The following is a 144179-nucleotide window of genomic DNA, read 5'->3' as shown; positions in this document are numbered from 1 at the left end:
CGGCAATTCAGTTGTGGCATTGTAACCATTCGAGGCGGCTGCTGTTGATTGAGCATCTTCACTAGCGGTGGCTGGTAGGGTGACCGCTGCCGGGGCACTGTAAACGCTGGCCGATCGTATGCCAGTGCTTAACGGAGCAGTGATAGCAGTTCTCCAGTCACTGCTGGTGTTTGCTGGGTCATTTCTCAACTTGGTGTTTGTAGGACTCTGGCTGCTGTAGCCCAGACTGGTGGAGGCTGTGGCATTGCTTACCGTATTACCGGTAGCTGTTGTTGTGTCCATGCGTGTTATGGTTTCGATGGAAGTGGAACTGCCATAGATGTAGCTGGTCTTGTCCTTGTTAGAAGCCGTCGAACTCTGATAGGTGGTACTGGAATTAGTAGCAATCGATGCATTTTGAGGAGGTGGTGGCGGTGGTCTTGATGGTGGTGGCGGCGACTTGAAAGTGCTGTCCGTACGAGCATTTATGCGCGAGGAAATAGACGACGAAGAAATCGAAGATGAAGATGTTGTGGAGACACCTCCAATGGTTGTGGTGGTCGTGCTGGTTTTCATGGCACCCTTATCGAAGGGATTGACACGCTCTTGTGGCTCAAAATTGGTGACTGGTTTGTATTTAGATTCCTGTTCGTATGTGTCTAAAACGCTGGAAGAGGGCTTGCTGCTGGAACTCACACTGCCGGCTGTGAGTGTGGAAGTGGACGAGGTGTCCGAACGAGCATCGACCGGTTTCTCGGCGGGTTTCGGTGAGGGTTGTGTGGAGATCACAGAATCACCCAGACCCGACGAAGCCGAAGTGCTCGATTTTCCAGATGTAAACGAGAATTGCTTGCCCAAGAACGAGCTACCGGCACTGGTGAGACCACTGACGCTTATGCCACCTACGCCTGTGGTAGGTGCACTGCCACTACCGCTGCCGCTCTCACCAGTCATGCTATGACCCGATTCGCTCGCTGTTCTTCCGCGTTTTTTGTTGGCTAATTCCTACATGTCACCAAATATGCCCGCAAAGGTCTTTCTAAGGTTCTTCATGGTGTCCTCCGCATCCTCAACTACTGAGGTCTGAGTTTGCGGAGGACGTTGGCCGACCCTGGAAGCAGACGATATATTCGAAGCCTGTGATGTCTGGGAATCACGTCTTGTCAAACCACCAGCCGGAGCACTGGCAGTAGAAGCTCCATTCTCTTCGGGAACTTCCGAAATACTGCTGCGGCTGCTGAGACGTCCAATTGAGCCGACAGCAGGTGAAGTGCGCTCTGGTATTGGTGGTGGTCCACCCATGGGAGCTGGTCTGGGTCCTGTGGGTGCCACAGGAGGTGGGCCCATTTCATCGGTAGGACTTTGGCCACGCGATGACACCGAAGAGCGTGATGGTAATTTACCATAGTTACCACCAGTCGTTTGCTGGTTCATGCCGGGCCGACAGACATTCTGGAAGGAATTTCAAATTATTTAAATATAATTTTTATTTGTTTTGTTTGTATTTAGTTACCTGCATACGAGAAGTAACCAGATCACAAATTTGTCTACGATCATCTTCTTGCGAGTCTCCCATTAAAGCGAATGTACTGTCTGAGGCTTTGATTATATACTCGCGACCATCTTTGCCCACGACTACGGAGACTCCGCATACCTCCATGCCACCAAAAAGTTCAGAGATCTGAGTGAGAATATTAATAAGAAATACTAAATGAGAATCTTTAACGAAGACATTTTCATAGATTGAATATATTTTAATAGAATTAGAACAAAAATTTATTATTTTAGCTCTTTAAGGTAATGTCTAGAGCAACGATCTTTTATAACTTATTTGTTTCCATGGCAATTTCATCTTTGCTCCGGAATGATCACTCTCCCAAATATTGTCAACTGAATAATATCTGTTTACTAATAAATTTGTTTGGGCTGCATTTGCTTTCATCTAAATATAAATAAGAATTTACTTAATTGTTTTACTTACCTCATCCACCCAGGATTTATATTTTTCAGTTAGGGTAATTTGTTCCAGCATAGCTGAACCCTGATTAGTTTTCCAGTTGCCAGTGATGGATTTGCGCCTGGACAATAAGAAAATATTTGTTAAAGAAGTGTGAAAAATATGAAATGAAAATTTTAAATAAAAAAGTATGGAAATGAGAAAACAACATTTTTCGACCAGGCATCGGACCTCACCCGTTCCAAATTTGTTAAAGCTTTGTTAAAACAGGTTCCTTATGGTCATACAAATTATGAAGTGTGATTAATCAAAGGACCAGAGCTCATTATGTTGGAACTATGAAAATAGGTTATGGGAGGCAGGATGAAAGTGAAAAAAAAAGAAATCAGCAGGAAGGTTATTCCACATACGGACTGTACGGCTACGAACGAATTATCCCTGTAATGTGTTCTGAGATCCGGTCGACCACGAATTGATGAACCCTTACGGAAGAACGTGTATTGCGTAAAATACTGCGGGTTTCGGGAACAAGTTCCCTAATTTCTGCAGATCACATTCCATTGTAGTATCGGTAGAACAGTGAAACACAACCCACATTGCACGATGTTCCAGTGAGTCAATAGAGCTGTCACCGATAAGAACCTTCGCACTTCGAATCACCGACCCATATATGAGAGTTGTATTAAATTTTGGTTGGATATAAGTGGTGTAAATATTAAGGAGATCAGATGGAGTGAAGTATTTCCAACACCGTTTTAAAGAACCAAGTCACTTGAAAGCTTCCTTCGACATCGCACTAAATACACATGCCAAGAACATTCAGCGTTCTGGTTCTTTAATATTTACACCTCCCATAAAAACAGATGAGGCAACATGATCCGGCATGCGAGTACGTGCGTGTATTAAAATCGACTCTATTCGCTCAACTCCATTCAGAGAATGTCACAAGATCTTGGTAAAACGTAACATTCATGTTTTGCTTCATTGCCCCAAAACACCCGCAGGCTTGTTCAATACGAATGGCAAGTGTCGCTGTCATTTGTAATAGAATATAATATAGGATTGGAAGTTTGACATAGAATGTCGTTTAGAAAGATATGAAATTGGTCTTGAACTCGTTTAATTAGATTCCATCTACAACAACTCGTATAGTGTGATCTGGGAGAAAGATCGATAGAAGTTATTACCGACATTAATTTTGATAGCTTAAAGCAAAAAATAATTGCTTATTGATAAATTTATTCGATTAATCGCACATCTCTAGAACTGCCATAGATGTAGCTGGTCTTGTCCTTGTTAGAAGCTGTCGTACTCTGATAGGGATACTGGAATTAGTAGCAATCGATGCATTTTGAGGATGTGGTGCCAGTGGCCTTGTACGAGCATTGATGCGCGACGAAATAGACGATAAAGAAATCGAAGATGAAGATGTCGTGGATACACCTCCGATGGTTGTGGTGGTCGTGCTGGTGTTCATGGCACCCTTATCGAAGGGATTCACACGCTCTTGTGGTTCAAAATTGGTGACCGGTTTTTATGTCTAAAACGCTGGATGAGGGCTTGCTGCTGGAACTCACACTGCCGGCTGTGAGTGTGGAAGTGGACGAGGTGTCCTAACGAGCATCGACCGGTTTCTCGGCGGGTTTCGGTGAGGAAAGTGTGGAGATCAGAGAATTACCCAGACCCGTGTGTGATCTCGGAGAAAGCTCGATATAAGTTATTACCGACATTAATTTTGATTGCTTAATGCAAGAAATAATTGCTTCATAAGAAATTTATTCGATTAATCGCACATCTCTAGTCCTGACAGAAAATATTTCTTTGGTTAGGCCTTGGTTTGAAGTGTTTCCTTCATTCCCAGCCGATGTTGGAAAAATATCCAGTTCTTTTTTATTTGAAAAAGAGTCGAAATTAATTTAAGGTAATTTTTCGTTTCCGTTGTGTGGGAAAGTCAGAGCATGCAACACTCTGACTATTCATTTAATGGTTAAATTATTTAGTTATGTTTTTAGGAAATTTGCCAGTTGTAAATTAACTATATTAAATGTCATTGTCCATTTGACAGCTGTTCATTAGATTAAGTATGTTTTATCTTAGCCAAATGTCAAAAACGTAAAATACAAAACAAATAATAACAAATTGTTCTATTCATCTTAAAAATGAATGAGATAATATTTTGAATGTGTTTGAGAGATGTTTTTATCAGGTTATTCATACTTACATGAATGCCTTGTAATTGTTGCCAATCTTTTGGATGTGCACATCGAACTTTGCATCAATGTATGGTTCAATAGTGCAATAGCAATGGCCTTCAAAACCGGTGCCAGTTACAAGGCCGGCTGCATCTTGCAGACCCATTTGATTTTCAAAACGTGCCGTAGCCATACCGCCATGACAATGGCCTGCCTTCAAAACACACGGGAATTTTGTCCAATTAAGCTGGAAAATAGATAAAAGAAACGAATATTGTAAAATAAATAAATAAGTAAATACAAAACAACAAAACAATAATAAAAAGACGTTGTTGCTGATAAAAGGGAGCAATTAGTTCAATTTTTGTTTAAAAACACACTCAAGTACATGAGTAGATAGATACTTAGTTCTTGCTATTTGTTGTTATTATTGATATGTATATTATTTTATGGTTATTAATATTTTGGCTAAAAGCCAAAATATAAAAAAATCCCAGCAAGTGCCACAAAATATAAACAAGAAAACCCAACAGCAACAGTAATCGAGTCATAATATGTAAGTAAGTACCTACATCATCATGGAATGAGCTGCTGGTTTGGTTGCAAGATATTGTATTGTTAATTATTCAACACTGAATGGCATACGATGGATGGATATTGGCATCCATGGCTACGGGCACGGGCATGGAACGAAGTGTTTGCCAATAAAATAATTATTTCCATTATTTTCTATTAGCAACAAAGTCAACAAAACTACACCACCAGGGAGCGATTATTTTGCACAAGTGTTTCTTTTTTCTTAAGGGGTTTAAATACAAGTTTAAACATTGTTTAAGGCAACTAAGTACATTTTTAAACTACTATTTCAAGCTTGTAATGTTAACAGAAGTGGATTTGAGTTTTAAAATATTGTTTGCAGATATATGAAATTTAAAGAAAGGGGTCACTCCAATATCTCAATGTTCGAGGTATTCAATTTAAATTTTTGGAGTTTTAATTTTTACTAATATTAAACGATTTTAAATTTTTTAATTACTTAAAAATTCTTAAGTTTCGATTATCAAGTTTAATAAAGCGTTATTGTCAGATAGTCCCGGTCCACACTGTGAAACTTTTGCTGCAAAACATTTTTGAATTCTCTTTTGAAACTGCATTCGTGTCCACACAGTGAAGTTTTTGCTTTTCAGTTTCTGACATTTCTGTACAGTACGATTACAAACGAATAAATGTGGATGACATACTCAACAAAAACTTCATGTACATGAAACAAAGTTCCCTTTTTCATTCCTCTTTCCCCTTTCATCAACAAACTCAAATGTTTTGCAGCAAATGTTTCACAGTGTGGACCGGGACATAAAGGCATAAGTGAAGAAAGGTAAACAAAGTGTTTGAGCGAAAAAAATCAATTCTGAAATTCAGAATGACTGTCATTCGAACTTGTTTTTTTTTAGCTTGACAACGTTGTCAGATAATTGTCTTACAATCAGGGCTGCCAGATGAATTTGCGATAAAATCTTCAATATACCGATAAAAAATCGTCATTTCCAATTTTAAAAATCGTCCAAAAAATCGGAAAATTAAAAAAGTCAAGATTTTTAAAGGAAATTTTAAATTTAAATACAAATTTGAATGACAACATAACAATTCAAATTTATATAGTGTTTTCTAAAACATAATATTCTCAAATTTTTTGTCAAAATAGAAAAAGTTGCTGTAGATTTTTCCGTTTTATTTCAGTTATTTTTTTCCTAAAATTTATATAAAATCAAAAAATTTTTATTTACGAAATTCAAAATTTAAATATTCCTTTTCATTTCTACCAATAAAATTTATAAAAAACATCTTTAAATAGGATTTTCAAATCTGGCAGCTATGCTTACAATGAATTGCCACATTTTCTGACATATGTATGTTTTGTAATCGTGTGAACTGACAATCTACATTGCCCTGGAAATTTTTCATTGTCTGGACATTGCCAAATGTCTGAACCATAGAATAATATATCCATAGAAGCGTTACTGAGAGGGAAAAAACCTAAGTCTGTTGTCAAAAACCTAAGTCGTTAGAATGTATTAGTACAAAGTTTTGAGATTGGTGCCTTTTTAATTTTCACCAGACACACTTGCCCAATTCACAATTGGTGTCGTAGCGCTGTATCGTTGTATGTTGTAATATTTTTTATTAATATTTTGTTTTTGTTTCGAAAAATTTGTTTGAAAAATATTTATGACATACAATGCTACAACACTACGACATCAATTGTGAATTGGGCAACTGAGTTGTATAAAAATGTTAAAATTTAAATTTATGTAAATTTTCTTCTATTTTCAATACCAAAAATTTAAACTCTGTTCAATAAATTAAATTCCACCACAAATAAAATTAAGTGTCAAAAATTAATACAAAATATTTTTTTTCGTTTGAGCAAAATTAACGTGTTTCGGAAATAAAATGTGCTGTAAATTGTTAAAAGAAATCATAAAATAGTGTATAGAAAGAGTGTAATAAAGTGGTTCGGTCTGTATTTAGTCGGAAAATCAAAGGTAAAATTTCAAGTATTTTAATGTGTTAATTTCTCTCACAAGTATGTTGAATCCACATATCACAAGTACGTGTGAAGAGAGGAATTATTGTTACTCTCAGCTTACTCTCAGTTGCGCCTCTAGTTGTACCCTATGGTCTGAACAAAGCTTAATTCAAAAAATATTAAAACCTCTATATTTTTGTGCTATTTTCACAATTGAAGGACTTTTTGCAAAAACGTGATAAGTCACAAGGATTTAAAAATTTTATTTATATGTTAATTTTATTGCTATTCATTCATAATCACAGCTTTGAATTCATTTATTAAATTTGAAATTAATTCATTAAAATAATAATTCAGAATTAAGAAATGTAAGCAATTCACTCCAAAAAACTATTGCTTTTATTTGATTAGAATTTATCCATTGTAAAATGATTTTATGTGAATTTATGTGAAATGATATAGACAAGGAAGATGTCGTGGATAACAGCACCTAATAAAAATTGTTTTACAAAGAACAATAAAGCTTTTTTTCACTTTCTATTGACTTAAAAATTGGGGATTTACAATAGATGATTTATCTTGTCATTTTTAAAGGTAATTTATTCTACAACTAAGTTCTTTTTTCTTCGAAAATGTCGAATGCCAATGAGGGAAGTTTTGCTTTACTTTCTTAATTTGAAAAAAGTGCCGTTGAAGCACACCGATTGCTCTCCAAAACTTATGATGAATGTGTTCCATCGGTTTTAAAGTGCGAGAGATGGTTTTTTGTGCAGTTCATAAGTGGTGATTTTGACACGGAAGGCAAACATTTGATTTGAAGATTTGAAGACCAAGAATTGGAGGCATTGTAAAACTCAACAAGAGCTTGCAAAATCATTGGGAGCTACTCAAGCAGAAATTTCAAAAGCAGCAGGATTCACACAAAACCAGGGACATTGGGTACCATGCGAATTGAAGCCAAGAGACCTTGAAACACGATTTTGTATGTCCGAAATTATGCTTGCGATGATAACTGTAATGGAGATCTTACGTGAAGCCCAGCCGAATCGACACCAAAGATAAATATACATGGCGCTAAGGTAATGCTCTATATTTGTTGGGACCAAAAGAAACCCTATCTATCACAGGAAACCTTTACCGAATGCAACTGATACTTTTGAAGCATTTTGGACAAAAAATGCCCAGAATATGCGGCCAGATATGAAACCGTAATATTCTATCATGTCAACGCTCTGTCACATGTTGCAATACCTGTTAAATAGTATTTAGAATGCAGTGGATGGAAAGTTTTGCTACTATTTCACTGTGTATAATTTTTTGAGTTATGACAATATAACCATATACGGACACCTCTACGTGATAATGTTTTTTGCGATTTTAATCTTGAAGATGAAGTTTTTTTGATTTTATATGTTCACAATTTTTGTTCTTTATGACAAGGGCTACAACTTTGCCTCAGAGAGTAAATAAAAATTCCGAACTGTTTGCAAGATATGAGCATGAGAATATTATCACTTTTTTGCAAAAATTATACCGAGACCAAACTGTCTTTTTTCACGTAGTGTTGTCCGTATATGGTTATATTTCCATGACTCAAAAAATTACACACAGTGTTATGGCCACCAAAATTCAGAGGCAATGCGACAGGAATTAAAATTGTCTGATTTGGTTAATATTTTAAGCTTTATATATTTATACCAAGTGTTACAATATTCTAACCAGGTTTTTCTTTGAATTCGAATAAGTACATTTTCGGTTTTGTATTAGGCTAAAAATTGGAATAATACTTGCATTCTGTTAAAATTTGGCCGAATAACGAAACTAATACAATGGCAAAGAAAGATTATGGAATTTTAAAGGAGAAGCAAATTATGAATGCGATTAATAGAATACAAAAACTTATATTTGACTGTAAAATGGCTAGAAATCCAGTAAAAACTTTAATTTAGGTCCACAATGTTGTTTGGAAATGTTGCCTGAAATTCATACTTTTTCCGCCCAAAATTCTAATGCACAATTTAGTTTAAATGACTCAGTGAAAAAAAAAACACATTGTCATCATTCAGTGCACACCCATAGTGCATTTAAAAACGTGTGAAACAACTATAAATTTTATTTTTAATTAGATGGCGTTCCAAGAATGTGTCGGTGTATACGCCGCCACCGCCGCCGACACTTAATAATTTTAAAATTGTGTTCAATTAATTGCTCGAAACATTTTATTGATTTAGTTAAGTGCTGAAAATATATTTTAACATATTTTCATTTTCTTAAGTATGTATTTATTTAAATGTTTTTTTTCTATTAATTTTTTTCTTCTCAATATTTCAATAGAATTTCCTCGAAGAGAAATTGATTCATATTTTTAAAAAATAACGTCAGTGTGTAAAATTAAAACAGTTTATTTACGTTTGCACAGATGAGAAATTCATTCAATGAACAAACAGAACATTTCAAAAAAGGAAATTTTCTGTATTTAATTTTCTTTTAACTCATCATATCGTTTCAAAGTCTGTAGTGTATAAATGTGTGTAGGTATTCCTACGATCTTGGCAATGAAATTCCATTTAGATTAAGAATGAATGTTATACATAATACATTTGTATAAATATAAAATGTTTAATTAACCCTTAAATGGTTCGTAAGGAAGATGGGAGGATATTTAAGATTTAGTACTTGTACAAAAAAATTGTTACTAAATTGATTTAAAAATTTTAAGACCAAATTTTGATTCTTTGATTTATGTATGTATTTTTATTAGTAGTAAAACCAAAGTTGTGTAGTTCTCCTTTTACCAGTTTGTGGTTTAAATTTCAAACACACACATTCCTTTAAATCATACGACAAACGCATTTGTCATTTTTGTTTTCTATGCCCACATTCATAATCTAAATTCCCATTTACGAGAGATGGACGGACTGCCTGACTGGCTGACTCGTATGTGTTACGTTTCTGTTTTATTTTCATATTTGATGATGTCATTAAATCGCTAATAAACTTGCCTGTATTTTGATAGCAATAAGTAAACTATGACGCTAAGACAGTGGGACTCAAGGGAAAAAAAGTTAATTTGAATTAATTGGTATTTTTCAGACTTTATTAATAAAATTTTGTTTTTATTTAAGGAACATGTCCTTTGACTACATTTACTCCTATCGTTACCTAAATAATAAAAAAAATTCTTAACGTATCTTATAATTATAATTATAAAAGAAATATTTCTTGATCTTATGGCGATTTCTTTTCTGGCATAAATGAAGTCTTTATTTAGCCTTTACACATCTTTGTGTTCATTTCTTTGCAGGTTGGTAAGCGTATAACGTGTTCTTTTCAAATAATGTTGCCCTAAAACCCCGAAAATATGCTACATTTTTCATCAAATTGGGAGATCAAAGGGTTAGAAAGGCACAACTTTTTAAGCAGCTTTTCTTGTTATTGTTTTTGAAGTTCGTTTGTGTCAATGAAATAGTTTTTGTATTTTTTTGATTAAAATTATTAAAATGGAAGCAAAAAGTATAGTTTTAGAATATGTAGAAGCTACAGCCAAATTCAAAGGGCATCAAATTTGTTTGTGTCTTGTAACTTATTACTTTAATTTAGTTATATTTCATTCTGTATGCATAGCTTTCTTCCTACTGTGTAGATCTTCTAAGTTGAATTTTCAAAACAACACCACATAAGGACACTGTTCCAACCCCCCTCCACCTCAGTACAGCCGGTATAGGTTGTAAGTGACAAACTAAAAAACAAAAAATAAAAGTGACGATGACAGCAAAACGTTATGCTCACAAATTATTGGCCATAAAAATAAAGCAAAACAGAAAAAAAAGCTCAGAAAATCCGCTTAATGTGACAACACATGCACAAAATTGGCAAAATTTATCTAAATACGACAACAAACATACGAGCAAATGCATAATGATCATGATCATTTATAAAAAAAAACAAAACAAAATAATAAAAACATCCAGAAACTCAGAATTGGAGTCACAGTCAAGATAGACTGACAGCCACCGTCAGTCACTTTGTCCATTAGTCAGTCAGTCTCAGTCACTCAGCTCAGGCAATGTTTACAAACAATTTTATTTTACTCACGAAATGAGAGTGAATGTTGTTGTTGTTTAGGTTGCTGTTTTTGTTGTTAATTCGTGTATGCATTTTGTTGTTTGATTAATACGAGCATGTACGATGCCTTATAAATATGCACGCAGAGAAAAGTCATGATTATGACATGGTTGCGGCAACTATGTTATGTTCTGCTCCATCATAAATGCTTGTCGCTAACAACTTTATGGTTACGATGTTATATTTGTCAAAATTCCAACTACAACTAAATTATGATAACTTTAAACAAATTTTGTTATCATCATCATAATATTAATAGGCAAGTCGATTTCTTTAGACCCCTTTTACGCTCACATTATACATTCAATTTGGTAAATAAATATACCATTTTAAAGGGATTTATTCACAGAAGTGCAGAATATATATTTTATTGAAATCGGTTCAGTTTTTTAGGAGTTAAAAGCATTTAAATATGTTACTAACACATATACAAAAACGTGTACATGTGAACCTTAAGCTAAAAAGTGAACAAAGCAATGCGTGTTTGCCCAATTTGTTGTTGTAAATAAATAAGAGAAACAATTAAACAGTATTGATTTCGCTCTGTTTTAAGTGAGAGTTGTTATAGAAAACAAAGAAGAAGACTTTAGTAATTTAAAGTCACAAAAATAAATTTTGAAGGTGTTTTTTTTTATTTTCTAACTCCCATAGCATAAACAATTTTTAAATTGTCAAAGGATTATAAAACAAATTTTGAATGGAAATTTTGTTTTATAAATATGTTTATGCATATGGGGTAAATTGTACATAAGTAAATAGTTATTTTATAATATGTGCGAACTATAATTGTGACGGTTTTCTAACTTCATACGAATCAATTACTTATCACTGCATGAAGTTTAATCAAAAATGGGACGGGCCGAAAAAAATGGTGAGTCGCCTCCCATACAAAGTAAATAGTTATTTCTAAATATTTTGTGAACTATAATTGCAAGATTCTTCAAACTTAGTCTAAATGGCTCTTTTATAATTTTGCATAGTTTCACTGAAATTGTTCGGGATTGAAATAGTGGGCGTGGTAGTTCTGTAAAAGTTCAGTAGTTCTGCAGAACTATAATTGTAAAAGTGTTTGAACTTTTAGCAAATGCATTTCTTATTACTGTGCGGAGTATAGCTGAATATAGACGGAATTAGATTAGAGGGCATAGCACCCAAAATGGGAAGGGTCGGATAAGGAGGTGAATCACCTCCCATACAAAGTAATAATTGCAAGGTTCTTCAAACTTTGTCCGCATAGATCTCTTACCATTTTACACAGATTGGCTGAAAATTTTGTATGTGTTATTTTCGTATTTCCATTCATATTTTTTTAACTTTACTAGGGTAGGGGTAGCGAAGTGCACCGGGTTATGCTAGTATTTATAATTAGGACATGATCACAAATGCTCCATAATATATAAAAAGAAATAAGAGTGCTATATTCTTAAGATTAAAGTTGACAATAATTTTTTTTAAAAAAAATTATTTTTTGTTCTTTTGGCGAAAAAAAAAATTTACATAAAAAAAAAAATTCGGATGAAAAAAAATTTTTTTGGTGTAACAAAATTCGGGTTTAAATTTTTTTCCGATTTTCACCCACGGTCGTTCCAAATTAATATGATGTTATGAGTATATACGTTGGAAAGGTGAAATGACTCTCATTTGATGTATTATTGGGGTATTCACACGGTGTGCTATCAAGTCATATAGTCATAAAGTACTAAAGTTTTACAATAGGTTTAAAAAATTGTTGTTGTGCTTCAAAGAAAAAAGTCCTAAAATAATAAGGGGTAAGCTCTTCATCGAGCCCTTGCAACGACGTATATAACGCCATAGTAAGTCGGACCTATCATTGGGCAAAATCGGGAATATTATTTTTTAACCCGAATTTTTTTTACTAAAAATTATTTTTTTTTTTTTTAAATTTTGAATTTTTGTTTTATTTAAAAAAAAAAATTGGCATTTTTTTGACAAAAACATATGTAAAAAAAAACTTTTTTAAAAATTTTGAAATGAAAATTAAAAAAAAATAATTTTGTTTACCAAAAATATTTAAAAGTATAATTTGGTGATGGGTCAGTAGTTGGCCGATTTTCCCGATTTTAAATAGCGAACCTGGGCTGATATATTGATGTACCAATCCTGATTGTAGGTTATTTGATTTCAACATAAAATAGCTATATCGACTCCGCTATTTAAAAGGTCTTCCAATAGGGACTTCCGAACTTTACTCTCCGGACAAAGTTTCACGAGCTTCGTCCATTTTACGGTGCGGCTTTTTTCTGGATAAATGGTTACGTCAACAAACAAAATTGTCGAATTTGTGACGTTAGCAATTCACATGAGATCCAAGAGCATCCAATGCATCCCAAAAATTTCACTATTTAGTGAAATTTGCCCAAGTCACACCGACAACGGTGATTAACAACTTCTTTTGGCCTAAACCACACAGCTCATGTCACATTGGACATTCTGCACGAACGATTTGAGGGCATGGTCATCACACATTTTTGGGTGTGACAAGGTGAAAAAACGGGAGTTCCAGAACATAAACAAAAATTATTTAGAATGATTTCTCTAAGCGTATTTGATTATGACAACAAAAAAAGCAGCAACTGCATCTAAGTATAAGCATTTATGCATATTTGTTATTTGTTTTTTATGTGTTTTTTTATATATATGATCAAAGTAGCAAATCAACTATTAGTTTCACTCACTTAAATCGGCATATTTTGTTTGTATTTATGCCGATTTCTATTTAATAACAAATCGTTTTAATGACGATCATGATGAACATAATCTTCGGTGAGTTTGTCGCCGCCGATCAATACACAAATCAAAACAAAAAAAAAAAACGATCGAACAAACGACAAGCATTTGAAAATTTTATAATTTTCTTATGTTGTGCTCTGCTCTGCTCTACTCAGCTCAATCATTCGTACTCGTTGAAGTGATTTTTGTATGGCAAGTGAGAAAATCATTTAATTGCGTACGACGCGAGATGGCAGATGGAAGTTTGATTTTGGGTCTCCCCTTTTACGGGGAGTATATAAAGGAGGGCAATTTGAAAAGTCGTTTCAAAATCAAGGAGTTTTTTTCTATATTTTAATGAAATTTTTATTCTCAATTTAAATACAATTTTCTTAAAGAATACATATTAAGTGAATTGATCCTTATGAGAATTTAAAAAGCCGCTTATTTGATATTCAAAATAAAAATGCAAAATTAAAAATAATTCAAAAGTCTCAGACTTGAAATTTTTATATCTTACTTATTGCCGCATGATTATAAAATAAACAAAAATTCACCACATTTATTTTTTACATTTTAAATATGTAATAAAATCTATGAAATCAGATTCGTGGTCAGCGACACGTCCCAAGCGTGGCACTTTCATTATATTATACTAATTTATTACTATTATTATTTTAATAATCCACTATTAATAATCCATGATATGGGTGCCGACTTATCGCATACAAAAGGTTTCTTGGAATATTGGCAAATAAAAACTAAATACAGTTATACTAATTTTACAGCCCCATAAATTAATGTAATAATTGATCATAAGTCATTAGTAAAAGAAATTAAAAAAACTGACTTTTTAAAAAATTCAAGTTTTATTTAGATAGTTTTGAAAAATTCGGAATTTTCAGAAGAACCTGATATTATCCTATTAAATTAGGTTAAATTTAATTAATTTTTCATCTTCATTTTATCCATATCTTCTTTCAACTATTCACTGAATTAATTATTTTTAAACAATTAGCAAACATTTCAGAGCAAGGAAAAATTCAGACAAATACACGGAACATTTTTGGTATGATCTACACAATTGTTAAACAATTTCGATTGAATGATAGAAGTTTGGTGAAGTTGCAAAGGGTTTGAAAAATGGGTAAAAGGTTAAACAACTTTAAATGAAAATACGGGGTCTTTCAAAAATCATATACCATTACAATACAGGAAAAACAAAGAAATACATAGTGGTACGTGGTAATTGTTTGGAGTTCGCCAGATGCCGACTAGTCTACAATCAAATTTTGTGAACTGACGGGTCTTAACTAGAATTCAAACTTTGAATGATTAAATTTTTGTTAAATCAAATCATTTACAAAATTAATTGAAAAAATTGTCTTAAGCGTTTTTGTACTAGATTTGAATTGAAGAAAAATTTAATTATTTAATAAATTTTTGAAGCTATTTTGTTATGGTTTAGAAGAAGAAATTTAAAGAAATTAGAATGATTCAATAATAAATAAATTCTATAAATAACGAATTCACTTTTTAAATTTTCATACGAAAAAACCCAAATAAATAATAATATGTGGTCTATTATTGCCGAAATATAAGCAAAAAACTGTAAAAAACTTTTCACTGTTTTTTGGTGAAAAAATAGAGTTCTAACTTGTTTTCTATGTATTTTTGCCAGTTTTTAATTCCCGGGAATCGGGTAGTGAAAAATTGGCAAAATTCCCGGGAAATTTGTACCGGGAATTCCCGGGATAAAAACCCTAGTATTAACTTGTTTCAGTTGGATGTTGAGGATGCAGGCAATATACTGCTTTTCTGATAGAAGTGGTCGGTGCTCTTCGAAAGAGTTGTTCGACTTCTTTTGTCGTACCCAATATCTGTTAGACATTTTTTTGCTTCCTGATCCAGGTTTTCTTTCTTTAATGGCTTTTGGAACAGTGTGGCGAAGAACCTTCAGATCTTTTGTTACTTTTTTGAAAGTCCATTGGATTTTTTTCTGAAAAGTTTTAATTATTTATTCACGTACTTTTTTCGCTGTCTATTTTGAACGAAATAACAATTGAAAATTAATGATTTAGAAAAGATAATATCTGAGATATTTTTAAAGGCTAACGGGATTAAAAAAAACTAATAAGAGAGCTATACTCGGCTGTTTTTTAATTTATTTTAAACATTTTTTTTCCTAATTTTTTTTTTTTATTTTAAATTTTTTTTATTTAATTTTAATGAAAACAAAATTATGACAAAAAAATTTTTTTGGTGAAAAAAAATTCGGGTTAATAAATATTTTTCCCGATTTTGACCCATTGTAGGTCCAACCGGTTTTTTTCATTATACTATCTCAGCCATTTGTGGATTGATTTTGTCGACTTCAAATAGCAACCGAGCCGGAAATATTCCCGATATACATATTGATGTATGAATCATGTATGTAAGTTATTTGGGGGCTACGGAAATTTTTTTCATCATTTTATATTTTTGTTAAGTTTCATCAAAATCGGCCCAAAAATATATAACATTTCGCTATCTTTCCATGAGAAGTTCTAAATATTGAAAAATTTGACCTTTGACCTTCTCGTTTTAAGGGTTGGCGTTTTCAGATTTTAGTAAAACTTTCAGACTATATTTAAAATTCGGCACATTCGCCAAAATATGGCCAAAAAATTAGTTTTTCTCGAAAATCGCAAAATTTAAATCACAGGTACGGAAAAAGTGCTTTGGTGGAATGATGTTGTATGTTATATAGCTTTACTTCAATCTCCAGTACATAGTTATATAGGACTTGGAATCGTTAATTAATTCTTGAAGATATAAAATCCTCTGCTCTCCTACATTTGAAGGATTTACGGTTGGTATATTCATCTTTGACTTCACAATATTTTTGATTTTGGACCAAATTATTTCAATGGTAAAAGTGTTGCTGGAGAGTTGTCGAAAATTTCACATAAACGATTGTGGCAAGGGGCATTGTCACATACCAAAACGAGTTCAGATAACTGATTACCCACCTCTTGCTATCAACACTTTTGACCCATTCGTTATATTTTGACCCATTTGAATAATACCTGCGGTACCAATGCATAATAATTTATATAATATTTCTCAATTTTATTTAGAATTTTCCCAATTTCATTTGGAATTTTCTCAATTTCAATTGGAATTTTTCCAAATTCATTTGTAATTTTCTAAATTTCAATTTGAATTTCTCAATTTCATTTGGAATTTTCTCAATTTAAAACTGAATATCTGAATTTCATTTGGAATTTTCTCAATTTCAAATGGAAATTCTCAATTTAAATCTGAATATCTCAATTTCATTTGGAATTTTCTCAATTTCAAATGGAAATTCTCAATTTCATTTGGAATTTTCTCAATCTGAAATGGAAATTCTCAATTTCATTTGGAATTTTCTCAATTTAAAATGGAAATTCTCAATTTCATTTGGAATTTTCTCAATTTCAATTTGAAATTCTCAATTTCATTTTTAATTTTCTCAATTTCAATGAAAAATGGTGTAGTTGCCTGCGACACACGAGATATAAGAAAAAAACGACTACCTTGATTTTTTCACATTTTCACCGAAAGTTTTTTCTCATCGAAATTTTTTACTCATGCCCATTTTTATCTTTGCATAATTTCTATGCCTTAAACTTATTAATTCACTATTGTAAATTTATATTTCTGGTATTGTGGCAGTATTGTGATGATTACTTGGTTTTCCCATTTAAATATTGTGACTACTTCTAATTTTTGGAAAATATGTAGTAGTATGGTGGTATAATAGTGTTGACGTTCTGCTTTATTTGTTTTAGAAAAACTTTTCAGTTCGCCGTCATATATCTGAGTAAATATAAAATTGTCTTTGAATTGTATTTGTAGTTGCTGTTTATTGGTTTGGTGGCTTGTAAGAATTTTCGTATTTCAATTTGTTCATTATTTATTTTTATTTTACACTACCACTTTGAGTATAAACAATGAAACAGTTCATAATTTCATTCAGTCGTGAATTTCTTATAAAACGGTCAAGTCTTCGCGAACACAACAACATTCGACGTTGTCGCCGCCGCATACGGTTTTCTTAAAATATTTCGCTTTTATTTTGTATTTTTTGACACACAGTTTTCCTTTGCAGTGCTGCTGCTTGCTGTGTTGCGTGTGAGTGTATTTTGAAAATCTAGAAAATTTATTAGATTTTCTTCTAAATATTGAAATTGTCTATAGATTGCTCATAGAATCGTGTATATTTCTATAAATGTGCAGTGTCTTGTGTGTCTTGTCATTTTAGTGTTTTTTTTTTTTAGGGGGAGAGATTGTCTGCCAATAAATAAATAAATGAATTTTGTTGTATGGATTTAAATTGAATTAAGAGTGATTTAAAAATAAACTAAAGAACAAAAAAAATTAAAAAATAAAAAAAGAGAATATCAATATTTAAAACAACAATCGAAAACTATTAATTTTGTTTGATTGGGGTAAGTTTAAGTTGTTGCACAGAAAAGCACCATACGTTTTGCGTGTAGTGCGTGCGTATGTTTTATTATTATCGTTTTTGGTATGAAGTTGAAACTGAAAGTGTTATTTGTTGTTCTGTCGAGTGTTTGTTAAGATGATTTAAAAGAATGTTTTCATAATAAAAATTAAAAATGTGAGGAGTTTTTAATTTAAAATTTTCTTACTGTACTAAGTATTAAGAACTTGTTCTAAAATACTCGTATCTAGTTATGTAACAATTATAATTAAAACCACTTCCGATTGTTTAATGAAAACTTTGGAACTAGTGATATCTCAACCACATCTATAAACTGTTCTATGTGATAATATTGTGATTCTAAAGTATTTCTTAAGATTATTCTAGACTAGAACCAAGAAAAGTGTATCTGCTACTTAATGCTTCCCTTTCGACCAAAAATCATTGGTCTCAAAGTTAAACTGGAATGAGTACGGGTTAATATGAAGGTTTTCTAGAACTAGTTTTTCTTGGGATGTTTTTGGAAATAATTATTTTTATTTTTCTGAAATTATTTCATTCCCAAATTGTTTGTATGTAGTAGAAAAATGTTGAATGTCTTAGTCTATATAGAATTATTTTTTTAAAATAATATAAAAGTCAAAAATCGGTTGGAGTTATTGAAAATTCTTCCGATTTGTAAGAAACAAGTTTTAATCTTTTTTGGAATTTTTTAATATAATCACCTATCTAATACTCATGAATTCTGTAATATGAATTTTTGTCTAATTAGGATAACAGCCATCAATTTTTTAAAGCATTTTCAAAAATTCCAATTTAATATTTTTTTTTTTAATTTTGTTACAAATTCTTTGAATTTTTCTTTTCGATTTCATTGAAAATATATAAGAGAATATAAGCCAAACATAATTATATACCTTTCATTATTTTTCCATACTTGGGATTGTATACTATTCGAATAATGTAATAAAATATATTTAAAATCAGAAAATTTTTAATAATTAGTTTGTTGAATGAAAACTATTCGAAAGAATTTTAAAAACTAACACCCATATGCATAAACAGTTTATAATTTTATCAAAAGTTTATAAAACAAAATTTCCATACAAAATCTGTTTCATAAACCTTTGATAAATTTATAAAATGTTTATGCATATGGGGGTATGTGTTTTTCATACAAATTTGTTCGACTCATTTTTCTTTCGACATCGTCGCAATGAATAAAAAATGCGAGATTTTTTAAAATTTTTAGCTTTTATTTTGAAACATTTGTATAATATAAATTTATTCAAACTACCCCGGTGTGCGTCGCTTCGTTCTGAGTCGGTTTCGAAGTTGCGTCTTTATAAAATTTCTGTGATTTCGAAGTTGCGTTGATTTTATTCTAGTTTGCGTTGCACAGTGTGGTAGATCGCAAATCTAACTGGACAAAATTAATAAATCACGTTGGGTTCACTTCTCACTTATGAATCATATAAAAAATGAGTTCAAATATATAAACGATTATAAAAAACCAACTTTTTTTTCGCAATGTATTTTGGGAGTTTTTACCCATTCTTCAAAAATTTTCTTTCGTGAAAAAGTAGAAGTCTACTGGAAAAGTGAAAAAATTTATGGCGGTCGCAAGAATGCGCAAGATGTTTTTGATTTACCTTGAAGTGAACATTTGAAAGATTAACTCAAATATAGTTTTACACCGGAACTATCCGGAATAAACAGCTTTAACTCTACTTGAAAAAAGGAACTATTTTATTTTTTCTTTGTGTAGGTCATACTGGAAAAGTGAAAAAAATGTATAGTGGTCGCAAAAATGCGCAAGATGTTTTTGATTTACCTTAAAGTGAACACTTGACAGATTAACCCAAATATAGTTCTACAGCGGAACTATGCGGAATAAACAGCTTTAATTCTACTTGAAAAAAGGAAATATTTTATTTTTTCCAATTTCTGATCTTCTCACAAAAAATAGTTTTTTTTAATAGTTACAATGGAAATAATTAAATGAAAATTGTTGCATATTTCCTTGAAATAGAGCTTAATAATAATATAAAAAAATTATGACAATAAAATCACCATAGCCTTTTTAATCATAAACCAAAGTCACACAAAAAATACACTTCTCTATGAAATCTTAATGTACCTGTTGACAACAACTGACTTTAAAGCTTAGTTTTTCCTAATCGGAGCTAAAAACCAAAAAACAAAACATGAATTACAGTTCCCTATTGTATTGAGAAGCTCATTAAATGATCAGATGGAATGTTGCCAGACATTTATTTTTTAATTTTGTCCAGCTAGATTTGTGATTTACCACAGTGTGCGTTGTATGGCTTCGAAGTTGAATTGTTAGTGCTTCGATTTGCATCGTTTTTGTTCCAGTTTGCGTCGCATGTCTTCGATGTTGCATCGTTAATATGTCAATATTTGTATTGCAAAATCTATTTTTTTAGCAAAAATTATGAATCTAAGAACCAATTAAATGAAAATCAATACAAATGTCTGGAAAATCGTTCTTCGTTTTGCGTTGCTTTTCTCCAGGCCCAATTAGCGACGCAAACCGGGGTATTAGTGTATTGGCCATTATTAGCTATGACATTTTCCTATTATTCTGGCAACATATGGATTCCGTGCCAAAAGAACTGCACTATAAGGCGGGTGAGGCAAATCTTCCCAACCCCTTCATTCTAAATAGTCTCTAACAGGTATTGCAATATGTATTCTGGGCGTATTTCGGCCAATTCTCGCTTTAAACGAATTAGTTGCCTTCGGTACAGGTTCCCTGTTATTGTATGGCAGATAGCTCCCTTTTGGTCCTACTCAGCATTCAGCGTCGATTCGGCTTGTTGACCGATCTTCACTTACGATCTCTTATACTTCGGGTTATCGTAATGTATTTATTTTCATCGCAAGTAATGATTCGGTGCAAAAATGATTTCAGACATATAAAATCAATTCAATTCATATGGTACCCAATTTCCCTGCTTTTGGATGAATCCTGTTGCTCTTGATGATTTTGCAAGCTTTTGCTGAGTTTGACAACAATCTTTATGGAGTAGTGTTTATAATCCGGTTAACCGAAAAACCGGTTTTTGTTCAAAATATCGATTTTTTGCGAACCGGTTAGTTTGAAATGTTGATTTTCGGTTAACCGGATTATCCGGTTTGTATTACTCGGTTAACCGGTTTCTCCTAAGTGAAAACGTTATGTGCTTGCTTTTGAATTCATTTACTTGTATTCTCCAATTGTTTAACCACGTCTCCACACAGAGAAAACAGATTCGTGATAGCAACCGAATTTGTTGCCAATCGAATGATTCTGTCTTAGTGACCGAATTTTACAGTTGTGGCTACAATATTTTGGAAAAGGCAACTAAAGTTTGGTTGCCTCAACTGAAATTCTTCTTTATCAAGTGACTTTCTGTTGTTAGAACTGAAAAATTCTATGTGTGCAACCGAACCATTCGATTGGCAACAAATTCGGTTGCTATCACGAATCTGTTTTCTCTGTGCACGTGTCTGAGATGATTATCAATGTTTCTAGATGCTACATTTAAGTCCACATTAGAACTAAGAATTGCAGTGTCATCTGCAAAGATGGAAATGGTTAATTCTTCGGACTCGGGCAAATCAGAGGTGTATAATAAGTACAGGGATGGTCCTGCATTGATAGTCGCTTGTCACATAATCGTATTTATTCTAATTTTATCCTAAACAAGCGATCCGATAGATAAGACTCTAGTACTTTGTGTGTAATAGAAAGCAGTAGGCATTTAATCTTGTGTATTATACCTTTATGCCAAACCTTGTCAAAAGCCTAGAAATATTGCCGAACAGTACCTTTTTAGTTCGAAAGATTTTCGTATCTCTCCAGTTAGGCGGTTAACTTGCTCAATTGTTCCGTGTTTCTTACGGAATTTAGACATACAAGTCAATAAGCTAATAGGTCTGTAGGATGATGTCAATATCAAATCCTTTCCTGGCTTGGGTAACATTATAATTTGGGAGATTTTCCAAGACAATATCGCATTGAATAATACTGTGAGCACTATAATTGCCACATCTGGTAGGTTTCCAATGAAAATCTGACTTGAAAATCTTCGTTCCAATATTTTGCTCGAACTGTATGCTGCAATTCAAAAAACATCCAACCGTTTCCAATGCACTTGTTGCAATTCCATTAGAATCGATAGAATTCTATTAAACACTGTCTGTCTTGCTCTGTGTGTTATGAAATATGTATATGGGAGTGTGTTTGTCTAACGTACGTATGTGAGTAGTATTCCGAATACATATGTCAATGGTCACCGAATTTCTTGTTGCTGTTTGTTGTTACTCATCGTATGTATCTCTGTTCTTCTTCTTTTTGTACAGATTTTGAGTGATTAGTCGTCAAACTAAAATGTTCGCTCGGGCATACAAAGGGCGGTTGTTGACGTTGTGTTTGTTGTTGCTCCTCTGTGTTGTTTCTTGTTCATTTTTCTGTTTTACATCATGTGTCTGTCTAATAATTTTTGTATGTTTACTGTTGTTTTTGTTGTCCAAATTCAAAACAGAAGACAACCTCGAAATGGCTCATAAATTTGCCATTCAAACAAATGTGTTGGTTGTTTTGTTGCTGTGTATATGATTCTTAAAGTTTTTTTTTCATACTAATGTAATTTGTATACATGTTTCTTTTGGTTGTTTCTAATACATATGGGGCGAAAGGAAAAATATTTGGTATATCTCCAGAATTTCGAAATTTGCTTTAGTTTGTTTTTTATATAAGTTCAAAGTATTGACCATTGTTAGCCATGACCTTTTCCCAGCTTTCTGGCAACATATGGTTTCAGAGCCAAAGGAACTGTTTATCTTTTGAGGCCAATCAAACGAACGAATCAAGCCAATATCGGATATTCTGTTTCAAAGTGAAGCGTATCCCAAAGAGAGCGTTCTGCATCAGACGAAAGAAATTATATTCAAACGAGGCAAGGTTTGGACTATTAGGCGGGTGAAGAAAAACTTCCCAACCACTTCATTCTAAATAGTTTTTAACAGCTATTGTATATTTTGGCCGATTGTTGTATTGCTGAAATATTACGGTTTCATATCGTAGAAAAATATAAGAAAATATTTTCTTATATTTTGTATCGTTTTTCATTAGTTTTACAATAAAATCGTATCATAATTAAAGTTTACATCTTATGTGTATTATCTAGTGATTTGTAATTGTTATTTTAAATTTTTTTTTTAAAATTCTGGTTAAAATTTTTGTCCCATTTTGACCCATTGTAGGTCCAACTTACTATGGTTTTATATTCGTCGTTGCAAATGTCTTCGAAATATCTATCATTAGATATCCATATTGTCTATGTTAATATCTTAGTAATTCAGATATAGGTAAAAAATAGGTCAAAAAACGAGGTTGTCCTGGTTTTTTCCTCATATCTCAGCCATTTGTGGACCGATTATGCTGATTTTAAATATCAAACTTCTCGAAAGCATGTCTGACAGAATAAGATTTGGATCCCGAAGATATCTTGGGTCTTCAGAAAATTGATTTCAACAGATAGACGGACAGACGGACATGGCTTAATCGACTCCGCTATCTATAAGGATCCAGAATATATATACTTTATAGGGTCGGAAATGAAAAATGTACAAATTACAAACGGAATGACAAACTTATATATACCCTTCTCACGAAGGTGAAGGGTATAATTAAGGACAATTTCATTTTCAATATCCAGAACAGTTAAAAAGTTAAACTTTAAACTTGAACCTTGATAAAATACAAAACAAAGCGAATTTTAAGTATTTAAACAACTTCAAATTTTTTGTTTCCTCCCATATAAAAAACATACAGTGATTAACAATATAGGGGACACTTAATAAATAAGGAGCCGCAGAACAGAAGGTACTTTTTTGAAAATTTCAAAATTTTAAGAAATTGATTTTTTCTAGAAGATTTCAACCCAAATATTATAAAAATAGCAAAAAATCAATTTTTAAAAAAATTCGAAAAAGTACCTTTTGTTCTGCGGCTCCTCAAATGTGTGTTTTAAATTAAGTTAATATAAACTTTAAGATAAAATCTAAATAATTTAATTTATTTTATTTCTCTAGCCACTGTATCATAAAGCTACAAAATAAGCTGCCAATAATTAATTTTCTATTTTAAGTAAACATTTGTTGTTTGGTTTTGTTGTCTTTTTATAGGAGTGAAAAAAAATCCAATAAAAAAGCAACAAAAGCATGTGTGTCTGTCACTAGCTGTTGTTTATTATTTTGCAGTGACAATATTTCGGGTTTGTTTGTGTTTTTTTGACGTTTGTTTTCGGCATAAATAAAAGAAATAAATGAAAGCAACAAAAAGTAAATATTAAATATTATGGTTTAAATTAAACAAATTATAAAAGAAAATTATTATAGCGCAAATAAAAATAAATATTTAAACAAGAAATCCTCCAAAATAAACGACAAAAATTATTACATTGATGTTTTTTTTTTATATATTTTTTTTTTGGTTTCAAACATTTGCGTGTTACTCATACTCAATTGTATGGAGCTAGCGGAAATCATGGACCATTTATTTTAATTTGATGCATTAGTTTTTGATTTGTTATATTTTTACTTAAATATATTAATGAAATTAATTGTTTTTATTGTTGAATTTGATGTTTTTGACGTTTAAGTAAAATCCCGAAGTCCCGAAAAATCCCGAAATCCCGAAAAATCCCGGGATCCCGAAAAATCCCGGGGTCCCGAAAATAAACCGCCACCAAGGCGGCGGTTTATTTTGAAAATTAAACAAAATTAACCCTTAAAGTTGTGGAATAATTTTTTTTATGATAATTATGACCCAATAAACTCAGAACAGCCATCAGAAACTAATTTGCAAATTATGTTTAGGAACCAGCTGAAGAGTGCCAGTCAGTCAGGGCATTGTTGCCGGTTTAGGTGTAAAAACGATTTTACGATTTTATTGAAAAACTAATGAAAAAATATACAAAAAGTAAGAAAATATGTTTTACTTTCTACGAACATTTTTTGGCATTTGTGAAGCATAAATGAAGATCGCATTTTGAGCAAACACACTGTGTTTTCGACTTTTTGCATAATGTGCACCATCTTTTTTGCCTAAACAGATTGGAAAGTGGTCGACATTGTCATAACGGCCGTCATTAACTGAATATTTAGCTTTTTCGCCAACTTTTGAACTTCCTGGCTGTAGATAATCTTGTGGAGTACCAACTGATCATGAGTCAAGGCGGATAATTTCATCCGTCTGCGGTCTCTATCTGCCATTCCTATCATTTTAAAAAATAATACCCGCAACAGTGCCCTGAGGCACGCACCCCCTAGTTTTTGCGTTCTAAACACACTTTTTGTTAATTGTTTAACATTTAGAAATTCATAGGCTGAAAGAAGAATATCTTACCATTAAAAAAAAAATATCTCAAATAGATCGGGCGACTAAAAGTTATTAAAACTTTTATTTAAAAAAAATCACACAAAATTTCACATGCTAAAATTATGACAGCTGACAGAACAAAAACTAAAAGTCAGAATGCATTTCGAACTTCGAGGGAAATGTTAACAAATCTGTAACTAAAGTCACCGTTAAATTAAAAAAAAAACAAGTAAGAGAGCTATATTCGGCTGTGTCGAATCTTATATACCCTTCACCAAATTATACTTTAAAATAAATTTTTTTAAATATTTAAATTTTAAATTTTTTTTAAAATTTTTTTTTTTTTGGAATAAAAATATATGACAAAAAAAATTTTTGATGAAAAAAAAATTCGGTTTAAAAAATATTTTTCGCGATTTTGACCCATTGAAGATCCAACTTACTATAGCCTTATCTACATCGTTGCAATGGACTTTGAAATATCTATCATTAGATATCCATATTGTCTATATTAATGACTTAGTAATCCAGATATAGATCAAAAATAGGTCAAAAATCGAGGTTGTCCCGGTTTTTTGCTCATATCTCCGTTATTTATGGACCGATTTTGCTGATTTTAAATAGCAAACTTCTCGAAAGCATGTCTGACAGAATTATTGAAGATTTGGATCCTGAAGATATCTGGGGTCTTCAGAAAATTGATTTCAATAGACAGACGGACATAGCTTAATCGACTCCGCTATCTATAAGCATCCAGAATATATATACTTTATAGGGTCGGAAATGAAAAATGTACAAATTACAAACGGAATGACAAAATTATATACAGTGGTGGCCAGGAATTTAAGACAAAAATTGTTTGCCAAATTCCATGTAATTGTCAATTATTTTTTCAAATATTTCCACAAATATGTATGCATGAGGACTGTTTTAACATACAAGTGTGTTTTATTCGACTGTATCAATTCATACATATTAACCACGAACTCATAAGATTTATCTACAACTTGACCAAAAAAATTTTTTTTTAAATAAACATATTTTCTAACATTTATATCATTATAATTTTATTATTATAAAATATTCGGACCAAATTTCGTATTATTAGTTCCATTAGTTTCGGTCATATCATGTTATTAACAGCGGATGTTCGCTGAGGTGGGTCAACGTTAGGGATGCCAAACGGGACTGGGTTTTACAAATCCCGGGATTCGGGATTTTAGAAATGTAAATCCCGGGATCCCGGGATTTTTCGGGACCCCGGGATTTTTCGGGACCCCGGGATTTTTCGGGATCCCGGGATTTTTCGGGATTTCGGGATTTTTCGGGACTTCGGGATTTTACTTAAACGTCAAAAACATCAAATTCAACAATAAAAACAATTAATTTCATTAATATATTTAAGTAAAAATATAACAAATCAAAAACTAATGCATCAAATTAAAATAAATGGTCCATGATTTCCGCTAGCTCCATACAATTGTCCCCCGGAGTACTGTTTGAGCAGTCATAAATATCTTGATTATGCGGCAATCCTTATAAAATTTTGCACAAAATAAGTTGTAAGTACTCTGGAATTATACTGTAGAATACTGCGGTAATCGGGCTGCATTTGCCCCTAGTCCCCTTCAGAAAATAACTTGAACATAAATTTCGTAAAAGTGTAAATTGTGTAAAAGCCTGTCAATGCAAGGGAGACGTGCTGCTCCCTGATTCAAATGAAAAAATCTGGCTGCGTTTGGATTTGAAGAGAGATTAGTATTATAAATATGCTGAAATTTTGCTTTTTAAGTATTTTGGGAGCTTCAAAAATCTTCCTAAAATATCAAAAATCTCATAATATTTCGGGATTTGTTAATCCCGAAAAATCCCGGGATTCTTTTTCACAAATCCCGGGATTCGGGAAATCCCGATCCCGAAAAATCCCGGGATTTTCGGGATCGGGATTTCGGGATTGGCATCCCTAGTCAACGTATTTCCACATATCTTTGTCCATATATGTTTTACCGATTTTTCCAAACATTTTTCAGAAACTAGAAACATTAATAATAAATTTCATACCCTTAGAGGTCCTTTTATTTTGGCTCTATCGCACTTAAAATTCAGTTGATGAAAAAAATTCAAGTATTTGTCTTAAATTGGTGGCCACCACTGTATATCCTTCTCACGAAGGTGAAGGGTATAAAAATTAATAACTTTTTGAGATAATTGGTGTTTTGTAATGCATGCCTTGAGGCACTCTTTGGTTAGAGGGTTAAGCAAATTTGTGTGTTGACTCAATTTTTGTTGCCAATTTTAATAAGTATTTTATAGAGCTTTTTGCGTGCTTTTTGGTTAATATGAAACGATTTGTAATGTTTATTTGTTTTATTTGTCTAAATTTTATTTATTCATTTATTTATTCAAGTGTTTTCTCATTGCCAGCCAGTAGCCAGTCATTATATTTGCAAGTATTTTTAGTTATTGGATTTTTTATTTATATGCAATTTTCCTTTTTTGATTCAGTTTGTATCATAAATCATTTTCATAAATATTAAACATTTATTTGCTGTGTGCTTACGCTTCAATTTATGGCGTAGAAACATTATTTGAAATTTTAAATGTGTAGAAGAAGGTATTAATTATATTTTATATAAAGCATATGTGCTTCAAATGTCTGGATCAATATTTATTTTTTTTGGTTTAAATTGTTGCAAATTATGGTATGAATCATACAAATTTCCTTTGAATATTTAAAGTGAATACAAATTACATGAGTTCTTTTATAATAATAGGCGATTATTCCTATAGTGTTTTATAAAGATGAATTTTAGAATTTTTACTGTAACTCTCTATGGAATTGCCAACCAAACATAAATCTGTTAAATAGTTTTATCTTTGGTTGGCAATACTTTACTGCACAAAGGGGGGGTTAATTCAACTATGGTTGTTAATTATAAATCACGTTTAAGTACAAAGAACAATGCCCTAAAGCTTGACAATTTAAAAAATGTATAAATCTGTTTAACCACCCACCATAAAAAAGTTTGCTGTTTTTTTTTTCGCTGAATACAGAGTTGTAAGACAAACCCAACAAAGATCATAAAATTTAATTTAAATTATGACACTGACATGTAAACAAGTTGTAAGATTTTCTTTTAAACATGTAATTTGTATGATTAATACGGTAAATAAATAATAATAATAATTATCTTCTGCAATATTTCCACACGAAAAAAAAATATGTTACTAATAAATTAAACTAAATTGCAATCAAATAAACTTTAGCATTTAAATATTTAGTACATGATGTCATATTATTTGCAATTATATTTTTTAAGAATTTGAAATGTGCAATGTCAGCCAGTCAGTTAAACTAACAAGAAACTAGATTAGTTTTTTTTCCAAATGATAAGACAGCCAAACTATTTACATGATTTAAACAATTTAAATAATTTCGTTTTATATTAAACAAACACAAACTTAATCATGCTTATGAATGAAATCATTTTCAATGTAAATTCCTTTAAAAATAAGAAACTGTGAAAAAATATAAAATAATAAAAGTTTAAACAGAATTTTTGTTTAAATGGCCAAATTTTATAAGTTTTATGACAATCTTTACGATTAAACGTGTTGTATGCTGTTTTTTGGCAGTTGGTTTTTTTTTAATAGCGAAACCCATAAAAAAGGCTACAATTCCCTACAATATGGATAAACAAACAAAAGAAATATAAAAATTCAAAATTATGTGAAATTGGCAAAAATTTTATATTTAAATAAACAAAATGTCTGCCTGAGTTTTTGTTTAAATATTGAATGCAGCATAAACAAAATCGTCAATTAACAGCGGGATATTTAACCACACAAATGAGCACATTAAAACGCCATACGATACTTTTATGTTTAATGCTGTTCTGTTGCTCCTCAGCTTCTGTTCCAGTATTTAAAGGGCCAGTCACAGTGTTGTGTTGGTTTAATTTTGGCAATCAATAATCAACAATCAATGGCTGATAACACTAGATTACAAACAAAAATATATTTTTTTTGTTCATTGAATAAAACATATCTGTGGACTTTGAACAAAACAACTTAAGTGGAATTTAAAAATTTTTCAGGAGATCGCAAAACTTGTATATTCGAATTCTAGAGTTTTCGATGTTAATGTAAGCACCATAGAGAATTATACATAGAGACGAGACACTAGGATTTGTCAAACAAAAAATATGTTTGATACAACAACAAAATACATTGACTAGCATGTATTTTGTTGTTGCGAGAGGCAGGTTTTTGACAACAGACTTAGGTTTTTGACAATTACGTCTCGTCTCTATGTTACCCTATGGTAAGCAACTTAAACATTTAGTGTTGCCATATTTAGAAACAATGCTAACAATCGCATGCTATCAACATTGTTGATAAGTAGAAACTTCTACCAACGTTTAGGATTTTCAACATTTTCCTGAAGTTGCATTTTACGGAAAAAAAGCTTGTAAACTAGTGTAATTATTGGGTATTTTTTCACAAAATTTCTGTAAAAAAAACTTTTATGTATTATTTGTTGTTTATTTTAATTACTTTATGAGCTCTAATTGCTGTAATTTGATCTATGAATGGCCTAAGTGCTGTAGGAAATTATAAATAATGTCTCGCATTATTTTCATATTAAATAATTAAGCAAAAGACATAATTGCTGCCTAATTTTGGAACATAATGTAGGGTTTTAGGTGAGTAGAGTGAGTAGAGAGAGGGTGAAAGGTGGGTGAGATTGGTAAAGATTTGAAAGCAGTTTTAAACAAAGTTAATTGTTTTAATTTAATTTTTAAGGAGGAACTAATGTACACCTAATGTGTCGCCTGAGAATTAAGTAATAAACATGTAAACATTTTACAAAAGACTGGATTTGATTAAAATAAATTAAAATGTTACCAGCAAGAGGAGAGTGTCCCAGCAAAAAAATGTATATTCTTTGTGATTGCTTTCACATTTAAGAGTGTACTTAAAATAAAGAAAGATTTGAATTTGAAACCATTTGTGCTGTAAAGTGTTGAAAACAGTTTGACTGCTAACATTTTCGTTAGAGAACATCACGTTTTCGTTATTGAATTATATTTCAAAAAAAGTGAACATTTTGTTTAAATAGTTCGATTCAAATCAGTCTAAGTGATGAAGCACATTTAAACCTTAATCGTCCAAATGACGTAATTTGGGATTCAGAAAACCGAAGGGTTACATACATTTTTGTACCGGAACGTTACTCCAATTCTGTTTTGTTATTTCATTCTTACTATGATCTATTAGGTTTTGACGGGCAATTTTAAAAGAGAATTGAAGAGACTTGCTTGTTTTATTCTTTTTAGAGCACCTAGAATATTTCGAATTTAAATAAAAATTTTGGAACTTATGTATCTTAAAATGTATATATGTATATTCTGAAACTACATTGCAAATATTTTAAAATTCATGAACTTTTTAATTTTATTTTCAAAACTTTTAAGTAAGGAAAATTTAAGAAAATGGCCTCTAATAAAGCTAAAATATTTTTTTTAAGAATACCAATGATTTAGATATTATTTTAACAGCTTTTAAAAATATTCGAACACAAGTTCGAATTTTCGTACATAATATTGAATTTTTATCTGATTTATGTAGATTAATTTAAGAGCTTTAAAATATGTTCGAACTTAAGTTCGAATTTGATTTCGAACATAATATCGTATTATCATCCGCTATACGCGGAATTTAGCAAATTTCGGCTAAATTCAATTACATTAGACTAAACAAACCTACAAACAAACACTGCAAGTAAAATAAAAGCATAATTATTCAAATCTTTTGTACATTTTGGGACACACTTATACCTATTTATTGATACATTCCATTCAAAGAATCAATATAATCATCCTCTACTTCGCTTTAGCCTTTCCATATCGCACCAAAGTAAATCAAAGTGAAGTACAGACAATCACTTACATCTAACTAGTTGTTTAGTTGTATCAAGGTATTTTGTTGTTTGTTTCAAACATCGAAGCCTTTTTTGGCTTGATTGCAGAAAAACCGAGTGTTTGGAGGGATCGAACCCGCTACCCTCAGAGTGATAGTCAAACACACAATAATTTAGTCTGTTTACCAATTTATGGTGAGTAGAGTCGAATACCATCTAAGGCGGATCCAAGAGAGGGGAAATTTCCTTCCCCAAAACCGAAAAGTTTTAATATAAAACAGAAAAATGTTTGACTTGGATACGTGTCTAATCTAAGGGCAAGAAAGGCTAAAAATCTTAAACTATTATTCACAAACTTATACCTTTCACCGACGCTCATCTTTCAATTCGTGCTACAAAATCGAATTGTTCTAGTTTTCTTTCAAAAACAAGCAGCATTTTATTGACTACAATTAAAGCGTAACACTACACTGTAACTCAAAATATTAAACACACACGTGAATTTCTCAAATATATACAATATTTTAAATATTTTCCGTCATTTGGTTTTTCTCATTTAAAAAAGTGTCACAATTTTTATAGCTATACATATGTACATTTTTTATTATTTGCATTTTTACAGTTTTTCGTTAAGTGGCGAGAAGATGATTTAGAAACTACAAATAAATGAACTGTAACAAAAATGTTTGTTTTTTTTTTATAGTAATTTAGTGCAAAATACGTTTATAATCTTATCAAGGTTATTAAATGTGGTTTTTGTTTTTAAACAAATAGCTTACATACAAAAAAAAAAAAAAACAAACTACGAGATACTTGAATTGTTTTAATCAGTTTAATTAACAAACAGATTTTTCTTGTAACGAGTTGTAGTTGGGTTTAAATTTCATGATATTTTCCTGTATGTATTAAATTTCTTTAAAATAAGTTGGAATTCTTAAATATTATGGAATTTTTTAGTATTTTATAAATATTTAAATTTTTTTTGAGTTACAAGGCAAATTATAGTATTTTTTATTGAAAACTCCCTAATGTGTTGAATAAATATTTATCGACAACATTGCTTTAATTTTTTTATCTCTTTTCTTTCTTTTCAGTTTCCGACATTTTTCCATTATGCATGCCACAAAATATTTAAGCTTTTTAACACTGGCCTGTCTGGCCGTGTTGGCATTTTATTCTACACCAACAATGGCATGCTCCTGCATGCAAAGTCATCCACAGACCAGCTATTGTAGGGCAGATTATGGTGAGTAACAATTGAAATCTGTTTTATTTTATTCATATGGAGATTAAGAATATTAAATATTTATTGAAATACAATATTGAAGAGTAATTTTACAATATTTGTTAAATAACTGGGCATACTAACATATTTTAAGTCTTCAGATAAAAATAATCGTATTCAAATTGAAACAATGTTATTTTCTTTGAAAAAAATTATAATTTCTTCAATACTTATTTCTGATTAATTTCCATGGCCCTAAATAACAATGTTTGTAATTATTTGAGTCATGGAAATATAACCATATACGGACACCACTACGTGATAAAAGACCAAAAAAAAAAAGACCAGTGTCTCCCAGTTTTGTCATGCATTTTTTTATGGGCCCCAAAGATTTGGGACCTAAGTGTCATTTTTGGAAAAAAGTGATAATTTTCTCAGGCTCATATCTTGCAAAAAGTTCGGAATTTTGATTTACTCTCTGAGGCAAAGTTGTAGCCCTTGTCGTAAAGAACAAAAATTGTGAACATATAAAATCAAAAAAACTTCATCTTCAAGATCTAAATCGCAAAAAACTTTAAAAAAGTTATATTTAGAACTACATATTTTAAAAAATTATAATTTTAAGCAAATTTATTCGTTTTTTGATATAAATAAGTAAAAACAATTGATAAAATATCGTTTGGACCTTATCAAAAAAAGTAGTATTTTTAATACTATTTTTAAATTGTAAAATTTGAACTAAAAATAATATTTAATAATCTTTTTTGATTCAAATAAGAAAAATAAACTAACATTTTTAAACAATTTAAAAAAAGTAGTATTTTTAGTACTATTTTAAAAATCTATAATTTTAAGCAAAATATAACAATTATTCATTTTTTTTATATAAATAAGTAAAAACTAAATCACCTTTTCATAGTAGTATGTATTTTTAATACTATTTTTAAATTCTAAAATTTGAACTGAAATTAATCTTAACTAAACTTTTTTGATTCAGATGAGAAAAATAAACAGATATAGTAAAATTTTGAACCAATTTAAAAAGTAGTATTTTTAGTACTATTTTAAAAATCTATAATTTAAAACAAAACTGAATCATTATTCTTTTTCTTGATATAAATAAGAAAAAACAAGTGATTAAATATTGATACCACAAAAAAAGTAGTATTTTTAATACTATTTTTAAATTGTAAAATTTGAACTGAAAATAATATTTACTAAACATTTTTGATTCAAATGAAAAAAAGAAATTGATAAAAACAATTGATTAACTATCGTTTGGACCTTATCCAAAAAGTAGTATTTTTAATACTATTTTTAAATTGTATAATTTTAACTAAAAATAGTATTTACTAAACTTTTTGATTCAATTGAGAAAAAAAAAACTGATGTAGTAAAATTTTGAAACAATTTTAAAAAGTAGTATTTTTAGTACTAATTTAAAAATCTATAATTTCAAGCAAAATATAACGATTATAGTATTTTTATATAAATAAGTAAAATCAAGTGTTTATTTATCGTTTGGACCTTATCAAAAAAAGTAGTATTTTAATACTATTTTGAAATTGTAAAATTTTAACCAAAAAATAGTATTTACTAAACTTTTTGATTGAAATGAGAAAAAATACTGATGTAGTATAATTTTGAACCAATTTAAAAAAGTAGTATTTTTAGTACTATTTCAAAAATCTATAATTTAAAACAAAATTGAACCATTATTCTTTTTCTTGATATAAATAAGTAAAAACAAGTGATTAAATATTGATACTACAAAAAAGTAGTATTTTTAATACTATTTTTAAATTGTAAAATTTGAATTGAAAATAATATTTTCTAAACTTTTTTGATTCAATTGAGAAAAGTAAACTGATGTAGTAACATTTGAAACCAATTTAAAAGAAGTAGTATTTTTAGTACTATTTTAAAAATCTATAATTTCAAGCAAAATTTAATAATTATTGGTTTTTTTTTATATAAATAAGTAAAAATAAGTGATTAAATATCGTTTGGACTTTTTAAAAAAAAGTAGTATTTTTAATACTATTTTAAAATTTTAAAATTTGAACTGAAAATAATCTTTACTAAACTTTTTGATTCAAATGAGAAAAATAAACTGATATAGTAAAATTTTTAACCAAAAAAAGTAGTATTTTTAGTACTATTTCAAAAATCTATAATTTAAAACAAAATTGAACTATTATTCTTTTTCTTGAGATAAATAAGTAAAAACAAGTGATTAAATATCGATACTACAAAAAAGTAGTATTTTTAATACTAATTTTAGATTGTAAAATTTGAACTAAAAAACTAAAAAAATATTTGATTCAAATGAGTAAAAAAACTGATGTAGTAACATTTTAAACCAATTTAAAAAGTAGTATTTTTAGTACAATATTTAAAATCTATAATTTCAAGAAAAATTTAATAAATATTCGCTTTCTTTATATAAATAAGTTAAAACAATTGGTATTTTTTGTACTATTTTTAAAATGTAAAATTTGTCAAAGCACATTTTTGTATGCTATAAAGTAAGAATTGAACAATCTATTTCCCTACCACAAATCATTTGTATAGACCCTCGTATTAAAACTTTTCTTTCAATTAAACTAAAAAGCGAGAAAAACAAACGTCCAAACTTTCTTAACAACCCCTTATGAAAACCTGAATGAAACCTCTTGAAATATTAAAAACTAAAAGTTTAAGTTTTTTATCTCTTCTTTTTTATGTTTGTTTTCAGTTGTCGTTGTACGTGTCCTGCGCAAATCTACACGTTTGGTTAAAAATCTAGCCGCCTATAAAGTGGAAATAAAAAAATCCTACAAGGTAAACTCAAAGTGTAATACGAAAACAAGACACTCAAATCATATAAATACTCAGTTATAGTATAAATACTTGCTTTATGTGTACATTTGTAATCCCCGTATAAAACGATAATCTCTTTATCTTTATCATATTTAATGTCACCTGAGAAGATGACACCCGAAGGTCATAAAACATTGAGACATGGTCGTCTGCTTACACCGCTCGAGGACAGCATGTGTGGTGTCAATTTGCAATTGGGTAAATTGTATGTGATTGCCGGTCAGGGAGCCCAATTGAATTTGTGCAATTATGTCAAAGAGTATCAGAAGATGAGCATTATAGAGAGGAAAGGTTTCTCGGGAGTCTATCGCAAGGCATGTGGTTGTGAGGTAAGTAAAAATATATAGAAAAAAGAAAATATTGAGTTCCAATTTTATAATTTTGCTTATATTTTTGTTGAACAGGTTAGAACTTGTTTTGGCAATAGCTGCTTGGTTCATACCGAAACTGCCACCGGTTGCAAATGGTCACCGTTTGCCAAGTGTGAAACTGAATTCAGTGCTTGTATGCCCTCAACATATCAAACACCCGAAGGACCCATCCGACAGTGCCGTTGGAGAAGAACGCCTCTGTATGAGGAGTGCATGTCAAATCCATGAACATGCTGAGTAAAAATGTATCTGTCATATTCAAATACTATTTTTTTGTGTAAATTTGCTCGGTTTTCTTTTTTAATTTGTATTTAATTTATGTTTATTGTAAGTTAAGTTATATGTATGTACTGTTAATGTAGTTTTTAAGTTAAATATTTTTTTTTATTATTATTTTTTTTGTTTTCAATTACATTTTTAAATATTATACGATTTAACCCCATTGGGGCTATTTATTATTCAAAGAAGCATCATTTGAAATTTAAATAAAGATATGAATAAAAATTTAAAATCTTTAAAAATTATTGTTAAAAACTTACCAAATATTTGGCCGAGGGAAAGAAGGATTGTTCGATAAGTGGAAAGGCATCCTTGCCCATGCGACGTTGCAGTTGTTGCAAGTGTGCGAAAACCCAGGGTTTATCCTGAAATTATTTTTTTGTTATACATTTTTAAAACTGAATATTTCCACGGTTTTTTGTTTCTTTACCTGGAATTGATAGATGGAATGTAATGAATTAATGCTGGGCACTCCACCATATTTCAAGCCCAAAATTGTAGAACGATAATCATTGGAGCCATCCCGTGGTGGTTGACGTATGAGCACAAAATCTGGTCGGAACATGCGAGGAATCTGTGAATAAGTTATAAATTGAATTAGTAAGGTAAGTTTAAAATATAATTGTAATTTAAATAGACGGTTTGTGAACTAAAAAAACTTGAAACTTCCAGTTCCTTTTTATACTTGTGTACAAATACAAACACAAATTACTGTGGGGTGTAGTTCAATAGAAAGTCGTTTTAAACATAATTGTTTGTATACGAATTTTCGAAAAAAATAATCAATTGTTCGATTTTTATGCACAAATTTTAAATTCATAAAGTTTTTAAGAAATATCCCAATTTAATAAATTAGTATTTTAGTACTAATACTAGATATTTGATTTAGTAACATTTTAACCCTAATTTAAAAAAGTAATATTTTTAGTACTATTTTAAAATTCTATAATTTGCTACAAAATTTAAAAAAATTTTCGGAAAAGTAATTTTTAATAAATTTTTTGGTATAAAAAAGTAATATAAATGATATAAAAATGTTTAAGAAAGTGGTGTAGCACATTTTGAGAACAATTGAAAAAAGTAGTATTTTCAAAACTTAATTAATGAAATAGTTATTCATTTAATGAATATTGGTTCAACTAAGAAAATTAAAGAGGTTACGTATCACTTTAAACCAAATTAAAAAAGTAGTATTTTTAGTACTATTTTGAAAACATAAAATTTTAATTAAAAATAATAAACTTTTTTGATTAAATTTTTAAAAATAAACTGTTATTGTAACATTTAGAACCAATTTAAAAAAGTAGTATTTTTACTACTATTTTAAAAATCTTTAATGTCAAGCAAACTTTAATAATTATTCACTTTTTTGATATAAATAAGTAAAAACAAGTGATCAAGCAGCATTTAAAAAAAAGTAGTATTTTTAATACCATTTTTAAATTGTAAAATTTGAACTAAAAATAACATTTAATAAACTTTTTTGATTCAAATAAGAAAAATAAACTGATGTAGTTAAATTTTGAAACAATTTAAAAAAGTAGTATTTTTTGTACTATTTTAAAAATCTATAATTTCAGGGAAAATATAACAATTATTGGTTTTTTTGATATAACGATTTTTACTTCTTTATATCAAAAAAAATTTTAATACCATTTTTAAATTGTAAAATTTGAACTAAAAATAATATTTTCTAAACATTTTTGATTCAATTGAGAAAAATAAACTGATGTAGTAACATTTGAAACCAATTTAAAAAAGTAGTATTTTTAGTACTATTTTAAAAATCTATAATTTCAAGCAAATTTAACAATTATTCGCTTTTTTTTAATATAAAGAAGTTAAAACAAGTGATTAAGTAGTAACATTTTGACCTTTTCAAAAAAAGTATTTTTTTTAATGCTATTTTTCAAATGTAAAACTTGAAGTAAAAAGTAATCTTTAATAATCGTATTTGATTTAAATGATAAAAATAAACAGATTTACTAACATTTTAAAGCCATTTAAAAGTACTATTTTTAGTAATATCTTATAAATCTATAATTTCCATGTCATGTTTGGACATTAACAAGAAGTATCGTTTATGAAATGATAAGTAGTATTTTTAGTACTATTTTCAAAATTTAAAATTTTAACTAAAAAGTAATCTTAATAATCATTTTTAATTGAAATGTGAAAAAAATCTGATTTATTGACATTTTCAACCAATTTAAAATAGTAGTATTTTTAGTACTACAGTGCACTCGCGATATTATGAACTAATTAAAACCAGGCCAGTTCACTTTTGCAAGATTGCTCATATTTGCGAATGGCATCTAATTCCCATCTACAGCTAGGGAAATCCCCAAATAATTATGCAGTTGAATTAGAATTTAGCCACTACCCTGTTGATTTAGATTTCAACTCTGTGTAGATAGATAAAATACGTTAAAAAACAAAAATATGCTATTCATATTTAAAGCTTTTGCACACTAAGTTCATATTTTAGAGTAGCCAATGGAAGTAAAAAGTGTTCATATTATCGCGAGTGCACTTTATTTTAAAAATCTATAATTTCACAAAAAAAAAATACAATTATTCTCTTTTTTGGTATAAATAAGAAAAAACGTATTATGAGGTATCATTTGAATCATTCAAAAAAGTAGTATTATATATAATATAAATATATAATTTTAATTACTAGTTTAAAAATCCATAATTTTAAGCAAAATTTTACAATTATAAGTAAGTAAAGTCAAGTATATTAAGTATTGTTGGGACCATTTCAAAAAAGTTGTATTTTTAGTACTATTTCCAAAATGTAAAAATTTATCAATAATGTAGTTTTTAATAGTCTTCTTTGATTAAAATTAACTTATTTAGTAACATTTTAACCTCTTTTAAAAAAGTAGTATTGTTAGTAAAAATATAATTACCAAATAATTAAGTAAAATCAAGTGATTAAGGCCCTAATATAAAAAAACTAATTTTTAAAATTTTGATTTTGCTATCCACATAAATATCACTTTGGTGACGTGATTTACAAAATTAGGGCCTAAGTATCGTTTGGAACATTTCAAAAAAGTAGTATTTTAAGTACTTTTTTAAAAATTTTAAATATGAACTAAAAAGCTATTTTTATTAACGCTTTAAATGTGAAAAACAAAGCGATTTATTGACATTTTGAAATAATTTGAATAAGTAGTATTTTTAGTACCATTTGAAAAACTTATGATTTTAACAATATAGTCATGTATATAAAGTTTATTAGTTCAACTAAAATAAATAGAGATATTAAATATCAATTTAGCCCAATTAAAAAAGTAGTATTTTTAGTACTATTTTCAAAATATAAAATTTGAGCCAAAAACTCATGTTTTAAAACGCTTTTTTGATTTAAATGTGAGAAATAAACTGATTAAGTTACATTTTAAATCAATTTAAAAAGTAGTAGTTTTAATACTATTTTAAAAATCTATAATTTCGAAAATTATTAATTTTTTTTGATATAAAGTAGTAAATACAAGTTTCATTTGGACCATTTCAAAAAAAGGTAGTATTATTTGTACTTTTTATAAATGCAAACATTTTAATAAAAAATAATTCTGTTATAAAATGTAAAAGAAAGTTATATAGCTCAATTAAGTTTTTAAAAAAATGTAAATTTTTCAAAAGTCTATCATTACGACCTAACGATCATTACTACATTGTGTAACATTGTTTGCTACTAAACATCTAAACATTCCAAAGAATTATTGCTTAGTTTAATTTTCTAATATTTCAACTTACCCTTGAATCACCTCTATAAACTTCCATTGTGACCACAGGACCAGATTCTGCACTAGCATGCAAAGTGATATCCTTAAGGAAAAAACAAAACAAAAAACCCAATTAATATTTTGCAAAATCATTTCTTAAATTTAAACAAATATAAATTTATATTTAATATATGTAGCATGTAAAGGTAATTATAGAAAGTAAATAATTGTAATATTTTTTAAATCTGCCACAAATTTCCACTTGTTATTATAACAACTTACCCTAAATTCAGCTTGTTCGACACGTATGTCATAATCGCCATGCAAACGTTTGCCACGGAAATATTTCGACCAGTCTGTATTGTGGTCATCCAGTACCAACAAAGTAAAATATTTATCTTTGTTGAATGCCGGCGAACGTGTGGCACTTTGAACAGCGGCACCTTTTGTTTGATTTTTTTTCACAATTTTTTTGTTGTAGAAAAAAGAAAATTTCGTTAAACATTGATTTTTACATGAATGTGAAAAGAAGCTCTTTTTTTTGCGCGCATTCAAATGAAATTTAATTTGTATAATTTTTTTTGTAATAAAAAAAAAACTTCAACAGTTGTGTTCAAGATAATAGCAGTATTTTTTTTAGATATTATTTCTTTATAAAAAAAATTATGATGTGAATTGGTAATGAGAAATTTTGTAAAACAACTAAGTTAGAGAGAGAATAAATAGATTTTAAATCAGTGGTAGGCAAAACCAGAACATTTGGGAAATGTATTGTAATGCTGTATAAAATGAATTGTTTGATTGTGTTTTTGATGCACAATTTCCAATTTGTTTACATTTTGACAATTTTAAAGTGTTTCGTTTACATTCTTGTTAAATACATCTGAACTGTCGATCGCATTTGTCACTGGAGGCAAAACAAGCCGACCACTACGTTAAATAACCATTTATACTGGAATTCAAGTTGAAAGCAAGTGTAGTTCAAGCCTTGAATTATAGTTAAGCAATTGAAATACACTTTATATCAACAGCATTCTCCAGTAAACGGGAAACATAAATTCAAGCCATATGCTATTTGCATTCAAGTCAAATTCCAACAAAATGTTCAAGTGCATGAATTTTTGGAGCTTTCGTGATTATTAGGAACAGACAACTTAAGGAAATATGACAAGTTTGTCAGGAATGTTGACAATATAATGATCATAGTAAGTGAGGTTCAGGAAGGAACTAATTTATCGGAATAATCCGTTGTACAATATAAACTAGATGAATCTTAATCGTTCCTGCAGTCTAGTTCAGAAAATTAAATTCAGTTTGTATTAGATTTGAATTAATAAAAATTTAATCATTCTAATGAATGAATTAATTCCATTTGAATGAGTCTATCAGCCCAATTATGAATAAAAAATTCCCCGGGAGTTTTTTTCCATTGAATTTGAATGGGAAAATGAGAAAAGGGAATAAACTCCCGGGGAATTTTTATTCATAATTGGGCTGTATAGAATTTGCCTGACAATTTTATACCCTTCACCATGAATGACAAGGGTATAAATAAGTTTGTTATTCCGTTTATAACGGAAAGTTGTTGTCCGTATGTATGTTGAAATTAATATTCTGTAGCCCCTAAATAACATACATACATGATTCATACATCAATATATCCGCTATAGTCCCGGTTCGGCTGCTATTAAAAATCGAGAAAATTGGCCCACAAATGGCTGAGATATAAGCAAAAAGGCATGGCTATCTCGATTTTTTATCTATATCTGGATTACTAAGTTATTCATATAGAAAATATGGCTATCTAATGATAGATACTTCATAGACCTTTCCAACGACATATATATCGGGCCTAAAATAGGCCAAAATCGGGAAAATATTTTTTAGGAAATAATTTTGTTTAATAAAAAATATTTTCATAAATTGTTTTAAAGTATTCTTTGGTGAAGAGTATATACGATTCGGCACAGCTGAATAAAGCTCTCTTACTTGTTTAATTCCCAATTAATATATTAAAGAATTAAGATGAAATTTATATATTCAAATTTTAATCTTGGATAAACTTCTCGAAATTAATTACTCCATTTGATTATTAACCTATTAATTTAGAAGAATTTATATAATTGATTCCACCTACTAACAAAATTATGTTTAAATTAAAACGTTTTTAATTGAACATTTCTAAGAAATCTATAGATTTCAAAACAAAATCGTATATTTTATTTAAATAAAAATTCTTAGTTTGGTAACGTTGCCATACCGTTTTATCACAATAAACAATCAATTTTTTAATAGTCTCCGTTTTAGCATTACAAAATAGATTTAATGATGTGTTGAAAAAAATGCAATTACAATGATTGTGACAAAAAATATAGAAAAATATTTTAATTTTTTTTTTATAATCGTACGAGCATTTAAAATAAATTGTACGACAGCCCGCCACATTACCATAAAATGCAGATACATATTAATATTTATTAAGTTTTTTTATAGCTTTTGCTGCAGCAGTTATTAATATTTAGATAAATGTTTAAAATCGTGACAAAATCATTTTCGTTTTAGTAACAAAAACAATATATATTTTACATTTCAATTAATGATGCCCTACATATTAGAAGGGTATTAAGGTGGTTAGGGCAATTGGTTTGTGGCACTTATAGGGGATAATAGAAAATAATTAATTGAATACAATTAGTGATAGTAAAATGGCTTGATATGGCATATGTTTTTTTAAAAGGTTCTTAGAATATTTTCCAAATAATTAAGTATAGATTGAATATGATAACATGTCTTTCCAATATGAGATAATGATGCCAAACGATTCCTATAATGTACGGATAGTGTTTGGCGTCCTCATGAACAAAATTTTGTTATGAGGTATCAACCTCTGGCCATTGATATGTATGTTGTATTTACAAATGCCATTACAACACAAGCAAATTCCTATGATGTGTCATAAAAAATACGAATAGCTGCTGTTACTATTTTAAAATTCTGTAGCATGCCTTGAATGTTTGTTTACATCTGTCGCAACTTCAGCCTTTTTTGGCGGGAATTGAACCGGCAATTTCCGGATTGATAGACTAGCTCACTACCAACTAGGGTATTCGAATTATTCGATTTTTCTCTTGTTCGAATAAAACGAATAATTCGAATAAGAGATTTTAACTTGTTCGAATCATTCGATCACATGTTTAAAATTAATCGAATTATTCGAATAATTTAAATTTTTTTTAAAAAGTAAAGACTGAAGTTTTGATGTCGGTTTTTTAATATTTTATTGTTAAAGAATAACAAAAAATAACGTTAAAGTTAACAATTCAAGTATTAATAATGTTAAAAAACATTCGAAAACAAAGTCCATCAAAAATTATGAGCTAGTTGGACATGATTCTGAATTCAAATACAATATAAACGTATTAAGAACTTTGTTATGTCGTTCATTAATTCGGGTTTTAAATTGAGTAACTAATTCCTTAGTAAATTAATTATTCACTATTTCTAAATTATTTATAACAAATTGTATTATACATCAAGCTCTATCAACGTTGCCGAATCTTTGGGAATTACACAATAAAGGGAATCTGTCCAAAGTTTGATATTATTGTCATTGAACGTGGATAATTTGAAGTCAGACAGTGCATGATTGATGCATTTACAAATACGAAAAAGGATTATTACCAAGTTAAGCTGGGTTTCCGCATACACCGTAATCGGTGCCGATAACGAAAACTGAAATTGAAAAACGTTGGTGTTCGTCACCGTCTCATTTCGTTTCAGTTGGGTGCGTTGCGGTATAAAACAGAAACGAAAATATTTTTTAATTTTGGATGTCGCACATTAATTAGAATTTCATTATTTTTAACAAAATCTATTATTTATTTTATTCATTTTGATTTTCTTTAAATTTGAAATAAAAAAATAATTAAATTAATTTCGTTTCTACAGCACCGAAAACAACCTACTTGAAGTTGTTTTCGTTCCGGCCCCAAATGACAGGTTTTTCGTTACTGATCGGTGCCGTTTCGTTCCCAATTTTCGTTGCCGATTTCTGAAACGAACTTTTTTTCGGTGCAAATGTGTGGAATTTCATGTACATATAAGACGAATTCCATGCTTTTCTTGCAACAAAACGTTAGTTTGCAATATTTGTGATTACCATTCGTTTTATTAAATATTTTGCAACACTTACGTACGCGGTTAATAACATCACTTATATACATATATTTTAAGATCATGGCCTTCATCGATTTCAATGTAATCATTATAAATGTCATCCTCAATATCACTTTCGACGACCGTTTCAAAATCACATTCTCCGTCACATTCAACTCCACTTTAATCTATGTTAATACAGTACGGGCTCGATTTGCCCAACCGAAAGGAAATCGGGGTTGTTGCGATATTCGAAATGTTGCAATAAGCAACCACTATATACGCTATTATTTTTTATTCATTTTTTTAACAAAAACATGCAATTTAATTAACAAAAAGTAATTAATTCATTTATTAAACAAAACAAAGTAAAAATAAATGGTGTAAATAAATATAATATGTACTCGAATAAATAAAAAAATATTTTAATAAAAAATAACTGTAAATAAACAGCCAAAATTCTTTATGAGAGCAGTGTCGTGAAAGTATTTTTTAGGTGCTATATGATTTGGCAAATAGTTTTGAATTACGCTTCTGATTAAAAAAACAATCAGAATAAATAGAGAAGACAATAGAATAACTTCTGAATAATATTACATTTGACAAAAAAAAAAAATAAAGTTGCACTTATCGCGTCTGGTTTTTGAAAAAAGTTGCAGTTATAAAGACTGTAATGTTAAAAAATAGGCTGTTGCGCTAATCGGTCAGTTGCAATAATAGGTAGTTGCACAAATCGAGCCCGTACTGTATTTTGATTATTAATTGCGATTCTTCAAATATTTCGCCAGCTAAATAACAAATATTTTATTCCGTACCTTTTATTTTCATTGGTTCAAGTCCTAATTTAAACATTTTGAAAGATTTGTTTTTAGAATTGTAACTTCTTGCAGTAATATTTATATATTTATAGAAGGAGCTATCGGAACACTCATCTACAGTGACCGAAAGTCCCTTTGTCTTTAGTTATTTGTCGAATTTCAGAAACAATACAATTTTTGTGAGTCATTATTATGAAATATTAGGACATTATGACAATATGACATGATAGGAGACCTTGTGAATTAACCAAATATAAAATTATCTGACAATGACAACGAAATGTGTTCACACGATTGTCGGATATCTTACAATATTTTTATAAACTAGCAGTCCGACAATGATCTAACAAAGCTTTTTCTGACAATAATACCCGACAGAAATTGTAAATTCGCACCATTGTAAGACATTTTCTAAACATTTATCTGACAATATTGTTAGATCTGATAACTGTGTTAACAAAACTTAACATTTGAAATTAATTTTGTGTTACATTCATGTTATTTTACAGATTATTTTATGTAGACTTCAAGCACGACTACATTATAAATGATCGAATAAAGTTCAAAATACAGACTACATAGAATTTAATGCATTGTAGTTATTAAGAACTTAATGTTCAATAAATTTCCCTGGATTAAGAGATATTTTTTTTTATCATTTTTCGGGAATGAAGAAAGTCCTCGATATTGAAAATCCTAGGGAGAATTCCATAAGATGGTTTCAATGGAAGTTAATATTTATTCTAACAATTTTAGAATTATCTATAGTTCATTAATGAATTTATAAACATTAAACTAAAAACATACGAACCTGAATAAAGGCGAAAATTTTAGGAATTAAGGAACTCGTTGAATCTTTTAAGTTAATGAAACCAGGCAAGATTAAGCCAAAGTATTTTTATGTTAACTTATAGTTGGATATAAAAATGATAATAAGTATAAGTGATCTTTTAAAACAGATCATAAATTTAATAAATTTTTATTCATGAATTATAATTCTTTATAGATTCAAATTGTTTAAAATATTTCCTCTACTTTAGTTGTTTATTCCCCAAATTGAATTTCAAGTTTTAATATCGAGATTTTAATGAATGACTAGAAACTTTTCTGCTATTATGTTCAACACAACTGTTTTTATTTAAAGCATGCGAATCGGTTAAATTAATATTTAGTATTTAATACAAAAAACTAAAAGTGTATATACCCAATATCGAAGCGCCTTGGTCTCGTGCTGCCCCTGTCAAACTTTGAACACGTTGCAACAAGCTCTCACGTGACTTAGCTGGACTAGTGGGAGCACTTACGCCACGAGGTGGTACCGCTGCTCCAGTCGCTGCTGCTGTTGTCGCAGCCGCAGCAGTAGTAGCCGTATTTTTGCCAAAACTCAACGAGAAATCTGGCGCCGCACCCTGAGGCTGTGGTGGTATGGCCCCTGCTCCTGGGGGTTGTGGTGGTGGCATGGCTGGTGGTCCACCGCCAGCCGCAGCACCCACAGGTTTTGTCGGTTGTTCCTGTATGGGACGTGCCGCTGGCGGTAAGTCATTGGGATCGATATCATCGTGCTCGGAAGACAAATCTCCCGAGCTAAATCTATTTATATGGCGAATTAATTGTCGTTTGTAGCAGAGAGAGAGATTTAAATGTTTGTACAGGTGAAACGGGTGAACGAACGAGTGAATTCACGAGAGATAGATTTCAGACAAATGGGATGGGGAGAGAGAAAGATATAAAAAAAGGAAAACGAAAAAAGAGAGAAAAACAAGAACAAAACAAAGGAGAAATGGAAAACCATATGAAATTTTAAATTAGTGCTTTACAATTCAGCTGGTGGGTTGGTCAATTTTTTTATTTTTTTTTTTTTAATTTTAAACGTTTTTACCTTCTCTTCAGGAAATTAACATTGGAAGTAAAACTGCTTTTGAACGATGAGAAATTCAGGGTGCCGGTTTTAGTTTCCTTCTTTTTAAAGTGAATTTGAACACAAGAAAAACAAAACAAACAAAAAAAAAGAACAAACACAACAAAAGAAAGTAGACACGGTACAAAAACAAACCAGAAATTGGTTTTAATTTTTTTTTTCGGTCAAATCAAATGCATAAAACAGACGGAAGGAAAAGAGAAAACGAGACAGAAATAGAATAGATATAACGTTTTGTTTACTTTTCTTGTTGTTTGTAAGTAAATTTTTTAATTTTTTTAAAAAAAAAATTAGTGTGTGTAGTTTATTTATGATTTATAATTTATATTTTTTAATTAAATTATTTGCATTTTAATAATTTATTATAAGTGCAGTAGTTGCTTGCAAACAAATAAAACGGAAACGGAAATCAAACTCAAAATTCAAAGGAAAAATAAATAAAATTTGTTGTTTAAAAATAGAATAGTTTAGATTTAGTTGTGGCAAAAATAAGGAAAATCTTACAAATCATTTTTCCAAAAAGCGATTTGTATTCCTTGGTATACTTCAAATGAAAATTTACACCAGCAAAGATGGTAAAAATTATTAAAAATCGAAAGCTGCGACTTGATAGTAAAATTGAGTTTACTTTTCTTAGGCTTTCTTTAGGGGGAAAAGCTTTAAAATTTCATATGCTTTTCGTTTTTTGTAGTTAAATTAGTAAAATTTGTTTAGTTTTATTTTTGTTCAATTATGGTTTAATATAGTTTTTTAAAGGTAAAATAATGTCCAGTAATTATTGGAGTTATATATATAATGAATATGATGTTAGTAATGGTGGGGGTGAAATGTTTATTGGTAGTTGGTGGTGATAAGTTATCTATTTTGTTTTAGATTTTTTTTAAGTTTATTAAATAAGTTGTTAGCAAAGAGTCATTTTATATTAAATTTACTGAAATGTCTGCTTCTTATAAACAATAAGTGACAAAAAAACATGGAAAATCAAGGTTCCTTAACTATCGATGGTTTGAAGTAGTGATAGCTCTTCATGATCACTTTCAAAGAATGGACAACTCACGAGGATTACAACTTATATTATAATAAATCTGCAAGGCAAATCTTATAGTTTGGTTTTTAGTAGAATTCAATAATAGTGAACTTTTTCAAACGATTAATTTATATGATTTTGACGATTACGTCTCAAACACTCAAAAGCGGAGATAAGGATTGTCAAAATTTACATTTTATTACGGTTCAAAAACATGCAATATGTTGGAAAATCATGACTCATGTGACCTAAAGTCGTTTGATTTATTTTTTTGGCGTTACGTTTAGTCATTGGTTTATGCCAATAGTTCAACAAAGTTAGAAGAGTTTAGAAAGAATATTGATCCCGAAAATGACAACGTTCTAGATGATATGTGTGGAAGAGTCAATTTTCCGACCGATCTCTCAATTATTCGGTATTTTATTTATTTGAATACATATTTTCTAACTACTTATTGGAATAATTTTGTAACTGTCGATGTTGATTAACTCAACAAGGGTGTGCCAATCAGCTTGTTTTGAATTTAGTTATAATGATGAAACGAACAACACTTCTTAATAAGTGTTGTTCGTTTTAGGATGTCGTAAAAATAAGTTGTTGAGCCGGAAAATATTGAAAAATGTTAGAATTGTGTTGGATACAAAGTTTCACTTCAATAAGTGGTGATCGACGTACTTTTGTGGAAAAGTAATGCAAATCTGTCTCGAATACAATAATTCTAACTCTCAATGTCTCTCGACATCACTCTAAACATAATGCTGCCTTGGCTTGGCTTCAAATTACTTTGTTTTTTCACATATAACCAACCATGTAGTTCCATTCTTCCAACAGTTATTGGAACAATGGATTTTAATGATGCTCAGCATCATAATCATCATTTCTAATCTAAGCGCTGTAAGTTTAAGGCTAAAGATTATTAAGAGAACTTCGCAAGGAAGTTTATTATCACTTTAATCGTAATTGCTGGTGGTCAACGTGATCGCAAAACTTTTCGATGAACGTGATTGGAAAGTTGCCAGTGTTATAATGCAAACGACGCTTGATGATCTCTCGTCGTAGTCCGACAACAGTGGGTCAACCCTGAAAAGATAAGACACATCAAGTTCAAGAGTTTCTCACCACCAAAACTTCGAGGAGTGAAACTTACTCGACCTACTAAAGTGAAAAGTTAAGGAGAGTCCGAAAAATTTACTCAATCAACGATATAGGGAGAAGTTTGGGATTGAAACTGAATTGGATCTCTCTTCGTAGTTCGGCACCAGTGGGTCAACCCTGAGAAGATAAGACACATCAAGTTCAAGAGTTTCACAACACCAAAACTCCGAGGAGTGAAACTTACTCGAACTACTAAAGTGAAGTGTTAAGGAGAGACTGAAAAATGGACTCTATCAACACTATAGGGAAAAACAACATATCGCAATTGAAAGTAGAGAATTGGATATATCACTTGTAAAATCAATTTTAACTTACAGAAGAAGACACTGGCCAACGCTCAAATATGTTCCTCAATTGGCTTTCCCGTTGCCATAAGTAGTACGTTGATCTCCTGTATTGACATCATTGTACACTCAGGGAAATTTCTTGATGCAAACGGCCCTTGAAGTCCAAAACCAGGAAATAAACCCTGAATAGATAAGATACATCAAGTTCAAGAGTTTCACACCACAAATAGTTGGAAGAGTGGAACTTACTGGAGGTCCTAAACCGATGTATTAAGAAGAGACTTAAAATGGGCTCTGTCAACACTATAGGGTATTGGAAGTAGTGAATTGGAGCTATCAGTTGTGCAACCAATTCTAACTGGCCAACGCTCAAATATGTTAATCAATTGGCATTTACGGAGCCATAATAAGTACAGTGACCGGCTGCATTGACATCATCATAAATTGATCATCCATCAAAGAGTATGTATTGAGATTGGCAAGCAAAGGCTTATTCAGATTTTACGAGTCGGCTCTGCTCAGTCCAAGGGAAGCTGGCAATACCAAGATCGTATATGAACTTGGTTTCCGCACATGGATTCTTGGTGATCTGGTTCATTCAGACAACTGAAATCAACTTCTTTATAACAACATCATCGGATAGGGATGTCTGGAAGAGAATATGCAAATAGTCGACGGTTCTGGTGTCTACATAATGGAGATGGACACTAAGAGGTCTGCTAGTCTTTCGAATGAATATAATATCTTTCTGGCGAAAATCCTGTTGGATTTTAAAGCTTCAGAGCTCGTGTTGGAAAATGCCAACTGCTGGAATAAAAGGATAAAAGTTCTGGAGGGTCACAAGATCAAATCCAAACTGATATATGACTGCAAGAGATTCCTGGACAGGTTGGTTACCTATGAGATTGGAAGTGTGCAACGAATTGGTGAAATCACCACTCAGCCACTACCGCAGTGGTCTTTTGAAGAAATTTCAGCTCAGGATGAACCAATCATGGACGAGCAGAACAAACTGTAGAGTCACAAGGGCCTTAGGGCCCAGACTGAACATAGCAGGTACCAGACTGATACTGGACCTGGCTAGAAGTAGTATTAGCGTAATCATGGGTCATTAGCTAGTTAGAGCTATTTACGAGGAAGTGTCCTAAGTACTCTTCGGAACTTACTAACTAACTAATTGCTAATTTCAACTGAGATCGTTTTTCGTTTCGTATTAAACAAATAAAAACATTATTATATTTGTTTTGTTTTCTTTCTTCAGTTCTTCTGACAGTTCAAAACGTCAAAACAAACTGAAGGCAACGTTAGAAGACAAATATATAAAAACTCTTTATTAGAAATCCTTAATAAACTCCATAAAATCTTAAAAACAAAATAATCAATAACTTATTTAACATGTTTAAGCATTTAATAATAATTTTATAAAGTTCATTGCTGTAGTTGTTGCTGTAAAATTAACGCCCTTTAGACAGAGAAAATGGCGTTTTGGTTTTTGTGACAACTTCACCTTCTTAGTTTATAAAAAACATCCGGTATTCTTATTTAATTTCCGGTAACCTGTAGATTTTATTCACTTTAAACACAATAAACTAAAAGGTTTTTTTTTAAATATCAGTTTTCCAAAACAAAAATATAAGTCATTCATAAAATGTTACAAAAAAAAGTTAAAGTTAAACAGAAAAATATTTGTATATAAAAAAGTGCATTATGTTAAGCGGTATTATAATATAATATTAATAACAGGACAGTTTTTTTTTCTAGGTTGAAAATCCAATTTTCTGATATTCCATATTAAATTTATAACAAACTAAATAAGAATTAAGCAAATGACATACTACTTTAAATTTGAATTTAAGCTATTGTAGTTTTACTGTACAATTGTAAAAATTTTAAACAGCTGTATTTCCCACAGCTGGTTTTTACAGCAAAAAATTAAAAAAAAAACTGCCCCTAATTACATGTATGTATGGTAAGTAAGTAAATAAACTTCATTGAAAAACACAAAAAAAAAGTAAATCAAACCAAAATCACACAACACATAAAATGAACACGCACAGACATTTAACTTTGATTGCTGTGTTGTGTTAAAATGTGTTGAAAACTCAAACCCAAACCAAAAAAAAACAAAAAAAAACTTAAAACAAAAATGATTGAAAGGATTAAATGTTGTGTCTTACCGGCGGCGGGGCGCAAATTCGCCCACACCCAGCAGTTGCTATTGCACTTATATTGACCGTGAAAACGCGAGCTCACTTTTTTAGTGGCGCGCTGTAGTTATGTTTTTTTCTCGCTTTAAATCACTTGCTATTTCGTTGGGTGTTTTAAATGATCCAGTGCAACACAGCGGCCTAGTTTTTAATACGTAGCAGCAGCACTAGCACCAGTTCAGCACTTATTAAGTTTCACGCCAATCACTAATCCCAAATTTGCAAAACACAATCGCCTGTTGCTGTGTACGTTACTGAAATTGATTACAAAATTGAAAAATAAAATTAAATAAATTTATAACATTGAATGCGTATTTATTTATTTATGTAGTATGTATGTGGATTCGTTTTAATGCTAATGAAGTATTGACTGGCAAACACTCAAAGAAAACTATTAGTTTAACTTTGGATTTACAATTCACATTGTTAGGTAAATTGAAATCAGATTTTCATCTCTAAATTGTTTATTTAACAAATCAATATTAAATGACTAAAAACAGATCGCTTTTGGTTTCGGTTTTATTTCTGGTTTGACTAATTTATTAAATATTATTATATTATAGAAACAAAACCAGTTGATAATATTGGGTGTATGAAGGGTACATATTTGTAATTAATTCTCATTTAGTTACTGTTTTTTTTTTTTGCTTCGAAAATGTAAAATTGTATGCCAACACAGCGTCATATGCGGGATGTTTTGCTTTACTTCTTTAATTTGAAAACAAGTGCTCACCGAAGCTTATGGCGAATATGTTCCATCGGTTTAAACGTGCGAAAGATGGTTTGAGCGGTGCAGAATTGGTGAGTTTAATACGGAAGACAAATATTGCCCAGGCCAGCCAAACGAGTTTGAAGACCATAAATTGAAGGCATTACTCCATGAAGATTGTTGTAAAACTTAACAAGGGGTTGCAAAATCATTGGGAGCTACTCAAGCAGCTTTTTCAAAATATTTGCGATCAGCGGGATTCATTCAAAAGCAGTGAAATTGTGTACCATACGAATTGAACCCCTTTCACATTAGGCAATTAGTTGCACAAGTCTTCTGCGCAATTATTGTGTTTGTAGATATCAGAGGTAAGGTCGGGTTAAGAAGACATTTTTATACCCTACACCACCATAGTGGGGAGGGTATTATGCGTTTGTGCAGATGTTTGTAACGCCCAAAAATATTAGTCTAACACCCACCTTAAAGTATACCGATCGACTTAGAATCACTTTCTGAGTCGATTAAACGATGTCCGTCCGTCTGGTTGGCTGGCTGGCTGGCCATGTAAACCTTGTGCGCGGAGTACAGGTCGCAATTTTGAAGATATTTCGATCAAATTTGGTACATATTACTTTTTCGGCCCAAGGACCAAGCCTCTTGAAACTGGCTGAAATCGGTCCATTATTTCACATAGCCCCCATACAAATGTCCCCTCGATTAATGTTTAATTTATCTATGTATCTACACAAATTTCGCTCCAAATAAGTTTTATATATACAAAATTCATGTCACCAAATTTTGTTACGATCGGTCCATAATTAGTCATAGCTCCCATATTGACCCGCTTCCGAAAATCACTTTAACGTGCATAAATCGCTTAAAAATGTTGGTATACACACAAAATTCAACATAGTTAATGGTGATCGGTCCATAATTGGTCATAGCTCCCATATAATTCCCTCTTATAAATTATTGATATTTTAAAATAAAAATATTTTTACTCATTTACTTGGTGTGACCGACCATACTTTCTTACTTGGTTTTTTAAATTTGAGTACAGACTTGCTTAAACACGGCATGTTTTGAATATTAAAACCAGACTTGTACAACTAAATTACCTAGTGTGAAAGTGGTCTTGAAGCCGAGAGACCTTGATTTTGCATGTCCGAAATTATGCTTGAACGCTTTAAAAAAAAATTTTTGCACCGAATAATTATTTCCGATGAAAATCGGATCCATTACAATAACCCGAAGCGTAAGAAATCCTACATGAAGCCCGGCCAACCATCCGAATCGACACCAAAGCCAAATATCAATGGCTCTAAGGTAATGCTCTGTATTTGGTGGGATCAAAAAGATTCTATCTATTATGAACCTGTATGTACCTGGAACATCTACCGAATGTAACATATTCGTTTGAAGCGATCATTAGCCGAAAAACGCCCAGAATATGTGGTCAGACATGAAACTGTAATATTTGATCATGGCATCGCTCGGCCACATGTATCAATACCCGTTAAAAAGTATTTAGAATGAAGTGGTTGAGAAGTTTTGTTTCGATCGATGAAGAACGCTCTCTCTGGGATACGTTTTACTTTGGCCTCAAACGATGAGCAGTTCTTTTGGCTCGGAATCCATATGTTGCCAGAAAGATGGGGAAATACCGCTGGTTGTAGATTGGGTTAAATTAAATTAACTCAAAGAAGAAATATAGCTCATTAACAAATTTGTGGAAGACAGTTTATCCATTAACCCTTTGACGCATATGGGACACCGGTGTCCCAAACGTTTAACATTGGATATTTTCGAATTAAACTTATTTTTGTAATCAATTAATATTTTTGTAATACAAACCGACTATTTATAAACAAAACTTTATTTTTTATGCAGTTTGGTACCTGATCAGGAAAAGTAGAACAAATTTTTTTTTTATCATATTAAAAAGTGATTTCTAATACATTAGTGCAGTTTCAAAACAGTTTTGCGATTGATTTTGTTAGAATAGTAAGTAAAGATTGTGATTAAATTGATTTTTGCTAAAAAGAAGATTTTGAACTATCCGCAATTCGAGATTTCTTGTAAGGGACACCGGTGTCCCAATATGCATGAAAGGTCGAGAGTGTGGACATTTTCGAAGCAACTGGTCCACTGAAGCATATATGGAGGTGCCATGTATAGCTTCTTCTATGCCTCTTTCACGGTTTGAGGAACTAAGAAAAAATATACCTTTCTGTAGCAATAGTCGCAATTATTAACTTCTCTTGAATTTAGACAAGTTTTAGTACGCCTTACCAACAACATCCATAACAAAAAAAGGGTAATGGAAAAAAAAACTTCACGTAAACGATGTCTGCAATGTGCTAAGAATGCAATATGCAATGTGCATTTATGCTTCATATCAAACAGAAATTGTATTGTAGCTTTTTAATCCTTAAAATAAGCAATAAAATCTGTTTGTCTAATTAAAATCAATGTTTTATTTCAGTTTGAAAATGTATTTATTACCTCCTGATACTAATTTCTCAGTTCAGGGATAGGCATATTAATGCATATTGGGACACATTTGTCCCAGGAGATTTTCAGTAAACACTTACATTTTTTATTTTTTCTTTAGCTCTTAAAACTTCACAAAGTGCACTCAGATGCTCAAAAACTTTTGTGCGTGAAAGGGTTAAATGTTAAATGTTAGATAAATTTGGGTGTAATTTCAGAAAGGGTCCAGCTTCTCAAACGACGAAATTTTGTTCATTGCAGACGTGTTACAGGTGCTAGGCAGTAATGTTCTATAGCAGACAGTTGAGAAAATGTCCCACAGCAATATGAACTAAAAACACGATCAAAAAAAATACTTTCATATTTTGTTACATACGTTATTTTTACTGCGTCAAAAAGGGTTAATGTTTTGAAGTGTTAACAGAGTTCTGTTGTAATAATCATGGTTTGGACGATTATTAAAACAGAACTCTGTAAATCTGCTGAATTTACTAAAAACTAAGTCACATATGTGTTGATTTCTCCTACACATTTTTATATTTCTTTTTAATTTTAAAATTGAAATACATATTCTTGAAGGAAGAATTTGAATTCCAATGAATAGGGAGAAGAATTTATAATCAGTGGTCATAAACTATTAAAGTGCTAGGTTTGAAACAAAAACGAATTAATTTCTTGCGAGGATGAATCTAAATTCATTGCAAACGATTTTTTTAAGATCATAAAAATCATTATATTCCGACTTAAATCTTTTTTTTGAGAACCGAATCTATTATTCAACTTAATCTCCAACAAACCGAAACATTTAAATTTGAATCAAAAATCAAATAATTTTTGGTGTTTACTCACTTTTGAGGCTCACTATATATGAGTCTGCACAAAAGAGATGGACCAAAAAGTCTTCCTGTGTTATAACGAGGTCTACTGCTGGCATCATATACGGGACAAATATGATGCCAGCAGGACGAATCTAGTTATGGAATTTCGTCGTGAGCAAATAAGGTTGATTGTTTCCATCATTACAGGACACTGTATAATTGGGACACATGCTAGAAGATTGGGCTTACGGTATAATGACTACTGTAGGAGCTGTCATAATGAAGAAGAGAAGGAGACGGTGTCCCACATATTCTGGCTATGCCTAGCTCTGATAAACCTGAGAGAACGCATCCTCGGAATTGCATTCCTATCATGCATAGATGAGCTATCAAGGATGAGTCTTAGACCAATCTACTCTTTCATCAGGGTTGGTTGGTTTAAACTGGAAACAACGGACTTATAATAAATACCCTGCTATTTACCCCTTGGGTATCACAATGGTATCAGTTTTGAATGGACCCAAGTGCGCTGCTTGAAGGGTGGCTGTCCATGGACCTAATCTAGTACTTGTGATTAGTAGTCGATTAGTATTTAAATTTGCCTGCGTTTTTTTCCTTGTAATTTTATGTGTTCAAGCAATCCCGATTTTTGTGAAAAATCGGCTAATATCACCGGAATTTTAGCACTTAATGCTTTATTAAAGCTTTTCAGTTATAAAATGAGGCCCTGTTATTAAACATTTAATGAATTGTTTTAAAATTTAATAAAAATTTAAATGATCGTGCAATTTTAATTTCGGAGCCTTAAAGTATACTAAAAAAACAAAACAAAATCGTATATTGTAAATGCAAATTGTATGATAAGCTTCAGCAAAAGCTTAATATCTTTTAAAAATTTCAATGAATTTTTTTAATAAAATACATTAATCATAATCAACTTTTAAATTTATCAAAGCTTTATAAAATTTTTGTTATGGGAATTTTTGAAATTTCGTTTTATTCTTTTAAAGAAACAAAGTAAAACAACCGAAATTAAAGTGCTAAAACCAAAAAAGAAAAGAAAACACATCAAACATATTAACAAATTCAGCAGTATTTTCAAATGTACTGTCAAACTGAACAGTTAAGTTCTTTTTCTTATTTAAAAATGTTATATCTTCTTAAAACTTAGTGAGTTATATGCTCTTGAGAGCCCCTAAAATAGCACATAAATGATGGAAGTAGCAACAAAACAATTTAAAACGTTTATAAAATGTCATTAAAAAGTTAATAAAAACCACAAAAATTTATTTTTGAAGTATAAAAGTGTTATTTGATAACAAACTGTTGTATTCAACCATTCCAATTCAAAATAATTTTCAAAGGTTTCATGATACAACCAATATTTGTTAATTTTAAATTTAAATATAAGGAGTGTTTGAGACACATGCTACAACAAAAAAACCTCAAATCCTAACAATTTTCTTTTTATATTGTATGTTATTTACTGACTTTTACAATTATTAATTGACATTTTCACAAACCCTAATTAATGTTGAATAACTGACATTAAACACGTTCTTAATAATCATTAAAAAAATAAATAAGAAAATTGATACAGGCAAATAAGTATTGTGTCTATTTTCAAATAAAAACAAAAACCGTCATCATCACCATGACACTTTGGATTTCAACTTTAACCTTTAATAAGAAAATTACTTTCTAAATGATTTATTTTTATTTTTAAAATAAATTCTTGTAATCACAACCACCCAGCAATATTTTTCTAGCCAAGTAAACAACCAGCTACTTACTAAATAAAGAGCAACAAAAAAAAGGATTTAATATATCATTATCTTTTAATAAGGTTTCCATTTCATTTAATTTCTTGGAAAAAATTTAATAAGAAAAATGAAAAGAAAAAATATTTTCTCTTGGAATTTGTGTGGAGTTGGTAACCTACCACTGAATCCCATTGTATTGCAAAGAATTTCATTAAAATTCTATTTATTACAAAAATAAATAATGCAGTGTTATTGTGGAAAAAAACCATATAAATATAAAATTGTTCTAGTTATAAAGAAGTTGTATATAAATACATATATACAGTAAGTGACAATACAATGGAAACTTTTTTTTGAAAACTTTATTCCGTAATATAAGTTTTCAAAAACATGACTTCATACCAAATATCAGAGCTGTAAATAAATGATTCATAAATTCATCATGAATTAAAATTAATGAATGCATTCGTTTCATCCAAAACATGAATTGAATTAAAATTTTAATGAATTCATTGGCGATTAAAAGGAAAAGAATTTTAATTCATTTCCCATTGATTTTTATACCCTACACCACCATAGTGGGGAGGGTATTATGCGTTTGTGCAGATGTTTGTAACGCCCAAAAATATTAGTCTAACACCCACCTTAAAGTATACCGATCGATTAAGCGATGTCCGTCCGTCTGGTCGGCTGGCTGTCCATGTAAACCTTGTGCGCAGAGTACAGGTCGCAATTTTGAAGATATTTCGATCAAATTTGGTACATATTATTTTTTCGGCCCAAGGACCAAGCCTATTGAAACTGGCTGAAATCGGTCCATTATTTCACCTAGCCCCCATACAAATGTCCTCCCGAAATTGGACTTCATCGGTCATAAATGTTTAATTTATATATGTATCTCCACAAATTCCCCTCCAAATAAGTTTTATATACACAAAATTCATGTCACCAAATTTTGTTCCGAAAATCACTTTAACGTGCATAAATCGCTTAAAAATGTTGGTAAACACACAAAATTCAACATAGTTAACTTTAATATAGACATAAATCACACGACCGAATTTCATGGTGATCAGTCCATAATTGGTCATAGCCTCCATATAAGGCCCACTTCCAAAAATCACTCAAAAATATAAATTATTGAAATTTTAAAAGAAAAATGTTTTTGCTATTTTACTTAGTGTAGGGTATTATATGGTCGGGCTTGTTTTTTAATAAGATTGACAAAAAGAAACCTTTTTTATTTAATCGAATTGCACATTTTATTAAAAAAAAGTGGAGTTTATTTTTGGTAATTTTTTTCATTAAAAAATTAATTAGAATCAATTCATTCAAATTTTAATTCAATTCTTTTTTTGAATGGAATTCATTCAATAATTTCAATTCAAATTGTAATTTAATTTACATTCAAGAATTTTTTATTCCTGAATTGTTTTGATCAAATTAATCAATTAATTGCATGAACGATTCAAAGATTCATTAAAAAATTAATCATTCTTTTACAGCTCTGCTAAATACATATACTTCTGAGATAAATTCATATTTACTAGGTTTTCTATTTAAGTTTAACCAAAATACATTTATAGAATGGGGTTATATTCCTTAGCATTGGCAAAACAATGGAAAATTTTGAACTTATGCTTGAAAGAAACAAGTTAGAGTGTTATATTGAATTGTGCCGAATCTTGTATACCCACCATCAATATTTTTTTTATTTATTGACAATAAAATATTTTTCTGATATAGCGGTTATATAAAACATAGATTCTTATAAAACTTGTTTATTTCCATTTTCATCACTATATTACAATAATTATTATAAGATAATTACAAAGGTCTTGTAAGGGACTAGGATAAAATGTTGTCCGAGTATTGTTACGAAATTGTACTTGAATTCAAATATAACGATTTTAAGTTGATTTAAAGTTTCATAATGCTTTTAAACAACAGTGCCTCTCAAACTGTAACATATCTGTAGGTATTATTAATATTGAATAAAAGCTTTGAGTTGATCATTGATTGTAAGTATGGCAAATGGTATGACTAAGTGACATCGAAAGCTCTAGAATTCAAATATACGAGCTTTGACAGTTAAAGAACAATCTAGAGTGCAGATGACAGTGTTATAAATAGTGGCAGAGGTTGCAGTCGTTAGTGAGTTTATCTGAGACGCTGTTCAAATAAACATCAACTGAGTGCCTTAAAGTGTGTCTGTATTTCTGCGAATTTATAAATGTGTATAAAAACACTAAGCGACTACTTAATTCTGTTGTTGTTGTACATTTGAATAAATAAAGAGTTGTTACAATTCTTAAACTACTAAACTGCTTTTTATTTGCAATCAAAAGTATACGCTTTATTTAAAGGAAATAAACCAACGTTTTGAAAAGGCTAAAACGTAACAGTATAATTTCAAAGTACTTAGAACTAATTTGAGCAAAATTTGATCAGAATTGTCATAGAATCAACATATTTATGACTGCTAAACAGTATTTCGGGAGGACATTTGTTTGAGGGCTTGGTGAAAATACCCATTTTCAGCCATTGAGCACCTATCGTTTGGGCTACATCGCCTTAGAATTTCATGAGGACCCAGAATATATATACCTTTGTGGGCCAACGGTGAATATGTAACGTCGATAAGTATCTAAATACTTTCCCGTACATAATTAAATTACCACCTAGTAATTCTCATTTAGTTTATAATAATTTTTATATAAGTAACGAAAGTTTACACACTGAAGGGGCGGTTCATACAAGACAAAATTTGCCAATCACTTTGATATTAATTCACAAATCGGTCAATCAATATTTTTTTTTTGGAACTCGGACGTAGTTCGAATGTCGATGAATACATTGTACCATTGGTCGACTGTTTAAGACAGAGGCTTCGGCAAACTGTTCAATACAGAAACTTCGGCCATCTGTTCAGTTCAGGGGCTTCGGCCAACTGCCCCCTAGTTAAGTTCATTTATTTGTATTATATACTAAGTATCTACTACAGTTTTAGTTATCACCGATCCTGTACCAACGAAAAATTGATTATGAATAAAGGGGTAAATATTAACTCAATGAAGAAAGATATCGACCCCAATTGTGTTGTCACTTAAAGTTTTTGGATCCGTAAGTCTACCCTGAACTCGACTGAACTACCACCACGTTACAAATATTTCCCTTTTTTGATGATGGGTATAAAAAAATTATTATGCACACTAGGGTTTACCTTAATAAACAAAAGTTGGATTTTGCCCAGTTTTACTCTCCAGTTTGGTGAACATTGGTAAAAAAATAATTCTGAAAAAATTGTATGTAAATCTGTCATTAAGGTTTAATTTCCATTTGTGTGGTGTTATTATAAATACTAGACTTCATGTTATATTTTTCTTAAGTTTCATCAAAATCGGCCCAAAAATATATAACATTTCGCTATCTTTCCTTTGGAAATTCCAAATATTGAAAAATTTGATATTTGACCTTCACGATTTAAGGTTTTACGTTTTCCAATTTTAGTAAAACTTCCAGAGTATATTTAGAATTATCTGGAATATAATATTCTGAATAGGTTCTAATTAAAATTCATAACAGTAAGGAAATTGAGCTCATTCGCAATTGCAAAATTTAAATCGCAGTTACGGAAAAGCTATAGGAAATATTTTCATAATTTTTTCATATTTTTATTCCCTATTATATTATCAATAAATCCCAAATGAGATTATCAAAAAATTCTGAAATTTGTTTAACAAAATTTTTAAAAATTTGAAAATGGTGTTTTGAAACTGCCGTTAAAAAAATAATTTGTTTTGGTCATAGGTTAACGGAGCCAAAAACTGATATAGAAGTTAATATGGATATATTTTAAGTAAAAATTAGCTTTTATTTCAATATTTCTCAAAATATGTTAATTTTGTTCTTACTTTTCTTGTGCTAATGGCCTGAGACAAGTAAATGGCCTGGGCATTTTTTTAATAACTTTAACATTGTTTAACTTTTATATCTCATTAGAACGACAATTGCGTACACATTTCGATTCCTTTAAATTTAATTGTAAAAGTAATTACTTAATGGCTAAATTTTTACAAAAACTGAAAAAATTTAATTCTTTCCCCTTGTAAATGCACCTCAAAAAAATTTTAAAAATTCGCAATTTTATTTTTTTGGAGCATTCTACGTGGTCGGTGCAGTTGTCCGATTTCGCCCAATTTTTCAAAATTTTCATGATAATAACTTGTTCAATAATAGTTTTCAAAATACAGTCCCTCTAAAATGTAATTTTCGCAAAAAAGCGATCAATTTCTCAGGCTCATATCTTGCAAACAGTTTGAAATTTTGATTTACTCTCTGAGGCAAAGTTGTAGCCCTTGTCATAAAGAACAAAAATTGTGAACATATAAAATCAAAAAAACTTCATCTTCAAGATTAAAATCGCAAAAAACTTTAAAAAGTTCGAAATTTTTTTAAAGCTGCCTAAAAGTATGCTTTAGTTTATAATAATTTAACACATAATTCCTTTAGTTTTTTCTTACTAACTTATATTGACCTACCTTAACGGTGTTAAGAATCATTCCTAAGAAGTTCATATGTTCTAAAAAGTTGTTTATTGAGATCTTAGGTATATTTTTGTAGTTGATTGTTTCCTTGAATTTCAAACGGTTTGCTACCTATGGACCTGAATAGGGGAAAAAAGGTAAAAGAATCGATTTTTTTTTTAAGTTTTTTTGCGATTTTGAAGATGAAATTTTTTTGATTTCATATGCCAGCCAACCAGGCGGACGGACGGACATCGTTTATTCGACTCAGAAAGTGATTCTAAGTCGATCGGTATACTTTAAGGTTAAACTAATATTTTTGGGCGTTGCAAACATCTGCACAAACGCATAATACCCTCCCGACTATGGTGGTGTAGGGTATAATTACATAAAATTTGAACTTTGAACCTCGATAAAATACAAGCCAAAGCGAATTTAAAATTATTGAGCAATTTCATATTTTGTATGACAATTTAGACCCTGGGTAACATGTTTAAACAAATTTGGAACGGGTAAGAACCAACGCTTTGTCAAATATTTATAAAAGTTACCATTGTATTAACAACCACTGTATGTATATAATTTATATTTATACTTTTAGAAAGAAAGAAATTTAAAAAAAATCAATTCAATTAAAATTTTCTCAATCTATACATATATTGGTCATCATCAAATAATGAAGCCCCCCCCCAGAAAAATAGGTTAAATAACTAAAGTTTCGACTTTAAGGAGGATGAGAAGACATAAAACTACTTGACATTTTTTATTTCAAAAAATGAAAACTACAAACCAACATCTTCTGTGCTGGTATTTTAGTATGGTTCTATGACATACCAGGGGTCGCTGAACTAAAGTTTGCATTATATACACAAACATACACACACACATGCTCCCTAAATACACATGGACTTGCATTCAAAAAAATACTACAACTACAATAGAATACAATTCATGCAGATACACACCCATACTTTTACATGTATATCTAAGTATGTATGGATAAGTAGTATAAGTGTAAGTGTGAGGATGTTAAAATATGCAACTAGGAATGCTTTATATAAAAACAGACATTTAGACGGCAAGTCGGAAAGACAGATGGAAAGAAGTTAAACACAGATACTTAGATAGACACTATATAATATACAACAGACAGTTAGACGTCCATCTAAACGACCAACCGAAGGAGCGGGCGACCACCACCATCACATCATAAAATAAACATTTAACTTTTTGGTTGCTGTTATATAAGTTTATGTAACTTCAATCATAACCATTTTTGAATTCATAATTTTCTCTTCATTCTGCACTACCACGTCCGTTCTCTAGCCCTGCAGTATCACTGACATAATCTCTAATGATGATGATGATGCCATGATGCTGTTCCTCTGTCAGTTGTTGTTGTGTTGGTGGTGGCGATGATATCACATGTATCACAGGGCGGAAAACAAACAAACAGACAGAACCAAGAAAAACAAAGAGTTTTATATTTTTCAAAATATGCATTGTACTCACCCCTTTAAGTTTTGACAGGAAGTGGATGTGTGTGGGTTGTTGCTTGCTGCAGCGTAAATTATTCCCGAAATGCGAAGGAACAGCGTTACAACGGTCTAGTGACATATAAAAATAAATAATACATAAATGAAAACGCTGTATTATGAATAAAGTTTTCCTTTTTATCATTTTTTTTTCTTAATTCATTTCATTATATTTGTTTTACGTTGTGTGTATACGTGTGAAATGTATATATTTTTTTCTTGTTTTATTTATTCCTTTTTTAATGGTTGTACTTGTTGTATTTATTGTTATCAGTGAAAAGGGAAATACTAATGCGCACTACTATGGAAACTAAACTCTCACATAAACATTATCATAGACTCGTAGAAATACTGATACACTGGCATAACCAGACACTCGCACTATACACTCACACTGCTCAGTGAACGAAGATGTCAAAGTAGCGATTTTAAATTAATGGATTTTTGGAATTTTTCTTTTGTGACAGAATATATCATTAAAAACCATTAAGCGCAATCTTCAAATTGGAAGTTGATGATAGTTAGTTTATGATTTGTTCCATGATCTTAGGATACGAAGAGTTCTCAAAACTGATATCGGTTTTCGATCAACTATTGACCTATTACTGACTCAAACCGAATTTCGACCTAATCCGAAATCGAATATTCAACCAATACTAGTTTAAATTGAATTATTATTTTTTGCTCAATATTAATGAGTCTCCAAATTATATACCAGATCTGGTCTTAAACTAGTGCTGTTCGAAGTGTAGTCTTTCAAAATAGTATATTAGCAATACCTTGCCATCCTATATGTTTGTAGGAATCCCTAAAACAGATATGCTAACAATCCAAAAAGTTTTAGTCCAATCATATCTGGTTCTCTCTAAGGTAGATCATCAATTAACTAGGTAACCGCGGTTCAAAAGTGGTGATTTTGATACGGAAAACAAAAATTGCCCAGGTCAGCCAAAAAAGTTTGAATAATTGTAGGAATTACTCCGTGAAAATTATTGTCAAACTCAACAAGAGATTGCTAAATCATTGGGCAGCAATTTCAAAACATTTTCAAGCATCAGGATTCATTCAAAATCAGGTAAATTGGATACCATACGAATTGAAGCCGAGATACCTTAAAAAAAAATTATGTTTGAACGCTTTAAAAGAGAATAATTTTTGCAACAAATCATTACTTGGTATGAAAAATGCATCCATTACGATAACCCTAAATGGGAGAGATCGATCTTCTTCAATCGATACCAAAGCCAAATGTCCATGGCGCTAAGGTAATGCTCTGTATTTGAAATCTGACCAGACCATCACATGGAACCTGTACCGAAACTGATTCGTTTGAAGAGACAACGCAAGCCACATGTTGCAATACCTGTTAAAAACTATTTAGAAAGAAGTGGTTGGGAAGTTTTGCTTCACCCGTTAAATAGTCCAGACTTTGCCCCTTTCGACTACTTTCTGTTTCGATCGATGCAGAACGCTCTCTTGGGATGCGCTTCATTTTCGAACAGAGTATCCGATCAATTCTTTTGGCTCGAAATCCGAATGTTGCCAGAAAGATGGGAAAATACAATAGCTAACAATGGCCAATACTTTGAATAAATTTATATTGTTCGCACATTTGAGAAAATCCCGCATTTTTAAGTCATACACCCAATATATGATCATAAATATGGTTGTCACAAACATATACTTGTAACCATATATATGATTGATGCAATCATGTGAATCGTAAATTAATCATATTATGGTTACCACAATCATGTAAATAGTTACTGTGACTATAATATTGTTAAAAAACTTGTAACACTATTTAAATGGTTACAGTAAATATGCACAGCTATATTTTTGCGTGTAGGGACTTAGCACGTTTGCACGCTCAGCTAATTTTAATCGGGATATTGTAACATTCTCTGAGTGCGGTAGGACGATCAGATTTGATTTTATCCTTACAACAATCTGTGGTGTATATTAACGCACAAACGCATGACGAATTCTGATTTATTTATATAAATAATGGAGGGAGAAAGAAGCATATGATCTGGTCATGAGAACTCAGTATAACTTCAAAGTGTCTCGGGGTTTGAAATTCTAGTATAATATTTGCCCTACACGATCCTTTGAAGCAACAGCGCAATGTGGCTTGTGTTATATTATTTTACTAGATGAACGCATCGCTCGGCTTGGCCCGGTTGCTATTTGCTAATGTTAGTTCTTCAAGTTTCTCCAAAAAATTTCTCTTATTAAGAAAAATGAGAAGTGAAAAGGAGGCAATATATTGAAAATTAAAATTTCCGAATTTTTCGACTAGTAAATCATCATACAAAATTGTTAAATTTGGGACAACACCAAACCACGTGAATTTGATGTGGATTTTGGGCATCACCGTCAGCGGCGAGCGCTATAGTTTTATGATTACCAACTCATGTGGCTTCAACAGGACGTCGCCACACCGCTCACACATTGGATATTCTGCATGGGCGATTTGTTTACATACTAATGATGTGATCTGACCAACGAGATCGTGCGATTTGACACCGTCAGACCTTATCTTGTGGGATTTTCAACTCTTATTTCTGTCAAAATGGTCACCGAAAAAATGTACGTGAAAAATTAAATTAATTAAAACTTTTCAAAAAATCCAATATGGACTTTCAAAAGCCATTAAACAGTATAAGAATGACTTAAACATTGAAAGAAACCCTGGATCAGGAAAAAAATAGGTGTAACAGATATTGGTATGGCAAAAGATGACAAACGACTTTTTCGAAAAGATGACAAACAACTTTTTCGAAGAGCTCGCTGAGCCAAAGCTAATACTGGGTTGAAGTCGTATAAAGTTCAAAAAGTTCCAGACGTTTCACAACTTCCGGGTCAAGATTTTTATGTAACTAATGGACAATACCGGACAAAAAACAAGAAGATTCTTGTGTGACAAGACATTTGTAGTTGTGGCAAAAGAAGCCAATCAAAAATATATTACAGAGAGTCTACAAAGACGGCTACTATGGAAACAGGCCCCTGGGCGGTATTCAAACAATAATGTAAATTTTGTACATCGGGATATAAATCCACCCAACTGTCCAGAACTTTGGTCTTGGGATGTTGTAAAAAAAATAAATAAAAATACCGGATTTGTATGATTTAACACAGCTAATTCGAAGAGTATTTCTGACAGATTTGAGTGTTTTTAGTACTGTGCTTTGCCTTGGAACTTTTCCGAGTTTATTTTTGTGTATAAATGTTGGTTACAAAATCGAAGTAGTCATTGGTTTATGCTTATATGTATCTCTCATCATTTATGGAGCGATTTGGCTGAGTTTCACCAACAAAATGTAGATGACTATATCTGATATATTGATACTACATGTGAAGGCTTTAGAAACATATGAATAGACTCCGATATCTATGAGGATCCAAAATAGACAATATAATTTATTAGAATCACAATTCAAAAATTGTAGAAATTATAAATGGAATCACAAACTTATATCTACTCTTGCCACTAATACTGAGGGAGTAAAAAATAATAAAAATTAAAATTTCAAAACATTTTAAAGATCGAACAAAATGCTTTATTAAAAATATATCTAAATAAATAATCCCACATTTGGATTTTTGATAATTTTTTTATTCAGTCGCTCTAATTCATTAGCTCATTTAAGCGTTTTTTTTCTCTCAAAATATCTCTAAATACATAATTTGTAATCTCTTTTCGCTCAGTTGGCATCTCTGTCATCCTATATCCAACCATTTACTCATTTACTTCCTTTAACTTCCTTTTGGGCGATACACACACAAAGACAATAAAAAATTCACAAATAAAAAGAAAAGAAAAACAGTTGTTTCGTTATACCGATTATTACGATTTCATTTGGTATGTGTGAGTGCGTGAATTATTTTTTTACAAAAATATTTTTTCGATAGACAAAAAAAAAATGGATTCTTCTTGCTTCCCTTTCTTTTGGATTTTTTCACTTAAAAAAAATATATAAGAAAAACTAATTTATTACCGTGGGTTTTCCTTTGCAATGACAAATCGAATTTGTTTGTATAACTTTTTTCTATTGATTTTTTTTTTAAATAAGAATTTTTATCTTTTTAGATATTTGTTAAAAACTTTACTTTGATTTTTCAGTAATTATTTATTAAACTTTCTGTGTTAAAAGAAAGTAGTTGTGTATAACTATTTTTTGTTAATTTATTTTAATTTATTCTATTATTTTTTTTTTGAAGATTCACTAAATGAAAATCACTTTTTTTTTTGTCCGTTTGGATTGAAAATTTCTTTTCTTATTGGAGAGGAGAATTCAACTTGCTTCGTCGGTGATAAAATTTTCACTGAGTGAAATGTTTCAACGAAATTTAACTGTTACACTGGCTGTATGAAATACATTGCGATACATTTGTGAGCTTTTGTTTTTGCTTGAGTAGCGGCACAAAGAGAAGAGTCACAAAATCCCATTCATATTTGTACAACAAAATCTAAGGGTTGCTGTCAGTTGTTAACCATCGTCCTAGTGAGTGGCTAAAAGACGTTGTCAGGACTTCCAATTGATTGACATTCGATTAGTTGGTAGTTTTTGTAAATAAATTGACGTACACATTTTCAAGATAATTGTTTCTGAGTATTTTTTGTTGTTGTGTTTGGTTGTAATTTGTAAATTGGTTTTGGAATTAAATAATAATTATAATTGTCATTGTTAACTTTGCCCTTAAAACAGGACACAGGTTCTTTCAAAATGGGTGGAATGAGATGATACTACAAGTTGTAATAGATAGAGAGTGAGAGAGTGTGTGTGGGAGAGCAGTTGCTGGAATGCGCATGTTTAAAACATCGTCGTTTGTTTTTATTGTTGTATGTAAAATCGATTCATATATTTAGTTTTTACCTTAATCATTTCGAGAAATTTAGGCTGTTCCCCGTAAATTTAATTTATGCTCACTGAGTTTTGAAATAAATGGGTGCTTGAGTTTTCATGCAGCAAATTTCAATTGAATTGTTTTCTCCACGCAAGATAACAAATACTCACCCTTCAGTTTTTTTAAAATGTTCCAAAATTTTTCAAAACGCTATTCTTCTTGATCGGAAAATTGAATACGTTTCTGCAGAGTTCATGAGCTCATCAGTATTTCGCCGAAGTCTGGGATTGAATGTTCTGGAACAAGTGTAAAATTTAACTTATCCATACGTCCATTAACTCTTTTGATTATGATGTTAAACTGTTAATGACCATATTTGGATGAAAAAAAATTTTAAGAACGAATTTTAAAAATTGCTATAATCCGCCAAAAAAAAACACTGCAATAATTTGAAACTGCGCACAGTGGGTTGAATGGTACGCAAAGTGGCGATTAATTCATAGAAGCCGTAGTTTTAAAATATTATATTTTTTATTGATGAGTTATTATAAGCACATAAAAACACAGCATTTTAGAAAAAAAGGTTAAAAAAAAAATGTTTAACCCTTTAAGCGCATTATTGTTTTTTGGAAAAAAATACCTTTTTTCACAATTTATACTGTAACTTTGGAATGGAAAGCGATAAATTAATGAATAAAATTGGAAATTAAAGCATACTTCATGTGCTACTAAAAAATAAAATTATAAATTTATCAGATATATTTATATTAGTATAAATTTATTTTAAAATCCAATTTTTGTTTTACACAAAATTTTATAAATGTACAAATTTTTTTTAAAAAAGTCACAAAAGAGAATATATATAATATTCATAAAAACACAGAATTTAAAATAAAAAAAAAATTTAACCCGTTAAGCGCATTATTGTTTTTTTTGGAAAAAAGACCTTAATTCACAATTTATGCTGTAACTCTGGAATGGAAAGCGATAAATTTATGAATTAAATTGGAAATAAAAGCATACTTAATATGCTATTAAAAAATTCAAAACATAAATTTATTATATGTATTTACATTAACATAAATTTAATTTAAAATCTAATTTCACAAAATTTTATAAATGTACAAATTTTTTTAAAAAAAGCCACAAAAGACAATATTATAAATTTTTGTAATGAACAATCATAAATACATAAAAACACAACTTTAAAAAAAATGTAAGAAAAAAATGTTTTAACCTATTTTGTATCAGAATATGTTTTTTAGCAAGTGGAGTTCTTTCACTATAACTTAAATAAGTAAAAAACCTCAATAAACCCGCACGATTATTTTTCTGTATATAGAAGCTGAAAGTTCATATTTTAAGAGCATTTAATGGAATTTACCCGATCTCGCCCTGATTTTTTTTAAACTCAATCTATATATCGAAAAAACCCCAATAATGGAGAAATTTAAAAAAAAATCTTAAAAAATATTTTCAAAACATTTATCTAAACAAAAATTATTTATTTATGTTCTCAAATACCTGAAGTTGATGGTTCCATTTTAATATTTTTACTTTTAACAGATTTAACAAAATATATAAGCTCTCGAAATATCACAATTTTCAATTTTAACCACAGCACGCAAAATTTGTAAAAATTATTTGACTTTGACCGCTCACTGCCAATAAAGTAATTTTAGCAGTTTGTGATATATTATTTAATGCACTTTAACCCAATACCAAACATGACTGAAACAGATAAAGTTCAGCTTTTGAATTAATCGCCACTTTTGTATATTTCAACCCTCTGTGCTGCGGTTCATACTCCCACCAAATGACACTGAAGTGTTGATCAGAAGTATTACTGAGTCATTTGTAATCGTTATACCTACAAAAACCGTAAGGCTCGTGGATTATAAAATAATACCAGTGTGTATAGAAAATTATTCATAGAGAGACACTCCGTTTTGTCAAACAAATATAACATGGAAGGGTGATTTACACCAAAAGTTTCCAAATCATACCATTGTGGAATACTAATCTTCCCTATCAAATCTGAAGGTCCTATCATTTGTAGAAATTCTCAGTGATCATTCCAAGATGTGTTCAATAAGAGAGAGACAAATTTCTCAAAAAAAAAAAAATATATCGCACTTGATCAACAAGATGGTATTAACTCAAAATTTTGTAAATTTCAATTTTTTCAAGAAATCAACTAACAACATCAATATCTATCTACTGTAAAAATTTCTACGTATTCCGATTACTCTTTCATCTCGAAAAAGTGACTACTTTTATACAACAAAAAGGTATTATTTCAAGTTAATACAAAAGTTGAAATAGAAATGCATCGTATATTTTCATAAAAAAGGTATTATTTTGAGTTGATCGCCCTGTAGTATGCTTTTATATAAGTCTATCATTCGGTTTGTAATTGCCCTATAAAGTATATACATATCTTCTGGATCGTTATAGAAAGCGGAGTTAATATAGCCATGTCCTTCTGTCCGTCTGATGAAATCACATTCCCGAAGTCCCCAAATAACTTACATACATAATTGATACGCTAAAGTCCCGATTTGCTTGATATTTAAATTCGGAAATATAAGCAAAACACCACTACTACCTCGATTTTTGACCTATTTTGTATATAAGTCATTAATATAGAGAATAATAGACGTTTTAAAGACGTGTATAACAACATAGAAATTCGGAACGACAATGTGTCAAATTCGGCAAAAATATTTTTAAGCCGGAATTTTTTCACAAAAAATTTATTTCAGGACAACATTCTTGCCATTGTTTTCTGAAGAAAATGTGAAGAGAATATGTGTCAATTCACCTTCGAGCAGTAGATATTCAACTGCCTAGGAGCTTTGAGGTCCAATCGCTCCAAATAAGCTTTCCTAATCAGCACTTGAATGAATCCAATGAGGAATATACGACAAAAGTAATTCGTTTGCTAGGCCTAGGATTATTCGATACACGTTATATTTCCTTGTTCACATATTTACACATAACTAATTTTGTTTTAAGATAAGATAGTGTTGATGATAACTATGATGTTTAGCATCGTTGGAAAATCCCATTTGAAAAAAATTATTTTGTAAATTTTTAACGGAAATCTAAGAGTTTGAATAAGAATTGTGGATGTAGTTATAGAAAAACAAAGTATTTATTTCCAACATTTTTTTATTCGTTAAAGTTAATTGTTTGTGGCCCGTCAAAAAGAATACAAGTGTAAAATATAGTTTAAAGTTAAAGCGCCCTCTTACGCTTGAAATCTGAACATTTTGTATATTCATGCATGTGTGGCTTGACTATACGGTTGGTGGCTTGACTAATTACAGGCATATGTTATAACAGTGTCTCTGCTATTATAACAGTTGCTGACAAATTATCATTCTCTATTATAAAACCTGCTGTTACGTGTTATATTACATTTCATTAGGCTGCCATATACAACTATTATAAACTCTTACTGTTATATTAGAGCTACCATATTGTTAACTCTTATCTTTGTTAACAATTTGGCTCAAAACCAACAACTTGGCAGCTTTGTACGAACAAACAAAAACTTAAAAACTTGGCTTAAACCCGCCACAACAAATACACATGAAAACAGTTTTATCGTGACGGTCAAACAAAAAGGTTAAAATAAAAAATTGTTAAGGAAAAAAATTAAAAAAATCTTGCGAACGAATTTTAAGAAAAAAAAGTACGAAATAGAGAAAAATCTCATTTAAATGAAATAATATAAAGCGAATATTTTAATATAATTTTCAACATAAACACAGCAAAAGTAAATCAATAACAAATAATTTAATGTTGCAATATTAGTTAACAATTGAAAAGTTTATAAAAATTAACAAACAAACTAAAAAAATAGATCTATTGTATTTCATTGCCATTTTGTAAATTGCCTGTTGATGATCGTTGCTCGTTCATTGTAGTGTGTAGTGGTGTTTGTTTGTTTTGTATCTGTGTTGTTTACCCCGACTGTATCTCTGTCAGAGTTGGGTTGTGGAGATTGAGAGTGTGTCTGTCCGTCTGTCTGTCAGCTTGTTGGCTGTATGTGTGAAATTGTGTTGGTGGTATTATAGAAGAGTGTTTGTTTTTGTTGTTTTGAACTGAGTGTGTGCACTTTTCTTGTCGTTGTTGTTTTTTGTTATAATTCATTTAAAACGCGGCTAATTTAGCGAGTTTATATTATGAATCTAGCATTTTTGAGGGAGTTTTGAAAATATTACTCTAAAGAATTTATTAAAAAGCTTTGTTGTTTTACAACAGTTTTCTTTAAAAAATTTTCAGAAAATTATTTTAAAAACTTTTTTGGTTTGTTTTGATTAACCAACTGTTGCAAGAATCGAGGATTAAAAATAAGTTTTAAAAAAATTTAGTAGATTTTTGCTACTTTTAAACAAATGAAGTAGATTTTTTTTTGTCTTCATAGTTTAAAAGATGAGAAAAATCTATATTCTTATTTAAAGCTATGTATTAACTAAATTATTGTTTTGAGTTGGTTTTTGCAAATTCTTTAGATTTCATTAGCTGGATAAGCGATACAGACCGACTTGTGTTTTTTAATTTACAAGTTTATTTTAAGGACATCAGAAAGTTTTCGATTTATTTTAAATAAATTTTAACTGAAAACATAGTAAAAAAATTCAAAGAAAATTAAGTCATACTTTTTCCAAAATTTTAAAAAATCTTACACATTTATTTGATAAATATTTTGACATAAAAAAATATACAGTTTAAATAATTTTTTAATAATATAATAAATGTTGAATTTTTGTTATATTGTGTATACAAATGTTTATCAATATTTTAAATTAAAAAAAAATAACTTCAAAATTTTCGGAGTTTTAAAGAATTTCCTATAATCGTTTAATGATTTTAAATATTGCAACTATATTTGAAAACTAGAGAACTTTTCCTTTCTGATGATATAAAATATGTCTAATGTTTGACACGATGAATGTCAAATTAATAAACACAAACTTAAGGTCCTTTAAATAAATTGAACAAGAAAGCACTTTAATTACAAGACTGCATTCTTTTTCCCATAAAAATGTAGTTGTATGTACTTTTTAAATATTTTTTAATAATTTGAAATATTTGTCTATAAATGCTACGAAAATATTTACAATAATGTTTAAATAAAATGTTAATTTTTTAATTTTTTTATTTTTCCAAAAATCTTTTATATTTTTTACTGTCTTTAAATATTAAAATTATTTGTATATTTTTGAAAAGTACAAGTAATTTCCTTTAATATGATATATAATACATCTATTATTTCTTTTCCACATTTTAAAGAATTTAACACAAACTTAACATCTTTCAGATAAATTGAACAAGAAAATGCACTTTTTTGACAAGGCAGTAATTTTGTATCCATTTAATTTTGTCTTAAGAGAAAATATTTTATATAAATAGAAAGGATTTGAAAATTTGTCTAATTTTCACCAAATGTTCGTTTATCTATCTATACATTTTACAAAAATATTAAATTTTTTTTTTTTTTTGATTTTTCCAAAAATCATGTATATTTTTATCAGGGACCGCAACGGTTATAAGTGATATCAAAAAAGTTATATTATAACAGTTATTTTGTGACTTTAAAAATAAAAATCCATATCAAACAGTTATTTTTCAACGTAAAAGTAAAAGTTCGTATGAAATAGTTTTAAATATCCTTCATAAAAAAAATCATTTGAGGACTTTTATTTTTTCTGTCATAAAAAAATCTCATTTTTCCGTTATAAAAAAAACTCCTTTTATGTAAATTGACCCCTAAAGCTTGCTTGGTCAGATCATTACAATTTCTAAAGCACCTTGCATTGCAATTTAAAAAAATTGTCATTAAAATATAAACAATTGGGATTTTAATTTGCTATTGTTTGATCCCTATTATTAAATTGTTGTTTTTCTTTCTTAAAGAAATAAATTACTACAATCATCAGATAGACTCAATAAAAAAATACTGAAAAAAGTAGAAAATAAACGAAAAGAGTTTTATTTTTTGACGGATAAAATAAAACTCCTTAAATGACTTTTATTTTATGACGGAAAAAATAAAAGTCCTTAAATGATTTTTTTTTTGACGTATATTTAAAAATCTTTTTTTAAGAGTTTCACGCGAACTTTTATTTTTACGTTGAAAAATAACTGTTAACTGTGGAGTTGGGATCATATTTTAATATCACCATAGATTCTGAAAGAGCACGTCAATACGAATCTATTGGTATATAACAGTATATGTCTCCGTTGACCCTAACATAGTGATTTTTTGATTTCAAATTTTCTGGATAACCGTTATTTACGGTCCCTGATTTTTTTATATTGTTTTTTAAATATTAAAATTATTTTTATATTTTTAAAAAGTACAAGTAATTTTCTTTCACTTTACATCATTTAGAGAAATTGGACAAGAAAATGAACTGTCATTACAAGGCAGTAAGTTTGTATCCGTTTAAATGTCTTAAGAAAAAGAAAATGTAAAAATATTTTATATCATTAGAAAGGTAATTGTATTTACATTTTAGAAATGTTATAATAATTTTAAATTTTGTAACTGTACAAATATATTTACAATTAAATTTGTTTGATTTTTACAAAAAAATTTAATTTTTTTTCTTTAAATTTTAAAACAAGTTTTATATTTTCGAAAAGCTAGCGCTATTCTCTTTCCAAAGATATAACATATATTTGATGTTACTTTACCCCATGTTATATATTGGTTGTATTTTAGAATTTATTTTGAAACATTTGTACAATTTAAATTTATTAAAAGTATTGACCATTGTTAGCTATGATTTTTTCCCATCTTTCTGACAACATACGGATTCCGAGCCAAAAGATACAAATTTCGGATATTTTGTTCTAAGGTGAAGCGAATCCCAGAGAGAGCGTTCTGAATCGATCAAAACAAATATTAGTCGGTCGGGCATGGTCTGGACTATAAAGCGGTTGAGGCAAAACTTCCCAACTTCTTCATTCTAAATAGTTTTTAACAGGTATTGCAACAAGTGTTCGAGCGTTGTCATTTTAGAATATAACGGCCGCATATTCTGGGCGTTTTCCGGCCAATATTCGCTTCAAACGAATCAGTTGCATTCGGTAAAGGTTCCCCGTGATGGTCTGTCAGATTTCAGCAGCTCATAATAGATAGGACCCTTTTACTCCCACCAAATAAAGAGAATTACTTTAGTGTCATGGATATTTATTTCGCTTTGTTGTCGATTCGGATGGTTGGCCGGGCTTCACCTACGAGTTATATTAATGGATCCATTTTTCATCGCAAGTATTGATTCGGAGCAAAAATGATTTTCTTTCACAGCGTTCAAGCATAATTTCGGACAAATTGTCTTTCAAGGTCTCTCAGCAAGTAATGATTCGGTGCAAAAATGATTTTCTTTTATAGCGTTCAAGCATCATTTCAGATATGCTAAATTGTCTTTCAAGGTGTCTCAGCTTCAATTCCACGCATTTGGATGAATCCAGCTGCTCGCAAACGTTTTTAAATTGCGGTATGAGTAGCTCCCAATAATTTTGCAAGCTTTGGTTGAGTTTTACAACAATCTTCATGGAGTAATGCCTTCAATTATTGTTCTTCAAACTTGTTTGGCTGGCCTGAGCGATATTTGTCTTCCGTGTCTAAATCACCACTTCTGAACCCCACAAACCATTTCTCGCACGTTGAGAGCAATCAGTGTGCTTCAGCTGCAGTTTTTTTTCAAATTAAAGAAATAAAGCAAAACTTCCCGCATATGACGCTTTGTTGGCGCATAATTTTACATTATCGAGGCAAAAAAACTTTGTTGTTTACACTATAATGTTCAATAACTAAGTGAGAATAAATAACAGATATGTACGCTTCAAAATGACATATAAGTTATTAAAAACAAAAATCGCGTTAAAAAGATATGCCATTTCTTGTAAATCCCACATTTTAAAGTCATACAGCCAATACAAATTGTTAATATAAAATCTACACCCTTGTTTTTAAGGCACAGAATTAAACTTTATTCTCCATGTGTTTCATTTAAAGACGACTGCAGTCACAGCAAAAATATAAGTTTATTTAAAAATATTATGGTCACTGTAATTATTTTTTATTAGTTATGCCTGCGGCAACAATAATATGTTACAGTAACGATTTTAATGATTGCTGCAATCATGAGAATCGTAACTATAACTTGTTACAGATTGGAGCAATCATTTGAATCGTAAATGTAATATATTGTTACGTTTTTACCTTTTAAAAACGTGGTTTAATTCATTTAAATAAATCGGATACTTCTGATTGCAAATAAAAGCAGTTTAGTAGTTTAAAATTTCTAACAACTCTTTATTTATTTATATAGTCATTCAGTGTTTTTAAATACGTTTATGAATTCGCAAAAATACACACACTTTATAATGTACAAGTATACACTAGTAGTGCAGTTGATGTCTTTACTGAACGACCCACAGTGGTATGAGAATAAAAAAAGATGGAAATAAATCTGTAACTTCTAAAACCTTATGCCGATTTGAATGAAATTTCAAATGCGCAAAGAGGTAGTGCAGTCGAATTTAAGTTTTGAATTTGGACCTCATGAGCCCACCAGGAGCGGGACCAGGGGTTCCCAAAGTAGGACACCTCGGGTATGTTCAATTTTTAAAATGATCCTATTTCTTCGTTTGTGTTACATTGCACATTTAGAATCTCCTCGTCGAGCACTACATAAAACCTCGTCGTAGCTCTTATAGCTTTGAAAATTTAATTTTCAACATTTTTACCCACCCTACTCCAGTTTTTTGGTGACCGCGGTTCCAAATATTCCCCGATTTTATCCATTTTTCTTTTATAGAATTAACAATAGATCTATATATCAAATAAAGAAAGAAGTGTTTAAAAATCATGGCTGAGTCCAAAGTTATATTCATTTGAATTTAAAAAAATTAAAAAGGCGATTTTTCGCATTTTTTTTGGGAAAAAAGTACTTTTATTCTTTTTAAGTTATCTAAAAAATTTCTAAGAGGATGTATAATTAATTTGTACTTTTTGAAAAGCTAACTTTACGCCAAATATTTTAAATGTAAAAAACATTTATAGTTTTTGATACCGACGGGATCAGGTCCATTCAAAAAATGCCTATTTTTTATGTAAAATTCAAAATTAGGGCAAAAATTCTCAAATCGCATACTCGATATCAAAATATATTAACCTCTTTTAGATGGCACAATAAGTTCTTAATTATTTTGTAAAGGGTTCCGATAACCCCGCCCCTGGTAGCCAAAAAACGAAAAATACCATTTTTGGGATTTTTCAAGATTTTTTTGGGAATTGCGGGATACTTGATAACAAATTTCAAAATTTGTTTTTATTTTTCCATTTTGAATAGAAAAATCTACATAACTGTGATATTTTATTAAAAAATATTCATAAATAAAAATTTTATTTCAATTTGAAAAATTTGTATCTATGCAAAATTCTATAAAAAGCCGTTTTTGTCATATTTTTCAAAAAAGTATTCCATGAATTTTTTAATTGTCAAAATATATATAATTTTTTGAAAAGTAGACAAAATCCTCTATCCATTGATATATAACATGTCTACCTTATGTTTTTTACGTGTCAAATAAATAAGGGAAAACTAAACAACTCGCTGAGAATTTACCCTTAAAATTAGACTCACTAACGACTGCAACGTCTGCCACTATTTATAGACAGTGCCATCTTTATCTGAGTAGTCTAGATTGTTCGTAACGGTCAAAACTCGTATATTCGAATTCTAGAGCTTTCGATGTTAATGTTAGCAGCTTAAACATTTAGTGTTGCCATACTTACAAACAATGCTAATCAACCGCATGCTATCAACATTATTAATAAGTAGAAGCTTCTACCACAAAGTATACAGAGATGTCAAATTTGACGTTTCAAAAATTCAAAATCATATGATAGGGCAGTTCTCTTAAAAAGGGATAGCAAATATTTTGTACTACAATATCAGTGATGTGTTAAAGCAAAACGCTATACAACGTGAATATGGTAGACAAAGTAATGTAATCATAAATAGAAAACGAGATTATTTTCTGTCTCGTGACGCCTCTGTATACTTTGTGCTTCTACTGATGAATATTGGAGGAAGTCGTTACAGACCGCTATTGCAAATTCGTAACAATATTATTATTGCCGCTGCCTTATAAGCAATTACATTGATTAACTATTTTTGAATATCATGTAATACAATTTGAGAGATCATGTACACAATTTTTTTTTGTTCCGGGTGTGATAATGGTTAAATAATCCCTTCTAAAACTAAATTTAGAATATAACTTCGAGTGGATTTATTTTCGCTTTTAAATTTTAAAATAATAGCGATTTTGCCTTTTAATTTAAAGTTAACACCACTGTTTTTAACATCTCACTGGTGGCGTATACTTTAAGTCTATCTTGTCGTTGGGTTTTAGCTTTTTATTATTTCTAGGCAAGATCAAGTTTTTTTTAGATTCTAGCGATGTTGTTGTCGTTGTTCATATTTGCTCAGTTAGTCACAGAGAACATATATATATTTTTTTTTGTTGATGGAGCTATAAAATTTATATTGAAAATAGTTGAAAAACATTACAAAAAAAACCTAAACTATTATACACACATGGTTTTTACAGGCAAACAATATAAATTATCTGATTTTGTTAAAAAAAAAAATTAAAAACAAAAATAATTGTTTTTCAGAAAAAATGGAATTTGTCATACAACAAACCTAAAATCTAATTCAATACAATTATTTACATGTGTTTGCCAAAGAGTCAAAAAGTCAAAAAGAGAGAAAAACTTCCTCCTTAAAAAAAGAGTTGACCATATTTGTAAGAGTGGCTTTTTTAAAAAGGTCTTATCACAATTTTTGAGTAAATGGGAGTAGCTGTGTGTGAGCTTAAGTGTAAATGTGTGCATTTGGTTTTTGCATGTGTTAAAATTAACATTTTTTTGTTTGCTTGAATAAATTTTAAAATCTATTAACAAATTCATTGTATGTATTATGACATCAGATGTTAGCCATTAATAAAAAAACAGAAATAAATAAATAAACGAATTTCAATCAATTAACAAAAAGAAAAACTTATGAAATTTTTATTAGTAAACAAAAAGAATTGAAATATTAACCCAACAAATTAGCACCTTCTACTTGCTGTGGGAAGAATTTTTTTATTATTTTTTCCCACTTTAAGGTTTTTTGTATTACTCTAAAGGTAGCAAAGCATCTTTATATGTATTGAAGATCATAGCTCTTTACATTCTATTCTAAATGGTTAACCATAAAAGATTCACTTTTTGTTTTTTTTTACATTTTTCTAAGATTAAAACATGACTCATCTCTTAAACTTGTCAAGCCTTGCATATATGATTATATATGCATTCTGCTACTCTCTTTTAAACTTTTTTTTTGTTCATGTTAACCAAGGCTATAGAATCTTTATAATATGTGCATGAAAATATAAGCCTGGAACTACCTGAGCTGACAGTCAATTTAATTATATATGATTGTTGTTTTATAAACAACAAATTGTTTATGTTTGCAATCATTAAAGTGTTTAATTAGAATCTGGCACCGTTTATGGCTGGAATGAAATCAATTGTTTTCAGTTTTCGCTTTTTGGTTTGTTTTGAAGATCAGTTTTGTTGAAAACGTGAATATTTTTCATAAAATTTGTGAAAATATTTTTGGCATTACAAAGGTTTGTTTTTTTTTAAATTTATTTATTAATTAACTTGTTTTTGTATTGGCATCAATAGTGTTTTCAAATTGTTGGATTAATTAATATAAAGCGAAATTTTAAACACGATTTTGTGGGCAATTCGTTGGAATTTTTATAACCTACACCACCATAGTAGCTATAATGCGTTTGTGCTGATGTTTGTAACGGCCAAAAATCTTAGCCTAATACCCACCTTAAAGAATAACGATCGACTCATTATTAGATGATCGGTACATAATTAGCCATAGCTCCCATATAAGACCCACTTTCAAAAATCACTTTAACGAAAAATATTGGTATCCACATAAAATTCAACAGAAATAAGTTTCATATAGACATAATTTCATGGCGATCGGATCATAACACAGTGCAAAAAACACACGATCATGACAGTATAGGTTCGACTTTACTATCCTTCGGTAGCAGTTTTTCCATTTTGGTGACCAATTTGTTTTTATGGGCCGTCAAAAATTCTAAAAATCAGTGGGCCCTCAAAAAATGTTGTCATCAGTTTTTGGCCAACAGCTTATTCATACTTGGTGATACCGCTTAACTTTATATGACAATAATATAGCTAAGAGTCCGCCAAACAACTATTGTTAATATTTTTTCCAAGAAAATAGCTTTTTCGTGCACTTTTTTAAAAAAAAAATTTAGGAAGACATTTTTTTTTTTACTTTTTTTAGAATAACATCCAGGGGCTCCTAATTATTTACTAACACTATTTAGCAAAGTTGTAGCTACGGTAAATCTGAACAATTCTTGTGAACATATCAATGCATTTTGAACGTGTCTACACAGAGAAAACCGATTCGTGATAGCAACCGAATTTGTTGCTAATCGAATGATTCTACCTTAGTGACCGAATTTTACAATTGTGGCTACAAAATTTCAGAAAGGGTAACAAAAGTTTTGTTGTTTCTACTGAAATTCTTCGTGATCAATAAACTTTCTGCTGATAGAACCAAAAAATTCATTGTGTGCAACCGAATCATTCGATTGGCAACAAATTCGGTTGATATCACGAATCTGTTTTCTCTGTGTAGGCACTGTAAATAGCACATAAAGATTACTTTGTACCTTAACATTTTTAGTTGTTACTATTTTTTGACGCTAAAACAATGATTTAAAATACAAAAAAAAATAAAAAATTGATAATTTTCTCGGGCTCATATCTTGCAAACAGGCAGCTTTAAAAAAAATTATTTCGAATTTTTTAAAGTTTTTTGCGATTTTGATCTTGCAGATGAAGTTTTCTGGATTTTATATGTTCATAATTTTTGTTCTTTATGATAAGGGCTACAACTTTGCCTCAGAGAGTAACTCAAAATTCCGAACTGTTTGCTAGATATGAGCCGGAAAAAATGATCACTTTTTTGCAAAAATGACACCAAGGCCTCAAATCTTTGGGGGCTCATAAAAAAAGTGTATGACTTTGGACAAAACTGGGAGACACGGATCTTTTTTTTTGAGTTTTATCACGTAGTGGTGTCCTAAGAAAGCACTTATCCCAATAAGCAACTGGATTTCAAGTGGAAATCAATTGTAATTCAAGCATTGAATTATATTCAAGAAATTGATTTATAGTTGTTTTACACTTTATATCAATAGCATTCTCCAGTTAAAAGGAAACATAAATGCAAGCAATATGGTTTTAGTTTGAAAAATATTTAATTTGTTCAAACAATTTTCAAGTTTGAAACATAATCATGTTTGTATTCAAGTCAAATTCCATCATAATGTTCAAGTGCTTGAATCTTTGGGGCTTTGGGATAAGTCTTCTAAAGTCCCGGTACACACTGTGAAACATTTGCTGCAAAACATTTTTAAATTCTCTTTTGAAACTGCATTCGTGTCCACACAGTGAAGTTTTTGCTTTTCAGTTTTTGACATTTCTGTACAGTACGAATACTAACGAATAAATGCGGATGACATACTCAACAAAAACTTCATGTACATGAAACAAAGTTCCCTTTTTCATTCCTCTTTCCCCTTTCATCAACAAACTCAAATGTTTTGCAGCAAATGTTTCACAGTGTGGAACTTTTTAAGTCATGGAAATATAACCATATACGGACACCAGTACGTGATAAAAGACCACAAAAAAAAGATCCGTGTCTCGCAGTTTTGTCCAATGTCATGCACTTTTTTATGGGCCCCCAAAGATTTGGGAACTCGGTGTGATTTTTGCAAAAAAGTGATAATTTTCTCAGGCTCATATCTTGCAAACAGTTCGGAATTTTGATTTACTCTCTGAGGCAAAGTTGTAGCCCTTGTCATAAAGAACAAAAATTGTGAACATTTAAAATCAAAAAAACTTCATCTTCAAGATCAAAATCGCAAAAAACCTTTAAAAAATAATTGTTTATCATTATAAATCGAGTAATAAAATTGCATTAGCAGATAGAAAAAATATTGAAAATAAAGGATTTTAAAAAGTTTTTTGCTTCTTCTGTAAAATGTGAGAAAATGGACTTATCGTGTTTGCTCGCTAAGCTACCGATTTATAAATTCAATATTTTCAAATAAAATTGAGAAATTTGACTTTTAAGTTTATGTTTTTTTTAATATAATTGAGTTTTGTTTAAACACATTCAATTAATCATTTTAATTATTTAATAGAGCACATATTTACTTAAGCTTATGTGAATGAAATATTGTTAATGACAGTTTTTTTTATTATAAATTGGCTATAATCACTTTAACATCATTGTTTATTAACAAGCAACATATTTTGAAACAAAGATTTCTTAAAAAACATAAAATGAACACAAAAAAAGCTTTTTGCTAAAACTACCTGGCAATTAAAAATAAACATATGTAGAAACATTCAATTGTATAATAAATTTGCTACAAACCCTAGGAAATTATTAAGATTCTAAAAACCACAACAAGCCAGCCACACTATTTACTTAACAATAAATACATATGTATGAGAATTTGATACTAGGAAATAAAATTACTCAGCTTATGCTGATGAATAGCTAGATTTCATTTCAACTTATGGCTTTAATTTTCAGCACATCTTTGCTACACTCTATAAATGAGCAATGCAATGATATTAAAATTGTTGCAAAGCGAATTTATAATTAAATTATTCTTATTGTATTACTTATTTATCATTGTTTATTGAAGTTTGAAAAAAAACGCATGCATTGCATACATAAATAAATCATATTTTATTTAGCAAAACTAAGCATACTCGACTCATATTAATTTACTCATTATTAAACGAAGTCAAATAGAATTTGTGAAATTATTTGTTTTAACCTGCAATTATTATAACAATAACAACAATAATTATTTAGTACGCTTTAGTAAACACAAGTCGCTACATCCAACTGACAACTGGCAAAAAAACAAATGTATATAATTCTAACCGGATTTATTGTTTAAATAATAATAAAAAAATAACAAACAAAACCAAACCAAAAAAATCTATATTTGCAGCAGCAAGAAAAATTACTGAGTAAAACAAAAGACATAAGAAACAAACCTGCCATGCTGTGTCAACTACAGAGCAACAACAACCACCGCCACAACTGCAACAACAACAGCAGTAGGTGGCAGGTGGCCACAATTGTGCAACTACTTTTAGTCACATTATTTATAAATGCGGTAAGTTTATTACTCTTTCAGTTATTTATTTCTTATTTTTTTTAAGATTTTTTTTTCTATATTTTTTCTATTGTATGTTTTTTTTTGCTGTTGTTTTCTGTTACATTGAAAACTTTATTTTATAATTGACTTATTTTTTGTTTTCTTATTTTGCTTCTTCTTAATTATTATTGTTATTTTTCTATATATTTATTGTTTTGTTTTTTTTATACAATATTTTCCCATGCTTTCACAAATGCTTTTAAACTGTTTAAGTTAAAAGAAATATGATTTGAAAATTAATTTTTGGTGTCAAAAGTAAAAGATAAGTTTTCTTTCTTCTACATATTTGTTTTCACTAGGTTTTGTAATTAAAAGGTTTTGAGTAATATATCATTTGGAAGTAAAGTTTAATAGATTTAAGCAATGTTTGGTCATTTTCCACTGCAGCGTAACAATAAACATATAAACAGATATTGAGATAATGGGGTTTATATTAAATAAAGAAAGACTTATGGCCTGTTCCTCGATAAAGATGGCCTAGGTAATCTATGAAATTCGATTCTGAACTCCCCCAATAAAACATTTCAAGGGAATTATTTAAAATATACACGTTAAAATCAAACTGTGTGTAATTTTTTGAGTCATGGAAATATAACCATATACGTGATAAAAGACCAAAAAAAAAGACCCGTGTCTCCCAGTTTTGCCCAAAGTCATATACTTTTTTCTATGAGGTCTCGGTGTCATTTATGCAAAAAAGTGATTTTCTCAGGCTCATATCTTGCAAGCAGTTCTTAATTTTGATTTATTCTGTGAGGCAAAGTTGTAGCTCTTGTCATAAAGAACAAATGAACATATCAAATCAAGAAAACTTCATCTTCAAGATCAAAATCGCAAAAAACTTTAAACAATTCGAAATAAATTTAGAAATATTTTTTAAGCTGCCTAAAATTATGCTTTAGTTTATAATAATTTAATAGTTTATGGCCCAAAACACTTAATTCATTTAGATTTCACCTACCTAAACGGATTTAAGAATCATTCCTAGGAAGTTCATATGTTCTAGAAAGTTGTTTATTGAGAGCTTAGGTACATTTTTGTAGTTGATTGGTTCCTTGAATTTTGAACGGTTTGCTACCTATGGACCTGAACAGGGGGAAAAATTAAAAAAAATAATTTTTTTTTAATTTTTTGCGATTTTGATCTTGAAAATGAAGATTCTTTGATTTGATATGTTCACAATTTTTGTTCTTTATGACAAGGGCTTCAAAATTCCGAACTGTTTGCAAGATATGAGCCTGAGAAAATGATCACATTTTTGCAAAAATGACACCGAGGCCCCAAATCTGGGAGACACGGGTCTTTTTTTGGTCTTTTATCACGTAGTAGCACAATTTTTGTTCTTTATGACAAGAGCTACAACTTTGACTAAGAGAGTTAATCTAAATTCCGAACTGTTTGCAAGATATGAGCCTGAGAAAATTATCACTTTTTTGCAAAAAAGACACAGAGATCCCAAATCTTTGGGGGCCCATAAAAAAAGTGCATGACTTTGGGGAAAACTGGGAGACATGTGTAATTTTTATTTAGTCTTTTATCACGTAGTGGTGTCCGTATATGGTTATATTTTTTCGTGTTGCACTGTGTTATTAATGAAATTTCAACAATAACTAAAACTTTGCGATTAATATTTAGATTTTGCGTGAATTATTTTATGATCTTATACAAATATAGTAAATTTTAAAGCTTTATCTACATTTGCATGGTTAAATTCCGATCATATTTTTGACAAATCTGTTCATACATATTCGAAAAGAAGACACGGTTTTCTATACATCGGTATATAATATATATATCTACCTTGTATTTGAAATTTATGCATTCAAAGTTAATAAAACTACATAAAATTTCTAATTATTGTTGATGCTATTTTCAACAGATATTTTGGGTTCTGCTCCACTGTGCACTGTTAATATATAGAGAACATTTTTAAGATTTTGGCCGACTCATAGAATTAAAGTACACAAACTTTCAAAATCAATTTATACAAAAAAAAAAAAAACTGATTAAATACAACCAAATATGGCCAATATATGTAATGATGTTTTTCTTGTTGCCGATTTATTGTTTAACAAATGTTGTGCTACTGACCAAATTTTTGTTTTTATAAATAATAGAATTTTTGTTTTCTTTTGTTAGACAACAATATTTTATTCATATTTTTTTCAACATTATTTTCAATTCCATCCAACTGACAATAATTATGAAAATATATCATGTACATTCTTCATATACATATGAATTTTTTAATTATTTTTGCCACATTCAGTTGTTGTGTTTTTTTTTTTTTTGCGCGGCATACAAATTGAGAACAATAAGTTGAAATCATCAGTAACATCATTATGAACATCATCATTATGTATGTTCATCATTCATACATATATTCAGTTCATCAGTCATTCATTGAGGCAGTCAGTCATAGTTTAAGTCATATATATATTTTTTTTATTTTTCTAGTCAGTTTGTACCTGATGTATGATGTACGATGTGATGATGTGATACTTTTTATTTTATTATCAACTATTATTTTGTTTTTGTATTGTTGTGTATTTTTTAGTTGTTCTGTTTTTATAGCTGTTTTTGCTGCTGTTTAGTAGTGTTCTCATTTTCACGCTAATCACAGCATTAATGTCACTTTCTCAAAAAGCTTGAACTATAAAATTAGAAAAAAAAAAAAACAAAACAGAAAATGAGAATTATACTAAATCTCTATTTCAATAGTTATTTTTGAAATCTGCCGTGTGTTTGCCCTGTTTAAAGATAAAAAACTGAAATCCATTAACGAATAAAACATATTCACCGATGATTTATAGTTTATTGGAAAAAGTGTAAAGGTTTTCTTGGAAATCGTAAGCAACATGAAAGTATTTGATTGAAATGCAATAGTTATAGGAATACACAGGAAAGGAATTTATTATTTTTATTTAATTAGTAAAAAGTAAGTAGGTTACACTGTGTGCAATTTTTTAAGTCATGGAAATATAACCATATGGGGACACTAGTACGTGATGAAAGACCAAAAAAAGACCCGTGTCCCCCAGTTTTGCCCAAAGTCATGCACTTTTTATATGGGCCCCCAAAGATTTGGGGTCTCGGTGTCATTTTTGCAAAAAAGTGATAATTTTCTCAGGCTCATATCTTGTAAACAGTTCGGAATTTTGATTTACTCTCTGAGGCAAAGTTGTAGCCCTTGGCATAAAGAACAAAAATTGTGAACATATAGAATCAAAAAAACTTCATCTTCAAGATCAAAATCGCAAAAGTCTTTAAAAAATTCGAAATAATTTTTTTTTAAGCTGCCTAAAAGTATGCTTTAGTTTATAATAATTTATGGCCCAAAACACTTAATTCCTTTAGTTTTTTCATATTGACCTACCTAAACGGTGTTAAGAATCATTCCTAGGAAGTTCATATGTTCTAGAAAGTTGTTTATTGATATCTTAGGTATATTTTTGTAGTTGATTGTTTTCTTTAATTTTAAACGGTTTGCTACCTATTGACCGGAACAGGGGACAAAAGGTAAAAAATCGATTTTTTTTATTTTTTTTTCGATTTTGATTTTGTATGTTTACAATTTCTGTTCTTTATGAAAAGGGCTACAACTTTGCCTCAGAGAGTAAATCAAAATTCCGAATTGTTTGCAAGATATGAGCCTGAGAAAATTATCACTTTTTTTGCATGTTTTACCCCATATTTTGGGGTAAAACTGGGAGACAAGGGTCTTTTTTATGGTCTTTTATCACGTAGTGGTGTCCGTATATGGTTATTTTTTTTCGTGTTGCACTCTGTATGTAAATAAATACCTATGATATAAAATTTAAATTTATTTTTATTGGTTTCTCTGTAAACCCAAAAAAAGTACCAAAACATAGTTCTTACACGTTATCTCCCTTAAAGGGTTCGAAATTCAAAAAAGTACCAAACAGCTGTCAGCTAATTTTTTAAGTAAATACAGATGTATTTTAAATGTTTATGATATCTGTATTAGTTTAGAAGATGTAACCGTTTTATCACCTAAACTTTCGAATTCCCAAAAACCTATTCTTAGTTGATCTACATGGGAAGAGGGGAAACTATAGACCAAATTGCATGTCTCTACCTTTTGTTGTTTGCTGTCATTACAAAGTATGTAAATCAGCAATGACATGTCATTACCAAGAATTTGATGGTCTGTTGTCACTCCCAACTATAGATATTTATGTAGGTGGCTTAACTGCAACTGAGTAAGAAATTTACTACAACTGACAATGACAATTTCAAGCTGACTCTAAAGTAACTCAAGGCTGAACTTTAAAACATCCCAAATATTTAAATGCATATGAATTTTTTGAAAACAAAAACTATGACAAATTATAGAGAATAATATTTTTCTCTGCAGTTCAGTATCAAAAAGTAATAAAACTCTCATATTTAAAGGTACCGCCTTTACAATATTTTAAAAAATATTTTTTCAGTATTGACGTATGAGCATGATGCTGTTTTTTTAATATTTTTTTTATTATTATAAAACTACACAAAGAAATTAAATGTGAATATTAATGAGTCTGTCTGTCGGTCTCCGCCATGGGTATTGCTTGGTACTATTTGGTTTTAGTGTGGTTTATTATGTACTTGAGTTGGCTTGAAAATGTTGTGGTTGCTGTTGTATTTAAGAAAATTTATTTAACACCTTCGTGGTTGTTGTCGTTATAAAGCCACTCACATGTTCAGCAAGCAGCAGCAACAGTGTTTTTTTTTTGCTGCAGCTGATGTACAAAAACGGTTTCATACCTAATTCATACAATAATTTAAACACACATACTTTTTCAATGTCAAATTTAATGTGACGAGTATTTGTTTATTCTTTCTTTCTTTGAATGGGGCGAATGAAATAAATTTCATGTTGTTTTTTTTGTAATTTTAACCCAGTAGTTTTTGGTGACTAGTGATTTTACCTACCACTTAGGGTAACAATTAGTTACAGAAGTAGTTACGTGACTAGTTATTTTAACCCTAGCTGGTCCAGTGTACTCAAAGCATTGGATTCACATACTGGTTATAAAGAGTCACTTACCTTACTAGCTACCTAACTGGTTACTTGATAAGCTACATAACTAGTTTTTATACCCTTTACTTTCGTGAGAAGGGTATATATAAGTTTGTCATTCCGTTTGTAATTTCTACATTTTTCCTTTCCGACCCTATAAAGTATATATATTCTGGATCCTTATAGATAGCGGAGTCGATTAAGTCATGTCCGTCTGTCTGCCTGTCTGTTGAAATCAATTTGCTGAACACCCCTGATATCTGCGGTATCCAAATCTTCAATAATTCTGTCAGGCATGCTTTCGAGAAGTTCAGCAAATCGGTCCACAAATGGCTGAGATATGAGGAAAAAACCAGGACAACCTCGATTTTTTTCCTATTTTTGACCTATATCTGGATTACTAAATCATTAATATAGACAATATGATAGATATTTCAAAGTTGGACCTACAATGGGTCAAAATCGGAAAAAATATTTTTTAACTCGATTTTTTTTCACCAAAAGTTTTTTTTCACTAAATATTAAAAAAAAAATTGAAAAAACAAAAATTTAAAATATAAAAAAAAAAAAATTTAATTTAAAAAATTTAAAAAAAAACAATTATTAAATTTTTTTCCCAAAAAATGAAAAAACTGCAAAAAAAAAATTTTGTTTACCTAAAAATATTTAAAATTTTTATTTTGAAGCATAATTTGTTGAAGGGTATATATGATTCGGGACAGCCGAATATAGCTCTCTTAAAGTGACTACTCTCTAGATTACTTAGAGACACTTAAGTGACAATTGTCATCAAGCTAGATTACTAGGGAAGTATAAAGTAACCAATTTCTTTTCTTATCTCTGCATTACCAAGAGCACACACATTTCAAATGAGTTAAAATATATAAATTAAAGTCAGCCAAGTGATCAATTACTGTCTATAAGAGATACATTGACTACTTGCTTAACTGCTGGGTATCTTGTAGATTTGGATTTCAATGTATGAATGGATGAATGTATTTTTAAGTACTTGCAGATTATACGTATGTGGGTTTTTTGTTGTTTAATAATTTAGTTAAATTGCTGTTGTTAATATACAATAATTATTTTATTCAGTTGTTTTCAAATTCTTAATATTTCTATGCGCTAACTTATTACCATAATTATTAACAAATTATTAGCTTTTGTTTAATGTTGTGTTTGCATAATGTTTTGGAAAATTAAGCGCTTATTAAAGCCAAGATTGTCAGTTTTATGCCCTTTAGAAATCAGTTACAAGGCGAGAAAACGGTGATTATAACAAGGTAAAACGTAAATATTTTTGTATTTATGGTGTAATTTAGTAAAGAAAAGTTATAAAGCTGTGAAGGGTTAATGGAATTACTTAGATAATGTTTTGAAACAAGTGTGAAAATATTACAAATTTGGTACTTAAAACATATAACATGCATCCAAAGTTTTCAAATATGAACTGATCTAATCTTTTACTTTTAGTTTGAAGACTCTTATCGGTCCACAAATATTACGTCTTGAATACTGAAAAAAAACAAAAAAACATAGTTTATGCTTAATCAAAGATGCAATTTATTTAATTTGTATGAACAAATTATATATAAAAATTGATTAAGCCTTAACTATGTTTAAAATTTTGATAAATAAATATTGATTTGTGAAGTATAGATATGATTTCTACTTCCAATAACACAGTGCAACAAATAACCATATACGGACACAACTATGTGATAAAATGCCACCAAAAAGTTCCCGTGTCTCCCAGTTTTGCCCAAAGTAATGCACCTTTTTTATGGGCCTCAAATATTTGGGGCCTCGGTGTCATTTTTGAAAAAAAATGAAAATTTTCTCAGGCTCCTATCTTGCAAACAGTTCGGAATTTTGATTTACTCTCTGAGGCAAAGTAGCAGCCCTTTTCATAAAGAACAGATATTGTGAACATATAAAGTCAAAAAAAAGATAAAAATCGCTAAAAACTTAAAAAAAATTCGATTTTTGTAAATTTTTTCCCCTGTTCAGGTCCATAGGTAGCAAACCGTTCAAAATTCAAGGAAATAATCAACTACAAAAATGTACCTCAGATCTCAATAAACAACCTTTTAGAATCGGTTGGGTAGGTCAAAATAAGTTAGTAAGAAAAAAACTAAAGGAATTAAGTATTTTGGACCACAACTTTGCCTCAGAGAGTAACTAAAAATTCCGAACTGTTAGCAAGATATGAGACTGAGAAAATGATCACATTTTTGCAAAAATGACACCGAGGCCCCAAATATTTGGAGGCCCACTCAAAAAGTACATGACTTTGGGCAAAGGGGTCTTTTTTTATTTGGACTTTTATCACGTAGTGGTGTCCGTATATGGTTATATTTCCATCACTCAAAAAAATTACACACAGTGTAACACAAAAGTGAATTCGTAGGCTACCGTTACCTAAATAACTGCAATTACCGCTACCGCTAGGATGGGTCAATAAGTTCTCGACTTTTTGAATTTCCCGACTCTTAACTGAAAGGGCTACTGCCATGGCTACAGCCATCTGTCAGTTAACTCCTTTCAAAATTTGAACAAGCTGCGTTATTTATTTTGGATGTACCAGCCATTGATAACAGACTACCTCGTGATTTGAGAAAAAATTGGTAAAAAATAAAGGCAAAGCTTGATAAATACTATGGAAATTCTGCAACATCAATTTCAATGGTAAAGAAGTGGTTTACAAAATTTCGTTGTGGCCGTACAAGCACGGAAGATGCCGAATGTTCTGAATGCCCAGTTGAGGTCTCTACACCCCAAACGATTGATAAAAATCACGATATGATGTTGGCCGATCGGAGATTGAAAGTGTGAGAGATTGTGGAAGCCAAAGGCATCTCACATTGCTCAGTGGTTTCAATTTTGAATCATCACTTGAGCATGTGAAAGCTTTCCGCAAGATGGCTGCCACGTTTACTGCACAAAATGGTAAACACATGTGTAGTAACTATGAATTAGGTTACTAAATGCTTCCTCTTCCATCCTATTATCCGGATTTTTGCCCCGAGTGATCTGAAGAAGTATCTTGGCGGAAGGATATTCGATTGTAAAAATGAAATCTTCTCACAAAAAATACCTATTTTGATGACCTCTACAAATCTTATTTTTAGCAAGGGATAAAAAAATTGGAGAAACGTTGGAAAAAGTGCATAGAGCTTAAAGGCATGTACTTTTTCAGCCAACCTCGTACCAAACTTGTTAAATTATTTTTTGTAAATTTTATTAATAATTTATTATCATTAAAGAGGCGTTGCCGAATCAACGTTACCGAAATAATCAATTTTACCTAATATAATCGGTAGCCAACCTCGATCTTCAAATCCTTTAAGAAAAACATCTGAGTATAATTGAACTCTCTTCCCCGTTTGTGCAAAGTTTCAGAGTAGACACTCATTAAATTAAGAAGTTATGAAGTAAATATGGTTTAAAGCAATGGTCGGCACTCATAGCCGCCAGGAGCCGAACATAATCGGTTATTTATCTGAAACGAAACGAAGTTCATAAAATGTTTAAATAAGAATCCAAAATCACAACTGATCAGCTGATCACTGAACACATTACAACAGAGAAATAAAGTAAATAACATGTTATTATAATCAATATTCCATGCTCTCGTTATGCCTATCAGTTTATCATACAAGTCAATATGAAAAATCAAAGTAAACGAAAAATACTAGCATCTTTGAAATCATAGATATTCTACTCAGAGTCTCTGGCGGGAATCGAACCCGCAACCCTTGGATGATAGTCCTAGCACTTTCGTGTAGTCTATCTACTTTCAATTGAATATTAATTAAAATTTAAAATCTGCTAAAATTTCAATGTAAAAGTAGTGAACTCTTCATATTACCATTTCAAATTACTTGAATGTTTTTTGCTGGATATTGTGCACTTTCTTAGAAAACCGAACTTAATACTTGTATATAAAAACAAGAAAGCACAATAATTATATAAAAACAAGTAAGAGTGCTATATTCGGCTGTGCCGAATCTTATATACCCTTCACCAAATTATACTTCAAAATTTTAAATATTTTTAGGTAAACAAAATTTATTTTTTTTTCCAGTTGTTTTTTGAATTTTTTGGAAAAAAAAATTTTTTGATTGTTATTTAATTTTTTTTTTTAAATTAAAAAAATTTTTTTTTTTAAATTTTAAAATTTTTTTTTTGTTTTTTCAATTTTTTAAAAAAAAAAAAAAAATTCGGGTTCAAAATTTTTTTCCCGATTTTGACCCATTGTAGGTCCAACTTACTATGGTCTTATATACGTCGTTGCAAATGTCTTTGAAATATCTATCATTAGATATCCATATTGTCTATATTAATGTCTTAGTAATCCAGATATAGGTAAAAAAATAGGTCAAAAATCGAGGTTGTCTTGGTTTTTTACTCATATCTCAGCCATTTGTGGACCGATTTTGCTGATTTTAAATAGCAAAATTCTCGAAAGCATGTCTGACAGAATTATTGAAGATTTGGATCCCGAAGATATCTGGGGTCTTCAGAAAACTGATTTCAACAGACAGACAGACGGACAGACAGACAGACAGACAGACAGACAGACAGACAGACAGACAGACAGACAGACAGACGGACATGGCTTAATCGACTCCGCTATCTATAAGGATCCAGAATATATATACTTTATAGGGTCGGAAATGAAAAATGTAGAAATTACAAACGGAATGACAAACTTATATATACCCTTCTCACGAAGCTGAAGGGTATAATAATAATCACGTTCCACTTATGATCTTGATCTTGGCGCAAAAGTATTTGAAATAAAAAAATACAAAAAAAAAAATTAAAACAATAAATCTCCTTAGAAACAATTTAAAAACTTAAACTTGAACTTTAACTATTGTAAAATAATATCAAAACGAGCATATTAAATTACTTAATTTCTTTTTAAACATAATTTATTCTAAAATTTCAATATTTCAGACGACTCTGCAACAATGGCGCTTACAGACTACAACTATTTTTCAGTTGCTTTCCTGAACACGAGGCTCACTGTTCTGTCTCACATTTCTGTCTAAACGACCGAAAAATAACAGCAATTTAAACAGCAGCACTCTCGATTGTTTTACACATCCATCCATCCAGTCATCCATCCAGCCATCCATATGTATGAATTTACTTGTGTGTGGTGTGGTTTGAGCTCATTGTCGTTTACTTGGCCATGGAAAAATAGTTACTAGAATATGGAAAAAGTATTCCATACAAATTGGCAACAATGTACAGTTTGTTTTATCGTCGATAGATTATGTTCTTTCCACCTCATCCTAATCAATTTTGCACTACTAACCCAGTCAAATTGAGAGCCAGTCGTCGCCGTCATCATACACGCTGTCCTCGTCTTGAACAGCAATCACGTTTACTACATACATTTTGGTGGCAGCAGGCAGTAGTAGTCTGTCTGTTAACTGATTATACATTTGTATGTTCGTATGGATTGGTTACACATTTGTCTGACTGTGTGTGTATGTTAAGGCGTCTGGTTGGATTACTTTGGTTAAGACAATTACAATTGAGAACCTGGTAGGAATTTCCACAAATAAAATAGAATAGTCTACTCGTTCCACAAAACTGGTTGCCATTCCAATTGTGCCATATTGACGGCGACGATCTCTTTCTTAAAAGTTGTGGAAAATTCAAACTATTAAGACACTTACAGTTTTTCTTGCAGTATTTTTCTAATAAATAAATAGAATTCTTTTCAATAATGTCAGGTAAAAGTAGTTTATGTTACTTTTTGCAAAATTGATAAAAAAAATAGAATAGAAAAGAAAAACTAACACAATTAAAGCGGCCGGCGATAAAATGTTGTAAGAACAGTGATTAAATTCAATAGTATAATTTAATAAAGTATTTTATTTAATTAAATAGAATTTTCTTGAGTTGATTAGCTGATCAAAGTGATAGCTTGTTTAGTAAAATTAAATTCACTCTAATTTTTCAAAATGTGAATCTATGTTAGTACCCTAATATCTCACCTTAAGGTATCCAGTCGTAGCCCTTTATATGTTCCAGGTTAGGTATTGTAATCCCTAACAAATATGTGTCTTATTCGATCAAAATGCCTGACACGAACATAAGCAGCTTTCCAAAGTTTCGTGGTCTTTTCCAAAGGCATTCCTTACTAAAATGTCTGAAAGGCCTATGCGTGCAAGGTTTGTTTCCAAATTAGGATAATCAGTGAAGACACCTTTCAATGATCAAATTCATTATTCTATCCGTTTTATCTTTGTCATCATCTCCCAATAATATTTTAGTTGTCTATCCAACTGTAGTTTCATGTCATTGTCTGATGTACTTGTTATCTGCCCATTCCATGAGTTCTCTTTTGAACTTCCGGAAAGGTTTGTAATTTTTTAGCTGGACTGTATTTATATTGCTACCAATTTTAAGCATTTCAATTACCTATAATCCTGTGATGACTAGTAAAGACTCCTATCAGCCTTCTCAATATTGGTCTACTCAAATTCAGGAAACTCTCTCTAACTTCAGTTTGTCTGATGACATGTTGTTTATTGGTATTCTCTTTCGGGAATACAGGAGCTATGCATTATAGATTTATTCAAAGTATTGGCCATTGTTAGCTATACACTTTTAAAATCTTACTGGAAAATAACTGCTCATTTTTTGAGTCCCAGAACGAATCAAGCCAATATCGGATACCCTGTTCCAAAGTTAAGTGTATTCCAGAGAGAGCGTTCTGCATCGATCGAAACAAAGCGAGTGAGGCAAAACTTCTCAACCACTTCATTCTAAATAGTTTTTAATAGGTATTTTATAATGTGGCCGAGTGTTATTATGATGGAATATTAAGGTTTCATGTTTGTCCGTATATTCTGTGCATTTTTCAGCCAATGCTCGCTAGAGAGGACCCTTTTGATATCACCAAATAGAGAGAATTACCTTAGCGCCTTGGATATATTTGACTTTGTTGTCGATTCAGCTGGTTGGCCGGGCTTCACATACGATCTCTTAAGCTTCGGCTTATCGTAATGGATCTATTTTTCATCGCAAGTAATAATTCGGTGCAAAAAATGTTTTCTTTTATAGCGTTCAAACTTCATTTCGGACATTTTATAAGTTGTCTCGGCTCCAATTCGAATGGTACCCTTCTATTGGATGAATTCTGCTGCTTACAAACGTTTTGAAATTGCAGCTTGAGTTACTCCCAACGATTTTTCAAGCTATTGTTGAGTTTGGCAACAATATTCATGGAGTAATGCCTTCAATTCTTGGTCTTCAAACTTTTTTGACTGGTCTGGGCGATCTTTGTATTCTGTGTCAAAATCACGACATCTGAACCGAATAAACCATATTTCGTACGTTGAATTCGATGAAACACATTCACCGTAAGTTTTGGTGAGCAATCGGTGTGCTTCAAATTAAAGAAGTAAAGCAAAACTTCCTGCATATGACGCTTTGTTGGCACAAAATTCGACATTTTCGAAGCAAAGAATAACTTGTTTCTTTACACTATAATGTAAAGAAACAAGTTAATATATGATTCACATGATTGTATCAACCATATATATGGTTACAGTAAACAAGTATATGTTTGTGACAACCATATTTATGATGAATAATTTTATCATAATATGTTGTTCTCAGATTATGATAAGCCTTAAGCCGAGGGCACCATAATATGATAAGTCCTCCATCATATAAATAGTTGTCACAAACATATATTTGTTTACTGTAACCATATATATGGTTGATACAATCATGTGAATCGCAAATTAACCATATTATTGTTACCACAATCATGTAAATGGTTACTGTGACTATAATATAGTTAAAAAACTTCTAACAATATTGAAATGGTTACAGTATGTCCAACTATATTTTTTCTGTGCGTGTAGAGAAAATAAATGTCCTTCAAAAGGACATTTAGGTTACACTGTGTGTAATTTTTTGAGTCATGGCAATATAACCATATATGGACCAAAAAAAAATACCCAGTTTTGCCCAAAGTCATGCACTTTTTTTGATGGGCCCCCAAATACATTTCTTTCTGTTTCTGCAAAATATAAAGACGATGTAAATACTAAGGATATTTTTAACCAGAAATATGAAGATGTATTTTCGGGGAAAAGTAGCCTTTTTTCAGGCTTTGCAAACATTAAATAATTTATTTCACATTCTAGTGACCAAAGTTTGGCAATTAATACTTGCATTAATGTTGAATTCAATAACAGTGACTAAACTGGACAACCATTTTAGTTCGAACGTTTAATAGCATCATTAATACTTTATGTTTAGCAATTGTTATCGATCTATTCTGTTCATTTGCTTAGCAAAATCTATTACTAAATGTTTTACTGCTAAACTCACAAACATTCAAGCTTTGTAATTAATTCTCTGCTCTTTTAAATTAATTTTATCACTGATTTTATATTAGAATGTCTTTTTAATTTAGATAGATGTTATTTTAAACTTGTGAACTTTGTGTAACTTTAAAGATTATCGTTGTCATTTTTATTTTAAAAGTTTATTTAAAATCATGGTTTATGTTAGGGTCATTAAATGTTTTGTACCCTACAACAAGGTATATGCCACCAGGGAGTTCTTTGAACATTCATTATTTAAGAATACCATCTGAAAGTGTGATTTGTTGTGTATTGATAGTTTAAATTATTTTGAACATTAAATACCTTCTGTATGTGTGTTGCAATCAGCTTTTCTTAGCCATCTGATAATTTTAATATATTTTGTTTATGTATATATATTATTCATAGTTCTAAATATATCCCTATTTAAAATAGCCTTAATCGGATCATAATTTTAATAGATATAAGAAGTAATTATTTTAATTCATAAAAGTACTTTGCAATTGCCAAAAGACCAGTTTTGCCCAAAGTCATGCTCTTTTGTTTATGGACCTCGGTGTTATTTTTGCAAAAAAGTGATCATTTTCTCAGGCTCGGGATTTTTATTTACTCTCTGAAGGTGTCGGTAATAGCTTCTCTCGATTTAAATCTAGTTTTCTCAGAGATCGCACTATACGAGTTGTTATAGATGGAATCTCATCAAACGAGTTCAAGATCAATTCAGGGGTACCGCAAGGCTCCGTTCTTTCTCCTACTCTATTTCTTATCTTTATAAACGACCTTCTACGTCAAACTTCCAACCCTATCTACTCTTTTGCAGATGAAAGCAACATTTGCCATTCATATGCATTCAATTATAGACCAAGCCTGTCGGAGATTGGGGCCATTGCAGGCAAAACATGAATGATACGCTTAACCAAGATCTGTGACAATCTCTGAATGGGGTTGTGCGAATAGAGTCGATTTCAACGCACGCAAGACTCAATGTTGTATGTTAACACACAAACGCACAACAGATCATGTTGCTCCATCTGTTTTCATGGGTGGTGTAAATATTAAGGAATCAGAAGCTCTTGATGTTCTAGGCATGAGTATTCAGTGCGATATCCGCTGGACAAAACACATTTTTCGAGTATCGAAAGAAGCATTCAAGTGCCTTGGTTTCCTTAAACGGTGTAAGAATTACTTCACTCCATCTGATCTCCTTACTATTTACACCACTTATATAAGACCTAAAATGGAATGCAACTCTCATGTGTGGGCCGGTGCTTCGAAGTCTATTTTGGAGTTACTCGACCGCGTACAGGAGAGAGCGAAGGTGCTTATCGGTGACAGTAGGGTATCCAGCTCTATTGACTCACTGGAACATCGTCGCAATGTGGGTTGTGTTTCACTGTTCTACAGATACTACAATGGTATGTGCTCTGCAGAAATTAGGGAACTTGTTCCCGAAACCCGTAGTTTTTTACGCAACACACGTTCTTTGGCAAGGGCTCACCAATTCGTTGTCGACTAGACAGTGGATCGCACAACACATTACAGAGAAAATTCGTTCTTTAGCCGTACTATCCGTATGTGGAATAATCTTCCTCCTGAAGTCTTTCCTGTCACTTTCAATATAGGAAAATTCAAATATAATGTCCACAAACACTACTCCCTCTATCCTCCCTCCCATAACCTATTTTCCTAGTTCCAACACAATGCTTTGCATGAGTACGGGTCATCCCCTGAGTGCTGGTCCAAGAAAAAAAAAATCGATTTGTTTTACCTTTTTCCCCCTGTTCAGGTCCATAGGTAGCAAACCGTTCAAAATTCAAGGAAACAATCAACTACATAAATGTACCTAAGATCTCAATAAACAATTTTCTAGAATATATGAACTTCCTAGGAATGATTATTAACATCGTTTAGGTAGGCCAATATAAGTTAGTAAGAAAAACTAAAGGAATTAAGTGTTTTGGGTCATAAACTATTAAATTATTATAAACTAAAGCATACTTTTAGGCAGCTTTAAAAAAAATTATTTCGAATTGTTTTAAGTTTTTTGCGATTTTGATCATGAAGATGAAGTTTTTTTGATTTTATATGTTCACAATTTTTGTTCTTTATGACAAGGGCTATAACTTTGCCTCTGAGAGTAAATAAAAATTCTGAACTGTTTGCAAGATATGAGTCTGAGAAAATGATCACTTTTTTTGGTCTTTTATCACGCAGTGGTGTCCGTATATGGTTATATTTCCATGACTCAAAAAATTACACACAGTGTTATATTGTACATTATTAAATTAAATTCTTTTTATATTGTAAATTATGTAGGTTTAGTTTTTCTACACCATTTATTTAAAGCTTTTTCTCTTCACATATTTGGCAAAAAAAATTCTCTAGTAGCTTAATAATGTAGTGGCAGTTTATTCTTTATAGAATCTATAACAAAGTACTGGTAATTGTATCATTTTATCAACATTATCGTCTACTAATCATAATGGTTACTGTTCATTATTTTTTGCCAGTCGTCTTCTTTTTCTAGAGATTTCTTTGCTGATGACCTGCACATTTAGTTAATTAGAGCATTTTAAAGTGGTGGCTGGTTAGTTGGTGGTGGCGCTGGTTTCCCCATTAAATAGCCAACCAGTCCCTCATTATTTATATGCTGTTCTTTGTTTATGGTTTAAGTTTTTTGTATAGAGTCTGTCATTTAATGGTTTTTTCAGGTTAAATATATGTATGGTTTTGGGTTGCTGTTTTTTTATATATTTATATACAATATGTAGTTATTTTTTGTGGTAAATCTAAGCAACATTTATTAAATTGTGGCCACATTTGTTTTTATTTTTCAAGCCATATTTTTTTTTGCTGCTGTCTTTAGTCATTAATTTATTTGGTTTTTTTCTCTTTTATTGAAAATACTAGAGGAGAAATTTTGCGGTTTTTAAGGAACATTTGTTATAATTTCTAATTGTATAGTTTTATACGTTTTTTTCTTCTACAAGTAAACTGATATTTGTTAACTTTTCTGTAGTTTAAAGTGTCTTAAAGAATGTTGTGGTTTTAAAGTCTAATTAGGGTATATTTTTTTATATTTTTAACAATGATTTCAATATTATATATATCAATATTAATAGCGATTGTTTTATATTATTTGAAACTGTTAAACTTAGTTGCGACCGGTTTAAATAACATCATTATAAGATAATAATTAGCAAATATTTGTTAAACTATATGGAATACTTTTTACTAGTTACAACATGTATTGCTTTGAAAATACAACGATTATCTCTTCGTTACCCAATAAACAATTGTTAAAGAATGCTGTGATAATTGTCAGCGGCTTTATAAACAATGTGCTTAATTGACTGACACAATAAATAAATATTTTGATAATATTTTTTACAAATAAATACATAAATAATTGCATTACTTTTTTAGTAATTAAACAAATTATTTGGTCAATTCACAATGTCTCCTATCATGTCATATTGTCGTAATATTTCACAATAATTTGACAATGTTGTTATTGCCTTTCAAGCTAAAAATGTCCTAAAATAATACTATTCTGTATGCTATGTTTATGGTATTATCGTTACCAATCAGCAGAGACCTGTGCTGAACGCTTAAGAGTCGGTTAAGCCGAGCCGCCGTGTCGTGAAAATTAGGGCATTATGACAATATGATATGATAAGAGACCTCGTGAATTGACCAATTATTTCAAATTCTTTGAACAATAAGTGAAAATCTAAGTTTGTCTGTAAATATAAAGAATAATAACACTGTGTGTAATTTTTTGTGTCATGGAAATATAACCATATACGGACACCACTACGTGATAAAAGACATAAAAAAAGACCCATGTCTCCCAGTGTTGCCCAAAGTATTGCACTGTTTTTTATGGGCCCCCAAAGATTTGGGGCTTCGGTGTAATTTTTGCAAAAAACTGATAATTTTTCAGGCTCATATCTTGCAAACAGTTCGGAAGTTTGATTTACTCTCTGAGCCAAAGTTGTAGCCCTTAATATAAAGAACAAAAATTGTGAACATATAAAATCATCTTCAAGATCAAAATAGCAAAAAAATTAAAGAAATCTCAATAAATTTAGAAATAAATTTTTTAAAGCTGCCTAAAAGTATGCTTTAGCTTATAATAATTTAATAGTTTATGGCCCAAAACACTTAATACTGTTACGAAATTGTACTTGAATTCAAATGTAACGATTTTAACGGCTGATTTAAAAGTAGCAGAATGCTTTCAAATAGCAGTGCTGTAATAGCAAACTTTAACATATCTGTGGGCATTATTAAATAAAAGCTTTCAGTTGACCATTGATTGTAAGTTGGCAACGCTGTTTGCTGCGACCGTATATTCGAATTCGAATATTCAGTTAAAGAACATTGTAGAAAATACACCACAGATGGCGTATGTATTAGAAAGCTCTAGACAATTAAAGAGCAATCTAGAATGCAGATGGCAGTGTTATAAATAGTGGCAGAGGTTGCAGTCGTTAGTGAGTTTTATCAGAGACGCTATTCGAATAAACATCAACTGAGTGCCTTAAAGTGTGCTGTATTTTTCAAGTGAATTCGTGTACATTATAAAGTGTCTGTATTTCTGAGAATTTATAAACGTGTATAAAAACATTGAGTGACTATTTAATTCTGTGGTTGTTGTACAGTATAAATAAATAAAGAGTTGTTACAATTTTTAAACTACTAAACGGCTTTTATTTGCAATCAAAAGTATCCGGTTTATTTAAAGGAAATAAACCAACGTTTTGAAAAGGTTAAAACGTAACAATACATTTAGTTTTTTCGTGCTAACTTATATTGGCCTACCTAAACGGTGTTAAGAATCATTCCTAGGAAGTTTATATGTTCCAGAAAGTTGTTTATTGAGATCTTAGGTACATTTTTGTAGTTGATTGTTTCCTTGAATTTTGTACGCTTTGCTACCTATGGACCTGGACAGTTGAAAAAAGGTAAAAAATCTAATTATAGATCTTGAAGATGAATTTTTTTTTATTTTATATGTTCACAAATTTTGTTCTTTATGACAAGGGCTACAAGAATTTTCTTTTGTAAATTAAACATTTAAAGTCACCCAAGTGTTTTGCCACTAAATTTTTAAAAAATTCAAAAACTGCTGTTAATCTAGCACTTTTGTTTAATTTTATTTGAAAACTGAAAACATGTAGAAAATATCCATATAAATAATTTCACAGCCGGTCTTTGATAGTGCTGGACTGGTATTTCCAACATTTTTGTTTAGTTGAAATTGGATTTTTAAAATGCACAATTGCATTTTGGTGCAAATAACTGTGCTGCTCTAAATATTTATTTTTTGTTTGTTTGTTGTTTAGAATTTAAACAAATACAACGAGCTGTTGTTTAATAAAAAAAAAATGGAAAAAATTAAAAACAACTACGTACTAAATAAACTAGAGTTTATAGTACGAGTACTAGGTTGCAATGTATGTCCATATGTGGTATCTGCAACATACTGATCATGACTAAATCATGTATACATTTTGCACATGTGTTCAAAGACAGAGTTGGAAAGGAAGGGAATGTTTATAGGAATTTTGTTGAAATTAAAACTTGAAATAATAGTCCATGACTTCTAATAATTAAGTCTTAAATTAACATGTTACAATCAAGTCATTACTTAACTACTTCCAAGTAATGCATACAATATGTAGAAGTCATTACAAAGTATTGTAATCGGTAATATTATGTCATTACTATGGATTTATTGGATTGCTTCATTGCAGAATTTATAATTTTTAGATTCAATACTTTTAAATTTTAGGTTTGTAACTCTAATGATCTTTTGTTGCCGCTGTTCTAATAGTGTTGAAGGTAATTGTTGCCAGTATAATGAAATAAAAAAAACACAACAATGCAGCACACTCAAAACAAAGTATAAAATAGAAATTGAATTTTACAGATACAATGAAGAAGTCTCTATGAATTTGTATTTAACATTTATCTAAATTTAAATTTATGTATAAAGTACGAAGTATGAAAAATAAAATCCAAACAGCCAGTCAGCCAACCAACTAACAATCTTTTGTTTTATTAGAAAAAATAATTCTAACTCTTGTTTTTTTATTTTTTGCATTCGTATCAAAGTTACGTGAAAATATGTATTCATACGAGTACCTACATACACTAACACTAACTACCGGTATCTAGTCAAATGGCTCGCTCCTGCACTCATACGCTTAGCTTTGATGTAAATTCTTTTTTACATTTTAGTGCCAAAGTACCGTCAGATTTTGTTTTGTTTAATGCTTCAAATGGGGGAAAGTTATTTTCTATTTTAGTTTCTATTCTTTTTCCATTTTTGTTGTAATAAAAGGGCATCATGGTTTAGTTTTAATGGGTTTTCTGTTTTTTTTTTTCTACAATATATACAGTTTTAATTTAATTCTTATTTTTAATGTTATTAGCAAGTCTACATATTGTAAGTAGTTCATTCAGTCATTCATTGTATTTGTGTGATATTTGAAATTAATTTTTATAATTTTATTTTCCTAGAAAACTTAATCTTATTATTTAGATACATTAACTAGTTTTTTGTAACAGCTGCTGTTTGTAAATTTAAAATTTAATTGTTTTTGTTTTATTACGTTTTTTATTGAGTCGAAATTTTAAGCTGTTACAGTTTCTATTTAAAATCTATTAGTTATACTAGTTAATAAAAATGAGACTTGAAAAAAATAAATCAATTTTAAACGTGATTTTTTTAAAAGTTTTCGTTTAATTTTATGTTTTAAAACATAAAAAGAAATAAAATTATGAAAACTTATACAGCAAAATCATAATTTAACAAGTAAGAGAGCTGTGCCGAATCTTATATACCCTTCACCAAATTATATAAAAATATTTTTTTTTTAAATTGTTTTTAAACAATTTTTTTCCAAATTGTTTTTTTATTTTTTTTAATAAAGTTTTTTCCAATTTTTTTTTTAATTTTAGAAATTTTTTTTTTTGGAAAATGAATTTAAGACGAAAAAAAATAAATTTTATGAGAAAAAATTCGGGTTAAAAAATGTATTCTCGATTTTGACACATTGTCCAACATACTATAGCCTTATATACATCGTTGCAATGGACTTTGAAATATCTATCATTAGATATCCATATTGTCTATATTGTTACGTTTTTACCTTTTCAAAACGTTGGTTTATTTCCTTTAAATAAACCGGATACTTTTGATTGCAAATAAAAGCTGTTTAGTAGTTTAAAAATTGTACCAACTCTTTATTTATTTAAAATGTACAACAACAACAGAATTAAATAGTCACTCAATGTCTTTTATACACGTTTATAAATTCGCAGAAATACAGACACACTTTATAATGTACACGAATTCACTTGAAAAATACAGCACACTTTAAGGCACTCAGTTGATGTTTATTCGAATAGCGTCTCTGATAAACTGACTAACGACTGCAACCTCTGCCACTATTTATAACACTGCATTACCATTTAGAAAGCTCTATTTCTACAATGTTCTTTAGCGGAATATTCGAATTCGAATATACGGTCGCAGCAAACAGCGTTGCCAACTTACGATCAATGGTCAACTGAAAGCTTTTATTTAATAATGCCCACAGATATGTTACAGTTTGCTATTACAGCACTGTTATTTGAAAGCATTATGCTACTTTTAAATCAGCCCTTAAAATCGTTATATTTGAATTCAAGTACAATTTCGTAACAATATTAATGATATAGATAGCAACCGCGCCGGAAGAATTCCGGAATTATTGATGTATGAATCATGTATGGAAGTTATTTGGGGGCTACGGAAACATACAGACGGACATGACTATATCGACTTCGCTATCTATAATTATCCAGAATATATATACATTGTGGGGTCGCAAATGAAAAATGTAGAAACTACTAACGGAATGACAAACTTATATATACCCTTGCCACTCATGGTGAAGGGTATAATAATAACTACTACAGAACGTTTAAATTTTCATGACGTGTTTACTCTTACAAGTGTTTTGTAAGATCAAACACCATCAAATAAAATAAAACTAATTTTTTTGTTTTGAATCATCCTAACTAAAATAAGTTTTTGAAATAAATAAACGAATTAAAATATATTTTATTTAGTGGTTACGTCTTTTTCGTCAAATATTTGTCATGTGTGACCCTACCTTTAGATATGATTGTTTTGAAACAAACATGAATAATTGGAACCTGCCATTACAAACTAATCAATATAATTCTCATTTAGTTAAGAATATATTACCCATAAGTAGTTATGTTTACAATCTGTTCTTAATCTTGTATTCAAAATGTGGGATTTTTTTAAAATTTTTATCTTTTATTTTGAATCATTCGTACAATATAAATTTATTCAAAATGTTGGCCATTACTATGACATTTTTCCATCTTTCCGGAAAAGGCCAAGAACGAATCAGGCCAATATCGGATACTCTGTTTCAAACTAAAGCATATCCCCGAGAGAGCGTTTTGCATCGATCGATACAAATATTAGTTGGACAGGGCATGGCTTGGACTATAAAGCGGGAAAGCAAAACTTATCAACCACTTCATTCTAAATACATTTTAACAGGTATTGCCACATGTGGCCGATCGTTGTCATGATGGAATATTACGGCTTCATGTCTGACCGCATATTCAGGGAATTTTTTGGCCAATGCTCGATTCAAATGAATCAGTTGCGTTCAGTACAGCTTCTCTGTGATGGTCTGATCAGATTTCAGCAGCTCATAATAGATAGAAACATTTTGCTCCCACCAAATACAGAGAATTACCTTAGCGCCATGGATATTTGGCTTTGGTGTCGATTCGGCTGCTTGGCAGGGTTTCACATACGATCTCTTTTACTTCGTGATATCGTAATGGATCCATTTTTCATCGCAAGTAATGATTCGGTGCAAAAAATTAGATATTTTTATAGCGTTCAAGAACCTGTTCGGACATTCAAATTCGTCTTTCAAGGTCTCTCGGCTTCAATTCGTATGATACCCAATTTCCCTGCTTTTGGAATAGCTCCCAATGCTCTTGTTGAGTTTGACAACAATCTCCATGGAGTAATGCCTGGGCGATCTTTTCGAGCATTGCTTTGTCAGCATAAACCTGAGGTTTCTGCAAATCGATGGCTGTGGTTTCCGTATGGCACGTAGCGCCATCCTGCTGAAACCTAAACTCGCTCTGATCAATGTCATCCATATTTTTAAACAAAACTAGTAAGAAAGTATGGTCGGTCAAGCCCGACCATATAATACCCTACACTAAGTAAAAGAGCAAAAAATTTTTCTTTTAAAATTTCAATAATTTATATTTTTGAGTGATTTTCGGAAGTGGGGTTATATGGGGGCTATGACCAATTATGGACCGATCACCATGAAATTAGGTCGTGTGATTTATGTCTATATTAAAGTTAACTATGTTGAATTTTGTGTGTTTACCAACATTTTTAAGCGATTTATGCACGTTAAAGTCATTTTCGGAAGCGGGTCTATATGGGAGCTATGACTAATTATGGACCGATCGTAACAAAATTTGATGACATGAATTTTGTGTATATAAAACTTATTTGGAGCGGAATTTGTGGAGATACATATATAAATTAAACATTTATGACCGATAAAGTCCAATTTCGGGAGGACATTTGTATGGGGGTTAGGTGAAATAGTGGACCGATTTCAGCCAGTTTCAATAGACTTGGTCCTTGAGCCGAAAAAATAATATGTACCAAATTCCATCGAAATATCTTCAAAATTGCGACCTGTACTCTGCGCACAAGGTTTACATGGACAGCCAGCCAACCGACCAGACGGACGGACGGACGGACATCGCTTAATCGACTCAGAAAGTGATTCTAAGTCGATCGGTATACTTTAAGGTGGGTGTTAGACTAATATTTTTGGGCGTTACAAACATCTGCACAAACGCATAATACCCTCCCTACTATGGTGGTGTAGGGTATAAAAATCATTGATCATTATGCGGTAAAGATCTCCATTGACCATAACGCTAGCTATGCCTTAATTTGTGAAGAAATAAGATGCGATGACGCCACCAGTGTGAAACTGCTGTCTATAGGATATGTAGCCTGATCGCTGAACGATCTTTTTTGGCGGAACGTTGACTGATTTTCAAAGTAAATTTGGATAATTTGGTATGATTATTTTGCCAGAGTATACTGATCGTAAATGTCAAAAAGTGAGCGCAGTATGACAGTTCATTTGACATTTCGTAAGTTCTATCGAGCACCCATTATAAACAGTAGAGTATCATTATACTAGCATTTTAACTCATTACTTGGTAATGCATGTTTTGAATTTAAAAATCCTACTCAATTAGTTGCTCTCTTTTCTTATGTATAAATTCCTTTGGTCTTCCACTCTAATTTTGAATAAATTTCTTTTCTATCACATCCGTAGTGTAGAAGACCCACTGTAGCATGTTCATGTCTGCAGGCACCGAATTAGAGCGACTTTTTGTATTAATTATTTATTACTGTAATTAATTACTACTTTTTAGTTAAAGCCCTAACATACCTTTTAAAAAACATCGGTCTTTATTTGCCAAGAGGAAAAAGAAAAGTTCTGCATTAAATATCACCACAAAAACATCAAAAAGTTTTCTTGTATACCTCAGGCTAGACTGCACTTTACCAAGTGCAAGTTTAATTATAGAAAATAACAGCCAGCTCGCCCTTTCTATCAAAACACTGCTAACAGGCCGCCAAAGTTAATAAATTACAAAGAAAATAGTGCCTAAAAACTTAAAACTAATTGCTGTAAAAACGAAGATTATCTATAAAAAAAGCTTCAATAAATTAATGTTAAGCATCTCTTTTAAAAAAGCCAACGACAAGAACTTTTCCAAAGAAATATGTTGAAGTAACAAAATACAAATGAATCTAAAGACACTAACTTAAATAAGTCGCCTGAAATCACTTTGACCAACAAATATTAATGATGCTGTTCTAGAAATTCAATGTTAAATACCAGAAACTGAATTGTAATAAATATTATTATTTTTGTTTTTTATTATTTTTTTATTTTGTTTGTTAGAGTTTCTGTTTCTGTCTGCATTTTTCTAGATGCTGGAAACAATTAATATGTGGCCTTATTTTTCCTGACGTTTAAACTAAAAAAAAACACGAATGTGTGTGTTTTTTGTCAGTCTGTCCATATGTTGCTTTTGAAAATGTAACGCTGCATGATATTGTGAGCTAAAGTTTTTTGTGGAAGAACCTGAAAAAAAGAAGCTTGTAACTCTTGGATTACAACTACTTTCGAAATTAAAGTTATAATGTATTATTTTCTTTTATTTCTCATTCTTTAGTTTTTATTCATCTTCATCTAAAGCTCAAGTTTGTTTTCCATTAGTCATTGAATAATAGTTTTAGGTTTTACTTTTCAATTAAAGCAAAAGTTTTCTTTTTGTATGTCAATGTTTGTTTTTTGTTTTTTTTTTAAACTATAAAACTGACCGAAATTGTTTAAAATATTTTAACAAAAAAACGCTTTTATTTTTTATATTTTTATTTTAGTTTGCTGCTTGGTTGCATTGAAATTCCCATAATTTGTTTTTTTGTTTTTTTTTTTAAATCTTGTAAAACAAGTGAAATTATTAATGGCATTTAAGAAAGTGAAGAAAACATAATTTACCCAGATAAATTTAATTTCGGGAACTTTTAAATTTTGTTCTTAAGGTTTTTTAATGGGAGTTTGATTGAAGGGAAATTTCAATAATGATTTTTAGATATTTTGGTTTTTAGAACTAATTAGTTTGCTTTTAATGATTTATAATGACTGGTAATAAAGAAATGAATTTTGTTATTTAAGATTTAAATAATTAAAGCTTAAATAATAGAAAAAGATTAATTTGATACCTGGTTAAAAATTCAAGCACTTGACTATTTTGTTGGAATTTGATTTGAATGTAAATATAATTATGTTTCAAACTTAAAAAAAATATTTGAAAAAATTTAAAAATGTCCAACCAAAAACTTTAACCCCCATTAACACGAAGCCTGGTTATGCGTTAACTAATAGTTATACTGTAGGTTAAAATTATTTTTGTATGAAAACTGTGAGTTTAACTATTAGTTAACACATAACCAGACTTCTTGTTACTGGCGGTAAGCTTGATTTTATGTTAAATTTTTATTGGATCATGCTATTGATATAAAGTTTAATATAAATAATTCAAGTGCTTGAAACATAACTCATGTCAGGCTTTACAATTGTTTTCAACTTGAATTCCAGCAATAATACTTATTGGAAATGGCATCATATTCGAATTGAAATTGTTTTATTGGCTGTATTACTTAAAAATGCGATGTGTTTTCAAACTTTTAGCATTTATTTTGAAACATTTGTAGAAGATAAATTTATTCAAAGTATTGGCCATTGAGAGCCATGACCTTTTCCCATCTTTCTGCCAACATATGGATTACAAGCCAAAAGAAGTGCTCATCTTTTGAGGCCATGAACGAATCAAGCCAATATCTGTTTCAAAGTGAAGCGTATTCCAGAGAGAGCGTTCTGCATCGATCGAAACAAATAATAGTGGGACGAAGCACGGTGTGGACTAAAAAGCGGCTGAGGCAAAACTTCTAAATAGTTTTTAACAGGACGAACGTTGTCATATTGGAATATTATGGTGTCTGGTGTCTGTTTCGCTTCAAACAAATCATTTGCATTCGTTACAGGTTCCCTGTGATGGTCTGCTCAGATTTCAGCAGCTCATAATACATATATCTGTATTTTGCTCTCACCAAATACAGAGAATTACCTTAGCGCCATGGATATTTGGCTTTGGTGTCGAATCGGCTGGTTGGCCGGCCTTCACATACGATCTCTTACGATTCGGGTTATCGTAATGGATCTATTTTTCATCGCAAGTAATGATTCGGTGCAAAAATGATTTTCTTTTATAGCGTTTAAACAGCCTTTCAGACATACAAAATCGTTTTTCAAGGTCTCTCAGCTTCAATTCGTATGGTATTCAATATCTCTGCTTTTGGATGAATTCTGCTGCTTGCAAAAGTTTTGAAATTGCTGATTGAGTATCTCCCAATGGTTTTGCATGCACTTGTTTGATAACAATCTTCATGGAGTTATACCTCCAATTCTTGGTCTTCAAACTTTTTTCGGCTGGCCTGGGCGTTATTTGTCTTCCCTGTCAAAATCATCTCTTCTGTACCGAAGAAACCATTTCAAGCTCATTGAAACCGATGGAACTCATTTACCATAAGCTTTGCTGAGCAATCGGTGTGCTTTAGCTGCACTTTTTGTCAAATTAATGAAGTAAAGCAAAACTTCCTGCATATGACGCTTTGTTGGTAAATTTTCAAAGCAAAAAAATACTTTGTTATTTAAACTATAATGCTCAATAACTAAATGAGATTAAATGATAGTTATTTACCCTTCAAAATGTGCTATAAGTTATTAGAAAAATTTTTAAGTCATACACCCAATATATTCTCTGTAAGCTTAGGTCCTCCTCTATAATATTTGCATAAAATTGTAATCAATCCAGACCCAGTTGATGGTATGTTAATACAAATTTATTAACTTTCTCATTCAATATCAGACCCACAGTGGAGCCTGTGTGAAATCTTGCATTTTTTTTAAATTTGTTTTAGCTTTTAAAAACTTTGAGTTTTTAAAACATGATATAAACAAAGTAAATATGAAATATAAAAAGCCCAATAGAGCTTTTGGTGAAATATTCCAAACAAACTTTTTGTAAAAAGCTTAAACAACTTTTTGATAAAAGATAAAAGAAAAATAATCACAAACAGCTTTTTCTAAAAAAGCTTTTCGTGAATAACTCCAAAAATAAATTTGTAAAAAACTAAAAAGTTTTTGTAAAAAAATCGAAAGCTCCCTAAAGCTTTTTATAACAAAAAATTGGTTAAAAAAATCTGTTGTTATACAAAAAGCTGTTTTTATTTAAATTGGAAAAAATCTTATTGGAAAACAACAAAAAAGCTTATTATTGGTAAAAAGCTCATACAAGCTTTATAGCATAAAGCTGCTAATAACAAAAAACTGATAAAAGCTTTTTTGAACAAAAATTTGTTTATTAAAAAAATAGTTTTTATGCAAAACACTGTTATATTTAAGAAGCTCAAATAGCTTATGGGAAAAATGTTTATTCTAAGAAAATTTAAAAAGCATATTATTGTAAAAAAGCTCACAAAAAACCTTATATACGAAATTTTATTTTAAAAAAGCTTTATTTATATATTAATACATTCTCAACAGTTAGATATTTTTCTATGTAACAAAATTCTATGTACTTAAGCTAATTACAAAACAACTAAACATAAACCTAAACACAAACTGTTTTTCTCTCCTAATTAAAAACCAATCAAATTAAACTTTCAACTATTTGATCTTCTCTCGGAATTAAAGCAACCGTTAGTTTAAGATTTATTTCAAGATTTAAATAAAACAAAAAATTACCACCCCACTGAGACCTTTGGAAAGGAATGAACTTTAAAACAGTTATAAAACACAACATGAATCAGCCAAAAAAAATAAAATAAAAACTATAAAATATACAAGACTTACAGCTGGCTAATTTACTATAGCATTATATGAAAGAAAAGAACATTTAATTGATTTTTTCAACTCAAGAATGCTTTTAAAAGCTTTGGCATAAATTAGGTTGTACTTTAATTAAAAACAAAGAGAAGAACAAATTTAAGAAAACGTTACTTGCAGCTTCTTGAGCAACAGCAATGCCAGACAGACAGCATCAGCATCGTCATTATCATTTTTTTCTACTGACAGAATCATAATTCAAATGAGTTGAAATGTTTAAAAGCATAATGCTTAGTTAAAAGCAGAATCTGAAAAACGTTTTTGAGGGCTGCAGTTAAGAAATTTGATTTATTACAGCAACGTGATTTAAAGAATTTTAAGTTTTTATCTGCTTTTTTATTTTAATTAACTTCGTGTCTTTTTTTTATAACTTATATTTCTTTTATTTTTCTTACATTTTCAGATTTCTGCACAAGAATCCTCAGCGCCAGAATTTGCTCCCCATGTAGCGGCCACCTGTAAAGCGGGCACCATGAACATCAAAGTCAAATTAGATGGTGCCTATACGGGAGCCGTACATGCTCGAGATCATCGTACAGCTGCCTGTATGGCTATGGGCGATGGCTCGGATACGGTGGGTTTTAGCCTCAATCTTTTGGCCAAACAGGGAGCGCCTGACTATTGTGGAGTTTTGGTCAGCAACGTGAGTGGATACAATAATGTAAGCTAATTATGTTGCATTTACTAAAAACTCATTAATAATAATACAAATTTCATTGTAAATAATTGCGAGTATGACTTAAAAATGCGGTGTATATTTTGAAAGCGGTTTATGTTTTTAATAACTGATATGTCATTTTGAAGGTTACATATCTGTCAATTATTCTCACAGTGCAACCAACCAACACCACAATGTGATAAAAGACCAAACAAAAAATAGCCGTATCTCCCAGTTTTGCCCAAAGTCATGCTCTTTTTTTATGGGCGCCCAAAGATTTGGGGCCTCGGTGTCATTTTTGTAAAAAAGTGATCATTTTCTCAGTCTCATATCTTGCAAAATGTTGGGAATTTTGATTTACTCTCTGAGGCAAAGTTGTAGCCCTTGTCATAAAGAACAAAAACTGTGAACATATAAAATAAAAAAAACTTCATCTTCAAGATCAAAATCCCAAAAAACTTTAAAAAATTCGATTTTTGTTACCTTTTTACCCCTGTTCAGGTCCATAGTTAGGAAACCGTTCAAAATTCAAGGAAACAATCAACTACATAAATGTACCTAAGATCTCAATAAACAATTTTCTAGAATATATGAATTTCCTACGAATGATTCTTAACACCGTTTAGGAAGGTTTTGAGCCATAAACTTTTAAGTTATTATAAAATAAAGCATACTTTTAGGCAGCTTTAAAAAAAATTTATTTCGAATTTTTTGCGAATTTGATCTTGAATATGATGTTTTTTTGATTTTATATGTTCACAATTTTTGTTCTTTATGACAAGGGCTTCATCTTTGTCTCAGAGAGTAAATCAAAATTCCCAACTGTTTGCAAGATATGAGTCTGAGAAAATTATAACTTTTTTGCAAAAGTTTTAAAACGCAGCAGGATCCACAGCAGGATCTAAAAGCATTTCATTTTTTCACCGAATATTTTTTCACCGAATAATTATTTACGATGGAAAATGGATCCATTACGAAAACCCGTAAGAGATCGTATGTGAAGCCCGGCTAACTAGCCGAATGGACTCCAAAGTCAAAAATCCATGGTGCTAAGGGAATGATTTGTATTTGGTGGGACCAAAAGAGTACTTTCTATTATGAGCTGCTGGACAGATCATCACAGAGAACCTATACCGAATGCAACTGATTCGTTTGAAGAGACAATTGGCCGAAAAACGCCCAGAATATGCGGACATTCATGAAACCGTAATATTCCATCATGACAATTCTAAGGCACATTTTGGATGATAACTGTTAAAAAGTATTTAGAAAGAAGTGGTTGGGAAGCTTTGCCTCAGCCGCATTATAGCCCTGACCTTGCCCCGTCCGACTGCTATTTGCTTCGATCATTGCAGAAGGCTCTCTCGTATATACGCTTCACTTTGGAACAGAGTATCTGATATTAGCTTGATTTGTTCTTGTCCTTTAAAGTTTAGTAATTCTTTTGGCTCCGAATCCATATGTTGCCCGAAAAATGCGAAAAGGTCATAGCTAACAATGGCCAATACATTGAATAAATTTATATTGTACAAATATTTCAAAATCAAAGCTTTAAATTTTAAAAAAAATCCTGCATTTTTTAAGTCATACAACCAATATCTAAATATTTATATTTTTGTTAAAAATTGTTTTAAGCCCGAGGATATTGAAAGAGTAAGAGGAAATATATAAATTTCTTTGCAAACCTAGTTGGACGTATTTATGCAACACAAATGTTGCAGCAACTGATTTAACATAAATACTTTAAACTAAGTAAATACACTTGAAAGCTGTATGTATTGAGTAGTTCAGTTCAGCTTAGTTTACTTTACTTTACCACACTGTTACATTACATAACATAAATCACACTGACTGAGTCAATGAACTGGTTTTGATCATTAAATGAAATGAAAGAAGAAAAAAACAGGGAAATTAATACAGAAACACCAACAAAAACAAGGGTTATACAAATAAAAAATAAGTGAAATTTATGTGTTTTAATGTAATAACTTTTATTTATTTTCCCCATTTTCCTACAAACATTTTGGCGCTTAACCAAAGTCTACAAAATAAAAAAAAAACAAATAAGAAAAATGTATAACGTAATGAAAACAAAAGACATGGACAACAAACTTGAAAATGCGTAGTTTTTTGTTATTGTGTTTGTTACATTCAGTTAAAACTATTTGATTTAAAAGGTCCCACCGAATTTGTTTCTTTTTAATGTGCAAAAAACAAAAGACTTAGACAACAATATTAATATTGCGTAAATTATTCATATTTAAACAAAAATTCACACCGGAAAACAATGTATATGACCGGCCCAATATAAATAGTTTTTTTGTTTTTTGTATGGGAACTTAAATTATTGTGTTAAGAAATGTGTTAATATTGAAGTTTTGTATTTGTTTGGGGTATTTTAGTTGGTTTTGTTTAAATAACTTTTGCATTAATTTCTCATTAATTAGATTAGTACCGGGATTGCAAAATAAATTTTTTTGGATTTCTCATAGCAATAAATAGATTAATGACAATTTTCTTTATGCTAGAAATACTTAAACATATTTGAAGTCTTTGCGTAAAATAATTCTCAAAATAAACTTCGTTTAATTTAAATTAAATAGGTTTTTCGGTAATAAGCTAAAATATGCGGCTGTACTTAACAACCAAATTATTAAAATTTGTTTAAACATGTCATTAACAATTGGTTTCAAGCAATATACTATTATTGTATTAAAAGAAAGCTGCCTCTTGACATCTACTATTTGTTTAAACAAGCACTTCTTTCATTAAGTACATCTTCTTTTTTTAGACAAATCAATTGTTTGTTAAACTAACTTAAACTAAGTACTAACTTAAATTAAGCCTAAATATACGCATTTAAAGCTAAGAGGAATTTAAAGTTTCTATTACAAATAAAAACTAAACATGACCCCAATTAAAAGTGAACACCACCTTTCTCATTTGTTTCTATTTACCATTGTTATAAGGAAGACATGTTTCAATGGAACAACCATATACGGACATCACTGCGTGATTAAAAACAAAAAAGACCCGTGTCTCCCAGTTTTCCCAAAGTCATGCACTTTTTTATGGGCCCCAAAGATTTTGGGCCTCGGTGTCATTTTTGTAAAAAAGTTATAATTTTCTCAGGCTCATATCTTGCAAACAGTTGGGAATTTTGATTTACTCTCTGAGGCAAGTTGTAGCTCTTGTCATAAACAAAAAAAATCAAAAAAACTTCTTCATCGCAAAGAACTTTAAAAAATTCAAAATACATTTTTTTAAAGCTGCCTAAAAGTATGCTTTAGTTTATAATAATTTAATAGTTTATGGCCCTTTATATTGACCTACCTTAACGGTCTTAAAAATCATTCCTAGAAAGTTCATATGTTCTAGAAAGTTGTTTATTGAGATCTTCGGTACATTTTTGTAATTGATTGTTTCCTTGAATTTTGAACGGTTTGCTAACTATGGACCTGAACAGGAGAAAAAAAGGTAAACAAATCGAATTTTTTAAAGTTTTTTGAGATTTTGATCTTGAAGATGAAGATTATTTGATTTAATAATGGAAATAATAAGGAAAATATAACATAAAGTCCAGAATTTAAAATAACAGCACAAAAATGGAAATTAACCCTTACCAGCACTTGGGGTCCAAATTACCCTCAACTTTTAAAATCACGAAAAACACAACCATTTTGACCCCAAGTCCTCTTAAAGGTTAAAATTCATTTTTGCACTGTTGTTGTAAATGCTACCCCCAATATATATTTTCCTCAAGTTTCATGAAAATCGGCACAAAAATATATAACATTTCGCTATCTTTTCATTAGAAATTCCAAATATTGAAAAATTTGACCTTTGACCTTCACGATTCAAGGGTTATCGTTTTCCGATTTTAGTAAAACTTTCAGAACATATTTAAAATTACAAGGACTATAATATTATGAATAGGTTTTACTTAAAATTTATAACAGTATGGAAATTGGACTCATTCGCCTAAATATGGACAAAAAATTTGTTTTTCTTGAAAAACGCAAAATTTAAATCGCAGGTACGGAAAAACTGTAAGAGGTATTGACATAATTTTTTCATATTTTTATTCCCTATTTTGATCTCAATAAACCCCAATGTGATGATCGAAAAAATCTGAAATTTGTTTAACAAAATTTTTAAAAATTTGAAAATGGAGTTTTGAAACAGCCGTTAAAAAAAATAATTTTTTTTGGCCATACCTGCGAATAGGTTAACGGTATCCTACGAAGACAAAAACTCATATACAAGTAAATATGGACATATTTTAAGTAAAAATGAGCTTTCATTTTAATTTTTCTCGAAATATCTTAATTTTTTTCCTAAATTTTTTGTTCAAGTGACCTGAAACACGTTAATGGTCTGGCGAATTTGTAATAACTTTAAAATTTTTTAATCAAATTTTGTCATTTATATCTCATTACAACGATAATTACGTACATATTTCGATTCTTTTGTATTCAAATGCAAAAGTATTTATTTAGTAGCAAAATTTTTTCAAAAACTGAAAAATTTGCATTTTTCTCTAATTTTGGCGATAATACAGTTTTTGGGTCATTTTGAACCAAAGGAGAAACAGGGTTAATTTCCAAAACTTTTTTTTTAATGTAATATTCATTAGTATAAATAAATCTACATATTTCTAGAAAACAATGCAGAAAGTTAACGAGTTTCACCTATTTATTCCATATTAACAGTAAAATTTTGCATATTTCTGAACTTTGACCTCCATGCGCGTCCAGAAATCGTTGCGCGATTTGGCTCAAATTTTCAGCACTTAACATTTAGGCCTAGTGTCACAATATTCCATCCGGCACTCTTCAAAATTTTAACAAAAATTTTTTTCCATACAACTGATTGTCACTCTGATGGTTATATTTCCATGACTTCAAAAATTACACATTATTATATTAATTCAAATATTTATACAATGTCAACAATGTTGAATGTTGTCCAAATTAGGACAGTAATTTCAAAGTTTTCGTTTAAAAAATAAATTCAATTTCAACAACTTATACAGCTCAGAAATGTGCTTCTTAAAATTTATTTAATTCAATTGTTTACACAATGTCAACAATATAAATAATTGTAAAAGTATTATAGAACATAATTTTGGTCAATGATTTTAAAGTTTCATTTAAAAAATAATTTTTTGCAAATCTTTCCACTTTTGACATCATGTAAAAATTACAAAAAAATCTGTAAAAGAGCTATATTCGGCTTTGCCGAATCTTATATACCCTTCACCAAATTATACTTTAAAATACAATTTTTTTATATTTTTACGTAAACAAATTTTTAAAAATTTTTTTGTTTTTAAAAATTTAAAATTTTTTTTTTTGCGAAATTGTTTTTAAATTTTTTTTCTTTAAATTTGTTAGTGAAAAAAAATTTGTGACAAAAAAAAATTTTTTGGTTACCAAAAAAATATTTTTGGTGAAAAAAAAATTCGGATTAAAAAATATTTTTCCCGATATTGACCCATTGTAGGTCCAACTTACTATAGCCTTCTATACATCGTTGCAATGGACTTTGAAATATGTATCACTAGATATCAATATTGTCTATATAAATGACTTAGTAATCCAGATATTGATACAAAATAGGCCAAAAATCGAGGTTGTAACGATTCTTTCCTTATGTCTTAGCCATTTGTGGGCCGATTTTTTCGATTTTAAATAGCAACCGGTCCGGAATTCCCGAAATATGGATGTATGAATCATAATGTAAGTTATTTGGGGGCTACGGACAGTTTATTTCAACATACAGGTGGATAAACGGACATGGCTATATCGACTAAGGAATTAGGGCAATGAATTAATTCATGCTGAATGGTTTACTAGAATTGTTAAGAGAATATATATATTTTTCAAAATATGGCAAAATGGAATTCGAAAAATCTCGAATGAGATAGTAATACAAGTTTCGAATTGCCTTTCAAACACAATGTTGTCAATTTTCAACCTCGTTTAAACTCTCCCAGTGTTTTAATTCTACATTTCTGCTGACAATATTCTGCAAGTCCAACTTCTTTTCTATTGTTTTAGCATTTTGCCATTTATTTAACAAACGGTTTTATTGTTTTCAAATATTTTTTCCAACTTAGTTCTAAAACAAACACAATTTACCTATAATTCTGCAAAAAATCATTAATTTAAAACATTTGTCAGATACAAATCTTTAAGCGACCATTATTAAGACAAATTAGCACAATTTTTTTTAATCGCAATAAAAACAACTACAGGGTTTTTGTTATCTCCTACAAAAAAAACAAAAGACTGGGAAAACGAACTGCATTTGTTACGCCCGGATTTAAATCATTTTAAATTTGTTAAGAAAAAAACAGACTAAAGATTAAAGCAACCTTTAGTTAAAACAATTTGTAGCAAATAAATTTCATTTTACTGATATTTCTTAAGTAGTAAGTAGGAAAAAAATGGAAAACCATAAAAAATATTTGCATAGTTTTTCGTATGTCATACTTTCAAATGGAGCACATGGACTGGATAGAGAGACGGACAGACAGACCTATGGACTGACCAGTCTAATGGTTGCAGCAGTTGTTTGCTTTGTTGAGTCTGTTTAAGCCAAACGACCTGAATACAAAGACTTTAAACAAACATAAACATGTTTTGAAAACTTAAATGAAATAAAATACATTAATACGTTTAGTTTATTTATATGTATAGATGCATGTATCTACGTATCTACGTATGTTTTGTTGTTTGTTTTGTTTTGTTTAACAGTGAAAAAAACACTGAAAAACAAATGAAGGAATGACACTCCCTTAAAAACAAAACCCAATACTAAATGAAAACATTATTAAACAAATACGAGTGTTAAATACGGCTGTAACGAATTTTGTTTACCCACCATCAATATGTGGTTTTGGCATTCCAGGGGGACTTGAATCAGTTTGATTTAAGCAGAATTTGATAGAGTAAAGAATTTCCTAAGACTTTTAATGACTAATATTGAGAGTATGACTTAAAAACTAGCGATTTACAAAAGATCTTTTGAACACAATTTTTGGTTTTAATAACTAATGTGTCATTTATTCTCACTTAGTTATTGATTACAGTGAAACTTCCCGTCATATGCGGGAAGTTTTGCTTTACTTCTTTAATTTGAAAAAAAAAAACTACCGCTGAAGCACACCGATTGCTCCCCAAAGCTTATGGTGAATGAGTTTCATCGGTTTCAATAATAATAAACCATCTCTCGGTTTGTTCGGTTCACAAGTAAAGATTTTGATACGGAAGACAAAGATCGCCCAGGCCAGCCAAAAAAGTTTGAAGACCAAGAATTGGAGCCATTACTCCACGAAGATTGTTGTCAAACTCAACAAGAGCTTGCAAAATTATTGGCAGCCACTTAAGCTGCAATTTCATCTAAAGTAATTCTCTGTATTTGGTAGGATCAGTTACTGAAATCTGTCTAGACCATCACAGAGAAACTTTAAAGAACGCCCAGAACATGCAGCCAGGCATGAAACCGTAATATTCCACCATGACAATGCTCGGCAACATGTTGAAATACCTGTTAGGATAAGTTAACATGCAGCCGCATGATGGAGACAGGGAAGAGTGCAGCTCACTTGGTTCCAAGCAATAGGCCCCTTTATGTTTCTTGAAAATAAAGATAAAAAGGGTGCTAAGTGGAAATGTAAAGAGAAGGGAACAGTCAGATGGAATAAAAAAGTAGAAGAAGTGAAGAGGAAGGAGTTCAGAAGAAGAGAGGAGAGGAGAATATTAAGCACCAGTTGTAGTTGTCTCCTTTGTGTTACCTGAAAAGAAAAATAAAAAGATTGATAGATAGAAATGAAAAAAGAAGGGGACATTCAGATTGAATAAAGAAGTAGAAAAAGTGAGGAGGAAAGAGGGCAGAAGAAGAGAGGAGAATATTAAGCACCAGTCACTTGACGAATATTATGTCTCTCCGTGTCTAGCCAATGGCTACTCCTGATAAAGATATTGTTGCACTCCAACTTCATGTCCGAAAGCTCAGATAAACTATTTAAGGAACGATGTCCCGGAAAACTTAAATGTAGATCTCCTAATTCCGGACAATGACATAGAAGATGAAAAATTGTTTCCAAGCTTCCTCGCATGGTTTCCAAATTGTGAGCGTGTCAGGCGAAGAAGATATGTTATCCGCCCTCGGTTTAGTAGGGGTCATATCATTCTGTTTATCAGACAGATGGGTTCACATCCCCATTTTGTCTAAGAGAGCTCATAGTAAAAGTTACTAATTTGTAGCTTGCAATTAGATAACGGAATCCCGCATAGGAAGTCTGTGTATCCGTCAGGCATCATGGCTCCTTTTTTCGCCAAAGCATCAGCAATATCTGTTAAAATGTATTTGGAATGAAGTGGTTGGGAAGTTTTGCCACACCCGCTTTATAATGCAGACCTTGCTCCGTCCGACTACTATTTGTTACGGTTGAAGCAGAACGCTCTCTGCTATACGCTTCACTTTAGAACAGAGTATCCGATATTGGATTGATTAGTTTTCGGCATCAAAAGCTTAGCAGTTCTTTTGGCTCGGAATCCATGTGTTGCGAGAAAGATGGGAAAAGATCAGAGATAACTATGGCCAATACTTTGAATAAATTTATATTATACAAATGTTTCAAATAAAAGCAAAAATTTGAAAAAAAAATCCCGAATTTTAAAGCCATACACTTCTGATATAGGGGTTACAATTATAGACCGATTCTCACAAATGTTGGTAGAAAGATTTTGGTTCATATTAAACATGTTTCTGTCCAATTTCATCACGATATTAATTATTATAAGACAATTATGAATGTTCAAGTAATTTTCTGCGGGGAACCTTTTATGGGGACTGGGGACAAATGTTGTCCGATTTTCGCCATAATTTATAGTATAATTTCGAAGTACTTAGAACTAATTTGTGGTAAATATTATCAGGATTGCCGCATAATCAACAAACATATTTATGACGGTTCCAACAGTATTCCGGGGGGACATTTGTATGGGGAATAAGTGAAATCGGAGACCGATATTGACCATTTTCAATACCAAACAAACCTTATGAATTGAGATTTTTTGTGGAGCAATGTTTTCAACAGACAGACAGACGGACGGACATATCTAGATCGTCTTAGAATTTTATGGGGACCCGGAATATTTTTTGATGTGTTACAAATGGAATGACAACATCATTATACCCCCCTAAATTTTTTGCTGGTGGGTATAAAAACTAGCAAAAAAAAGTCAAAGTCTTGCAGAAGTTTTATAGGGAAAACTAGCAAATTGTGGCTGTTGTTGTCTTTGTTTTTTGGTTTTTCTAGGTGCAACAATAAATTATTTAAAGTGGCCATAAACTATGAGTTTTACATTTCGACTGGACTGGACTGTGTAGTTGTGTTTGTTTTTTGTGGCATATCAACATGTTTCTGTTTCTATGTAGTACTGCCAAGACGTGTTGGTTGTATGTTGCCAAAATCTAATATTGTTGGTAGGAATGAGTGAATTGTTGCTTAAAGCTGCTGTTAACAACAATCAACACCTAGATTTTGTTTTCCACTGTGTGCTGGTTTTCTTATTCTTTGTTAAGATTTTAATTCTTTGTATGTTAAACGTGCAAAAATACAATTTCAGTTTTAGCAAAATTATTGTGTTAAACAAAGGAATAACAGGGCTTTATAATATTATACTGCACAACCCAATAAAATTAAAAAAAATTAACAATTTCTGAAAAACTTACAATTTGCTTGGTTTCCTTTTACAAAATTTCCCATAAAATTTAACGATTATGTCCCACAGTTTTCAAATAGTTAGATATTTATCGCTACAAAATTTTATTTTATCACGTTGTGATAATTTTATATTAAAAAACTAAACAATGATTTATAAAAGATATTTGCCACTACAAAGAAAGAAATTCTCAAAAAGCAACCCACTATGTAGAAGCCAAGTGGTACAAGTATTAAAACATAATAATGAATATATTTAAAAAAATCGCCTTAACATCCATAAATGCCTTAAAACTCTTAACCATTGACAACTGCTTAAAGTCATTTTAGCAACTAAAAACTAATAAATTAAACCATAATAATTCTCCAATTAATTGATTTGCCAATTAATAGCTTTTATTCTTAATATTTGACCATAAACTCTTAAATAATAATTTAATTTTAAAAAGGCCATTTTGTTATTTGCAATTGCCCGTTAATTTATAATCCTCATTAAAGCTTTTTTTAATATTAATTATTGTAGTTACTAAATTTATTGTTTTATTTATTAACTCATTTTGTTTTAAAATTTTTCCCATAAATTTTCTTTTGTTCAGCGCACCGAGGAGAGATCTATACAGTTGGCGGTAAGAGTTCATAAAACTTTGGAATTGGCAGATGATAAATTCTATGTGATCACTTGTGGCAAGGCCGGTTTTGGCAGGTGAGTTAGAAATGAATGGATGGACAAAAAAGTATGAAATTAAAACATAAATTAAAATGGTTATTAAGTGGAGCTTAAGAGAAGGAAATTATTGGTTTTATTATTTGAAATATTAGCAAAAGTCATATATGTATGTACAATTTTTAGAGACAAAACGAATGATTATTACACTCAGCAAATTTATGTTTAATTTTAAAATGATGGTCGATATATGATTGCAGATATAATTGATTCTGTAAATTCTAACTTCATTTAACTACAGCCATAATGTAATGATGTCATCAATAGAGTTCCTAATCATAAAAGTTTTCCCGGGGAATCCGGGAATATTATTTTAAAAATTTCGGGAATTTCTTCATAAGTTTTCTATTGGGTGTATGACTTAAAAATGCGAGATTTTTTTTTAAATTTGTTGTTTTTATTTTAAAACATTTGTACAATAAAAATTTATTCAAATTATTGGTCATTGTTAGCTATGATCTTTTCCCAACTTTCTGTCAACATATGGATTCCGAGCCAAAAGAACTGCTCATCTTTTAAGGCCAACATCAAATCAAGCTGATACTCAGTTCCATAGTGAAACGTATTCCAGAGATGGCGTTCTGTATCGATCGAAACAAATAACAAAGATGCAAAACTTCTTAACCACTTCATTCTAAATACTTTTTAACAGGTATTGCAACATGTGGCCGATCGTTGTCATGATGGAATATTTCATGTCTGGCCGCATATTCTGGACGTTTTTCGGCCAATGCTCTATTCAAACGCATCAGTTGCATTCGGTACTGGTTTCCTGTGATGGTTTGACCCACCAAATACAGAGCATTTCCTTAGTGCGATGGATATTTGGATTTGGTGTCGGTTCGGCTGCAATGATTCGCTGCAAAACTGATTTTCTTTTATAGCGTTCATGTATTATATCGATCTCTCGGCTTCAATTCGTATGGTACCCAATTTCCCTGCTTTTAGATGATGCTTGAGTATCCCCCAATGTTGTGTTTTACATTTTTCAATGAGTAATGCCTCCAATTCTTGGTCTTCAAACATTTTCGGCGACCTTGTTTTTCGTGGTACAAAATTCGACATTTTCAAAGCAAAAAAAAATGGGATTAAATTTAACTAAGTCTGATATTTTTAATCTTTTAACCGCTGAATTTTACACATTTACTCCAAAAAATTTTACTGGTTTTTGGCTTAATTTAATATTAAACAATCGCCCTTATCGGCAATAACATGTGAAATTTTGTTCCCATGAAATATCATGAAATTTTCCTTCGAAGGGAAAATTGCTATCGTGATATTCCCATGAATAGTTGATTTTGTTTATTGTTTACAAAATTCCATCTAAAAATTTCACAACAAGGGGAATTTTATCACGTGAACAAAGTTGATGAACAAAAAATGGGAAAAGTGAACATCTTTAATGTGAAATATTGATTCGCGATCAATATGAAAAAAGTCTGGGAAATTATGAACCCTATCTAGTAGGTTTCTAAAATGGTTGTTTTACAATCATAATATGATTGCGATACAATTATGGTTAAGATTAAATAATAATATTTTTGCACACGTCATCATAATATGCTTGTTACTATTATAATATAACCATACTATGATGATTACTAATAAACAAATTGTTATAATAAGTGATTAAATTATGGTTAAGTAGGATCATATTATGATGCTACATATTAGTAATATTATGGTCATATACAAACCATAATATAATTTAACAGCAACCATAAAATTCAATTATAATATAATGCTGTCGAAAAACAAATGCTACTACAAGATGGTGCGGATTTTTAAGCTGAAGTCATCATTGGACCTTATTTCTTCGAAAATGAGCAGTACTCTTATTGGTGCTCGATATCGAGGAATGACAACAGAGTTATATTTGGCTACATTTGGTTTAAAACGACAGTGCCAGATGTCATACATCCTGTAAAACAATTCAATTAGAGCATGAGACATTTCCTGATCGTGTTCTCTCTAGTTCGGTGATCAAAATTGGCCCACAAGACCTAAACTTAACACAATTAGATTTCTAGAATAGGCCCACAATCACCCGTATACTGAAGGAGGAAATTCAAAGCTGCAAAATGATCATGACATTTTTCAACAAAAGAGTGCCAGCCAAGCCGTGGAGGCCATTTGCCCTCATGCAGACGCATCTGATTTTAATAAGACGGTGCTACATAGAACCCGTGAAATAATTCAGTTACTGCATGAGATATTTCCTGATCATGCACTCCCATCTTTTTGGTGATCAGATTTGGCTCTTTACTATGACACAATGGAGCAGAATTAAGAAATTTTAAAAATAAATCATTTCCTACAATATTTACCGAGTGACATGCAAATTTCCATGGGCGTAGCAGAGTATACCTTATTTTTAGACCCCACAACCTCGTCAAAATTTATACTATGCCCATGTAAAGTTCCATGTCAATCAGAAATCAGCCAGTTAGATATTGCAGCTTTTATTATATTTTGTATTTTAATTCTGCCCCACTGACATTTTTTTAAATAAATTTTAATCATACATACAACACCAGTATGATGGATGAATCGTTTGGGATCATTATCTCCCTCATGTTGAAAACAAATTGCCTGTAACAAGGTATTAATATGTGATCATCAATATTCTTTTTCTCTACAGCTCAACAACACAAAATAATCATCAAAACTAATTGGTACTTGTAAGAGCTATTACACTCCGTAGCATCCCCTGATTTGTTTAGAGGATGCAGAATTTTAATTACTGATTGCATAACGTATGCATTACATGGAAGTAGTCTAATAATAACTTATTTATAAGCTGATATATAAGACTCTGGAAATTTGTGTCAATTATTTTTAAAGCATCACATCACTTGTATAATTGGGACAAAAAGTCTACAATTGGTCAATTCACAAGGTCTCTTATCATGTCATATTGTCATAATGTCCTAATATTTCACAATGGTTTTTATTGTTTTTCGAGCAAAAACTGTCCTAAAATAATGCTATGTTTATTGTGTTATCGTAACCAACCAGCAGAGACCTGCGCCGAATGCCTAAGAGTCGGTTAAGCCGAGTCATGATATATTAGGACATTATAACAATATGCCTGATAAGAGAACTTGCGAATTGACCAAATATATCTATAAATTTTAAACATATACGGTAAAAATTGTATATTTATAAGCAGTATTCAAAACATTTTGATTAGTTCCGTGACCTATTACAAAATGAGTAAAAGTTGTTAGCACTGAAACCAGTCTTCATCACATTGCAACTAGTCACGTCCTCCAAGGACATTTACAGATGCTCTTAAATGAACTTCCGAATAATTGAAACAACATTTCATACAAAGAATCAATATAATTCTCATTTAGTTAAAAATATTTAACTCATAAGTAGCTCTGCTTTTGCCAAAGTAGAGGAAGCATTTTTCGTTTTTCTTGCCATCTTAAATTTCAATATATATTTCACAAAATATGAAACTAGCCTCCATCTTAAGCGTTATAGGGTTTTTACACTTACGTACATTTTGGCGAAACGTATGAAAGATGTTGAAAACTTGAAAGATTTGTTCACACTTGCAACATCTAACATCTACCATCAGTAAAATTGCAAGAATATTAAAAATCAAATTGTCTTTAGAGCATATTTTGACTTTATTAAAAAACAAGTTTTATCTTACTTATTTTTCGCTGTTGTGTTACAGGTTTTTACTTCCTTTGTTTAAAATTCAAAATTGAAAAATATATGGCTTTTTTAATCGCCATCTAAATATCAAATTTTAGTTCTAATTCAAAATTAACCGCTCTAAGTGTTAAACAAATATTGTATTTTAAATTTGCTCCTATAACATCAGTTGATGTCAAAAGCACATTTTCTATGTATAAAAATGTTTTCGGATCCAATAGACAACGATTTTTATTTGAAAATTTAAGTCAATATTTTGTAATTTATTGCAATAATAACCTTAATTGAAGAAGTGACTTTATATTTATATAAAATATCATCAAAAAACAACTCTCGAGGCCTTTTCATACCTTAAGTTATGTTGTATTTATTTTTTGTTATACTTGTTTTAGTTCATGTTATTTTTGTTTATTTTATGTTACTTTACCTTTTTAGAAATGAATTTTATTGATTTTTATTAAATGAGAGTATATTTTTTGGTTAAAAATTATGTAAAAGTTTGTTTTTTTAAGAGCATATTTTTAAATTTTAAGAGCATATTTTAAAGTTTTTACTGCATATTTAAAGCGCTTAAAACGCTTTTTTTAGAGCATATTTCAGGTTTCCCTGAAATAATCGAAAGATGTTATGTGGAACGAAATGAGATAGGAACATTTTTTAAAGATGTAGAAAGATGTTGGCACTCAGCCCTGTGTAATTCTTATGGGAAGATGTTAACATCTTTGCAAATTGATTGTAGATGTTAAATGTACGCTAGTGTAAAAACCTATTACCGTAACATATCGTAGTTTCAACCTCACATTCCATTTTTTACTGACAATGAATTTCGAAAGTGTTTACCATGCAAGCAACCATTATAGCCGTTAGTAACTAGTTATTTTAATGATGTCAAAGTAATGACTTACTTAACTAAATATTTAAAAGTATTTGCTGAAAATAATTGCCTCTAATTTTAAAAATATGTGTTAAAATGCTACTGTGCAAGTAGTTTAAATTCATTACACAGTACAACACATGATTTTGGGACTCAATTCTGACAATTGCACGTGAAAGTAGCCACAAAACTAAGAACTTCTGCATCATTAGTTTTGTCAAGTTGGCTGCCGTAATAATTTAATGACCATACGAATTTTTTTTCCTCAAGGTGGATTTTTATCACTTTTTCTATATTTTAGCACGGTTATATCTCGTATACCGTACGGAATATCTCTTTTGTGGCTGAAGCAAAGTTGTAGATATTGAATAGTAGAAAAAAAGTAGGGAACATACCTACCCGAAAAAGGTGCACCCAGTGCCTTAAAAATCGCAAAAATGCCCATTTTTTAATTTTTTTAACTAATTTTTCACTTTTTTTGTTCAATAACTGGATTAAAAATCCAATTATGGACCGATCACCATGAAATTAGGTCGTGTGATTTGTGTCTATATGAAAGTTATTTATCATGAATTTTGTATGTATACCATCATTTTTATAAGATTTATTCACTTTAAAGTGATTTTCGGAAGCGGGTCTTATATGGGAGCTATGAATAATTATGGACCGATCATAATAAAATTTTTTTGACATGAATTTTATATATATAAAACTTATTTTGAGCGAAATTTGTGTAGACACATATATAAATTAAACATTTATGACCGATAAAGTCCAATTTCGGGAGGGCATTTGTATGGGGGCTAGGTGAAATAATGAACCGATTTCAGCCAATTTCAACAGGCTTCGTCCATGGGCCGAACAAATTATATGTACCAAATTTTTTTATGATCGGTCCATAATTAGTCATAGCTCCCATATAAGACCCGCTTCCGAAAATCACTTTAAAGTGAATAAATCTGTTAAAAATTATGATGTACATACCAAATTCATGATAAATAACTTTCATATAGACACAAATCACACGACCTAATTTCATGGTGATCGGTTTATAATTGTATTTGTAATCCAGTTATTTAGCAAAAAAGGTGAAAAATTGGTTAAAAAAATTTCAAAAAAGGGCATTTTTGCGATTTTTAAGGCACTGGGTGCACCTTTTTCGGGTAGGTATGTTCCCTACTTTTTTTCTACTATTCAATATCTACAACTTTGCTTCAGCCACAAAAGAGATATTCCGTACGGTATACGAGATATAACCGTGCTAAAATATAGAAAAAGTGATAAAAATCCACCTTGAGGAAAAAAAATTCGTATGGTCATTAAATTATTACGGCAGCCAACTTGACAAACCTAATAATGCAGAAGTTCTTATTTTTGGGGCTACTTTCACGTGCAATTGTCAGAATTGAGTCCCAAAGCAATGAACTGAAAAATGTTGTACTGTGTTATATTACTATTTGAAACACTAACTTTTCTTTACCTAAATGTTCGTAAAGATACATTAAAGAAAAATATAAAATTGTTATATGTTCTTAAAGAAAGTTTATTTTTAATAAAAAAAGAGTTAAGTCACCTTTTCGACCAAAAAACAGCAAAAATCAAATATTTTTTGAATACTTAAATTGAAAAAATAATAATTAATAATTTAGTTGCCTAACCAACAAAACAAAAATTCAATTCCATTCGGTCCAAAAATCTGACCTATATTTTTAAAAAAGCGGACCAAAGTATTACAAAATTTTAAAATTTAAATTTTGAAATGCCTATAAATCGGAAATTGTTAGCACACACAAGCATGTTTTTTCAAGACCTAGCCGACCGCTTTCCTAAAATATAAAAATCTTTGAAATCGGAAACAAAAAAAATTCCACGTGTTCAAAAATTTTACATGTCAAAAGTACCCTACTTTAAGCCCCTATATCGCCGCCCCTGGATCATTTGTAGGGTTTATTTTAATAACGTAAACTCGAATACTCCTTGGCTACGCCCATGACAAATTTTATCCTGATCGAATGATCCATTTAGAAATGCCAGAATTATTTCCAAAAAAAATTTGATTCTGCCCCACTGTGCATTATTTATTTAAATAAAACATGCAATTGATGTTTTTACTTATATTTTGAATACTTACTTATTGTTAAACATTATTTAATAAAATGTCTGGTCTTGCCTCTTTTGGCCATTAAGTAGATTTGACTTAAATAAGTGTTTTTTTTTCTTTCTTGGTTTTCATAAAACCAAAATAAAACACTTCATTGGCAGTCAAAATCAGTTACACAGATACAAACCAAAAAAAAGTGACTTCATAATGTTCAAACGTAAAATTACGTGGGTTTTGCATAATAATGTTTTATTGTGCTTTTTAACATTTATTTTCTGCTCTTTTTCAGTGTATTTATTTTGTTAAATCATTGAACTCTTATTAAAGAAATGGTTGCATGTAGGAGTAAATATATAATATAAAACCAATTTATTACTTAATGTTTCTATATCAAATTTTTTCTTAATTTTTTTTTTTTTAAAAAAAATATTTTATTAATTTTAATTACAAAATTATAAAAATTTTCCAAATAAAATTGCTAACATTACTTAAAATCACAATTAAAATGATTTTGCCACTCCATTTACGCATTGGAAAATCAGTTACAAAACAACTGGGATTTAAAACAACAAATTATTATATTATTATTATTTAAAAACATTATCGCAAAACAAAACTAAAGGAAAACAGCCATAAACAAAAAAAAGCATTAAATAATAATTTACGCTCTGTTAAATACAATTTGCTGATACATTTACGTTTAACATGATTTTGGATGTGTTTTTTTATAATTTAACTATTGTTTTTTTCAATATTTTTTTTTTGTTTAAACCGGTAATACCACTGCTAAACAATGTCGGCCATCTGTATTTAGTTGTGAAAAACAGAAAACAAACCAAAATCCAATACTAAACCAAACTAATAAAACACTCGTGTGTTTTTTAGACCCCCCCCAGCTCCTTTCCGCAGCTATGTTGTGATACTTGGGCAACTGTCCATGCATAACCTGCAAAAATTGTATTTAGATTGCGCAATTGTTAGGAAAATTAAACAACAAAAAGTACCACATAAAATAAAACAAAATGAAACGCCACTAAAATTGAAATTATTTATTTATATGTAACAAACAATGTCTTTTTTACTTCCATATTTTGTTGAACAAAACTCATGTACAATATTCATTTGCACACTACAGCCCAGCCAGCAGCCCCGCAAACACTCAGAGAAAAAACATGGCTTAGAATGGTTGTGACAACTATAATGTGGTCTTTGTAACAATATATTGTTACGTTTTAACCTTTTCAAAACGTTGGTTTAAAAATTGTAACAACTCTTTATTTATTTAAAAAGTACAACAGCAGAATTAAATAGTCACTCAATGTTTTTTTATACACGTTTATAAATTCGCAGAAATACAGACACACTTTAATACGAATTCACTTGAAAAACACAGCACTCAGGTGATGTTTATTGGAAAAGCGTCTTTGATAAACTCACTAACGATTGCAACCTCTGCCACTATTTATAACACAGCCATCTGCACTCAAGATTGCTCTTTAACTGCCTAGAGCTTTCTAAAACATACGCCATCTGTGGTGTACTTTCTACAATGTTCTTTAACTGAATATTCGAATTCGAATATACGGTCGCAGCAAACAGCGTTGCCAACTTACGATCAATGGTCAACTGAAAGCTTTTATTCAATGTTAATAATGCCCACAGATATGTTACAGTTTGCTATTACAGCACTGCTATTTGAATGCATTATGCTACTTTTAAAGCAGCCGTTAAAATCGTTATATTTGAATTCAAGTACAATTTCGTAACAATATTGTTGTCGCTCACAAATTATTATAAAATTTGGAAATGATCTGGTCTCAAGTTAAATGCACAACCATAATATGATTGAGCCCAATCATATTATAATTGCAGCTTAGCCATAATATAGTTGTGTGCATATTTGATGCTATTACCACAATTATATTAGGGTTTTGTCCAACCATATTATGATTACACCTCAAAGTATTAAGATGACATGATCATATTATGGATTATTTGTGATCATAACATGATCAGGAATATAACAATGTTTTTATACAAAGGGTCTTCCAATGCGAATGAAATCTTTCATTCAATATTGTGAAACAGGCTTAAAAAGTATTTAATTGTAAAGTCGATTGAGTCAAATATTTATGATTGCATAGAAAATACATAATACACATACATGTATGAAAGATGTCACATTAGTGTTGATTGCAAAATAAAGTGACAGACAAAAAAAGACTCGTATCTCCCAGTTTTGCCCAAAGTCATGCACTTTTTTTGTATGGGCCCCCAAAGATTTGGGGCCTCAGTGTAATTTTTTCAAAAAAGTGATCATTTTTTCAGGCTCATATCTTGCAAACAGTTCAGAATTTTGGTTTATTCTCTGAGGCAAAGTTGTAGCCCTTGTCATAAAGAACAAAAATTTTGAACATATCAAAACAAAACAAGTAAGGTCAAGCCCGACCATATAATACCCTACACTAAGTAAAAGAGCAAAAACTTTTTTCTTTTAAAATTTCAATATTTTATATTTTTGAGAGATTATCGAAAGTGGGACTTATATGGGGGCTACTAAAAATTATGGACCGATCACCATGAAATTAGGTCGTGTGATTTATGTCTATATGAATGTTATTTCTGTTGAATTTTATGTTTATACCAACATTTTTAAGCGATTTATGCACGTTAAAGTGATTTTTGGAAGCGGGTCTATATGGGAGCTATGACTAATTATGGACCGATCGTAACAAAATTTGGTGACATGAATTTTGTATATATAAAACTTATTTGGACCGAAATTTGTGTAGATACATAGATAAATTAAACATTTATGACCGATAAAGTTCAATTTCGAGAGGACATTTGTATGGGGGCTAGGTGAAATAATGGACCGATTTCAGCCAGTTTCAATAGGCTTGGTCCTTGGACCGAAAAGATAATATGTACCAAATTTGATCGAAACATCTTCAAAATTGCGACCTGTACTCTGCGCACAAGGTTTAATCGACTCAGAAAGTGATTCTAAGTCGATCGGTATACTTTAAGGTGGGTGTATACCCTCCCCACTATGGTGGTGTAGGGTATAAAAACATTAATTTCAAGATAAAAATCGCAAAAAACTTTAAAAAATTCGATTGGTTTACCTTTTTTCCCCTGTTCTGGTCCATAGGTAGCAAACCGTTTAAAATTCAAGGAAACAATCAACAACAAAAATGTACCTAAGATCTTAATAAACAACTTTCTAGAACATATGAACGTCCTAGGAATGATTCTTAGCACCGTTTAGGTAGGTCAAAACTAAAGGAATTAAGTGTTTTGGGCCATAAACTATTAAATTGTTATAAACTAATGCATACTTTTAGGCAGCTTTATACAATTTATTTCTAAATTTTTGATCACCTATTTGAACTAGTTGATCACCACGGCTTCGCCCGGTAGCATTTACTAATGTTAGTTCAAGTTTCTCCAGCCCACGCACACCAGCCTGTTCTTATTTATTTGCAAATAAAATATCTAAATTTGTACTGCATACTTTAGGGAGCTTTTTATTACAGTTGACTGGACTCACAAAAAAAATAATTTCCGAGTTTTACCCAGAATTTTTTAATTTTTTTCTTTACAAACCATCTCCTGAAAATTTCGAATCGAATAAAAAAAAATCAGCCAAATCGCTCCAGCCGTTCTCACGTGATGACATTACATACATGGACCATTTCATTTTTATATATATGGATAAAAAGTTTGAAAAGTTGAAAAGTTTGATAATTACCAAAAAAAATCTATAAAATTTCTAAATTTATTTTAATTTTTTTTTAAAGTTTTTTGCTATTTTGATATTGAAGATGAAGTTTTTTTGATTTTATATGTTTACAATTTTTGTTCTTTATGACAAGGGCAACAACTTTGCCTCAGACAGTAAATAAAAGTATCACTTTTTTGCAATAATGACACCAAGGCCCCAAATCTTTGGGGGAACATAAAAAAGTGCATGACTTTGGGCAAAACTGGGAGACACGGGACATTTTTTTTTGGTCTTTTATCACGTAGTGGTGTCCGTATATGGTTATATGACCATGACTCAAAAAATTACACACAGTGTTATTGTATTGTATTCAAATCTTAAACAAATAATCAAACCATTAGAGTACAGAATGGTCGCATTAGCTCAACAAACATTTTCCTTATAAATTATTACAAACTTTGCTGCTGGTCTAATCAAATTTGCCACTGGCATGCAACCATTTTTATTTTTTTTTATTGATTTGCCATCTAAACAAAACTACAAACCTCTAGCAAAAAAAAAATTGCAACAGTTTAATAATTTTTATTGTCTTTACATTTTGTTTCTTCTCTTTTCTTGTGTTTCTTCGTTTTTTTGCAACAATTGACAGGGATGACAACGCACATGTAGTTTTGAAATTCTTGCAGAATGATCGACGTATAAGAGAAACGGTTTATGGTCATGAATACAAAATACGTGCCGAGTTTACTAAGCCAAATGGTAAGTATTCAAAAAACAGAAACTAAACAAAAAAATAACAACCAAACATCAAATCATACCCCAGCTTATTATTGATTTTCAATACAACTGATATTGAAATTGCACAAAACAACAGTTGTTGATTAAAATTTACTAATTTCGCCTAAGGCCTCTTAAGCTTTCTTAAGAGTTTGCTGTAGGTAAATTTAAGCAAAAAAAACCTAAATTGATTATTTTTTTTGTTTGAAATACTACTTAAGTAAAGTGGCTAGAATGTTGGTTTGTTTGTTTTGTTTGATCTATTTTAAGTTATTTACTTCCTCATTCTTTAAAAATCTATAAAAAAACTGGGTGTCTCCAAAAGATTTGTACGATTTGTTAATTTGATTTTCTATCTCTAGGTACCCATGGCATACGTGTGGGCAACTGTTTAGCTTTTGATAAGAAAAATCTTAGTCTGCCTTTAATTGATGAAAGAGGGTAAGTTTTTGTAGTTTTGGTAAGTGTTTTATTTTCGATTTTATTAAATCAATGTTTTAATTTTAATTTAGCTGCCCCTTGGACTCGGGCATTATCTCGCGTTTTGTACCAAGCACCGATGGCAACTATGCTGAGGCCACCATGAAATCTATGTTCAAATTCCCGGAAGGTAAGTTACAAAATATGATTTCTTATTTAATTTAGAGTTGATATACATAGTTAAGAGTTAACAAACGATATTCCAATTCTATTACAATTTTACACAATTTATATAAGAATTTCAACAAAAAACTTTTGGTAATTTTTGTGATTTGAAACTAGATATCAATTTGTTGAAATTACGGACATTACTTACCTTTTTATGTGGATAGTAACTGTCGAAAGTTAGATAAGAAGAGAGATTGGGATGCCAATGTCTATGCCAGTAGCAATTGGGTGCCCCGATAGACTAGATCATAGTGTTCTGGAATATCAATCCAAGGGTTGCGGGTTCGATTCCTGCCAGAGACTCTGGGTGTTTCTGTAGACAAGAAAAACGCTTTAAAATTTGTGTTTGTTTAAAAAACAAAGTTGTTCAATCCAGATATTAATTGTACCAGAACTACTTTTATTTTCCATGGCGTTCATACCATGCGATCTAGCAGATCATGTACATCTATCCATATATTCGAACCTGCGAATATATTTCCGGACATATCTCAGTGTATATTGAGAATCCAAAAGTTATATATTGACGTGCTAGTGGTGTTGTGTTCCTCGAACCGTAATATTTTTGATTTCTCATAAAGATGGTGTTTCGGGGATATTTGTAGGCAGCTCATAACAATTCTTAGGGTATATGACATCATAACTCTGGCGTCATCCATCATCACAAAACTCGACAAACGACTGACAACAACTTGAGCTGACGATCCATGTCTTAATTTTATTGAGAAGGATGTCCAGTAAGATAGTAGGAGACAGTAGGATAACTAAGAGAACTGCCATAATTGTTCTTAATAAATTGCTGAGGTTACACGCATTGATGAAATCATGGATGATTCACCAATTATCATAGAACATTAATTTGGAGGTTTAGATGGTTAAGAGAACCATAAATTAAATAATAGAGGTATCAGGACTCCGCTCCGAAAAATCCTTTCTCTATGATAATTCGAATGGGTTTATTTAAATTATACGATTGACGAGCACACAAGTAGCTCACTATCTACACAGGGAAACCAGATTCGTGGAAGCAACCGAATGTGTTCCCATCCGAATGATTCGGTTTCAAACATAGAATTTTTCTGTTCCAGCAACAGAAAATCAGTAAATTAAAAATAATTTAGGTTGAAGCAAATAAACTTTTGTTACCCCTTCTAAAATTTTGTAGCCACAACTGTAAAATTTTCTCACTAAGGCAGAATCATTCGATTAGAAAAAAAAGATTCTTACGAATCTGTTTTCTCTATGTACTGGCTTCAGATATTACGTAGCTCTCGGAACTCTTCTTTATGCAAATAAGATGACCTCTGTAAATTGTCTTGGCTTTAGTTCTTCACAGACTGGAAGGTTGTGGACTTTTTGAACAACGCCTAGTTTGGATAATATCTCTATAATAAAAACTCAAGTAACATTTGGCCAAAAGTCGTCTTTGTATGAGAATAATACTGTGTATGATCAGAAATAGATCTATCTGACTGTAGGCCCAAATTTGGCTACTAAACAGCACAAATTTATGTTCTTGAAATGATCTTATTATCATTGTCCAATCTTCTGATTTCCTGGTTCATCTGAGCAATCTGCATTTCGCTGGAATCTGAATTACATATGTTGGCATGATCGTCTATTAATATAATTGTGACTGTTTCGCGGAATTTCCTCTGGGTATAATATACATCTAATGGATACGGAAGATCAGTGATAATGCTTTGAACCTTGGATTAGCTTAGCAAAGCATAGTTTTGCCTTACCCTTTAACAATCAGATATAATATAAGAGAGAACCCATCCAGACCACAAATTGGCTATTACATAGCTTAAATTGATATTCTTCAAATGATCTAGCCAACGCACAGTGGCGCCCATATAACAAGTGAGGTTGCAAAAATCAAATATTGCATGTGCCCCTAAAAAATATTGAATAAACCTATTTTACAGTAAATTGTCCAACGATTTCAAATATGCTACTCTTATTACAATCAGATTTTTGGTTCAGAAGATATAGGCCCTAAAAGTTGACTAATTTTCAGTTTTCAAAAAAACAGACCATTCTTAGGTAATTTGGTTCGCTTTCAGATAAAATATATCGAAAATTATGTAACGGTCATTATTTTGGATTGTATTGATAGATACATATATTTATTAAGAATAAAATAAACAAAAATTGTACTGTTTGCTTTGTATTTGTCCAGGTAAATCGATATTTATAAAATTTTTAAAAAAGACATGCTTCCAAAAATGACATATGACCGTGAAAAAACCAAAAAAAAACATTTTTTTACAAAATTTTGGTTCAAAAGTTGTGATTTTTGCATCGAAAAAACTCAAATTTGCAACGTTTCGGCATTTCATTATTGAGAAACATTCAGATTTCCTGGCAGAACTGAGCAATCCCTGGTTTGCTGTTTTTCGCGGAATTTCCTATGGGTTTACACAGGCATCAGAGGGTTACTGAAGATCATTGATAATGCCTTGAACCTGAAAGGTTGTGAAGTTTGCAAATAACTCTTAGTTTTAACTTGTTTCTCTCTCCGGATACTCAAATAATATTCCGCTAAAAGAACCCACACACAGTGCCAATCTTTTCATACTTCTTCCTATGATAAAAACGATATCTCTCTGAATGTAGACCACAATTGATCATTAGATCATTACACCAATCTAGCTGGTCAGATTACTACAGTAAACGAAAACGCATAACATTTTATAATAATCCATATTCCATGTGTTTTTTATGCCGCCCACAGCTTAAAGTTTATTAAACGTTTTACTTTTGAACTGCTCTTTTATAATATAAAATATAGCTGGGCATGGTTACTGTATCCATTACAATATTGTTACAAGTTTTTTAACTATATTATAGTCACAGTAACCATTTACATGATTGTGGTAACCATAATATGGTTAATTTACGATTCACATGATTGTATCAACCATATATATGGTTACAGTAAACAAATATATGTTTGTGACAACCATTCATATGATGATATATGTTGCTCTAGGCTTAAGGCTTATCATAATCTGAGAACAACATGTTATGATAAAATTATTCATCATAAATATGGTTGCCACAAACATATATTTGTTTACTGTAACCATATATATGGTTGATATAATCATGTGAATCGTAAATTAACCATATTATGGTTACCACAATCATGTAAATGGTTACTGTGACTATAATATTGTTAAAAATCTTGTAACACTATTTAAATGGTTACAGTAACCATGCAACATTTCAACATTTTTCATTTGCCACCCCACAAAGTAGATATAGTATATATTCTAGATCGTTATAGATAGCGAAGTCGATATAGCCATGTCAGTCTGTTCGTCTGTATGTTGAAATCAACTTTCCGTATCCCCCAAATACATGATACATACATCAATATATCGGGAATTCTATCGGCCCACAAATGGCTGAGATATAAGGAAAAAAACCGGGACAACCTCGATTTTTTATCTATATCTGGATTGCTAAGTCATTAATATAGACAATATGGATATCTAATGATAGATATTTCAAAGTCCATTGCAACGATGTATATAAAACTATAATCGGGTCAAAATCGGGAAAAATCTTTTTTAACACGATTTTTTTCACTAAAAATTTTTTTTTTTTAAATTCTTTTTACAAAAAAAATTTGAAAAAAAATAATTATTTTTTTTACCTAAAAATATTTATTTTAAAGAATAACTTGATGAAGGGTATATAAGATTCGGCACAGCCGAATAGAACTCTCCTACTTGTTTTATTTAAATTTATGAAATAATTCCTCAACTAATTTTTGTTTATACCAGGTTCCGAAGTTCATTTACAATGTGATGTCATCCAGTGTTTTGGACGCTGTATCGATGAAGAAGACTGCACTCAAGTATCTATAGCAGGTGCTGGTTATGTTAAAGGCTCCTCTGTAGGACCACCAAGAAAAACCTATCCAAATGAAGAAGGCCAAAGTATTGCCGGAACAACAGTATTCGTCTTAGATCCCGCTGAAGCATCATGTTAGTATTACAAACTTGAGAACATACAAAAAAAAAAAAATACAATGCAATGCAATATAAAATAATTTATTATGATTTTCCTAGACACTGCCGCTAACTGTGAAGAGGGCATACGACCAACCTGGCTGTTATGGCTGGCCATTACCCTGGGTGTTTTGTTCCTTATCATGTTGTTGATGAATATATTCCTCTGCACAGCCATGAGTTGTAGTTGTGCCAATACAGAGGTATGAGAGACTGATGGATTTGCTAATTATTTTCTAATTTCTTAATAATGTGTTCGTCTGTTTGTTTGCAGATAATTGAAAAGGAGCCATCCATTATTGAAGAATATGATCCCTATAGAAGTTGGCATGGTAGTCAATATGGTTCACGTTATTCACTGCATGGACGTGATGCTCACAAAGGTTACACCAGTGGCGGTTCAACTATACATTCGAATAGGTCTGATAGATATTAAGCTCTTAAACAAAAAAAAAAACAAAACAACATAAACTGCAAACAGCAACAAATTAAGACAACAACACACAAACAAACAAACAAACACTACTCTTTTTTATAACTTTTTTTAAATAATATTTTCTTTTATTTTTTATTTTTACATTTAAATTGATTTGTTTGCAAATTTCCTTTGTACTAAGTGTGTGTGTATTGTGGTTGATGTTCAATGATGTTCATCGCATGCCTTCTATTACATTCTCGTTTTTGTTTTTCACTTTTATTTTTATTTATTTCCTTACTTTTTATTTATTTGGTCTTGAATTTCATTTTTTCGAAAGCATTTTCTCTATTTAAAACAAAACAAAAAACGTACGTACCACCAATAATCTGAAACTTATTTTTTTATTTGAAAAACAAGAAAATTATAAAGCAAAACAAAAATTGTTTGGAAACTTTGCCACTAAATAATGTATGTAATTTACTTTTAATTTTTATCTATTGTTTTTTAGCTTTAGTAGTAACTAATAAATACAAAATTCGATATATATTTTTTAAATTAAATTAAAAAGTAAAGGCAGTGGAGTATTTAAGCGGAAACGGAAGTTAAGACAAAGTAAATTTGGAAATTGAATTAAATACAAAATTATTTATTAAGAAAGCTTACAAGAAAATAAATTTTGAACTGAAAAAAATACTCCACTGCCTGGTAACAAATCTATAATTTCACTTTTATTTCACCAATTTATTCTAAGCATTTTGAAAACTTTTAAAAGTAACTAACGTATCTTCAACATTACCTACCAAGCTTTGGCCTTAAACCACAAAATTTGCCTGCCTAAAAAAGCGTTCTTTATTAAAATTCATTAAAAAAAAATCCTGCAAAAATTGTCTAACTAAATTAACGAAATTACAACAACTATTACAAATACATTTTATTTAGACAATTTTTCTCTAAAACCACAACAAATTTTAAAACTGAATTATGCAAATTTTTGAAAATGAATAAACTAAAATAGAAATTTAATAAATTACAAAAAAACTAAAAATTGTCTTGAAGGTCAATACCAATTGATAATGATCACTATGCCATTGTACACTCACGTCCTGGCTCAAGGCATTCCGGTGTACAAGGAACCCGTGCTCGAGGACCAACGACAAGTTGAATTGAAAAATACATTTTCTTTTAGTTATTAAAATTTTATACAAAAATAATCAAACAAACAAACAAAAAAAGGAAAATTTTTAAATAAAATTGTGTAAATAAGCGACAATGTTTTATATAAATTGAAAATAATCAAAAAAAAATATTTAAATTTAAGTTAAAAATTGTGTGTTCAACAGAAAAAATAGGAACAAATTTAGGGACCAGATAAATTATTGAAGAAAAGCTTTGGCAAAGCTTAAAATGTTCCAATATTCAACACTGAACTCTTTCTTCAAAGCAAGTTTAGTCTTTGTAATTGTATTAAATTAGAATGATAAAGAAGCTATTTACTATGCACTAACTGAAAAATTAAATTATTAACATATTTACAAAGCTTTGTTCTTCAATAAAGCTTAATCTATGTCAAAAGCTAAATATTAAGCTTACAATTTAAGAAAGCTTTATTTAAAGCTTATTAAAAGTTCTATAATTTATTTTATAGATATTTATTTAAAAGCTTTTGTTAAAGTGATCTTAAATTTAGAAATATAGCTTTCATTAAGCTTTAACTAAAGCCTTTTGAAACTTATATTAAAATAGTTTTAAATTGGAAAATATAAAAAAAAATATTTATTTAATAAGTTTTTTTTTAAATTTTTCAGACAATTTATATGAGCTTTAATATAAAAAAGATTTGAAAAAGCTTTGTCCATAGGAAGAGCATTATTTAGTGCTTATTAAAAGCTCTGCTTTTTTGTCATGGCTTTCAGAAAATTTACATGAGCTTAAATTTATAAAAAGCTTTGTCGAAAGCTTATTAATTATGAACTATAAAAGATTTCAGTAAAGCTAAATTTGCAAAAGGATTATAAAGTTATTAAGTAATCATCCAGATACAGTAGTTTTGACTTACCTGCCTTTCACTTAAGAGCATTTTGCATATAAGTGCACAAAACTTGTGTTTTGTATATTGTACATTGTTCATACCTGCACAATAAGATACGTGCATAATACTTTTGGAAGCTATAACTGATTTTCATGAAAAAAAATTTCATTTAGCTGCCTAATACAAAATTAAATCAAAACAAAATAAGGAAAATACGATTTTGAAAAAATGAGAAGTTTGCAACTTCTTAATAATTTGAAACGTAGCTAAAATAACAAATTTGTCGTTATGTTTAGACGAAAAATCACAAAGCTTCATGTAAATTATTTGCCGTTAGCTGCTTTTTTGGGCAGTAAACTTAAATGCACTTACCAGCATCAATGAGCACGTAAGTGCATTAAGGTTAACTGCATTTTTATCTTACCTGCACAAAATATCGTGCAAAGTTGGTTGTGCAGGTAAGTCAAAATTACTGTACTTTAGATTTGAATAGTTAGAAGCTTTTGTCAAAGCTTTTAGAGAAATAAATTTATCTTAAATTTTGAATTTAATTTTAATTAAAGCCTTTTTAAACTTGTTCCAAAAATGTTTTAAATTGGAAACTATGAAAAAAAAATTGTTTATTTTAAATTTAGAAAACGAAAAATTCAGAATGCTTTATTACATAGTTTTATTAATCATTCAAATGTTTAATCATTGCATATTTAAGAGTTTTTTTCAAAGCTTTTAGATAAATCTATTGATCTTAAATTTGCAAAAACTTTATGGGCAATATTGAAATTTTATTTGTTTGAAATTTTAAATTCATAAAATACTATTAAAGGTTCTGTAATTAAGTATCCAGATATTTTTGCTGTGAATAGTTAAGGGCTTTAATCAAAGCTTTTAGCGAAATAAATTGAAAGCTTTTTTAAGCTATTGTACCAATAGTTATATCTTAAAATACATATAATAAAAACTAATTTATTCCTAACAGCTTGAACAAAAGCTTTTAAAACTGTAAAGCTTTTAATTACAAAATTTAATTGTGAAAGCTTAAATATAGATATTTCAATTAAGCTTACAGATATCTAAGCTGATTATATTTAAAAGCGTTTGTTAAACCATTTAGGTAGCTGAAACTTCGAAAATAGAGAGGTTTTTTAAAACTAACTGAAACAAGTTTTAATTCAGAAACTATAGACATGAATTCATAGATTTTTCAAAAAGCTTCTAAATAGTAACAAATTAATTCACAAAATAAAGTTGTTTTGTTCTTATAGCTAAACTATTGAAATTTTATTAAGCTTTCATATGTAAGCTATTTGTATTTAAGAGCTTTTATAGATATACTACATTAATTTGATCTTCGATCAAATATAAAAATATTGTTCAAAGCTGTGAACAATACAATATTTACAAAAAAAAATAGTTCTATCCTGGAAGCCTATTATACAACTTTTAATTAAGCTTTGAGTTTTTATTTTAAAGCTTTTTTTATAAAATAAAGTTTTTTCCATTATAGAATCAATATGTTTCTATTACAATTTATTTTTAAATGCTTTATAGACAATTTAGTATGTTTAAATCTGTTTAAAGCTTTTAACTAACAAACTATTATCAAAAAAATAATTTTCCAATTATCAGACAACTGCAGTTTCGTTATTTACGTTATGATTCAAATAATTTATCTGACCCCTAAAAAATCTCCTATTTTATTTGTTGTTATTGGCAGAGTTGTATGTAAATTTTGATTAAGAAAAAAATGTCGCAAAAATTGGCTTCAACAATTTTTATTTTATTAATAAAATTTATTAATATACAATATATTTTTTTTAATAATTATTTACATTTGTATTATATATTAAATATTATTATTATATTAATTATTAAACATTTAAAAATTTCTAATTTATAAGAACTAAAAAATTTAATAAATATTTTTTTTTTTATTTTGTATTTAATTCCAATAAAGTTAAGTCATTAGTAAAGTTAAGTTTAAGCATTTTAAAACCTTAAAATTAAAACAAAAAAAAGCAAAAAAAAATCAAATTAATAAGCAACTAATTTTGTAAAATTAATACTGATGGTATTGTTAATAATTGTAATATTGATTTTTTTATTATTATCTTTATAAGAACAGATATTATTAATAAAACAAAAATAAACATTAAAACTAAATTTAAACAAGTTCTTTTATTAATAAATTGCAAATAAATTGAATAGCTAATTAAAGTTATTTAAATGAGTAATTATTTACAAAAAATGTTTTGTCACAAATGTCACATTTTCATATGAAACGTATTCAAACTGATTGTGTTTTTTTTTTTGTTATTATAGAAATGGTGTAATATTTCCAATATTTTTATCTAAAATTATTATAAAATACCTAAGAGCATGACAAACTATGTGAATTATTTGCTGCCAACTTACATTTATTAATAAATAAACTTTTTTTAATCATTCGGTGGTAATACAAAGCAATAATATAATCTTAATTTAATAGAAACAACTGCGTCAGTATTCTATAATATAAATAATTTAAAAATACCTTTACAGTCATAAACTAATTGTTGTTGTGATTTAATATATTTTAAAGCCTCAGAGAAATGACTCAATATATTAAATCAAATTTTAGATGATAATTAAAGGTGGCACAAAAAGGGCAGCTTTTTAATCTATTCATGATGACGAAATCTTTTAAATATATATTCGATACAAAAGTAGCACCATAACACATCAGAAATAAATATTAACAATGATTTTGCATTTTCAAAATATCAAACAAATCCCTGATTTTATATACGAAACCCATACAATTGGCAACCCATAAAACCATAGCCAAGCTTCCTTTTAAAGCTTTACACACTGTTAGCCATTAAGCTTTTAGTGTCATGCAGGTATGGGAAATTTTTACTTAAATCTAACCAAAGTCACCTAATAAAACATGTCCAATATGTTCACATAACTTAAAAATTTGTGATTTTTAAAAATGTTTAGCTTTTATATTGAAACATTTCAACAATATAAATTTATTCAAATTATTGGCCATTATTAGGTATGACTTTTTTCCCATCTTTCTGGCAAAATATGGATTCAGCGCCAAAAGAACTGCTCATGTTTTGAGTCCAAAAACGAATCAAACCAATTTCGGATACTCTGTTCTGAAGTGAAGCGTATTCCAGAGAGAGCGTTCTGTATCGATCGAAACAAATAGTAGTCAGACGGTACAAGGTCTGGACCATAAGACGGGTGAGGCAAAACTTCCCCACCACTTCATTCTAGCGTTACCATGATTGAATATTATAGTTTCATATCTCGCCGCACATTCTAGGCGTTAAATACAGAGCATTACCTTAGCGTCATGCATATTGC

General features: G+C 30.2%; 3 protein-coding genes across 6 annotated transcripts in view; 2 read left to right on the top strand and 1 right to left on the bottom strand.

Moving 5' to 3' along the window:
• Syn (synapsin) overlaps positions 1 to 46471 on the bottom strand; it is a 54337-nt gene extending 7866 nt beyond the window's left edge. The window contains 9 exon segments of the mRNA XM_065516472.1: positions 1 to 1431; positions 1493 to 1660; positions 1961 to 2057; positions 4158 to 4375; positions 36295 to 36399; positions 36465 to 36608; positions 39803 to 39874; positions 40054 to 40214; positions 45949 to 46471. The exon segment at positions 1 to 1431 is cut by the window's left edge and continues 40 nt beyond it. Coding sequence (XP_065372544.1) covers positions 1 to 1431; positions 1493 to 1660; positions 1961 to 2057; positions 4158 to 4375; positions 36295 to 36399; positions 36465 to 36608; positions 39803 to 39874; positions 40054 to 40214; positions 45949 to 46204 — 2652 coding nt within the window. The 5' untranslated portion in view covers positions 46205 to 46471.
• Positions 17528 to 36266, top strand: Timp (Tissue inhibitor of metalloproteases). 3 transcript variants are annotated; one of them, XM_065516477.1, is made up of 5 exons: positions 17528 to 17668; positions 32392 to 32543; positions 35260 to 35345; positions 35495 to 35713; positions 35789 to 36266. In XM_065516477.1, the coding sequence occupies exons 2-5, from the start codon at positions 32411 to 32413 to the stop codon at positions 35981 to 35983; spliced, it is 633 nt and encodes a 210-aa protein (XP_065372549.1). In that variant the 5' UTR covers positions 17528 to 17668; positions 32392 to 32410; the 3' UTR covers positions 35984 to 36266. The 3 variants fall into 3 exon arrangements, with proteins under 3 accessions (XP_065372549.1, XP_065372547.1, XP_065372548.1); XM_065516475.1 differs by lacking the exon at positions 17528 to 17668 and adding an exon at positions 17822 to 17985; XM_065516476.1 differs by lacking the exon at positions 17528 to 17668 and adding an exon at positions 32101 to 32195.
• A 25204-nt stretch (positions 46472 to 71675) lies between the features above and the next one.
• On the top strand, positions 71676 to 139991 carry LOC135964280 (uncharacterized). Of its 2 annotated transcripts, none has more exons than XM_065516474.1 (11): positions 71676 to 71820; positions 83223 to 83387; positions 111840 to 112079; positions 122427 to 122533; positions 133578 to 133687; positions 134068 to 134146; positions 134218 to 134315; positions 138151 to 138354; positions 138439 to 138581; positions 138653 to 138798; positions 139853 to 139991. In XM_065516474.1, exons 2-11 carry the CDS (start codon positions 83271 to 83273, stop codon positions 139956 to 139958), a joined length of 1350 nt encoding a protein of 449 aa, XP_065372546.1. In that variant the 5' UTR covers positions 71676 to 71820; positions 83223 to 83270; the 3' UTR covers positions 139959 to 139991. The 2 variants fall into 2 exon arrangements, with proteins under 2 accessions (XP_065372546.1, XP_065372545.1); XM_065516473.1 differs by having other exon boundaries at positions 71678 to 71820; positions 111840 to 112097.
• Positions 139992 to 144179: the final 4188 nt, after the last annotated feature.

Source organism: Calliphora vicina, chromosome 1 (genome assembly GCF_958450345.1).
Source record: "Calliphora vicina chromosome 1, idCalVici1.1, whole genome shotgun sequence".
NCBI classification, from domain to species: Eukaryota; Metazoa; Arthropoda; class Insecta; order Diptera; family Calliphoridae; genus Calliphora; species Calliphora vicina.
Note: the sequence above shows the minus strand (reverse complement) of the source record. Positions and strands in the feature narration are given on the sequence as shown.

Excerpts from the sequence above, each read along its gene's own strand:
- LOC135964280 (XM_065516473.1), top strand. The coding sequence starts at position 83,271 with ATGCTGTGTCAACTACAGAGCAACAACAACCACCGCCACAACTGCAAC. Across the intron at positions 133,688-134,067 it reads CGAGTTTACTAAGCCAAATG|GTACCCATGGCATACGTGTG; the intron begins GTAAGTATTCAA and ends TTCTATCTCTAG. Across the intron at positions 138,355-138,438 it reads AGATCCCGCTGAAGCATCAT|ACACTGCCGCTAACTGTGAA; the intron begins GTTAGTATTACA and ends TGATTTTCCTAG.
- Timp (XM_065516477.1), top strand. The coding sequence starts at position 32,411 with ATGCATGCCACAAAATATTTAAGCTTTTTAACACTGGCCTGTCTGGCC. Across the intron at positions 32,544-35,259 it reads CTATTGTAGGGCAGATTATG|TTGTCGTTGTACGTGTCCTG; the intron begins GTGAGTAACAAT and ends GTTTGTTTTCAG. Across the intron at positions 35,346-35,494 it reads AAATAAAAAAATCCTACAAG|ATGACACCCGAAGGTCATAA; the intron begins GTAAACTCAAAG and ends TCACCTGAGAAG.